The following is a 107762-nucleotide window of genomic DNA, read 5'->3' as shown; positions in this document are numbered from 1 at the left end:
ATTTCTTTATATGTGGCCTTAGATTGGAAAAAATTGTTTCAAGGTATATTATTGAGACAACTGGAAATGAGTATGTACAGCATTACAAATTAAAAACAGCTTCAAATTCTTTGACAGTTTTCTTACTGAGGAATGGGGCTATGTTGCCCATGCCTTTAAATCTGGACTGGCCTATAACTGCTCTGTCACATAGGAGAGAGCGAAAGTGGAAGCAGAAACTGCCTTTAAAAGGCTGGACTCAGAACTGACATAGCTTCACTTCCTTATTTTCAATCTACTTAATTACTTATTACTTCCTTATTTTCAATCTACTTATTACTGCTTAATATAATCATTTCCAATTGTCTCAGTAATATACCTTGTAACAAAAAATGTTTTCCAATCCAGGAATTTAGATGTCACATCTAACATTCCTCATCTATCCTTGTCTTTCATGACATTGACATTTTTTTAAGTGTACAGGTCAGTTGTTTTGTAGCACATCCTTTAATTTGGGCTTGTCTGACTGCTTCTACATGATTAAATTCCAATGATGCATTTTTGGCAGGAATACAATAATGGTGATTTTATGTCCTCAGAGTATCACCTCATGTGTGATGTCTCTTTGAACTATTGCTGAAATTAATTTGGAGTACTAGGTTAAGGTAGTAATCTGGGAGAAATCTGCCAGATTTCTCCAATGAGTACTATCTTCTTTTTGTAACTGGTAAGTAACCTCTAGGGTATTGTTTTTTCTTTAAAATTTAAAAAAGAGATTTCCTGTATCCTGTTGCAGACAATTCCAGTATCTGATGTCCTTGGGGGATCAGGCGGGTCTAAATCTTTTGGGTATTCCTGCTAACTGTTCTTACACGTGGCTTCCAATGCTTAGGGTTTTTTTAAATTTATGAACTTGAATTTGAGTCCTCTAGGACTAAATTGAGGATGCATCCTCTAAAGTGTGCTTCCATTGCACAGCGCACAAAGAACTCCTCAGTGCTCTTCTGCAGCCTTGGCTTGACAAGGAAGGCACAAGTTTGGCTCTTCTCATTTGGATCCCAAATCAATGTCAACAGAAACTTTCAATTACTTCAGTTGTGTCTGACTCTTTGCCACCCTTTGGATTGTAGCCCACCAGGCTCCTCTGTCCATGGGATTCTCCAGGCAAGATTCAGTTCAGTTCAGTTGCTCAGTTGTGTCCGACTCTTTGCGACCCCATGGACTGCACCATGCCAGGCCTCCCTGTCCATCACCAACTCCTGGAGTTTACTCAAACTCGTGTCCATTGAGTTGGTGATGCCATCCAACCATCTCATCCTCTGTTGTCCCCTTCTCCTCCTGCCTTCATTCTTTCCCAGCATCAAGGTCTTTTCCAATGAGTCAGTTCTTCACATCAAGTGGCCAAAGTATTGGAGTTTCAGCTTCAGCATCAGTCCTTCCAATGAATATTCAGGACTGATTTTCTTTCAGATGGACTGGTTGGATCTCCTTGCAGTCCAAGGGACTCTCAAAAGTCTTCTCCAACACCACAGTTCAAAAGCATCAATTCTCTGGTGCTCAGCTTTCTTTATAGTCCAACTCTCACATCCATACATGACTACTGGAAAAACCATAGCCTTGACTAGATGGACCTTTGTTGGCAAAGTAATGTCTCTGCTTTTTAATATTCCTATCTAGGTTGGTCATAACTTTTATTGCAAGGAGTAAGCGTCTTTTAATTTCATGGCTGCAGTCACCATCTGGAGTGATTTTGGAGCCCCCAAAAATAAAGTCAGCCACTGTTTCTACTGTTTCTCCATCTATTTGCTATGAAATGATGGGACCGGATACCGTGATCTTTGTTTTCTGAATGTTGAGCTTTAAACCAACTTTTTCACACTCCTCTTTCACTTTCATCAAGAGGCTCTTTAGTTCTTCTTCACTTTCTGCCATAAGGGTGGTGTCATCTGGGTGTCTGAGCTTATTGATATTTCTCCCAGCAATCTTGATTCCAGCTTGTGCTTCACCCAGCCCGGCGTTTCTCATGATGTACTCTTTATATAAGTTAAATAAGCAGGGTGACAATATACAGCCTTTATGTACTCCTTTTCCTATTTGGAATCAGTCTATTGTTCCATGTCCAGTTCTAACTATTGCTTCCTGACCTGCATACAGATTTCTCAAGAGACAGGTCAAGGGGTCTGGTATTCCCATCTCCTGGAGTGGATTGCCATGCCCTCCTGCAGGGGATTTTCCCGATCCAGACATCTCTTTTGTCTGCTGCATTGTCAGTTGAGTTCTTCACCACCAGCGCCACCTGGGAAGCCTTTTTCTTACCATGGTTTGTTCCTTTTGGGGTGGGGTGGTTCTTGGAGACATTTACTTCCCCATCAGTAGAAGGGTGACTTGGAGAATCTAGTCTGCTATCTTCCCTGCCTAAGCAGAACCCACTTTAATGATTTTCCACTCTAATCTTTAGTATAAATATGATTCTGCTTGGCTTTTTGTAATGATATCTTTGAAGAAATTTGGTTTTCTCACAACTTGTTAATATTCTCAATAATCCTGTGAAATGAGGAAGTCAATTACCTTGGTACATTGTGCAGCTGGGGTGGTGCTAGTATTAAAGAACACGCCTGCCAATGCAGGAGATTAAAGAAACACGGGTTCTATCCCTGGATCAGGAAGATCCCCTGGAGAAGGAAATGGCAACACACTCCAGTATTCTTGCCTGGAGAATCCCATGAGCAGAGGAGCCTAGAGGGCTACAGTCCATGGGGTCGCAAAGAGTCGGGCACGACTACAGCGGCTTAACACGGGGTGATGTAAGGTAAATTTATTAACTTGTAAAACCTCAGTTTTCTACTCCGGAAAATGGACAAGTTCCTATCTCCTTCCCAAAGCTTTGTGAATATTTACGAGGATGTAATTTGGGAAGTGCCCAGACCCTCGCGCATTACTGGCACAGGGCTTTATTAAGATCACCCGAAGAACAAGGGGTCCTTTTCCCTCCAGCTTCCCCTTCGGTCCCCGCGGGCAGCGGGGCGGGGAGGAGACCGAGGGTAGGGGCTGGAGGGCTGGCATCCGTCAGGCCCGCCCACCGGAGGACCGCGCAGACCCGCCCGGGGCCTGGCCGTAGCGACTCCCGACGCGGGCGGGGGCGGAGCAGGCGAGTGGAGCCTCCTCCCGGCGGCGGGGGCGGTCCCCACGGCAGCTGCTCCGCGTCTCCGCTTTCTCCGGGCTGTCCTCGTCGCCGCGGCGTCTGGGGTGAGTTCGTGGGGCCTCCCCTCCGCCGGTGCCCGGGACGCAGGGTTTCACGCGGAGGGCGACTGGCGCCGTGTGGGCATTGCCGGGCGGCAGGGCGGGTCGGTCCCCGGGTTGCGGCTAGGCGCGCGCGGGCCGGGCCTCGGAGGGCCGTCCTGCCTCCTCCCGGGCGGCGCGGCCGGGCAGGGGGCCTGCGGAGGCCGAGCCCGGCGGGAGGCACCAGCTCAGGTGAAGGCACCACTGCGGCGCTCCCTCTGCTGCCGGAGGGATGGCCAAGCGAGGTGCTGCCAGGTAGGAATCCAGGGGTCATCCCCCGAGGCCCCGCGTCACGGTTCCGGGGTCGCCGCCAGCACCTCTGTCCGTGCGGGGAGCATCAGCGTGAAGATGTCCCTTCCTCCTTGCAGCTCTCTTTCCCCAGGGTTTCTGCTGGGAAACCCACCCACTGATCCCAGCCTGTGGCCTGCAGGGAGGGGCCGGCGAGTGGTGAGGATCGACTGGATGGTAAAGTGTATCAGCTCTCTACGCTTAGTCTGGCTCTGAGTCCATACACTGTCTGTTGATCCAAAGCCCATGAGGATGGGGACTGAGGAAAGGCCTTTGGGTTGGTGGCCTCGGGAGAGCAGTTATCAATAGCGTGGGCGTGTGCTGGATTGCATGGTGTTCAAGAGTGGGTGAATGATGAAGACGTGGAGGCGGCCGGGGCACAGCCGTTGGGTGATGCAAGGGAGCAGGAAGAACACAGTCCTTTGAAGGTTGGGGGTGTTGTTTGTTTAATTTCTAAATGTCTGTTAAAAAAGAAAAATAACATTGAGGATGCGACAAAGTCAAGGAATCTCGGATAGAGATGACTAAGATTCAGTGTCCAGGCTGAGAAAGTGGGCTTAAAAAGAGGGGCGGAGGGCGCTCCTAGACATCCAGGCTGAACAGTGGGGCTGGAGTGCTGGAATATCACTCTGGGGAAGGAGATAATGCTTAATAGGACCATAGTTTTCCTTTTGGAATTTTATTTTCTAGAGCCGGGTTGGCCTTTAAACCCTATGAAAGTGCAAAGTTTTCATGTGCCTGTTTGTGTTGTAGGGGAGAAAAACTTCTTGCCCCCTTCTAGGTTCTTTGGCTAGACAAATAATTAAATTGGATTAACATACAGCAAATTAACAGGAGACAACCAAATTTAATTTCATGCCAGTGGGATCCCTTAAAAATATGAGGCTCAAAGACGTAACCAAAGCAGGCAGCCTTTATTATCTTTTAGACAAAGAAACACCACATACGTGAAGAATTGATAAGACAAAGAAGTTGGGTTTGGGGTAGTAAATTAATGAAAAACTATTAAGGTTTATTGTACTGAGCTCTCCACCTTGCATTCTTATCTCTGATAATAAGGATGCCTGATGTGGTGCCCTCCTGGTATAGAAAAGGCACCTTTCACATGGGATATATTTCCGCTTTTAGGGGAAGAAAAAAGGGTAAAGTGTCCTTACACTGGCTGTTAAGTAACTTTAAGTCAAAATAATCAGTATGTCAAAGTGGCCTATTTTGGTGTGGCATATCTTGCTTCCCTTCAGCGTGCATTTTTAATCTGATTCAAAACATCTGTTAAAGAGCAGTACTGAACTGTTTGACTACACAATGTTGCAGAGGGCAATAAAACTAACTCAGTATATTTTAGGTGCCACTTGATAGAATAAGCTTTTGGTATCTAGTTTAAACTGAGCTGTTAATTGTGTTTTTTTTTCCCAGAAATGCATGCAAGACTTGAGAACTGTTTCTTTGAAGATCTTTAATTCAAAGTGGAAACATTCAAAGCAAGTCAGTTGTGGTTTTCTTCTCTCTTTTTTTAAAAAAAAGCCATCAATGAACAATGGTTTCTCAAACCCAAAATATTGATTACCTGGCCCCACCTTGGGCCTTGGAAATAAAGATCTCTTGGGGATGGAGCCTAGGAATAGGAATTTCAGAGAGAGATCACAGAGTTCTCTGGCATGGGAAATTATTTGACCCCTTCTGAAGTTTTTTAGGATTTGGGCTCATTGAGGCCTCTTTAGAACAGATTTCCTTACCAGTTATGTTAATAAATTGCTACTGCTGCTGCTGCTAAGTCACTTCAGTCGTGTCCGACTATGTGCGACCCCATAGACAGCAGCCCACCAGGCTCCCCCGTCCCTGGATTTTCCAGGCAAGAACACTGGAGTGGGTTGGCATTTCCTTCTCCAATGCATGAAAGTAAAAAGTGAAAGTGAAGTCGCTCAGTCGTGTCGGACTCTTAGCGACCCCATGGACTGCAGCCTACCAGGCTCCTCTGTCCATGGGATTTTCCAGGCAAGAGTACTGGAGTGGGGGCCATTGCCTTCTCCAAAATTGCTACTAAAGTTAGGTAAATTATAATCCCTGTCTATTGTGTCATCTCTAAATTTTAATATATTTTAAAGGAAAACTATACAGTCATCAGAAAAAAAAAAACCTCATTTCTGATTATAACCCTATTTTTTAAAAAATAGATTGTGAATAAACAATATTTCTCTAGTCTATTATTAAGAGACAGTCACCAGTAATTCTTTCTGACATTTTGTATATAAAAGGCATGTATACCACACATACATAGCATAATGTGGATTGTATTCTACATACATTTTTATGTTCTGTTTTTTTTTTCTCTTAGCTATCATGAGTATTTTCCTGTGTAGTTAAATTTTTAAGTGCCATTTTAAGGAAAGCATGTGTGGCATCATATGTAGGTATTGTAATTAATTCAATCAGCTTCCCTGGTGGCTCAGATGGTAAAGAATCTGCCTGCAATGCTGGAGACCCAGGTTTTATGCTTGGGTTGATAAGATTCCCTGGAAAAGGAAATGGCAGCCCACTTTAGTATTCTTGCTTGGAAAATCCCATGGATGGAGGAGCCTGGTAGGCTATAGTCCATGGTTGCAGAGTCGGACACAACTGAGCGACTTCACTTTCACTTTCTAGTATTCTTGCCTGGAGAATCCCAGGGACAGAGGAGCCTAATGGACGACAGTCTGTGGGGTTGCAAAGAGTCGGACACTACCGAGCAATTTCTGCCTGTCTGTTGTCCCTATTGTTAGCATTTTGATTCTTTTGAATTTTTGGTGGTTTTAAGTAATGTTGGTTTGAGTATCATGGTTTACCTGATTATTTCTTAGAATGATTTTCTAAATGATAGAGTTGAAAGCTATTCAAATACATTTTAAACATCTTCTTTTCACATATCTTCTTACTGCTTTGCCTCACCAGAAGGAAAATGGAATGTTTCTGAAGATCTATTGCATTACAGGTCCAATCTCTTATTTCATCGGTTCTCAAACTTTAATGCGTATAAGAATCACCTGGGGAGCTTGTTAAAAATTCATTTTCCTGAGTCCCAGGCCCAGGTGTTCTAATCCATTAGCTCTGGAGCAGGGCCCAGGAATCTGCAATCTTAACATATTTCTCTCTGCATTTGATATAGGCACTCTTGAAATCACACGTTGGAAAATGTTTTTAAAATAAATGGCAAAACAGACTCAGCTTTAGGTCACTTGCCCAGCGCCATTCATGCATCTGGTAACCAGATTTGAATTAGCTTTCGTGGCTTCAAAACCCTTGTTTTTTCCATTACCTCAGACCTTCAGCCTCTCATTGATGTGCTTCTAATAATGGCAGAAAGGGAACTTCAGCTGACCCCACTGTAGCATTCTCTGGGATAGCTGAGAATGACACACAAATACATGGCGAGCCTCCTCTAAAATCCCCCACTGGAAATTCTTTTCTTTCTGCTGCATAACATAGACTAAATGAAACAATTTCAGTCCTTTCCCGGTTGAATTTATTTCCTGTTTCCTGACTGTTTCATGCCAACCCTTGTAAAATAGGTGGTACCGCACCATCAGGCCCCTCTTGCCCAGGAGGCAGGGACACTGCTCTGGTGTGCTCCAAGGGATCAGGGAGGAAGTGGCAGGCTAAACAGCATCTCCTCCTAGAATCAGAAAAGAGACGTACTGCTTTTGAAAAGTCAGTAGTAGAGGAGCAAAAGGTGGTAGGCATGACTAAGACAGTGTCATTTTTTAGAGATAGGGCCTCTACCCTTAGAAAAGCATTGGTGTTAGTAAACCAAAGGGAGCTAGCATGGGGGTGAGCCTTTTGCAGTTTTAAAAATCTTCTCTAAATAGAATTTTATGCCCAGTTAAATTTCCCCCTTCTTTATTAATCTTTATTTATTCTCCTTTTATACTATTATCACATTTATTTTAGTAGTAGTTGGGGATAATTGTCCTTATGCGTTTCAACTAGTGTATCCTAGAAAGTCATTCATTATTTACCAAATTTAGCACCTATTATGTGTCAGGTCAGTGTGAGGCACTAGGAATATAAAGAAATAGTGATTCTCCTTGAGAATTAAGTTAACCTTACTGCTGTATGTTGACTTGGATTATACACAGCCTTTGAGTTTTTAGCTCTAGTTGTAATTAACTTTAGACTTAGAGAAAAGTTGATAATATTGTACAGAGAATTCACTCAACTTCCCCTATATTGGCCCTTTACATAGCCATTGTTCAGTTATCAATACTATTAACTATAGACTTTATTTGAATTTCATCAGTTTTCCTGCCAATGATTTTTTTTTCTGTTTCCATATGCTGTCGAGGATCCTACCTTGCATTTAGTTATTTCCCCTTAGTCTCCTTCAGTCTAAGTAATTCCTCAGTTTTGCCTTATTCTTCATTATCTTGACTCTTTTAAAGAGTACCAGTTGTTTTGTAGAATGAAGGTATTTTGTAGAAAAGTACTGATTAGTTATTTGGTAGAGTGCAATTCATCACTGATGATGTTAACCTTGATCATTAGTTAAGGTGATATCTGCTAGGTTTCTTCACTGTAAAGTTACTCTTTCCCTTTGTTGTTTGTTTTTTAGTCACTCAGTCTTGTCTGACTCTTTGCGACCCCATGGACTGCAGCATGCGAGGCTTCCCTGTCCTTCACTATCCCCTGGAGCTTCCTTGAACTCATGCCCATTGAGTCGGTGATGTCACCCAACCATCTCATCTTCTGTCGTCCCCTTCTCCTGCCCCTAGTCTTTCTCAGCATCAGGGTCTTTTCCAATGAGTTGTCTCTTCCCATCAGGTGGCCAAAGTATTGGAGCTTCAGCATCAGTCCTGCCAATGAATATTCAGGGTTGATTTCCTTTAGGATTGATTGGTTTGATCTCCTTGCAGCCCAAGGTACTTTAAAGAGTTTTCTCTAGCATCACAGTTCAAAAGCATCAATTCTTTGGTGTTCAGTCTTGTTTATGGTCCAACTCTCACATCTGTCAATGACTACTGGAAAAACCACAGCTTTGACTATATTATTTGAGAGGAGATACTTTGAGACAACGTAAACTCTGTTTGTCCTCAAATTTTTACCTACTAATTTTAGCACCAACTGGGGGATCTTGTCTGCCACAATTATTTACAATGATGTTTGCCTAATGGTGATTCCCACCCCCCCCCCATTTCCTGCTTCTTTATTAATTGAAAGTTTATTGTAGGAAAGAGCTGCCTTTTCCCGTTTATTTATTTGATCATTTATATCAGTATGTACTAATGGATATTCATTTTATTCTGTGGATTAAAATACAGTATCATTATTTTCTTGCTCAGATGCTTCCAGTTTTGGCCATTAGGAGCTCAGTCTGAGTTTAAGTGACCTGTACGTGTAAATGGCTGTTAATCATTTCTATCCTTCCCTTGCCAATAAAACAGCCAGTTACTTTACAAGCAAAATGGGTTTATTCAGGAGCAGTAAAGAATTGCAATTTGGAACATGCAACTGTCAAACCACATGCAAGTCTGGTAAAGCAAAGGAAAGGAAACTCTTTTATAGAGTAGAGGGGGAAATTGGGAGGGGCTGTTATTGAAAAAAAAGTTCATTGGATGAAACTGGGAGTTTGAAGTATGGTGGCTTTTCATTGGCTCAGTTGTGACAGTTGTGACAGTCTTTCATTGGCTGAGGTGTTGCCAGAGTAGGAGAAAAGCTTCCTTTTCCTGCTAGTGGTAGTAAAGTTGCAACACTTCCTGCCAGAGTTGCAAGAAGTCTGTTTTGATGTGATCTATATCTCCCCTTCTGGCCTCCCAATTCCACTTCAGTTAGGTTTCTCTTCATTAATTTTCACAGAACCATTGCTTGTTTAGGGTCTGGGCAATGATCACTGAAAAGCCAGGTTCAGTTCAGTTCAGTCACTCAGTCGTGTCCGACTCTTTGTGACCCCATGAATCGCAGCACGCCAGGCCTCCCTGTCCATTACCATCTCCCGGAGTTCACTCAGACTCACGTCCATCGAGTTGGTGATGCCATCCAGCCATTTCATCCTCTGTCGTCCCCTTTTCCTCCTGTCCCCAATCCCTCCCAGCATCAGAGTCTTTTCCAATGAGTCAACTCTTCACATGAGGTGGCCAAAGTACTGGAGTTTCAGCTTTAGCATCATTCCTTCCAAAGAACTCCCAGGGCTGATCTCAATTAGAATGGACTGGTTGGATCTCCTTGCAGTCCAAGGGACTCTCAAGAGTCTTCTCCAACACCACAGTTCAAAAGCATCAGTTCTTCGGCGCTCAGCTTTCTTCACAGTCCAACTCTCACATCCATACATGACCGCTGGAAAAACCATAGCCTTGACTAGACGGACCCTTGTTGGCAAAGTAATGTCTCTGCTTTTCAATATGCTAAATATGGTAAAGGAGCTTTAATTCCGAGGAAAGTAGGACAATATGTGTGGAAATAGTCTGCTCTGAGGAACTCTGCAGGAGTAACAGGAGTAGCGAAATGTTGGCCTTTCCGTTGGTGCTATCCCAGAGAACCTCAAAGGAGTAGGACCATGTGCCTGGTGCCACATTTTTCGCACTCTAGACATCCTGTGTGTGCAGGATTACCAGGTGGATTTAGAGACACTGGAATGCTGATTTTAGTGTTCTTGGCTGCTGAGTGAAAACCACACCCCTCTCTCTGGGTGCATAAGTGCTTAGTGAGTATTTATGGAGTGACACTTGGTATCTTCCCCTGGTCTCCCATGGTGCTATAAAAATGTGTGCATGTAGAGATTCTCTAAGAATGATAATGATACTTAGCATTTATGCTGATTTGCCCTTTGTTATAGCTTGTCTTCTGTGCTAGATTTTTTTTTTAATGGAAAATTCCAAGGCTTCAAAAAAGTAGGGTGAAAAAGAAAATGAAACTCTCAGGTACCTGTCACCTTACTCAATACTTTTCAATATTTTGCTAGTCTTATTTAATCTTTTTCCCCATTTTCAGGGTTGGGGTGGCATATTTGAAAACGAATTGCAGACATTAAAATCTAAGGAAGGGTTGGAAATAAACTCTTGAGTACAAGGACTATATCTTAATTCCTTTGGTGCCTAGCACTGTGCCTGAAAATAGCAGGTGCTCAGAAAAGACTGGTTAAATTGAGAGGAGAAAGAGCAAAATTATGAGAACATCATCATTTTGAGCTAACTCTAGGGCAGACCTAAGAAGGAAAAGGGTGGTGAGACTTGCCCTAAAATAACTTCTTTCACATTATCTGAATTTGTTCTCTATAACTATGATCCTCCTGTCACTTTAAGATAGCCTTAATTAAAAGAGAAAACTCATTTTAGGGAGAGTTCAGGGACTCTCCTTTATTTAAATATTTTTACAGGTAACTCCAATCTGATGACATTTTCTCCAACACCAACCAGGAATGACTTGCCCTAAAACGGACTTTCTTTAAAAAAAAATCATTAAAAAAATAAATTATAAAAGTAGTATATACTATTCCTGGGTTGGGAAGATTCCCTGGAGAAGGAAATGGCAACCCACTCCAGAACTCTTGTCTAGAAAATCCTATGGATGGAGGAGCCTGGTGCAGGCTACTGTCCATGGGGTCGCAAAGAGTTGGACATGACTGAGCGACTTCACTTACTTACTTAGTATATACTCATTGAAAGAAAATAGGAAATAACAGAGAAATAGAAAATGAAATGATTCAATATGGATTTCAATATGTAATTCCAGAGATAACATTTTCTTGGTTAGCATTCTGATAAAATTTGGGTGTGAATCACATTGGTAATCAGAGTCAGATCAGATCAAATCAGTTGATCAGTCGTGTCCGACTCTTTGCGACCCCATGAATTGCAGCACGCCAGGCCTCCCTGTCCATCACCAACTCCCGGAGTTCACTCAGACTCACGTCCGTCGAGTCAGTGATGCCATCCATCCATCTCATCCTCTGTCGTCCCCTTCTCCTCCTGCCCCCAATCCCTCCCAGCATCAGAGTCTTTTCCAATGAGTCAACTCTTCACATGAGGCGGCCAAAGTACTGGAGTTTCAGCTTTAGCATCATTCCTTCCAAAGAAATCCCAGGGCTGATCTCCTTCAGAATGGACTGGTTGGATCTCCTTGCAGTCCAAGGGACTCTCAAGAGTCTTCTCCAACACCACAGTTCAAAAGCATCAATTCTTCGGCGCTCAGCCTTCTTCACAGTCCAACTCTCACATCCATACATGACCACAGGAAAAACCATAGCCTTGACTAGACGAACATTTGTTGGCAAAGTAATGTCTCTGCTTTTGAATCAGAGTCAATAACTATTTATTTGTCTGTGAGAATGTGCTAGGTCTGACCGATGCATCATCTCATTAAATTCTTACAGCAGTGTTGTAAGATAAGTTAATTTTTAATTATTGTTTTGTAGCTGAGGAAATGGAAATGTGGTAAGAGTATTTGCCTTCAATCACTTAGCTGATAAGCAGGCTGGGCAGATCTCTATTGAAACACTATTCCTCTATAAGCATAGCAGCTCTTAGACAAACAATGTTCCCTAAGTTTTCCAAGATTGAGATTTTATAAAAAATGATTGCCAGTCCTAGCAATTCAAACCTTCTGCTGTTAAGTCTGTGAGACAGTCTGGCTCCAGGAACCTGCAGACTTACTATTACCTGGAGGGAAGGAAACAGACCTCCAGGAAACAATATCAAAAGACAGTCCCAAAGAAAGGGACAGGAGGGGAGAGGTAGAAAGCTGCGTATTTCAAGGGTTTGTGCTGGACACAGCCAGGTACCAAGAGGAGGAAAGAGATAGCAACATTCGTGTGAAGGGTGTGGCAGAAGCCCAGGCTTTGGAGATGAACACTGGGCTCATACCCCAGCTCCACCGCTTACTATTAATAGTTGTGTGGTCTCTGGCAAGTTCCGTAATCTCTAAACCTTTGTTTTCTCCTCTATAAAATGAGGAGACTTGGAAGGAAAGTTATGACCAACCTAGATAGCATATTCAAAAGCAGAGACATTACTTTGCCAACAAAGGTCCGTCTAGTCAAGGCTATGGTTTTTCCTGTGGTCATGTATGGATGTGAGAGTTGGACTGTGAAGAAGGCTGAGTGCCGAAGAATTGATGCTTTTAAACTGTGGTGTTGGAGAAGACTCTTGAGAGTCCCTTGGACTGCAAGGAGATCCAACCAGTCCATTCTAATTGAGATCAGCCCTGGGATTTCTTTGGAAGGAATGATGCTGAAGCTGAAACTCCAATACTTTGGCCACCTCATGTGAAGAGTTGACTCATTGGAAAAGACTCTGATGCTGGGAGGGATTAGGGGCAGGAGGAGAAGGGGACGACAGAGGATGAGATGGCTGGATGGCATCACTGACTCGACGGACGTGAGTCTGAGTGAACTCCGGGAGTTGGTGATGGACAGGGAGGCCTGGCGTGCTGCGATTCATGGGGTCGCAAAGAGTCGGACACGACTGAGTGACTGAACTGAACTGAACTGAATAATTCTAAACTCACAAAGTTGAGAAATAAGTAAGTTAATATAAGTGATTGAACTCCTAGAACATGGCACAGAATAAATGCACACTCCTCTTTTTAATGATTAATCTTCTAATGAGTTATTACTGCCTTCAGCATTTACTTGTGATGCCTTCACAAGACCCTAAGCACAGGCCAAACTGTTTAATTGCTTCCTGGGTCAGATCTTCTCTTTTGTGGTTTGATCCAGGAACCTAACCTCCATTTATAACATTGAGTCTAGAGAAGAATGCTTCCTAGGTTTCCCTCAAACTCATCTAGGCTAAAATTTGGGGATGCTACCCTTTAGTAAGTATGAGGCTGTCTTGAGAGTTGCTAGGGTTGTTTTATTTTTCACAGTAAATTACCACATCCCCACATCTCATTTAAAGAATCAAATTTGTTTTCATTACAAAAAGACAGAAGTGTGTTATACTTTTCCAAAAATGAAAGAAAAAAGGAAAAAAAAAACACCCTTGGCTAATCCCCTATTTCTAACAGAATCATTGCTAGCTTTTGGTTCTATTTCTTCATAGAGTTTTCTTATTTCTGTCATTTTAGTGGTAATCATATGCACAGATAGACTTTATTTTCTGTTTTTCTTTTTATTACTTAGGATTTAATCATACATGTTTTTGTGTTATTTTGGTGGGGAATATAGTTTGGTCTCTATTCTCTCCATTTAATTGAGAATAGGTTTGCTGTGGAGATTATCAGCATCCTGGCTTTAGCATTTTCCACACTCTTACAATGACACATTTAGAATTTGAGAAGAGACGTGGTTTTGGTAATGCAGAGAAGATGTGGGGCCTTGCCAAGTAGCTTTCATCACCTTAGTGTAGTTACCATGGTCCAGGGAGGGCCCTCAACTAGGTGGCCTCAGAAACTGAATTTTTGTTAGTTACTAAGAGCATAGCCATCTCTCATACTATCCTAGTACATGCAATTGAAGTATGAAATGAGGATGGCAATTTCATCCTGACAGAAATGCAGCACAGCAGAGTGGTGATTCTGGCAGCCCAGTGGTCATTCTGTAGGTCATCCCTAGTCTAGAGTCATTAATGTAAATAATATAACAGCAGTGACAGTTACCACTTGGTGGGTGCTTCAGGTGGCATAGTGGTGAAGAGCCTGCCTGCCAGTGCAGGAGATATGAGAGATGCAGGTATGATCCCTGAGTCGGGAAGATCCCCTGGAGGAGGGCATGCCTACCTACCCCAGTATTCTTGCCTGGAGAATCCAATGAACGGAGGAGCCTGGTGGACTGCAGTCCACGGGGTCGCAAAGAATTGGACGCGACTGAAGCGACCGAGCATGTATGCATGCACTGTGCGTCAGGACGTGGGCTAACACTTTTTGTATTAATGTGTTAGGTCATCCAGTCCCTCAATAACCTCTCTAGGAAGGTACAGTTTTTATCCCCATTTTACAGGTAAGGAGACCAAGGCCCAGTGAAGTGATGGGTCATACTTTCTGTCTAAACCCAAACCCCAGATCTGGAACACTGTGCTGTAGTCTGTTATTCTTGCAGATTCTTGCATCCTGTGTTGGCATCCTTTTGTGTCCTCTGCCCTTTTCCCCACCTGTTGGGGTGTGCCCTGTGCCTTAGTGTGGCTATAACATTTATAACTGAAAAACCCTTGAACTTGGGGCTGTGCCAGCTCAGAACTGAGGAGGCAATGATCGGCTCTCCTTTGCCTTCTCCACCTGTGTGACGTCTGGAGTGAATGACAGCTGGAACCTTCTACCTCCAAAATCTCTGGTTTTCTGATCTTTAAGCTCTCACTGGAGAACTCCCATTACTGTTATAGTCAAGATTGGTTGGGGACAGGTTTTCAGTGTGTGCTGGTGAGTATTATCTCAGGTTAGGATTTCCATCTGAAACAGCATGTCTTTGTGATTGCATTTCAGGGATTGTTGGAGCAGAACGCCCAAACAAAAACAGGCATCGCACAGTTGTCATCAGGTTTGCAGATTGGAATAGCTGAACTTGAAGCTTCCTGCCTGCAGTGGAGGCTGAGAGATACCTATTGCTCACATAATCAAAGACATGAACTTCAACGTGACTTTCCACCTTTCCTACAAATTCCGATTGCTGTTGCTTTTTACCTTATGCCTGACAGTGGTTGGGTGGGCCACCAGTAACTACTTTGTGGGTGCTATTCAAGAGATTCCTAAAGCAAAGGATCTCGTGGCTAGTTTGAGCAAGGGTATCATTTTAGGGAAGAAAGGAACTGTGACGGATGAAGCATTTGTGGAAAAAGCAAGACTTGACAATTGCCCTTCTGTGTCTCCACACCTCAGTAAGTATTTGTTTTTCCTTTTTTACAAGTAGTACATACACTTTTTATTTAAATACAACAAATGTACTGAAAAGCACATTTCAGAAGTGTACATTCAAGATTCACAAAATGAACATACCTGTGGAACCAGGACATAAATTAAGAAATGGACTCTTCCCAGAACCCCAAAAGCTCCCATCCTTCTTTCTGTCACTACCCTTATTCCAAGTTTATAACACCAGGCATTAGATTTTTCCTGTTTTTGAAACTGTAGATAATTGGAAACATAGTATGTACTCCATAGAGTACATACGCTATGTACTCTTTTAGGTCTGGCTTCTGTTGCTCAACGTTATGTTTGTGAGCTGTATTCATATTGTGGACATATTATATTTATTATATGAATATCCCCAGTTTGATCATCCAGCCACAGAAATCTGAGCAGCCATGTCAGTAGGCACGTGTGATGAGCTGGGGGTCAGTTGCCCTAGGCTGGTGGCTCTGCTCCGTGTGTTTCTCATCCTCCCGGATCAGCAGGCTAACCTGGACATATTCTCCTGGCATCCACAGAACACGGGTGAAGAAATGCCAGCACATCCAAGCTTCCACTCGTGTCACATCTGTTACCATCCCCTTGGCCCTAAGTATGGAGTCAAGGGACAGGGTAGTACTTTTTCAGTGTTGTCTTAGTTTATTTCTTAAATATGTTGTATGTGTTGATTCTCCTCTAATGCCTTGCCTTTCACTTTAAATGAACAGTAAGTTGGTCTTAGGAAGCACATTAATTAGGAAAAACTCCACAGCAACATTCTGTCTAACCCACACAGGTTCTATCAGACCTCTCTAGAACATTGAAGGCCTTGTGGTTCTCCAGATAATCCTCGGAGTGTCTTTCCAGAAGGCCTTTCCTCAACCCATGTGGGTCTGGCAGAATCGTGTTTAGTCATCAGATGTGTGGTTTAGATTCTTCTCTCCCAGAAAGTTTTCTGGGACTGTCCCAGAGTTAACGTCAGGCTCCCTGTGTGCTTGCCTTTGTTTCTGTTGTGTTGGTCAGTGTACTGCTTCATGTTTGACTTTCTTTCCCAGGGGACAGTGTGCAGTCAGGATGAAGGCCGGGTGATCCTTTCTAGCTCTGTGAAGTTCAGAACTGCCCCCTGGTTTTTCAGAGGTGTAGCTCTGCACACACCCACTTAGCACTCCAGGGGCCAGTCTCGGGCTCTTCAGAGGCTCATTGCACTTAGTTACACAAAACCAGTAGACCCTTCTCTTGAGTGACTTGCAGACTCATACTGTGCTCATACTGGCATGCTGCTTCCCTTTACTCAGTCATGGAAAAGCCAAAACGTTTTTCCTGATTGAGGGCAGTCATTCTGCTCACAGATCACGCAAGTTGAGATGGGAAAATGAGTTATTGAAACACAGATCTGACTGTATCATGCCCCTTGTTCAAAATCCTCTCAACATACTTAAGCAACAAATACATTCATGGAAACAGATGGGCAGTGACATAATAACACGTATGGATCCAGAGGTTGATGCAGTAGTAGTGAATCAGGATAGACCCTTAGTGATCCAGTGGGGGACAGAACTTGAGAGAATATCATGGGGGCGCTAAGGGAGAATGCTAGAGCAAATGGAACCAGGTACCCAAGATGAAAGTTGTGACCATGAGAGAGTGGCCAGGGGGACTGGTTTTCATTGAACCTGTTGCTTGGTGTTCTCTCAGGGGCCAGGAACTGAGACATGGTCCAGTTAGCCCAGATGATGGGATTTATGAACAGGCTACGTAGGAAAACATCACAGCGGCCATCCATCCCATCTTCTCCCAGCAGCTCTGGTAGCTTGCTTTTCCTTATAACTGCTTTTCTTACTATTTGTTTTTAGGGCATTACTGCCTGCTGACCCTGTCTCATGTGCAGACCCTTCTGAAAAGGTCTTGTAGGTCAGTTATTTTCTCTAGGTGGCTGGAAGCAGTTACCTGCTCTTGGTGCAATTGCCTTTTGGCCATGTCACAGACACTAGCGCCTGGTTTAAGCAGCCATGGCCGGGGTAGAGGGAGGTCACATGGAGCGAGGCACAGTGACATACACAGGAAAAGCGGGCGACTGCTTTGCTCAGAAGAGGATAGTGCAGTTGCAAGCATCTTGAGATTTTATAGCCTGACCAGGATACGAGGAGTGTTAAAATGTGTGGCTCTGTTCCCTAACCAGAGCTCTGCCTCCTCCCTTACCAGTCAGTATTTCCTGTTCATTCAGAGCTGAGGAGAGGGTCAGTGCCTTCAGCTGTCTCTTTAAAGCTCTGTGTGAGATTGGTTGCCGTGAATGGTCTTGGGTTTCATCCAGTCAGGCTGTGTCCAGACTTGCTGAGCAGATGCCCCATTGGGGATATCTGTCTTGTGAAACAGTGGGAGGGTTCTTACAGTGTTGCACATACCTGTTATTGTTGAGTTAGGGAGGGAGGCTAGTTTCTGTTGCCTTTCACTGTTTTACCTTCAGGGAGTTAGTAGAGCTCTCAAGAGCTTAGGGAAGGACCTTAGGGAAAAGGGTCTTGTCCATGAGCTTGATTCCATGGAATGCTTTTAATTTTTAAAAAATTATTTTTGGCTGTTCTGGGTCTTTGTTGCTGCATGCAGGCTTTCTCTAGTTGCAGCAAACAGGGACCTACGCTCTAGTTGCAGCGTGAGGGCTTCTCACTGTGATGGCTTCTCTTGTTGCAGAACGTGGGCTCTAGGTGCACAGGCTTCAGTAGTTGTAGCCTATGGGCTTGGTTGCCTCTGTGGAATCTTCCTAATCTAGTTGTCGAACCCCTGCATTGGCAAGTGGACTCTTAACCACCGGACCACCAGGGAAGTCCTGGAATGCCCTTGATTTTTAGGAGACTTCACCCTCCTTTGGAATTTTTTTTAATGACAACCAAAAAGTTGGATTTATTTATTCATTCATGTATTCATTCATTCCAAGGGTGAGGCTTCCTGTTATTTTTTTTCTCCCCCTTTGGAATTTTGAGAAGGAAAAGAGATTAGAGCAAATTTGAAGTTATTTAGTCTGCCCCTGATCTCTGCCCTTCACCAGGGTCATCAGGACAGAGTATATTTCCTAGTACGAATGAATCATAGAACCAGAACTGGTTCCTCTGCCACAGGGGACTACTTTTGTATGTCATTTGCTTTTTTTCTGCAGCCAATAACCTGAGTCATAGATTCTGTGGTTCTGTGATTATATTTTGTGACCAAAGGAGGCTTTACAATAGTGCTTATGGTGTGCCAGGCAGTGTTCAAAGTACTGGCTCCTGCAAGCCCATCAACACGTGATAAGCTTGCCCCTGTTAGTTCCTGTGTCCTGTGTTTATTGTAGAAGGCCAGACCAAACTCGTGTTCAAGCCAGATCTCACTCTGGAGGAAGTCCAGGCAAAGAACCCCAAGGTGCACAGAGGCCGGTATCGCCCTGAGGAGTGCAGGGCTTTGCAGCGAGTTGCCATCCTCATCCCTCACCGGCATAGGGAGAAGCACCTGCTGTACCTGCTGGAGCACCTTCACCCCTTCTTGCAGAGGCAGCAGCTGGACTACGGCATCTACGTCATCCACCAGGTGAGTCTGGGGGGGTGGACGAGGCCTCTGCCCTCCAGACTCCCCTCTCTTTGTGGCTCTTTGTCTGTCTTGGGTAAAAGAGCGTCTAACCATCATCAAAGGTGAGGTCTCTTAACTGATTTGTCCTTGAAAGGAGTAAAGGAGTTTCGTGTCCCAGAGTTTGGAATAATGGTATAAGTGCTGGGAAATTTGACTGGCTCTTTAGTGAACCTCTGGAGGAAGCCTGTTTTCTTTTGTGAGCTCTTCCATGTTAGCCAATGACTGCCCTGAGATATTCCCCTGGTATTGACCTTACATTGCCTTCTGCGTTTGCTCTGCATTACACGGTGAGATGTTAGAACCGTGCTTTATTATTGAGCTTGGCTCTTTGATGGGGATCTAGTGCTAATCACCATGAAATTCTATAACTCTCTCTACCTTTCTGCCTTTAACTTTGCCACTATCTATTACATAAAACATTACGTTTAGTTTTCACTTTTTTGATTCAGTTTTGTGACTTCCAGAAGCTTGAGTTAGTAGGAACACAGTAAGTATAAGTGTAGGCTGCTTTTGAAGAGTTTTGCTCTAAATGAAGCAGGTGATTTAAGATGCCTCTATTTGGTTTTAACATATATTGAAAGAAAAATAAGACATCAACTTAAATATCTTTTTTATGGCTATCTTTTCAAAATTATGCTGGGCCATCCAAATAATTCCCCCTCAAATCCTTACAAATGCTATGAAGGCAAGTGCTCAGTTGTGTCTGACTCTTTGTGACCCCATGGACTGTAGCCCACCAGGCTCCTCTGTCCCTGGAATTTTCCAGGTAAGAATACTGTAGTGGGTTGCCATTTCTTCCTCCATTGAATACAAGGAAAATAATTAACTACATGCCTAACATCAGTTAAAACTGGTAACATTTGTCTTAGGAAAACTTTTGATAGATCAGAAGATGTTATTCTGCAGTATATACATTGTAATAAACTGGGGCTCTTAGAAATTGATGTGAGATATATATATATATATATATATATATATATATATATATATATATATTACATTTATGCCCATTTTGTGGGGATTTGAAAAAAATTAACTGTTACACTGGCTTGTCATTATTTTTGTTTTTAACACTGTTAGTCATTCAGAGTTCTTACTCAAGACAGCAGCCCCCAGCATATAATATTTTTATGAGTAGAAAAATATGCTTTATGTTATTCTTTTCAGGGAAGTACTGTAGTGAGTTTTGAGAATTGCCTGTACTTTTGTTATGATAAACTGTTTACTCAACTGGAATCTATTCTTAAGGAATTTGATTCAAATAGCCATGAAAAAATTACTAGTGTAAATTTTTTTTTTTAATACTATAGCTTTGATTATGTTACTGGTTGATTTATGTTCTTTTCTTACCTGGTAATGAATCCCCTCTGTCAGGCCACTGCAAGGACTAGCATCTGCCATTAACTGTTAAAACAGGATTCTTTCACAATGATTCCATGAGACTTTTAAGTAGCTTAGGAATATTGGCAGTAAACCTCTCTATTTATATATCAAGATTTCTTTTCTTTTTTTTTTTTTTTTTTTTGTGGACCTCACTGTGAGGCATGTGGGATCTTAATTCTCTAACCAGGGATTGAACCCAACCCCCCTGCAGTGGAAGCTCAGAGTTTTAACCATCAGATCAGCAGAGAAGTCCCTAGGTTAAGATTTTTTGATCCTTCCTGGCCAGCTATATTTCTGGGGAGCTTAGTGTAGATCTGTTACATGGGGTATGATTGGGATTAGCTGAGAGTTAAACAAGTGAGGCAGTGATACTACTTGTCATGACTAGTATATAAGAAAGGTTTTTTAGTTTTACATGGAATAAATAAAGGTATGTTTAAAGATTTTTTGAGTTTCTTTATTAGTAAAAACTTTAAATAACTATGGTTTTTTTAAAAAAATTGTTATAAAACACACATAACATAAAATATACCATCTTAACCATTTTTATTATACAGTTCAGTGCTGCTGCTAAGTCGCGTCAGTCGTGTCCGACTCTGTGCGACCCTATAGACGGCAGCCCAGTGTTAAGTAAATTCATATTATTGTGCAACTGATCTCAACTAATCTTTTTTCCTGCAAAACAAACTCTAAACCCATTAAACAGCAGTCTTTCATTTTAAGGTGCTTTTAGTTATGGAATATAAGTATGTATGAAGCATAAAGAAAAACACAAAGGGTCTGTTATTGTTAATTCAATCTACTGTGTCAGATTTTCATGTCATGTGTATATTCTTATGCGTTAGAGAATAATACCCACTCCTGCATGTGAAATGAAGAGGGACACAGTGTGAAATCTTGTCTTAGGAGCTTTTCAAGTTGTAATTTCCATATCTACAGGCTGGAAGTAAGAAGTTTAATCGCGCCAAACTCCTGAATGTGGGCTATATAGAAGCTCTCAAGGATGAAATTTGGGACTGTTTCATATTCCACGATGTGGACCTGGTGCCTGAGAACGATTTGAACCTTTACAGGTGTGAAGATCAGCCCAGGCATCTGGTGGTTGGCAGGAACAGCACAGGGTACAGGTAAGGTGGCTCTGCTCATGGCTGGCTGGGGTCAGGACGCCTGGCCTGTGGTCATCAAGGCTGTGGAGACATAGTGTCTGGGGGTGTCTGCGGAAAATGAGAAATAGGAAGAATGGTCCATGACAGCTCCTTCAAAGTTTAAAATAGGAATTAGAGAAATTAGATTTTTTTTTCTTATTAGGAAGAAGTCCTACAAATGCCTTGGCAGGAGATCACAAAGATAAAGGGGGAGAGAACAGGAGAGGGAAAATCATCTAAACACTGCACATGGTGGCCAGACTTGCCTGCAGGGCCCGCCTGGTAGAACTTTGCTACGCGCTCCCATGCTGAGTAGGGCTACAGTAACTCATCTATCTGTCCCTGACTTCTGTCTCTGGGAGGCAAAGAGAGGGAGCCTCCAGGTCAGCTTTTAGGCCTCTTTTGTGAGCCTGTGATGTCTCTTTCCACACTGTGGCATCTTGCTAGAGTCCAGGGGGAGCCTGGGAGGGGCATGTCCATCGAGTGGTCTGCCCGGGAGCCGGGACGCCCGGGACAAGTCCCTTTCTCTTAAAACCACTGTGGGAAGAGCTAGGCACCGTCATTTCTGCTTCCATCCCCACCCCACGCCTTCCGTCAGGAAAGCTATAGGTGCTTTTCAGTCCTAGTTTATTAATAAGTTCCTCTTGAAAACAACCGAGAGGAAATAGTGAGCAGGAAGCTTTTCCAAAAGTGAACCTGCATGTTCACTTATAAGTGTGCACACTTACCTGTCAGCCTGCCCCAAGCCCTTCCTGTCATATATGCTCATATATGGAGTGCTTACTATGCTAGGGCCAGGAGACCAGTCTGAAGAAGGGAGAGTGCCTGCCCTCACAGTGCTTCCTGGTGTGTGTGGGGAGACGGGCATCTAGAGTGGAGCTGTGTCAGCTGTGCACTTCTCTTGTGCAAATTCAACAAGAAGTGCTTGTTAATGAGGGGGAGAGTATGGGAGTGGTGAGGCAGAGGAACAGACAGCTATAAAATAATAAGGGAAATTCCACCAGGGTCTACTCCAGGAAGTGGGCACAATCTCTTGACACCTTCCTTGGTCTTGGTTTCCATGTTGTTCTTAGTATGTAGGTTTCTCACTTTGGACTGTTTAAGAGTTTTCCAGGGGTAACACTGACTGCAGGGAATTTTTGCCTCAGGTAAGACTGTACAGACAGAGGATGAGATGGTTGGATGGCATCACTGACTTGATGGACATGAGTTTGAGTAAGCTCTGGGAGTTGGTGATGGACAGGGAAGCCTGGAGTGCTGCAGTCCATGGGGTCTCAAACAGTGGGACGCGACTGAGTGACTGAACTGAACTGACAGGCTATAAATCCAGTCCCTGTGTGAAGTGTGGGATATAAACAAATACCTGGAATAAACTGCAGTGGGTGAGAGCACACTGTCTTTAAGAAACACCCTGGGAAGGGTTTAACGCTGTTGTTCAGGAAACGTGGCACCTTTATCTTGTGGAATCAATGGGAGCTTCCCAGCAGAGTTCCAGGACATGGAAGCAAGAGAGAATGTGGCACAGGTTTGGAGGAAAGGCAGGTGGCTCGTTAGTGCTGGAGAATGAATGTCTGGGATGGTGGAAGGAGGAGAGGCTAGAGACGAGAGTGGGCAGGGGCCAGGTTAGGCAGGCCTTATCCAGTCTCATAAGGTGTTTGGAGTTCCTGTGGAAGGTATCAGAGTGCTGCTGATGCATGGTTAGAACCGGAGAATGACAGGAGAATTCAGCTGGCCTTTGGTGTGCGGGATGGAGCCAGGCAGGAGGGGAGAAGATGAGGGCAGACGCCCACTCCTGCCTCCAGGCTCCAGAGACACTTGGGCAAGAGGGCAGGGGAAGGTCTGGAAGAGAACCCCAGGGTTTTTTCTTTTGGGAAACTTGATCATTTTCTGGAGGTTTTGGTGTCTGGTCTCTGAGCCACCTCTGTGTTGAAGAAAGCATTATATCATATCCAGGTACCTTGGTATTTTCAGAAGCATGGCAATTATCTGCTCACTTACTGGTAGTAAGATGTCACTCTTTACAATACAGAATACTGTACTTCAGACCCTTGACATGGATAATAATGTCCCCTTGCCCAGTCTTTTCTAAACACTGTGGTAAGAAATTATAGTCACACAGGATTGTTCTTTTGTTTGTTTTTGGATTATGGATACACTGAATTGTTTCAAGGACAGCCCTTCTGTTAGGATTCTAGATTTTATCTCTGCTTTAAGCTGCACCATAAGAAAATGAGCTCTTGGGCATTCCTGCTGGGAACCGATCTGGAGTATAACTTTGGTATGATGATCGTGGGTTTTATCAGATGCCACGCAATCTAAAAACAACCCCTTATGAATCTTGCTGTTAACTCGCTATGGCAATTGGCCATATGTTTCTTTTATAACTAGATATCTGGCAGTCTTTGTCTTCCTTGAATAACTGACAGTTTTCCTAATGTAAATCATGTGGTTGAATCTGTCTCCTCTTTTGATCTGGATGCAAGAAGCTGGGAGCTAAATCTATGACCTTCTTGTAGAAGCTGAGAGTCTTATTTGCAGATCAGAGTTCTAATGTATTTCGTATTCTAATCTCTCTAGTTGGGGCAGGTGCAGTCAGTTGCAGGCAACTAAGTGTCTGCCCATGTATAGAGGCTTCTCTTGTGTTGTTGGAAGAGGGTGTTTGTTATGACCAGTGCATTTTCTTGGCAAAACACTATTAGTCTTTGCCCTGCTTCATTCCATATTCCAAGGCCAAATTTGCCTATTACTCCAGGTGTTTCTTGACTTCCTACTTTTGCATTCCAGTCCCCTGTAATGAAAAGGACATCTTTTTTGGGTGTTAGTTCTAAAAGGTCTTGTAGGTCTTCATAGAACCGTTCAACTTCAGCTTCTTCAGCGTTACTGGTTGGGGCATAGACTTGGATTACTGTGATACTGAATGGTTTGCCTTGGAAATGAACAGAGATCATTCTGTTGTTTTTGAGATTGCATCCAACTACTGCATTTTGGACTCTTTTGTTGACCATGATGGCTACTCCATTTCTTCGGAGGGATTCTTGCCTGCAGTAGTAGATATAATGGTCATCTGAGTTAAATTCACCCATTCCAGTCCATTTTAGTTTGCTGATTCCTAGAATGTAGACACTCACTCTTGCCATCTCTTGTTTGACCACTTCCAATTTGCCTTGATTCATGGACCTGACATTCCAGGTTCCTATGCAATATTGCTCTTTATAGCATCGGACCTTGCTTCTATCACCAGTCACATCCACAGCTGGGTATTGTTTTTGCTTTGGCTCCATCCCTTCATTCTTTCTGGAGTTATTTCTCTACTGATCTCCAGTAGCGTATTGGGCACCTACTGACCTGGTGAGTTTCTCTTTCAGTATCCTATCATTTTGCCTTTTCATACTGTTCATGGGGTTCTCAAGGCAAGAATACTGAAGTGGTTTGCCATTCCCTTCTCCAGACTCTATACATGGACATCACCAGATGGTCAACACTGCAATCAGATTGATTATATTCTTTGCAGCCAAAGATGGAGAAGCTCTATACAGTCAGCAAAAACAAGACCAGGAGCTGACTGTGGCTCAGATCATGAACTCCTTATTGCCAAATTCAGACTTAAATTGAAGAAAGTAGGGAAAACCACTAGACCATTCAGGTATGACCTAAATCAAATCCCTTATGATTATATAGTGGAAATGAGAAATAGATTTAAGGGCGTAAATCTGATAGATAGAGTGCCTGATGAACTATGGAATGAGGTTCATGACATTGTACAGGAGACAGGGATCAAGACCACCCCCATGGAAAAGAAATGCAAAAAGCAAAATGGCTGTCTGGGGAGGCCTTACAAATAACTGTGAAAAGAAGAGAAGCGAAAAGCAAAGGAGAAAAGGAAAGATATAAGCATCTGAATGCAGAGTTCCAAAGAATAGCAAGAAGAGATAAGAAAGCCTTCTTTAGCGATTAATGCAAAGAAATAGAGGAAAACAACAGAATGGGAAAGAGTAGAAATCTCTTCAAGAAAATTAGAGATACCAAGGAAACATTTCATGGAAAGATGGGCTCGATAAAGGACAGAAATGGTATGGACCTAACAGAAGCAGAAGATATTAAAAAGAGATGGCAAGAATACACAGAAGAACTGTACAAAAAAGATCTTCACGACCCAGATAATCACGATGGTGTGATCACTGACCTAGAGCCAGACATCCTGGAATGTGAAGTCAAGTGGGCCTTAGAAAGCATCACTACGATCAAAGGTAGTGGAGGTGATGGAATTCCAGTTGAGCTATTTCAAATCCTGAAAGATGATGCTGTGAAAGTGCTGCACTCAATATGTCAGCAAATTTGGAAGACTCAGCAGTGGCTACAGGACTGGAAAAGGTCAGTTTTCATTCCAGTCCCAAAGAAAGGCAATGCCAAAGAATGGTCAAACTACCACACAATTGCACTCATCTCACATGCTAGTAAAGTAATGCTCAAAATTCTCCAAGCCAGGCTTCAGCAATATGTCAACTGTGAACTTCCTGATGTTCAAGCTGGTTTTTGAAAAGGCAGAGGAACCAGAGATCAAATTGCCAAGATCTGCTGGATCATGGAAAAAGCAAGAGAGTTCCAGAAAAACATCTCTTTCTGCTTTATTGACTATGCCAAAGCCTTTGACTGTATGGATCACAATAAACTGTGGAAAATTCTGAAAGAGATGGGAACAGTAGACCACCTGACCTGCATCTTGAGAAACCTATATGCAGGTCAGGAAGCAACAGTTAGAACTGGACATGGAACAACAGACTGGTTCCAAATAGGAAAAGGAGTACATCAAGGCTGTATATTGTCACCCTGCTTATTTAACTTATATGCAGAGTGCATCATGAGAAACGCTAGACTGGAAGAAACACAAGCTGGAATCAAGATTGCCGGGAGAAATATCAGTAACCTCAGATATGCAGATGACACCACCCTTATGGCAGAAAGTGAAGAGGAACTCAAAAGCCTCTTGATGAAAGAGAAAGTGGAGAATGAAAAAGTTGGCTTAAAGCTCAACATTCAGAAAACAAAGATCGTGGCATCCGGTCCCATCACTTCATGGGAAATAGATGGGGAAACAGTGGAAACAGTGTCAGACTTTATTTTTCTGGGCTCCAAAATCACTGAAGATGGTGACTGCAGCCATGAAATTAAAAGATGCTTACTCCTTGGAAGGAAAGTTATGACCAACCTAGATAGCATATTCAAAAGCAGAGACATTACTTTGCCAACAAAGGTTTGTCTAGTCAAGGCTATTGTTTTTCCTGTGGTCATGTATGGATGTGAGAGTTGGACTGTGAAGAAGGCTGAGTGCTGAAGAATTGATGCTTTTGAACTGTGATGTTGGAGAAGACTCTTGAGAGTCCCTTGGACTGCAAGGAGATCCAACCAGTCCATTCTGAAGGAGATCAGCCCTGGGATTTCTTTGGAAGGAATGATGCTAAAGCTGAAACTCCAGTACTTTGGCCGCCTCATGTGAAGAGTTGACTCATTGGAAAAGACTCTGATGCTGGGAGGGATTGAGGGCAGGAGGAGAAGGGGACGACAGAGGCTGAGGTGGCTGGATGGCATCACTGACTCGATGGACATGGGTCTGGGTGAACTCCGGGAGTTGGTGATGGACAGGGAGGCCTGGTGTGCTGCGATTCATGGGGTGGCAAAGAGTCAGACATGACTGAGCAAGTGAACTGAACTGAACTGAAGTGTCTGCCCCCCGGTTTTAACTGTGTGTCCTTGCACCACAGAGCTTAAATCAGCACAATATTGTCACAACTGTCTGTTGAGTACAAAGAGAAGTGCAAGAAATGTTTTTACTTTACACACATGCAGAGGGAAGAAGTTTAAGTAACTTGTCTCAGCTATCTCAGTTTCTGTGAAGATAGAGATAAATCTTGTTTCTCCCAGTGATTATGTCAGTGATAAAGATCTCTTCTAGGCCGTGGGACATTTTGTTGCCAAGAATTCTTTTGATACCTTCCTGCTTTCTACAAGGACGCTACTGTTATTTTATGACTGCATTTTCCCCACCCTTGGGCCTTTAAAAATAAGTAAAACTATCTCTGGGCCAGTCAAATATTTTATGCTTTTCTAGGTAAGAAGAAAAACCAGGAGCAATGAACAATAAACATGTAGATATTTGGCACCTAAGAGGCAACTGAGAAACTGATAATTCTTGAACCTCCCTTTCCGGCTGGTCTCCTCCTACAGCTGAACAGGTCTCTAGGTTCTCCTCAGACAGCCTGTACTTTTCTCCCTCTCTGCTTTTCCTAATGGAGCTTGAGTCATCAGCTGTTACTCACTCAGTCGTGTCTGACTCTTCGCGATCCTGTGAACTGTAGCCCAGCAGGCTGTTCTGTCCATGGAATTCTTCAGGCAGGAATATGGGAGTGGGTAGCCATTCCCTTCTTCAGGGGATTTTCCTGATCCAGGGATTGAACCCCATCTCCCGCACTGCAGGCAGATTCTTTACCATCTGAGCCACCAGGGAAGCCCCTGATTACCAGGAGTTCCCCCCATTTTTCTGCCTCTCTGAATCCTTCCAGGCCCACTTGCCCTGATGTTGTCGTCGCCTTCCTCAGAACCCCGAGAAGAGTCACCTCTCTTGTTGGACTGTCAACCGTGTGAGGCTGGGCCCACTTATTCCAGTGTTCAGCCAGCTGCTTTGCACCCAGTGGATAATAGTTACTTAATAGATGACTCCAAGTCATCAGTGCTGTTCCCTCCTGGTGACTGCTTGTTGGTGCTCTGCAGGTTATGCCTGAGCAGTGATTCCACTCAGGGTCCTGATGAAGCTGCTGGTCTTTAGGTAGTTTAGGAATCCCTTCCCAGCCAAAGTGTCCATTCACAAGGCAACAAGTCACTGTAGTCGATGTCTTGGTCAATAACACCTGTCTTCTGAGCACTTTGTTCTTTTTGTTTGTTTTAGGTTGGGGGTATATAAGTAAATCTGTTTCCATTGTGGGTTAAGCAGGGTCCACCCCATCTGGTCTCAGAGCATAGAAACAAACAGCTGAGCTACAAATTAACTTTGGGGACTTCATCTGTTAGGTGGCAGGTGTCAACATCAGGGGTCCCTAATCGCTGGGATCTAATGCCTGATGATCTGAGGTGGAGCTGATATAATAATAATTAGTAACAAGTGCACAATAAATGTAATGCACTTGCTACTGCTGCTGCTGCTGCTGCTAAGTCGCTTCAGTCGTGTCCGACTCTGTGCGACCCCACAGACTGCAGCCCACCACGCTCCCCCGCCCCTGGGATTCTCCAGGCAAGAACACTGGAGTGGGTTGCCATTTCCTTCTCCAATGCATGAAAGTGAAAAGTGAAAGTGAAGTTGCTCAGTCGTGTCCGACTCTTCGAGACCCCTTGAATCATCCCCAAACCATCCTTCTCTCACCCCCTGCACTGTCCATGGAAAAATTCTTCCACGAAACTGGTCCCTGGTGCCAAAAAGATTGGGGACTGCTGGCCTACATGGTGACTGATCTTTCCTTTTGGTTTTCCTTCTTATCTGGAAAAGCAGAAATATTTCATTGGTCCTGGAATACTTTGAACTGACGTTAATTAAAGGAAGAAATCCTCCATATATTCACCTTCTCTTATTCGATAACATCCAAGTTGTTAAGCTGCCTTCATCTGCGTTTCTAAATGGTTACCGTGTTCTAAGGGATGTCTCTATTTCTCAGATTCGCATTAGTCCTAAATGAGTGGGACGTGCTCTCTGGCCAGTGCCTCTGTTCTTTCCCTTTTCCTTGTTGGTATCCCCATAGCTCCGCCCTCTTTACTCTTCTCTCTTCACTTATTGCATTGTCTTCGGGCAACTTTTGCTACTCTTGTGCCCTCAAGTACCACCTCTCGACAGCTTATTTCCGAAGCTATCCCTATAACTACTCTTCTGTATTGAACTTGGATCCTGTATCCTTTTTCCCACTGGCAGAAGCCCCATGAGAACCTCAAATTCAGCTTATCCAAACCATAATTTGTCTCCTTCTCAAAACCTAATTATTGGTGTGTATACCCTGTTTTTGTGACAGGCATTATCATCTACCTAGCTGCCCATGCTGGAGCCCTCGGGGTTATTAAGGTATGTCGGGTTCGCCAGGAGACAGGCTCTGAGATGGAGATTTGCGTAAAAGTGGAGGTTTGCATACAAAGTGTGTTCAGGACCTGTCTCTTGCCCTCCACCCAACTCGCTAAAAAAAGTAAAAGTGAAAAACCGTTTTGTTGTTCACTCATGTTGTTGTTGTGGTTGTTTAGTCGCTCGGTCATGTCTGACTCTTTGCAACCCCATGGACTGTAGCACGCCAGGCTTCCCTGTCCTTCGCAAAATTTAATGCCTAACCTGGACCCAGCCTTAGATTTCTTCTTAACCCACAACTGTTTGGCACACCACTGTTTACTGGATTTACACATGAGATGAGGTCTGTCATCCAGGTCTGATGTTACAGTGTACATGCACAGGTACCTGTGTAGACCTCTGCACACAACCATGAACAACCAAAGGTGGGTGGCACCTTGCTTAGCGAGCCTGTCTGGACAGAGGTTGGAAGGCCAGGAGTGTGGGGAGGTGGCTCTGGAGCAGGAGTGGACGGGTGAGAAAGCACAGTCTTCAGTGTCCCTGGAATACGCCCGCCCTGCGAAGTCTGGATCGGCTGTAGAGAACAAAAGGACTTCGTGCTAACCTTCTTGCCTTCTCTGTCCTCTCTTTCAGGTTACGTTACAGTGGATATTTTGGGGGTGTTACTGCCCTAAGTCGAGAGCAATTTTTCAAGGTGAATGGATTCTCTAACAACTACTGGGGATGGGGAGGCGAAGACGATGACCTCAGACTCAGGTGAACAACAGAGACAGGTCCCCTTCACGGGGTCTGCTAGCCGTAGTTGTGTGTGGTTGCTGTGGATGCCAGGCCAGCAGGTCATGAGGCTTGAACTTGTCCTAGAGGGGTGGCAGAGGGCGGGGAGGGGGGTGAACAAGGGGGCTCAAATTGCTCTTTGCCACTGGCAGTTCAGAGGTGACAGAGGGTGGTCCGGTTCTGGCTTATGGATGTCTGCGGTCCAGGAGTGTTGATGGAGGTGTCTGTGGACTTGGCAGCAGGTCCTAGCTACTGAGATAGGGTCTCCCCAGTGAACGGAAAGTCCCAGACTAGAGTGTCTGTAAAGCTACAATCCGAGGAAAGTGGCCAGAGGTCTGTTCTAAGCCTCTGCCTTCTCTCAGACCCCAGGTGACACTGGCAGTTCCCAGTGTTGTGCACAGCAGGGAGTGCCTGTCGCACACCCTGGAGCAAACCAGGATGCCCTCTCCCACGCTCTGTGGGAGCAGCTGCTGGCATAACCCAGAGCTGCTGGCATGACCTCAGATTCTCTTGGACTCTCTCCAACTCTGGAGGATTCACAAGGAATATGCCTGGTCTCCTCTCTCAGCCCCTTTTCCTGAACTTGGGTTTCGTGGCCAGATAGTTATGGGTATCCCTAACTCCCAGAATTAAGTAATTTTTTTCAAGAGCCTGGGGGCAGTATATTCAGACTTGTATTAACAAGGTCTTTCTGTTAGGGAGACCCCCCCACCCAACCCTGCCCCATCCTCCTATTGTTGCCTCTTAGAAAGTAAACTTCTCAGCTGGGGTTCTGAATTAATAGATGTGTGGCTTCCAGAAATTTTCCTTTGCTTTTCCATTGCTTCAGCATGAGGAAGCCATGGCTCCAGGTTGGTTTTGTTCCCAAGTCTAGGCTGAGAGTCTCTCCAGTGTTTTTGGCAGGAGGGAACGGATCTCTCTGGCCAAAGGCTGCCTAGGAAGGGCTGTAGTGATGGGCGGCGTACTTCATGGCCCAGCCCATCAGCAGCCTGCATGGCTGTCTGTGGCTTATGAAGTGGACAGAAGATGCCTGCTAGTTTGCAGGGCAGGAATAGCAAGGGCTCAGTCAACGTATCCATCATATTCCCCAGCTCCTTTTTACTTCCCAGATGGGATGGTTAGTAGAATTTTACATTGGTGATGGATCTTCACTCTGCTATTCCTGTTGCTCTTTGGCTTCAATGTAAAAGGGAGCCCCCAAGTTTGTTTTCAACATCATAGCCTCCAGAGTGGTTCTTGACTAATGCTGTGAATAAACCAACTGATTTGAGCATAAAAATTTTGTGGAAATTTCTTTACTACTTATTTACTCACCTGTGCAACAGGCACCACCCTCTTTATGCTTATAGAGTACATTACGTTTTGCAAAGGATCTTCCACATGGACTGTCTTCTTTGAGGTTGTCAGATCAACTGTGTGTCCCATTGCTCTTTGGTTGAGGAAACCCAGGCCTGGAATAATGAACTGACTTCCCCAAGGTTGTAAATATTTAAGTCTAGATTTGAATATAGGTTTGTGACCTTTAGCAGTTGTACTTTCCCTAAAAAATAAAACACTAAGTAAATTAGGGATCCTGAGAGACTTGGCCTTTTAAAGATGTATTTTCTCAGCTGTTTTTGGAAAACAACAAACTGTGTATTGATACATCTTTGCACCTCATTAGTAAATGTTAAGTGTGGTTCTTTTATGAATTTATTGCCTGAGGTTCAACATAAGAAAATTCTTTTTTTAAAATACCAAAAGAATCAAGATATATGTGTCAGTTCAGTTCAGTTCAGTCACTCAGTCGTGTCCACCTCTTTGCGACCACATGAATCGCAGCACACTAGGCCTCCCTGTCCATCACCAACTCCTGGAGTTCACCCAAACTCACGTCAGTCGAGTCGGTGATGCCATCCAGCCATCTCATCTTCTACCATCCCCTTCTCCTCCTGCTCCCAATCCCTCCCAGCATCAGAGTCTTTTCCAGTGAGTCAACTCTTCGCATGAGGTGGCCAAAGTACTGGAGTTTCAACTTCAGCATCAGTCCTTCCAATGAACACCCAGGACTGATCTGCTTTAGGATGGACTGGTTGATCTCCTTGCAGTCCAAGGGACTTTCAAGAGTCTTCTCCAACACCACAGTTCAAAAGCATCAATTCTTCGGCACTCAGCTTTCTTCACAGTCCAACTCTCACATCCATACATGACCACTGGAAAAACCATAGCCTTGACTAGATGGACCTTTGTTGGCAAAGTAATGTCTCTGCTTTTGAATATGCTATCTAGGTTGGTCATAACTTTCTATGGGCACATGTATATAAATTTTTGCAAGTGACTTTTTTCTTAAGTACCTAGTGGCAGATAAGTGGAATAGAATTTTTCTTTAAACACCTCTGTTATTTTTCCAGGGTTGAACTTCATAGAATGAAAATAACCCGGCCACTGCCTGAAGTGGGTAAATATACTATGATCTTCCACAAGAGAGACCAAGGCAATGAGGTGAATATAGGACGGTAAGTCCTGGAGTCACATGCCTGACAGCCTACCTGTTTAATCTCTTCAGTCCATAGTCCTATGCCAGATTTGATCAGATAAACCAGTTTATTTTGTTCAGAGCTTTTTCTTAAGGTAATTTTTCAAACAGACCCAAAAGCAAAGGGAATAGTCTGTTGAATTCTCGCATAGACATATCCCATACCCGGTTTCAACAGTTATCAATTCATAGCCTCTCTTTTTTCTCTCACTTTCTTTTCCTCACCCACTGGATTCTTTAGAAGCAAATCAGATATCACAGCATCTCATGTGTAAATAATTCAATATGTATCCTTAAAATAAAAGAAGTATTTAAAAAAAGAATTGCAGTACCATTATCATGTGCGTGCATGCTCAGTTGTGTCTGACTCTTTGCAACCCCCGGAGAAGGCGATGGCACCCCACTTTCTTGCCTGGAAAATCCCAAGGACGGAGGAGCCTGGTAGGCTGCAGTCCCTGGGGTCACTAGGAGTCGGACACGACTGAGCGACTTCACTTTCACTTTTCACCTTCATGCATTGGAGAAGGAAATGGCAACCCCCTCCAGTGTTCTTGCCTGGAGAATCCCAGGGATGGGGGAGCCTGGTGGGCTGCCGTCTATGGGGTTGCAGAGTTGGACACGACTGCAATGACTTAGCAGCAGCAGCAGCTTTTCGACCCCATGGACTGCAGCCTGCCAGGCTCCTGTGTCCTTGGGATTTTCCTGGCAAGAACACTGGACTGGGTTGCCATTTCCTACTCCAGGAGATCTTCTCAATCCAGGGATTGAACCCATGTCTCCTGCTTTGGTAGGCGGATTCTTTACCACTGTGCCACCTTGGAAGCCACCATTGTCATACCTAAAATAAAATCAGCAGTACTTCTTTACTGTTATCAGATGTCCAATTAATGTTCAGATTTCCCTGATTATCTCATAAATGCTTAAAAATTTTTTTAAACAGTTGGTTTATTCAGGTCAGGATTCTAGACAAGGTTGGCACATTACGTTTGAATGATCTCTGTGAAATTACTTTTAATTTGTAGGTACCCCCTTCCTTTTTTTCCCCATTGTAAGTTATTTGAACAAGCCAGGTCATTTTTCTGATGGAATTTTCACATCATGGAATAAAGGGAAAAAATTAGCATTGGTTTATCATTTCAAAATGATGAGTGTATGCTACCTACATCCTTCTGAATGTAGTTAATATTCTTTTTGATGCTTGGATTGTTTTTGGCAAATGTTATCTTTTCCTAGCTGTTCCTGAATCCTTTGACAGAGCTCTAGTTGTTTTGAGAGCTTCTTTCCCTTTGCTCTGGTGTGATGAGCTGTTTTAGGTTCATCCTGTGTTTCTGCCCTGGGAATTAACTCTTTCGCCAAGGAATCCTGGCAGATAAACCAGTTCTTTTGGGTGCTATGTCTGAGGATTCATAGATTCCCTGAAGCTTATCCAAGGGCCTGTCAGCAGTGGATGACATGTATCATTGTACAGTCTTCTGTTCTATAGACCAGGGCTCACCACGTGCAGGATTGTTCTCATCATTGGTTCTCAGGGTCTTCCATGGGGTCTTCCACGGGAACACATGGCTGTCGTTGGTGTCTGTAACCTTAGATGAGAAAACTTAACTTCTTTTACAGTTGGAAGCCCAGCAGGTGCAATAATTTAGAAAGATGCCTTTGCCAAACTTTATGGCAAGGCAAAAAGCAATGGAAGTAGATTTTACATTCTTATCATTCATGTTTGTTCTTTTTATCTTTAGGATGAATCTCTTACATCAGGTGTCACGTGTCTGGAGAACAGATGGGTTGAGCAGCTGTGGTTATAAATTACTCTCTGTGAATTACAATCCTTTATATGTCAACATCACAGTGGATTTCTGGTCTGATCCATGACCCTGGCTCTTCTGGTGACATTTGGAGGGACTGAATATTTGATTGCAGTAATCTAGAGACTTCCCCTAGTAGCACACATTAAGAACTTGTGGCCGATCTTTGAGCTGATTTTCCCTCTTTGGTATTTTCTTAGCAGAGTTCCTGGTGATGTGGAATGTAAAACAATTGTAGAAGACAGCTTTGTTAGTTGTTTTGATCATGAAGGTTAACTACGGTACTGTAGATAACTTGGGACTAACTATGAAAGGACCACTCGAAAGATACCATGAAGGCTACTTGAGAACTCTGATTGGAGAAGATGTATTTCTGTTTGAAGTGATACATATATTCTGGAATGAAAAAGGCCATGGGAAATAAGATGCTGAATGTCCCAGAGAATCAGAATTCTTCTCGTCCCAGGGGGAAGGGGTTAAAGATAAGTTTCTGTTACTCATTTATCCTGCGTGGTTGTCTGTGAAGAGGCGGGTCCCACGTGAGAGGAAGGCTGAAGAAGAGGAGAGAAAGGTGAAGAATCAAGATGCCATGAACTTGGGGCTGAAGAGGTGGCAGAAGGACCACGTCAGGCAGAGGGCAGCTGTGGCTGTGGCCCTGTGTCAGGCGCCCCCTGCCCAGGCACCCCTTCCAGTCCCGGCTCGGCAGAGAACACATTTTATCTACTAGTTTTTAGGGCATTTTTGTAAAATCATTTTGTACGTGTAGGGTATGATGTAGCAGTTTACAAATTGCATATTAACTAATAATACATTGGAAATACCTCTGTAGTAAAATATGAAGAAGCTTTGGTTGTTCATTCTTGTTTTTTTTTTAAACTGTTCTTTTGTTACCAAACCAAACTTGGGTGTGTTTTCTCACATGTGGTACAGCCAGTCTACTGAAAACAGTCTGTGGTGAAGCACTTATTGTGGGCACCAAGCAAGGGAATCCAGGCAGCTAGTGCCTAAGAAGTTAAAACACTTAAAAAAAAATTAATTTATTTATTTTAATTGGAGGCTAACTACTTTACAATATTGTAGTGGTTTTTGCCATACATTGACATGAATCAGCCATGGGTGTACAGGTGTCCCCCATCCTGAAATCCCCTCCCCCCTCCCTCCCCGTCCCATCCCTCAGGGTGGTCCCAGTGCACCGGCCCTGAGCGCTCTGTCTCGTGCATCAAACCTGGACTGGCGATCTGTGTCACATATGGTAATATACGTGTTTCAATGCTATTCTCTCAAATCATCCCACCCTCGCCTTCTCCCACACAGTCCAAAAATCTGTTCTTTACATCTGTGTCTCATTTGCTGTCTCTCTTATAGGGTCATTGTTACCATCTTTCTAAATTCCATATATATGTGTTAATATATGTATTGGTGTTTTTCTTTCTGACTTACTTCACTTTGTATAATAGGCTCCAGTTTCATCCACCTCAGAATGGATTCAAATGCATTCTTTTTAATAGCTGAGTAATATTCCATTGTGTATATGTACCACAGCTTTCTTATCCATTCGTCTGCTGATGGACATCTAGGTTGCTTCCATGTCCTGGCTATTGTGAACAGTGCTGCGATGAACATTGGAGTATATGTGTCTCTTTCAATTCTGGTTTCCTCTGTGTGTATGCCCAGCAGTGGGATTGCTGGGTTGTATGGCAGTTCTATTTCCAGATTAAGGAATCTCCATAGTGGCTGTACTACTTTGCATTCCCACCAACAGTGTAAGAGGATTCCCTTGTCCCCACACCCTCTCCAGCATTTATTGTGTGTAGACTTTTGGATAGTAGCCATTCTGACTGGCATGGAATGGTACCTTATTGTGGTTTTGATTTGCATTTCTCTGATAATGAGTGATGCTGAGCATCTTTTCATGTATTTGTTAGCCATCTGTATGTCTTCTCTGGAGAAATGTCTGTTTAGTTCTTTGGCCCATTTTTTGATTGGGTCTTTTATTTTTCTGGTCTTGAGCTGCATGAGCTGCTTGTATATTTTTGAGATTAATTCTTTGTCAGTTTCTTCATTTGCTATTATTTTCTCCCATTCTGAAGGCTGTCTTTTCACCTTGCTCAAACACTTTTAGGGAAAAGTTTTTAAAGACAGGATGAGAGAGAGGGGTTGCAGTGTGTGATCAGCTCATGGACATCCTTCTGACTCGTTGTTGGTAAGGTAATCAGGAGTCAGCATCATCAACCTTCTGGTTCCAACACATCGGGTGTCTAGGTGTTTGTGGGCAGCATAGAGTTAACTGCTTCCACCTGGTGGGTTTCAGTATCTGCAAAACAGCTCAAAGGACATGGTTCAGAATATTATCTATATAGTGCTTGAGGAGGAACTAAAACTCCTTGACTTCTTTTAATAGCTAAACTCTTATAATTTTATCTTTTTTTCCCCTCCCATTCTGTCTGCAGTTCTTCACTTCTCTGATTAAATTTTCTCTTTGGAACTCAGGGGAGACCTCGGAGGCTATAATTTCTGTACACACAAGAGGCAGGTGGAGGAAATGGAGGTGGGTTTCTTCCGGGAAGGCCCCATAGGGTCCTCCTTGGTTCCAGTTTGAGGCCTTCAGATGTATTCATGTGAGTAATCCTGCTGCTTAAAAGCAAACAGGTGAGACTCAGTCCTGTCTCCCTCCCGTCTTCAGCCTTCTGTCACTCTGGGCTGTTACGTGCACATCCTCCTTGTGAGCAGCTCCAGGCCTGTGCAGGTGCCTCTGCGCCTGGGTTCCTGGGCTGCATCGTGTTTTTGTCTTCATCCTCCCGTGTTTGCTTGTGATCACTGATGGGCACAGAAGGGCTGCCTCAGGCACACACCTGGTTGGTGAGAGGATGGGAAGGGCTACAGCCAGAGCCCATGGCTCCTGAGGCCTTTGATTTTGGAAGGAGGGTGGGGCCGTGGCACTGATTTGGTACTGCTGAGCTTCCTGGGAGAGGGGTCGAGGTGTGGGAGGAACATCTAAGGAAGGTAATTGGAGATGGATGCTGGCTCAGAACACAAATAAGAATATTTTGTTCACCTAGGACAATGGGCACAAATAGTGTAGATGTTGGTGTTCTTGAGCACGTGTTACGCACCTGTGCCCGAGGGTTTCTCAATCCATCATCATATTATGACACTTAGTTGTTAAACTTCTACATGAAGTGTGCCAGCCAGTTAGTGTAAATAATATCCTTCCCAAGTAAGGTGAAGGAGGGCGTAGGAGGACCGGGGGCTTCCAGTAAAGACAGCAGGCAGCACCCGGGTGGGCTTCCCTGGTGGCTCAGTGGGAAAGCATCCGCCTGCCAATGAGGGAGACACAGGTTCAATCCCTGGGTCAGGAGGATCCCCTGGAAGAGGAAATGGCAACCCACTCCAGTATTCTTGCCTGGGAAAATCCCATCAACAGAGGAGCCTGGCAGGCTACAGTCCATGGGGTTGCAAAAAGTGGGATACAACTTAGCGACTAAACAACAAACACCACCACCCAAGTGGAGAAGAAGAATTTGAAAGGAAAGTGCATTCTGTGGACATGACAGGTTTACCTCGGGCTGGCCTGGCTTACCTTTAACCCAGTAGGGAAAAGTAAAAGCTGTGTTTTTTCTTTATTTAGAAAAGAAATATTGTAATAATGGTTTTATTCCCCCCATACCCTCTTGTCTCTTCTGAAGAATCTTCCTCTAGCATTCCATACTGATTTTTAAAAACTGAAGTATAGTTGATTTACAATATTGTGTTAGTTTCAGGTGTACAGCAAGGTTTTTTGTTTTTTTTTTTTTTGCAGATTATATTCATTATGCGTTATTACAAGATACAGGTATCTTATGCGATACAGTAAATCTTTGTTGCTTATCTGTTTCATTTATAGTAGTTTGTATCTGTTAATGATTTCTCAATTATAATCTTGTGCAGGCTGAACCTTTGTAATTGCCAGCTGCCTATGTTAGGGCCCTCCAGTTTGGAGGCTGTGGGTCCCTGGTCTTGGCTGGGGAAGGTAAAGGAAGAGAATGGTGTACGCAAGGAATTTGAGGATCCCAACTGAGAACAATTTCTCAGCCCATGGAAACAAAATACAATAGATACAACGAGGAAACTCCCTATGTATTTTCTGCTATTAACAAGGCATCTGCATTTTTTTAAAGGTTGGAAACCACCATCCCATGCCTATTGGTGTTCTTCAGGTAATTCTTTCAACCAAGATAGCATGCAGGTCATTTGAAGGACTCGCTATGAAAGTTCTTGTGGTGGAAGATAGTTTTTTAAGACCTTTCTTTTCCCACTCTGCCTCTGTACCTGCACCAGGGGTTGGAGCTCATGACACAGGAGGCGTGTGGCTGCCCGCTTGCTCTGCTGGGAAGGTTGGCCTCAGAGGAGCCCAGCTTCCCCAGGTGCCTGCCCTTTGTTTTCATTTGCCACAAAGAGGCCAAGCTTTCTGAGTTTTGTAGATAAGACTACTGCACTTGCTGGGGATTATATGGGTGCAGTCTGTTTGGACACCACAAGTACTTAACATGGAGAATGAACTGCTATAAAAGTTTTTATTGGTTTTTTTCTCACTTATACTACCACTCCTTTTTGTAGTGCTTTATGGTTTATAACATTTTTACACAAACTTTATTGATGCTCTTGAGTCAAGAGAAGTAGGGTAGAAGAGGATGTGGAGGTCCCTTTACACAATATTATCTCCATCTGGACCCCTCTTATTCTTTTTTTTTTTTGCCGTGCCACATGGCCTGTGAGATCTTTTTTCTCTCACCAGGGATTGAACCCAGGCCCCAGCAGTGAAAGCAAAGGGTCCTAACCACTGAACCTCCAGGGAATTCTCTGGACTTCTCTTATTCTTTAGGGAAGGTTTCTTATCTCTACATCCTTGTCCCAGCTGCTAGAGAAGTTTGGTTTCTTCTGGACTCAAAAGTATATTCCATTCTCACCTAGTCTCTAAACTTTTTCCCCTGATTCCCTCCCTGGTTTTTCTGCCCTTTTCCCACTCACTTCCATTCAAGCCCCTAGAGGGCTTGCTTTTTCCTGGGGCCCCAACTGCTCTGTGAAGAGACTCTTGGGAGAGAGGAAAGACATTTTCTGCTAGACTAACAACGTCCACTTTCCTCAAGTCCTATGAGTATGTAGTCTCTCTCAAAAGCCATTAAGATGTCTCACAAAATGCAGGATATTCAGGGACACTTGCTAAGTTCTTCGCTCATCACATTCCAAAAAGTTTTTTCAATTTTTTTCAAGATACTGCTCCTTAGTGTCTTAAGTGTTTAGGCTATTGCCACCTTCATTAGCTTCAAATTCAGTTTGAAGACGATCTTATACCTGCTCAGAGGGCCAGACCAGTCTCTCAAAGATATTCACAGAGGAGGGGGCCTATTGGCCCCCAGGGAGTGCAGCTGTACACGTAAGCCTCCATTGTTCCACTGGCAGCTGCTGAAATAGAAAACTCAAATAAGATTGAATCTTATGTACATATGTGGGGAGTGTGATGTGTGTGTGTGTGTGTGTGTGTGTGAGAGAGAGAGAGAGAGATTTGGGGCCATGGGCCCAGAGGTTGGTGAAGGGTGGGACACAATAATTGAATGCTGGCTCTGTATTTCAATTTTCCTCAGTTTTTACATTTTAACTTTCCAATAGTCTTATAGGTAAATATGTAGTACTGTAAAGAAAATGCAGATTCAAGTAACTTCCCAAAGTTGGTAAGAGGAAGAGAGAAAATTTGAACCCAAGTTTCTTGACTCCACTGTCTTGTTTGTCCCCACCAGAACACTCAGGAGATTATGAGATTTCTCTGTGAAGGCAGAAAGGGCAGAGATCTCCTTTGTATTAATGAGACTCTGGAATAATAATACACAATAATACAGGACTCTGGAAATAATATACAAAACTTGAGATGTACCCATTAAAATGCCTTATCTTGATGTCCTAGTACATTCTTTCACTACTGAGTAGGAGTTTTGCTGAAAAACTCTTAGAGCTATTGTTTGAGGGCCAGTGAATTTAGACCAGTATATTTGGTCAGTAAGCTTATCGCATTGAATTGAAGTAACGATGTTAGTTGGCATGTGGGATTATGGGCCAAACAGAGATCTTCAGACCAGATTTATGGTATAACTTCCTATTGGTATTTCTTACAGGCTGTTAGCTGTTCGAACACATATTTCTTGCTGAATCCTCCCAGTCCCCCGTGAGACCTGTCTTTCTGAAGCAGGTTCTAAGAGGCTGACTTGCCTGAGTCATGAAGTGCTGGGGTTGGGAGTCAGCTTTTTGACTCCAAGGCTCGTGTTCTTCACCACTTCACGGTAACAAAACAACAGATACACACAGAGAGGAAACAAGGGTAGCCAGAGTTATTTGGAGACTGTCTATCTAAGGAAGCCCAGGGACACATCTGCAGATAAGTAAGTGGGATTCTGACTCATTGCAAAAGCTCTCAAGAACACACCATGGGGAACCTCGCGGTGTCTCAGGAAAAGGGAGTCAGACCAGGTCTTATCAGCATTTGGGTTTGGGGTGGGTCGTCTGGGGAGGGTTTAACCAGCCGGACGTGCTCTGTAGTGGACGCTCTCAGAAAGCAGGGGCAGTTCTGTAATTGTGTATCAACACATTTTACCCACAGGGAAGGACTAGTGGAAGAATAGAGCTGTAAGTATAAACACGTAGCAGTCACTTATTTTAGCCAAAAAAGGGTGTGTTTGGCATTTTGTGAGTGGCACAGTGACCTTATATCTTTGTGCTTGGACAGAATTATGAAGTGGCCTTGATTTGTCTCATTTCACGAGACATTATCTGAAGCTGATATTCTGGGAATTGTTTAGGTCTAGCAGGAGAATAGCAAGGCGTGGTTGTGAGCACCAGGCTGGCTTCTGGAAGTCAGGGGTTGTCTTTTTTTGAGAGGGACTCAGGGTGGATACCACTAGAAAGAAAGTAGGGCATGGCAGCAACTTTCTGTTTAACCCCAGAAGTTGGCAATTTGTCTTATTTAAAGAAGATGTTTGCGTCTGTTTTTGGAGTTGTTTGGGGTCTTGGGGGAGGGTGATTTGGGAAAGGGTCTGGTAGCTATACACTTCTCAGCAATGCACGTTTTTCCAAGATGTTTTGGATCTACTTAGTAGATGTGGCCATTTGAGCTTTGTGATAAAAATGTCACATGTGAAAGCAAACTCAGTAGCTCACAACTAGTCTCCTCTGTGTTTCTTCTTTCTTTTAAAATTTTTATAATTTTTAATTTTTTGGCCACACTGTGTGGCATGTAGAATCTTAGTTCCCTCAGCCAGGGATCGAACCCCTGCCCCCTGCAGTGAAAGAGTGGAGTCCTAACCACTAGACTGCCAGGGAATTCCCTCTGCATTTCCTCTTTGATTGAGTCTCACATACAGGAGGTGATAAGGATCTGGGTGAGGTGAAGCAGAGAAGAGAAACTAGGCACAGGAGAGGAGACTGCTCATTCTATAGAAATGAGAAAGCAGCTTAGCTTCCAATTCCTCAACCACACAGCCTGGCTTGTCGGTCAGTCTGGTAGGGGTAGGAATTGGAGTGAAGTTAAGAGGAGGTTAAGAGGAGATTCAACTTTCAAACCCACGTGATGGTTGCTATTTCTTCTTTCCTTCATGGGTAGCCAGAAACTACCTGGTCTGCTGTGTAGATTAAGAGCAGTCCCTGTTTATTCCAGCTGATGTGGGAAAAACTTACAGGGCTAAAAAAAAAATGAGCTTCCTAATGTTCAGGGTGAACAGCCTGCCAGAAGCCTGAGTAACAGTCTGGGGAGGAGACGGGCAACCAAGGAACGCGTGTGTCTCCAGCCAGCAATCCAGAGCCCAGCTCTCCTGCTGTCGTCCCTCTCCCTGGACTGGTGGGGTGGGTGGGGGCCTTAATGAGACTGGTCTGGGTTCCCCCTGAACAGTGTGGCTTGGGTCTTGCTGTGAGCCCCACTTCCATCCCAGAAGGAAGAGGGGCAGGGTTTGGCTTCCAGGGCAGGTGGAGAGGGTGGACGCAGGAACTGGGTAGAGGAGCTGCTCTGAGGTTAAACTACAGAACCCAGTACCAGGAAGTGCAGAGTCCTGAATGGCTGGACTCGCTGCAGGGAAGCCCTCAGGCCCGGGTCTGTCTCAGCTGAAAGATGTGTCCTCCCCAGCTGCCAGGGGCTGAACACATTGAGTACTGGGCTCAGGGTCTTGGTAGGAGGCTATCTGGAGAGGGGGTGGTGGGTAATGACCAACTGAAGCCCATTCTTTTTCTAGTTACTTCTTGGTGGAGAAGGCAGGGGGTAAAATTTAATGAGCAGCCAGTGGGCCATCTTTCTCCACAATAGCTCTTTGCAGCTTGCATTCCTGCACTGGATTCTACCAACAAAAATCCATTTCAAGTTATTCAGGAAAAATCTACAGAGAAGATTAAGAGAGTGTGGACTAGCCATCACTCACACCTTAGTATGAAGTAGTTTACAAAAATGCTTTCCCTTAACCTAGCTGAGATCAAGTCACAAGGAGAATGGAATTTTGTAGGGAGAGAGAATTCTGAAGCTCTGAAGCCTTTGAGAAGGGAAGGCAGGAGTGGGTCTGAGACAGGATTTGTTCAGGCTTGAGGGCACTGGGAAATCCAATTAGCGGCAAAAGAAAAAGACACCAGAACACGTGAGAGAGGATGGAAAGGGAGATGGGAGAGGCGTTTCAAAGCTTTGCCCAGAGTAAAGCTTCTTTCTCTTCCTTTCTTCAAAAAGACCAGAGAGAAACTTCTCAGCCATGTGCAGGGGTCATTTATCTTGACACACCAAGCTCTATCCTGGAGAGGCAAGTGAGGCTGGGGAGGGGCAAGCTGGTGGTGTGTCATGACAGGAGCCTTTGACCCCTGTCTGGGGAATAGGCTCCTCCTCCAGCTTTCCCACCCAGCTGCAGGCCAAGGTGCCATCCTCCCTGCTTTGTCCCTCCCTGCCCTGGGGCTCAGTCTGATGCACAAGAAAAGTCAAGGCATGGGACCCGGCTACTGCATGGGAGTACCTGAAATGCCAGGTACATTTTCTTCATGGAGGGTTCGGCTGAGCAGTTGGAGTCAGAGATGCAGGGGGAAAGGATTTGAGGAGCAGCAGCCCCATTCCCACTTCTGGGTGAAGTGTAGTGGGAGCAAAATGTTAACAGAAACTTGAAAGTTCCAACAATTTAAATGTACAGTCGGATTACCCAGTATCCATGGGAAGCCATACCATACTGCATTTTCCATCTCCTAAACTTTAATTCCCGTGAGCCTCCTAAGCTCTTCTGTTGGAAAACCCATTTTGCTAGACTCATACATGACCAATTATGACAGTGCTAAAAAGAAAAGGAAGTGAACATATTTAAAACTCTCTTTATTTATATAAAGACAAATGTTGTTATAAGAAATTCCTTCAGGATCCCAAAAGGAAACAGATCAGAAGAAAAATATTTTGCAGTGCACAAATCACCCTAAATCACCTAAGTATCAGCTGGCTTGCTTCTTCCCTGTTGGAAAGCAGTTTTAGGTTGAAGGTGGTAAATGTGTAACAGGTCTCTCCTTTGTCCCAAAAGTTCATGTACTTTTAATTAGTGGGAGAATTGAGGTTACCAGCATGAATTACTCTGCAGTGTCTGAGAGGAAATTTCAACCACTGTTTGTTCAAGATCAGGCCTTGTCTTGGATAATAAAGGGTTCCCAAGCTAGCTTTAAGAGAATCACTTGAGTCTGTAGGTGGGAGCCACCATAGAACAAAGGCAAAAGATATGTTTCAGCAGTCTTCTCCTTAGTTCTCTCACTGGGACAATACTGATACAATGAAAGCCTTTGCTGCTGCTGCTGCTAAGTCGCTTCAGTCGTGTCCGACTCTTTGCGACCCCATGGACTGCAGCCCATCAGGCTCCTCCGTCCATGGGATTTTCCAGGCAAGAGTACTGGAGTGGGGTGCCATCGGGGTACTTTTAGAAAGCAGTGAGAAATACAGGCAGATTTGCTGTCCCAATACAGACTTGGCTTGCAGTATAACACAGGTTCCTAGGAATGTCTTTATGCCCCCACATTAAAAATAAACAAAGATGGGAATAGTTATTATCTACTATCCTAAATCCTCCCTTTCCTACAGTCTATAACAATGTTGCAGAATCCTAGATCAGGGTGAAAACACATGTGCTGAAAATTTCAGGAGTCTGAGAGCTTAAAGGAACCCCATACCAACTGACTTGGCAATGTGAGGAAGAATGCGTAAGTTCCCGGGCAGCACAAAGGTAGAACATTAGGAGACAGCATTTCCAGCACCAAATCCAAAGTCACTGTGGGGAGTGGTATGGTGCATACACTTCATTCTTAATAGTCAATTCTGCTCCAGTAGAACATGGTACCCAGGAGAACCCAGAACTAGAATACAAGAAAAAGAAAAATAAATAAGGAATTGTTCTAGAAACATTGTAGTTGGGGGGAAAATTATGTTAGGTTCATTCAAGCCTAGGTGACACTGGATTGTTAAGAATAATCTTGCCTTAAGCGTCACAGGGGCAGAGGTGCCTGCGTCCATCCTGCTACATGCATTGCGGGTGGATTCTTTACCGACTGAGCACCATGGAAGCTTATCCTGTCACGCAGTGAACCAGTATCTTCCCAAATGACCAGTCATGAATGGGTAAAAGATTTGTGCAAATTGCAAGACACACCAATGTAATGTACTTTAATGTAACAGAGTCCTAAAAGTTCTTTGACGAAGTTTCAGATTTCATATTGCAACCAACCTTTGAGAAACTACTACTACTTGGCCAGTTTTCGGTAGTGCCAAAGAAGAATATTCAGTTATTTTCGGACAAGGCTACCAAAATATTCCTCTTTTTTTTTTTCAACTACATATCAGTGTGTAGGATGGATCTCCTTCAAATCTTTCAATGTAAGCAACATATATAACAGATTAAATGAAGATGAAATATGGGAAGCCAACTCTCTTCAGTAAAAGCCAGACATTGAAGAGACTTCCAAAAATGTAAAAAAATGAATGCTACTTTTGTCACTTTCTGTCTGAGAAAATAGTCTTTTTTTCCCACAGAAATATATTGTTCATAGTAACATGTAATAGTTTGTTATTGCTATTTTAAATGAATTAACACATATTTTAAAAAATTCTGTGTTAATTTGTAACAAGGTTAGTTGGTTAATTTTCCCCATAGATAAAAAGTTTTTGGAGTCCTCAGTAATTTTTGAGAAAGTGAAAAGGGGTTCTGAAACCAAAAGTTTGAGACTGCTTCCTGAATGCAATGGGTCTTAATCCTGACAGCAAATTAGAATCATCTGGAAAATTAAAAAAAAAGACCTGGGTCTTTCCCCTAAATCAACTGAAATCTGAATCTCAGAGGTTGGGGCTCAGGTATGCACCCCTCCAGCTCCTCCATGAGGTGTAATGTGCAGTTAGGACTGAGACCCAATGTTATACCCTCCTTGCTGCATGTGCATCAGATAAGATGAGCAGAAGGACCAGGGGAGACTGGTGAAGGCAGCCCTTTGTAAGGAGGGAGGCAGGTGAGGGTTGGGTAGGAGGCATCTAGAGAAATCATAGTCTTTGATATCTACTTGTAATGAATTTACAAGATCTAGAGAGATGGAGAAGATGCAAGTACACCCCAGTCAGCCAGAGAAGGAGCTGGTTGGTAGAGGGGGTTCATGCCTACCTCCCCCCGGAAATTCACTGTCCTTCCCCTGGTGCCAGCACCCTGCTGACAAGCCCCCAGGTCTGAGCTTTTGTTTCTAGACAGTCTGGTGTGGTTGAGTTAACCAGGGACACTCTTCAAGGTCTCTCATCATCACTATCCTCTCAGAAATAAAACATGCGATGGGAAATACTCACAGTCCAACAGAGAATGGCAAATCCAAACCATGCAACTCCCCAGGCATGTCGGTTCATTGGTCCAGAGATCAGCTCATAGCAGCCCTGGAGAGGAGTGGGCGATTCCACATCAGCGTGAAAGGGACGAGAAAAAAGAGGTAAAAGATGGTGGGAAGGTGATTTGAATCAACGCCAGCCCAAAGTCCAGTTTAACATGACCAGGCTATTTCTATATCTCCGTGGACAGCCAGGTATTAACTGTGCTCTACCGAAGAAATAGGAATAATCCTGATGAACAACTATTCTATATCATATTTATTCTGTTTCTTTTCATTTGATCTAACTAACCAAGGTGCTGCTATTTTAGAAAACGTTTTCTCATATTGAATATGTGGCAATGTAAAGTATTCTTAATAAAATTTGAGCTTTTTTTTCTCTCCCCAAAGATTTTATTGGTGACTGTTTGAAGGCAGAATCACTTTTTGATTTTTCAATAAAAGTGCTTCTAGTTAATGAGAATTAGATGTTTTGTTTTTTAATCATTAAAGGAACTCCTATACAGTGCTTTCTGAATTCTCATTTGACATTGTATTCACCACATCTTTACAGGATTCTAGAAGAGCCACCGTGTGTGTGAGAAAGAGTGATTCATTTTTTACTCATCGAGTCATTCATTCATTCACGTATGCCATAATCTGGTTAGTTTTATACGTAGCACATTCTGTCCTAGTCTGTATGCAAAGTGCTGGAGTAATACATGTAATGCATGTAATACATAGTAATGCATAGGGCTAGACCTGCCATCGGAGTGGCCTCTGCTAAAGCCCTTGAAATCACAGGAATGCCTAGGAAATGCAATGACCAGATTGGTTTTATGAACTACTGAGATCTAGAGAGAAATGTCTTTGAAAGGCTGACCTTGAAGTTTAGGCCCTGCCCAGTGTCTACAGTCCTTTGAGACCCTGCCCCAGTCTCCTGTTCATCCATTCCCGTGCCCTGGCTTTGCTAAATATGCCTTGATTTCTGTTCATTTACCCTACTTCATCTACCTGACACCTCCATTCACCTTGATGCTCAGATGAGTCTTGGAATTATCCTTAATTGTTTTTCTCTTAAGCACATCTGTTTGGATTTAGAATACACTTCAAATCCAAGCATGTATTACTTCCTACCACCACCGTGGGCCGCCGTGGCCTCACTCCAGGGTTCCTACAGTCTTCTGCTCGCTGGTTTCCCTGAGGCCCAAGCCCACCCTTGGCACCCTACTAGTTTTCATACAGTGCCAGAGGGGTCCTAGTAAAACATGTCGGATCACTTCGCCTTCTGAGCAGGAGCTCAGACCCTCTGAAGGTTTCCCACCACCTTAAGATGAAATTCTAAGCCTCACACGGCCTGTGAGGTGCTGTAGGATATGGCCCTGCCTCTGTCTGTGGCCCCAGCCACCGCTAGCAGAAGCTGTCTCACTGCAAAGCTTGGGCTCAGGGCTCCTTAGTTGCAAGACCATTTCAAAGCCCTGTACCTAATTTTGTATTCGTAGTCTGCAAAAGCATTTATATTGTTTTTCCAAAGGAGAATACCTTCCCACCAATCTGAAAAGCTTTAGGCCCTAAGAAATCTACCTTCTTCACTCCTGCTGTTCTTCACTCGTTCTGGCCTTGCCAAATGGATTGCCTTGAGAGCCCCCACCTCAGGGCCTCTTCACTTGCTACCTCCTTTGTTCAGAACTCTCTTCAACTTTCTTTAATTGAGGATCTCCTTTCCTCACTTAATTCAGAACTCTGTGCAAGTATCTTAATGAAGCCTTCCCTGACAACCAGAGAAAACTCTCTCCCCATCATTTTCTGTATCTTTATCCTGCTTTATTTCTGCTCATAGCACTTACCACTACCTGGTACTGATCGTGTACTGGTTTGGTAACTTGTTTGTGGTCTGTCTCCCATGCTACAGTGCAAGCTCTATGAGGGCATGGGCTTTATCTTGCTCCTTATTGAATCTCTAGAACCTAGAACAAGAGCCTGGCGCAAAGTGGGCACCTGGTTAGGATGAACAGAACATGATAGAAAGTAATAACTACGATGATGTTATTTGTGACTCACTTGATGCTTCCACAAACACTCTTCTATCCATCTCTCACTTGGTCCCCCTGACAATCCTGGGAGGCGGTCATTTGTCCAGTAATGTGTTTAAAAGCCCACTTACGCCAGGTGCCAGGCTCCAGGCTGGGGATTCAACTGTGACAAGGCGGAAATGAGTCTTGCCCTCGTGAAGCTTACAGACAAAATCCCAGGTTTTCACCCCTTCTCATTTAGTGCCTTTCATGATGCCTTTTTCTCATTGTAGCGGTGCTTTCCTTCATCTTCCTTAGCGCCATCATAATGTTCTTGAGGTGTAGTGAATCAGAATTTGCACATAGCATTTTGGGGGGCAGATGAACCATGATGTAAGAATGTATGTATTTGCATCTGACATGCTATGTGACATTCTGGTGGGTTTCTATTACTACTACCCTTTTGATAATGCCCCTCATTTTGTTAGCCTTTCTTTGTGAATTGCAGATCTCACAAAGCTGTTGGATTGCCTCAAAACTGGGTTGTTCGGTTTTAAGTGAAAATAAAAGATACATTTTTCATTTTCATCAAGAATTTCATTGAACAATGTATTTATTAAGTGAATGAACTTTCTGGCCAGCCCAATACAATGTGGTCAGTACAATTTGACCACCTAGCAAACATTTATTGATGCCTGTTTTGTGCCAGGCATTATGCTAAGTACTGAGATACAGAATTGAATGATGCATGGCCCTCAAGGAGACTAATAGAAAAAACAGGCTTGCAAGCAAATACTTATTTTTCAAGGTATCAGCTGCAATAATAGAAGTAAAGTATATGAGGTACTGGGTGGCATACTTTGCTTTGTGGAAAGGGAGTGCTATAGGAGACTTAGCAGGACCTGTCACTTGGAGAGAGTGGTGGTGTGTGGGAATCTGGGAGATCAGAGAAGGGAGAATCAGGAGGAAAGTGTAGATAAGAGATTTAGTCAGGGGTGAGTGAGGGGGATTGAGAAAGTAGGAGCACAGGGAGCCAGACAGAGAGGAATTTCAGAATGCAGGACTTGGGTGCGAGAGCATGATTGAATGACGTGAATGTGTAGTCGTGGTGTAGCTAGTGGGTGGAGGAGGTGGTAAGGCCAAGGACTGTTAGGGAGGGTGAGACAAAAGTGTCAAAAGGAGTGTAGAGTTCCCTCATTACTAAATATTCTATGTGTAAGGGAAAATGACGTGGCTATGAAATGAACCATTTTTTTAATGGCAAACCTCCTTTTTGGTCTCTTTCAAAGACATGATCAGTGTGTATGGAATTACAGTCCAATCAAGATATATCTGCATGGGCTAGTTCCAAGGTTGAAATGTTAAAAGCATTTTATCATTCTTCAAAGTGATCATTATATTGTATATTGTGATTATAGGCAATATATTAAAATTTTTTTAGCAGTCTGAATATAATTAAGATGATACCAAAACAATGTTGCTGAAAGGCTAAGTGAGAGTTTCTTTGAACAACTCTACAACACAATCTGTATCACTCCCATGTCCTTTTCTGGGATAATGCAACCAATCCTAGTCCAGGTACCCTTCCAGAGGCGGCGGTGGGGGGTGGTGTTAAGGGCAGGTAGGAGGGAGGCCTGATGACCAGCAGTGCTTTGTCCTTCATTCTGAAAGTACATATTATTTCATCTGAGACTGAAGAGTCTGGCATTTCTCAATTACTTAATCTACTGGCACACAGCTAGCTTTGCTCGAAGTGGTAACTGGCACAGCAGTGTAAGCATTTTAGAGGCTGACTTCAAGTATATGAGGATTCTCTTCAGGGGTTTTTGGGATGATCACCAAGTTCCTCCTTGGCTTAGAGTCTGGGCTCTGCAGCCAGGCTGCTAGCATTTGAGTCCTGACTCTTCTACCTGCCAGCCGCATGACCTGGGCAAGGCCCTTATTAGTATCTCTATATCTTAGTTCCTCTTCTGTAAAATAGGGATCAAAGTGGCACTACCTGCTGAGCCTTAAATGAATTAATATCTGTATGGCACTTAGAAGAGTGTCTGGTATTTGATAAGTACTCAGTAAATGTTAGTTTTCATGATCATCATATCATTCTCATCAGGCTGGAAACACATTTTCAAAAACCAATTGTATGTAAACCACCTTTTACCCAAATCACCAATCGAATGTTTCAGGAAGACTATCCTAGCTTACCACTGAGTAAGGAAGGGGATACATCATTACTGCATCTACCCGCAGCAATCGCCATTGCTTTGGAACTGGGAAAATGTTCCTTTGTATGTCATCTTTTTCAATTTACATTTTGCAAAAATAGAGCAAATCTTTGTTTGATGTAAATATTTTTTCAAAATACTAATTCTATACTTTGTACAAATAGTTTTCATTTAAATAAAATTGGATTTTGCTATTGCAATTCTCATGTTCTGTTCATTTCATCAAAATGTAAATTTTCCTAGATCAGCCCTGGATTAGCATTTACATTTTATTAACAGAGAAGGAAATAGTTAACATGAGGTTTAGGAAAAAGGATGCAGAATTCCTTAATGAGAGACTATTACCTACAGTTAACTAGTATTTTCTTCATGAAGAACAGATAAACCTTCTGGCAGGTCTTGGGTGGAACAAGGACTCACCTGACTATGGTAGTATCCAGGCACTCCTAATTTGCAGGCGTCCAGGTTGAGAGGTTCTTTAAGGCTGTTCATAACACAGCATTGACGAGGCCAGGGGTAGTCAGCATCGCTGTTCTCAGTCCGGAAGGCAGAGGTGTATTTCTGCCAGTCTGACGGGCCATTTACACCACAGCAATTGTCCTGTCAGCACACGAGATACAAAATTCTCTTCCATGATCCTTGACAAAACCACCAATGTAGCAACTGAGATTTCATGGAGAAAAAAGAGATGGAAAGTGTACCCTATTTACTGTTTACTAAAAATCTGCAAATGAAAGCTGAAGGTATTTTTAAGGTATTACATTTTAGAGTTTGCAAAATACATTTATATTTACTACTTTACTAGCCATTAATGAGCTCTGTGCTGCTGCTGCTGCTGCTAAGTCGCTTCAGTCATATCCGACTCTGTGCAACCCCATAGACGGCAGCCCACCAGGCTCCCCGATCCCTGGGATTCTCCAGGCAAGAACACTGGAGTGGGTTGCCATTTCCTTCTCCAAGGCATGAAAGTGAAAAGTGAAAGTGAAGTCGCTCAGTCATGTCCAACTCCCAGTGACCCCATGGACTGCAGCCTACCAGGCTCCTCCATCCATGGGATTTTCCAGGCAAGAGTACTGGAATGGGGTGCCATTGCCTTCTCTGAATGAGCTCTGTAGTTTTTGGCAAATTAAACTTTCCAAGCCTCATTTTCCTTAACTGCAAAACTGGGACAGATGGAGTACCTAACTCCTAAGCTTGTGAAGATTAAATTAGCTAATACCTTTAATGTGTTTACACAGCCCCTGGGCTCTAGTAAACCTTTAATAAATGTTAATCATTTTTAGTATCTTGATATAATAAGGTGAGAGAGTTATAATTATTCTCATGTTACATATGAGCAAATGGAGAATCAGAAAATTAAAATTTTTGTGGTGAAGAAATTATGAGAAATTCTTCTTGTTTTACTTTCCTATTTTTAAAAAACTCTTTCTGGAGCAATTACGTATTATTTTTACAATGGGAGAAAATAAACTAGAAAAAAACAACCAAAGCCTAGTGGCACATGGTTATGCGTCTACATAGGAGAGAAAGGGCACTTAATACACGGCTCACGGCCACGTGGTTATGCCTCTACATAGGAGAGAAAGGTCACTTAATACATAGCTCATGGCCACGTGGTTATGCCTCTACATAGGAGAGAAAGGTCACTTAATACACGGCTCACGGCCACGTGGTTATGCCTCTACATAGGAAAGAAAGATCACTTAATACATAGCTCATGACACTGGATAGAATTGAGGATAGAGGAGAAGACACATTTCATATCACCTTCCTTCCTTTTTATAAAATCTGCAAAAATGTTTCAAGGGAAGGAATTAAAACTGTGCCATCTCTCAACTTTTAGGACAAATATATTCAGCAAACTTGGTAATAAAACAACTACCTTAAAAGCATGTCCTGTTTTGGCACTGGATTATGGAAAATATCTCACCAAAGAAAGTAGTCATTCTGTAATTTGACGTGAGTATTTTGAGGGGAAATGATTAAATTTGAACCAGACTTGCTTCAGACTAGACTTTTAAAAATTGGAAAGTGGATCTTTCAAAAGTGTGACCATTCACATTTTCATTTGAAAAGCTTAGTTCTTTGCTAATTGAGTGGGGAAAAAAAAATGCTTGACCTCTAGTCAGAACAGTGATAGGAAATGAGGAAATGACCAAGACATCGGAGGTCCTAATGGGCTAAAAAACTGCAGAACAGGAATATTAGACTAAATGAAGGAAATTTTAGAAGATAGAGTGTAAAGAGAGTTCAAAGAAGGGGTGGAGGCTATAAGAAGTTTGCTGATGATAGACTGGGAAACAATGGAAGTTGGTTGGGAAGGGGGACAGGGCTGTACAGAGTTGGGTCAGATAAGGGCATACGTAGGAGATAAGTATGTACATTCTTACAGCCACGTGGGTATGATAATGGGTATTCTGCAAGACTTGTGCTTTTGATGGTATTTGAGGTAACTTTGGATATAAGGCTATGATTGCCAGTTAGAAAAAATTGGCTGATCAAGTCTAGAATAGGACTAGCCCAAAGGTGTGAAAAGGCACTCAGTCAGTAAGATAGATAATAATTTCCACTTGAGTTCACTGTGGGGCGGAGGCAACATTTTCTTAATAAGTGATGTCTGAGTTCTAAGAAGCAGAGCATATGAGTAATCTACATTTCTTTTACTCCTATAAATGGAAGTGAATCAACATCACAGTTTAAAACAGAATATAGATCTAAGGGTTCACTGAGTCATATGTCCCTGCCAGTAAATGAGAGGAAACACATGAACTTGCTTATGTCAAGTTTCTCCTTATTTTTAATTTTTCTTTATTGGGTGCATCAGATCTTAGCTGCGGCACATGGAGTCTTTGTGGTATCATGCGGGATCTTCTGTGGCAGTGCACGGACTTTCTAGTTGTGGCACTCGGGCTCAGTAGTTGCTGTGGGCAAGCTCAATTGTTCTGTGGCATGTAGGATCTCAGCTCCCCGACCAGGGATTGGACCTGTGTCCTCCACATTGCAAAGTGAAAGTTGCTCAGTTGTATCTGACTCTTTGCGACCCCATGGACTAGTCCATGGAATTCTCCAGACCAGAATACTGGAGTGGGTTGCCATGCCCTCCTCCAGGGGATCTTCGCAACCCAGGGATCAAAGCCCGGTCTCCCTCATTGCAGGCAAATTCTTTACTGTCTGAGCTACCAGGGAAGCCCACACATTGCAAGGTGGAGTCTTAACCACTGGAATGCCAGGGAAGTCTCTCAAGTCTTTTTTGAAGGAGGCCCCTTTGGAGGCTGTGGTCCCCATACTTTGACTTCACTCCTAACCACGCGTACACCTTGGATACTGGTTTAGGTACAAAAGGGGGTCTCCCCAGCAGGTATTACCTGGAGCATAAGTCTGTCCCAGGTCTTGGTGACTCCATTGTTTTTCCATTGGTCATCATTGTTTGGAGGACTGTTGTTTTGGTATCGCTCCAGCATCTGCTTCAGGAAGAGGTTGGGTGTGAACTATGGAGGGAGGAGGCAACACAAGAGGAAGAGTTAGCATATTAATCCTCAAGGAGGCAAAGTGATGTTTAGCCTGTGGCTGGGGGCACTGAACATTATCTCCTAAATAAAACCGAGCTCAGAGGCTGGGGTGGGGGTTGGGATTGGGTGTGAGGTTGTTCCGGGTGGCTGAAGTGCCTGTGTGGGGAGAAGACTCCCATCTCCAAACACATCCCAATGAAACCCAGGTGGACAGGCATTGGAGGGTGACCTAAGCCAGGGAACGGAGAAAGGAAAGAAAGCAGGATGCTGACTTAGGAAGATGTCTTAGATACAGTGGATTACTGATCATCCTGGTGGAAGGCCTGTGGCTGTGGCAGAGTGGTGAAGGGCATGGCAGTGCAAGCTTGGGCCCTGGACATGGCCTGGACTCAGGATTCCTCTCTTTCATTTACCAGCTGTGTAACCTTGGACAAATTACTTTTTAAGTCTCATTTTCTTTTTATCTATAAAATGACAATAGTGTTAATACCTATTTCAGAGGGTTATTGTGAGGAGTAGAATTATGTATTTATTATGAATATGCATATTACGATGCCTGGTGTAGGGTAAGGACTTAATGCATGTCAGTTATTGTATTGTTATCATGGTAATGATGACTCATACAGTCGTTTCTGCTCCACTTTGGGAGGCTGTACTCACAAAGTCTCGTTGTGTTGCTGCTGTGATACAAGATGCCACTTCAAAAGCATATACAATAAACATCAGGATGAAATACTGGAAAGGAAACAAATGGAATTAAAAAATTCTGTCTACTTCCAAAGAATTTTTTTAAACAAATAATTATTATGCTTTCTGTAGCACATTTGCCTAAATATAATTATGCAATCATTTACACAATTATTCAACAAACCCTCACTGAACAGTGATTGGAGCCAGACTTGGTGCTAGGTTCTTTTTTTTTTTTTGGTACTAGGTTCTAATCAGCTCAAGTCCCTTCTTTCCCCAGAGAATAGAAGACTGTTGAATACAGAGCTTTCTCAGTTCAGCACCTTGTATTTCCATTTAAACTGGGGAAAAACACACAAGAAAATGAGCTGGTGTTTCTGTGTGTTCATTCAATGGCTGGCAAGAGAGTCCTAGTGTATCAGACACTAGGTAGAGCCTCCTAACTTCCTTCTCTTTGGGGAATATCTTTATGGTTTACTGAAGATTTAGGATTACTGGGGACACAAAAGCTGAATAGGGCCATGTTTAACATCTATCCTGCCTCCTGACAATGTCCAGTCTTATCAGAGAGGAACAGGTTCTACCTAGTGCCTGATACACCCACTGATGTATCTTCTTGATAGCACCTTCTCTCACCTCCCACCCTAGTTGCATCAGGTCAGTTGAGTAAAACAGCATATTGTGTGTTTTGTTGTGTGTGTGTGTGTGTGTGTGTGTGTGTGGTGGGGTGTGTGTATGCTCATGATGCCTCCACAGTGCACTGCCTCTGTTTGTGGCTGGAGAATAACTGAAGGACAAATGACTTCTGAATATGGGCTGGAGACTTTGCCGTCCTCAGCCTTGCACAGTGCTTACTGTCCTCGGGTTCTTCTGGGGAGGGGCGCAGAGGAAACCGGAATCTTCCTACCTGGTCAGGGGCGATTGGGTCTCAGAGCTGGACCTCTGCCGCCCTAACCATTCCGCCCAGGAAAAGGCTTTGGCTACTTTTCACTCCCAGTTAACAGCAGGAGCCCCTTCAGAGGCGCCAGGACAGTGTCCCCCGCTGTAATAGCTGTTGCCTTGCTATTTGTCGAGAGCTTTGCTTGCTCCCCTTAAACAGGCTCAGAACCCCCTTAGAGATGCTCCAGAAAGGAGACACAGGGTGCAGGTGTTTCCCCTCAGTCGCATGGAGGGTGCGTGGCTCAGTCTCCTTGCCAGGCATGGCCAAGGGTGCTCCCAGCTGTGCCATGCGCACATGACTGGCTCAGAGTGAGACCAGGACGTGGCTGAAGCTCACCTCTAAGGACACCTTTCCCTGCGTTCCTTTCCCCACCCTGAAAATGTGGGTGCTTTTGCCCTGGGACTAACTCACATTAAGGACCCAGAAAATGTAAATATTCTACATTCCCTGGGTACCAGCATGATGGTAGTCCACAGGAAAAGCAAACCAACCGGCACCTTAGCTTGCTGGACTGGTTCCATGAAGATGGAACTCAGGTCCTGCAGCCTTTGGCTAAGAGAGATATTTCTGGGTAGGAAGTGGGGCCCCATCTTGGGGTGAGAAACTGCTGTCCTGAACATGGGTAGAGGGAGTGGAAGTTTAGACCTAGTACCGAGGGTTCTTAGCCTGGCTGGCTGAAAATCTGCTTCCACCTGCAAAGTCAGGGCACAGCCTGCTGTCTGCAGTTTGGGGCAGAAACCTCCCTATGGATGCCCAGAATTAGAGCCTTCATAGGCAGGTGGGAGGAGAAGGCAATGGTAACCCACTCCAGTGTTCTTGCCTGGAGAATCCCAGGACGGCGGAGCCTGGTGGGCTGCCGTCTTTGGGGTCGCACAGAGTCGGACACGACTGAAGCGACTTAGCAGCAGCAGCAGCAGGCAGGTGGGAACTGAAACTCATCTCTACCTGGAGCCCAGCAAGGGATTCCAGGGTCCCTAAAAAGCAGAGTGAATGCATGAGATGGGAAGTGTAGGCCATTCCACAAAATCATCAGCCTTGAGCTCAAAAATGTCTAAGGGGGCTCATGTTTTCTCTTAAAACTTTATGCATATTTTGTGATTTATATCCTAATATATTAACACTTGATTACTATTATAATAAGATTTTAAACTACTTTTTCTCAGGAGAAGAAAATCTGATCATTGAGTTCTCACTTTGTCTCTCCTTTGGTCCGTGTAGCTCCTGGCTGTATCTGCTGGGCACATGCAGACACCAGTCAGAGAAGCCAAGATCTAGAATGTACTTAGTAGGTGACCCCCCAGGTGTCTCCCCTTCAGCCTTTCTGTACTGGACTTTTCTGGACTTGTGATACAGGAGAGCATCCTTGCCCCCACAAGCAGGGAGGGTCTTCCCCTCTATTCACCCCTCAGCTGGCACCTGCTTCTACCTACCCCACTGAAAACCAAAGCACTGTGCTTAGGGAAGAAGAAACAGTGCATCAAAATTGGTCCAGGAAACAAATGTATGGAATTTTCAGGTCTTACCACCAGAAGAATTTTCCTGTTGGACTTCATGATGCCTACGATGCCCAGGACAGAGAGGCAGAAGAGGCAGATGCCAACAAACATGCCAATCCAGGCTGCCGCATAGATGTCGTCATTGTTGGTGGCTTCAAGCAGTGGGTAGAGGCTGTTTTGGTCTGATACAAAGAAGATGCACTCTGCCATCAGGGCGATGCCGCACATCTGCGAGCAGAGGGGGTTCAGTCAGGCTGATGGCCAGGAGAGCAGCGTTGGGAAGGGGATGGAGGAGTGGGCAGTGCTGGGAGGGACTAACTCTGCCCCCTGCATAGGCTGTAAGCAGCTGACTTAAACTCCTCACTGCCAGGCAACCAAACAGCTCCTTCCATCCTGTGAATTGGTTTCGTGCCTCCTTCCACATTTCTTTCTACTTTAGCTTTTGGGAGGAGACACAGACAATTTCAGACCATCCATAAAACTCTTGGGGGCATGGGACCACTCGAACAATGACTTCTTGTAGGAAGATCATCTTTCACTTACATTCCCGCTGCCCACCACCCTAATTCTTGGACTGTAATAAATACTTAAACTGGTCCAGGTCGTGTTTATCAGTGCCAGAGAACCAGGCAATGTTGGTGGAGGAAGGAACCTTGGTGGTTATCTTTCCTGCTCCCTGGATTTTATAGATGAAGGATCTTGGCCCAGAAGGACAATGACTTGTCCAGAGTCATGCAGAGTCAGGCAGGGTTGGGCCCAGAGCCAGCGATCCTGACTCCTAAGAGCTCTCACCTCACTGTGCCCATGCAGCCTGGCCATTGAGCTACTCTCACATCCTGGTCCTGGCCTTCGTGTGACCAGAACAGGAAGATGCGGACTCCTGCCCCCAATAGCAGAGTCCACGGAAATCAAACCCAAGAGGGAAAGGAAAGACACACCACCGTGTGTGTGTTGAGGATACTTGGACACTAACCATGGTAGGCATGGCTCCTTTTAGATTCTGGTGTTTAAAGCCTGGAGGAAAATCTCTCTCTTTTTCCACATGGTTTTTTGATATATTACATAGTTGGGTGCGTGCTAAGTTGCTTCAGTCATGTCTGACTCATTGCGACCCTGTGGACTATGGCCCACCAGGCTCCTCTGTCCATGGGATTCTCCAGGCAAAAATACTGGAGTGGGGTGCCATGCCGTTCTCCAAGGGATCTTTCCAACTCCAGGGATCGAACCCAAGTCTCCTGCGTCTCCTGTACTGCAGAAAGATTCTTTACTACTGAGCCACCAGGAAGCCCTATTACATAGTTACATAGGATTATTCATATTGTTAAATTCTAGCTAGCATGTTTTACTAATACATTTCTTAAAAGGGAGAAAAGATGAAGGGAACCAGTCACTATCTCTTTATTTTCCTTTAAAGTCTCACTTTTGTTGTATCTAAAATCATGATTACAGAAAGAGCAGAATTTCCTGGAAAATACTCATTACTTACACCGATAATCACATTTCCAAAAATCAGCAGGCCCTGGAAGCAACGAACAGTGGAGTCGTCTTTGGCCATCTTCAGGATTTCCCCCAAGCTGTGGACACAGTCGAGAACATTGCAACTGGATAGGAGCAGGGAGTAAAGACTGCTGCCAGCCCCACAGCAGAACTCACTCACACCACGTGCCTCCTTGTGTTCTGAAGCACCCAAACTAAGCCCGGCGGTCGTTTAGCAATGGAGGAGGTTTCGTTACTATGTTCAGTAATCACTGTAATTTCATAAAGAAGAAAAAAAAGGTAAAGCTGATCTGAGTCTGATTATCAACTTTTAGGAGTTCTTTAAGATGTGCAACATACAGACTGCATTCTTCTGAGTGATGACCTGAGGCCCAAAGTCACCCAGGACAGACCTGAGGTGGTGACGAAGCACCCTGAGGTCCGACAGACCTGAGGTGGTGACGAAGCACCCTGAGGTCCCTGGTATGGTTCTTCCTGCCCTTGGTCATGGCAAGCTGAAGCCCAAAGGAAAAACATGTGGGTGGAGTGGGCAATTGGTTCCCATTTAGACTCTGGGCAGCTGTTAAAAACCATTATTTTCAGGAGGTCTTATTATCTTCAAATATAGCTGGGAAATTAAAAATATTCTGTCACGTTGAGCGGGGGAATGGGGGGCGGTGGGAGAAAGAGGGGCTAATTGTTCCTTCTATGTGGTACTCTGCTAAGGACTTGACATACACATATGTGATTTTCATAACCCAATTAGGTAGAAAAAGAAAAAGGATGAGGAGGCTCCATTTTGCAGATGAAGAAACTCAAGCTTAAATTGGTAAATTAAGTTCCCTGGGGTCTTACAGCCAGTAAATGGAAGAGCTGGGCTGGAGGCTTGGTCTACACGACTCCAGAGCCCAAGTGCTGCTTCTCAGCCCATTTGGCTCCCAGAAAGTATTTACAAGGTTAATGCTGTGTCTAGCGCTTTATGGGTCTCTCCCTCGGTAAGGATTCTCTGGAAGGAATGCGGGGTAAGTGTTTGGGTGATTTATTTTCGCTTTTACACTGGAATTATAGCTATCCACATCTTTCAGTGTTTTGTTTATTAAATTAATTAACTATCCACTTCATGCACTCAGGCTCTAAATCAAAATGTATTATATGACACAACTTGCATTTTGAGGTATACAAAGATACATAAGGGAGATTGACTTTCAGGCTTTAGTAGGGAAGCTGTGTTCCCAAATCATTATAACACATGTAATAAGATCTTAATAACATCAGAGTTTTGAGGAGGGAAGAGATAATGCTCGCAGGGTCTGTGTGGTTTCCGTGCATCAAATAGATGTGGGTGGGTGTGGGAGGAAAGTGGGAGTGACATTCCAGGTAAAAGGAAAGGAAAGATCAGGGAGTAGAGCCTTAGAAGAGTGAAGAGCCCAGGAGATAACAAATGAGCCAGTTTGGCTGAAGTCCTGGTGTGTGTCATGAATCCGTGGGAAACAAGCCTTCCATTTGACTCAGACCTTGCTAAATTGTAACTTCTTTGTTACACTCTAATGTAAGTATCTACAACCTTCCAAGTAACCTTGAACATCTCTAAATATTTCCCCTACCTGTTCACTTGGCTAGTGGTAGAAACTGAAGGAGTTGAAATTTATGAGTGTTTTTTTTGGCTCAGAATGGGGCACATGGTGGATATCACCAGTGTCATCAAAGTTTGCTGAGTGAATGGAAGAAACGGGGCCGTTGTTACAAGATTGCTATGCGGAGCTTCTGATTAGAAATGGCATTCATTTCTTTCCCGTTGGAAATGTCATTTCAGACTTAGAAATGTCATTTCTTCCCTGAGACGGTTGCCCTGAGACAGAGTGGAGCCAGAGTCTGGAGTTAATGCACAACCTCCCCATACGGGAGCCTCACTCACGTAGCCGGCTCAGCATGTTATAAAGCCCCTCCCTGGAATGTGCAGATACTGCTCCTGACCAGTTGGGTTACCATCTAAACTAGACACAGATAAATAGACCGTGAAAGGTAGAAGTTCAGGCAACACAGGTACATATAGAGAGTAAAGGGTAAATGTCCAGAGAGGCCAGAAGCAGCCTGGTGAGCACCCAGCACCCATCTGCAGGGGTAACTTAGTTGTGGTCATTAGTTGGGCTTAAAGAATGGAAAGAAGGCAGTTTGTTCCTTTAAGGAATTTAAAGTGTGATGATAGCAGTGTGGATTCAAAGCAAAAATGACTATACCCCCATAGAATAAAGGAGGAAAGTAGAGCTATGGGGAAAAGGGAAAAGGCGGGTAGGTCTCCAAAGAAAGAGGGGGAGCTGATGGGACCCTGAACAAAGGACCTGGCCCCAGGGGCCTAAATATACCCCACAAGATCCCAAAGACAGTTCTGCCACACAGAGTTTTAAAGAAGGGGAAGAGATCCAGGAATACTTTGTGGGAGAATGGCAAGTCAAAATTAGGGTGGGAAAATGTGGACCAGAGTGGGAGAAAGGAAGGAAGGAGGCAGGTGGGAGCTTGGTTTGAGGAAAAGGAGAGTGAAATGAAGAAATCGAGACAAGCGTGAGGTAGGAGATGTCAGGGAGGCAGCCGGCCAGTGACTGATTGAGGAGGGCAGGACTGTGTGGATGGGCAGGGAATGCCCTCAGCTTGCTGCCTGCTAGATGTTTCTCTTTTTCCACTACGAGTTCACTTCTCCTTCAGCAGTGCTTAATCACTTAGATAATGAAACAAAAGAACAAAGCGATGGTGAAAGCGTCATGTTGCGATCACTTAGTAATATCCTCAGCACATGCTGGCACTCTGTGTTCATCCTCTCAGCAGACCTGAGAGATGGGGATTTTCACCAAAATCTGTGTTTGTTTCTTGTTGCTGTTGTAACAAATTACCAAAGACTTAGTGACCTCAAAGAACACCCCAGTTTCATCTTACAGTTCTGGGGGTCAGAAGCATGACATGAGTCCCAGTGGGCTAAAATCTAGGTATCAGCTGAGCTGATTCTCCCCTGGAGGATCTAGGGAAGAAGCTGTTTTCTTGCCATTTAGCAGATGCAAAAAAAGAGGCTGAAAGAGATTAATTGCTTTGCCCAAAGCCATGTTGCTAGAAAATGCAAAAGCTGAGACTCAAACCCAGATCCAGATCATTCACTTTTCAGGGCAGATTGTAAAGATCTGCCATGTGGCTGACACTTTGAGAAGGAAAAGAAACACCTGGGTTGTTGTCTTGCCTATCCGGGAATGGAGAGGGTAGATGCTACATTTTCCTGCTCAGATGATCCTGTCTTTGCAAAGGTCAGAATCACTAGGTCTCTCTTCACTCTCCTCTCTAAGTTCTTGCCTCCTTAACCCCTCAACACTGCACTAATTTTTGCATATTTTCCCTAAACCCAAGGCTGCACCCATAAGTTGTTCTAGAAAACCTGTCTAGATGCATCCCAGACCTGGAGCTCTCCCACCCACCCTTTGATACCAAAATTTTTATAAGTAAGAGGTGCAAACGTGCAGGTTAATGTGAGAGTCAGCATTTCATAGACTCTCCATGGCCGCCTGTAGTTAGACTAGGTTGGTGTCTAGAAGACCTAAAATATTTATTACATCCTCCAAACAGCCACAAATGTCAAGAGGTGTGGCAGTTAGGGGGCCAAGTGTAGGTTTCTAGCAGCTCACAGTGTGATCTACTGGCTGTGGTCTAACGGTAAGCATCCCAGACTTGATGTTAGAAAGCCAAGGTTCAAACTCAGTCTTGCCCAGTCCTTACTGTGTAACCCTGGGCAATGCGACTCAGTGTCTATTCAATCCTCATGTATAAAATGAGTAGAATATAAGTTGTTTGGTGGGATTGTTGTGATTACCGAGATTAAAGATGGGGAAGTGATCGGTAAACACCAAGACTGTTTACCAACATTAGAAATTATGCATAATAATTGGGCTGTGTCTTTGCTTTATGTACCAGTGACTCCTGGACCCTAGGAAGGAGGTTTCAGTGGTTACTGATGCTACAACCAGAGGCTTCTAGGTGGGGGTGAAGCATCCTCTTTCACCTTCCCCTGCTCCTTGCTCAAGGGCTGCTCTGCTGGAGGGTCCTGAAAGCCTTACCCATCTCCCATGTGAGCTCCTTTTTATTTTCCATGGAAAGATTCATGGTCGGGGAAGGGGAGCTCACTGGGAGAGGGAAAAAGCTTCCGGGATGTGCTTGGGGTATGGCCAGAGTCAGGTACCAAACTGCACGTCCACATGGGAGGGGCCCTCTGTGCATTCCACCAGCATTCCTCAACGGTTAACACCATCTGGCACTGGGGTGCTCTGGAGCCTCTGGTCCAGACCGCGAGGTGATGCAGAGATGACCCTCAAGTTTCCTCCTCTCTGCTGGCGCCGTTTCCTCTCTAACACAGAAGGGACTCAGGGAGTACTCTGTTCTGCTGCCCTTGTGCGTTCTTTCCTCCCAGTGTCAGCCTGGGAAGGGCTTCCTGTACTTTTATTGCAAGAGTCTCCAAAGCAAGAGAAGGCCCTGGGAACCCTGTTTTATTTGCCTTTTTAGGTCCTATGTGGCACAGTGCCTTACACGTGGTAGGCTCTTAATAAATTATTTTACTCAGTAAAAGAGTATATGAAGTGCATTTTTAAAACGTGTATTTGAATGAGAAGAATAAATGAGTAAGTTGTTGGCCTAGACCTTTACTGCAGAAGAGATTCAGTGAAGGAGAAAAACATGGGCTTCGGTCGGATCTAGGTTTGAATCTTGCTCTACCACTTAGTGGTTTTGTGGCCTTTGGTAATTACTTAATCTTTTTGAGCTTTCTCTAAAAGGGTAACATAAGACTTAACTAAAAGGGTTACTGTGAAAATTACGTGGGTGTATGGGTGAAGTTCTAACACAGTATCAGTTACCCAACCAATATTTATTTTCTTTACCTTTGCCTCAGTTTCTTGAAGCAGACAGACCAGAACAAATAGTGAATGATTAAGGCACCTAAAGCTAGTGATTTAATTTTGTTTTAAAACAGAAACACGTTGGGAATCTAAATTGGTACAGCCACTGTGGAAAGGTTTCTCAAAACACTGAACTAAACCGTATGACTCAGCAATTTCACTTTGGGGCATATTCTGAAAAAAAGAAAAAGCCCCACTATTCAAAAAGGTAAATGTGCCTCTATGTTCACAGCAGCATGATTTACAATTGCTAAGATATGGAAGCAACCTTAGTGTCCATCAACAGATGAATGGATAAAGAAGATGTAATCGATAAAGAATAGAATTTTGCCATTTGCAAGGACACAGGTGGACTTGGAGGTTGCTATGCTAAGTGAAAGAGAAAGACAAATATGATATCATGCATATGTGAAATCTAAAAAACTACAGCAGACTAGTGAATATAACAAAAAAGCAAACTCACAGACATATAGAAAACAAATTAGTAGTTACCAGTGGGGAGGAGGAGGGGCCTAGGAGGTACAAAGTATTAGGTATAAAATAAGCTAGAAGGATATATTGTACATCATGGGGATACAGCCAATAATTTATTATACCTCTAAGTGGAGTATAATCTTTAAACATTGTGAATCACTATTATTATACACATGTAACTTATATAATGTACATCAAGTATATTTCAATTAAAAACAAATAGCCACACTTTCAAAGGAAATATGAAAATATGACTTCAGTATGAAACTCTCATATACAAACTCAGATCAAAATCTGGCTGAAGCAAAAGTTGGGAGCCTAAGCTTCCCTTATTCAGCTCTAAACTTCTTAACCACAGGGCTAGCCCCAAATTGGTTGGAAACTGCTATTTCTAGAACTAACAGAAAAGAAACATGTAGGCAGATCACTGCTCAAAATGCAGTTACCAAAGAAGCTAGAAGGTGCTCAGGAGTGACGTTGGAAAACCCTGGTTTAATGTGTAGGCTGATATTACACAATCTCTCAAGGGGAAACTAAACTCCTAGGAAAGCCTCCTAGAAAATGGTGGCAAGTGAGTTTACTTCCCTAGTAGACTAGCTGGAGAAACCTCTTGGAGGGGTTGTGTTACTGGATCACTTAGAACAAAGGCAATGTGATTTCTATGAAAGAAAAGGATCAGACCTGGTTAATCTTTTGAAGTTCTTGGAAGGCTTGTAAATGCCTGTGCACAAGGGTTAACTAATAAACTTACTTAGATTGCACAAAGAAAAACTCTGACAAAGTGCCCTGCTGATGGTTATTTTAAAAAAATAAAAAAGACATTATGAATTTGTTGACCTTTCCATAGAGGTCAGGCATGGAGAGAGAACCAAAAGAGAGGGACAAATGGGCCCTTTTCTACATAAGGAATATAAACTGTGATGGTCTCTGTAGCCTGGAGTAGTTGTGCCTTATAAAGTTAACAAACTTCTTGAGTTTTATCTCAGCCTGCCTCATAAGGAAGTACCACAATGAATACCCTTCCATGATTAATTTTATGTGTTAAGTTGATTAGGATAGGGCTTACCTGGTGCTTCAGATGATAAAGAATCTGCCCGCAACATGGGAGACCCGGGTTCGATCCCTGGGTCAGAAAGATGCCCCAGAGAAGGAAATGGCAACTCGCTCCAGTATTTTTGCCTGGAGAATCCCATGGTCAGAGGAGTCTGGCAAGTTACATTCATGGGGTCATAAAGAGTTGGATACAACTGAGGGACTAACACTTTCACTTTGATTAGGATATGGGGCCTAGTTGTTTGGTCAAATATAATACCAGTCTAGGTATCACTGTGATAACATTTTTTAGATGTAATTAATGGTTAAATAAGTTGCCTTTGCATAAAGCAGATTACCTCCCATAATGTGGGTGGGCCTCATCCAATCAGTTGAAGGGCTTAAAAACAAAGACTGAGGTTTCCCAAAGAAGAAGCAATTCTGCCTCAAGATTGCAGCATAGAAACCCTGTACAAGTTTTCAGTCTGCAGATTTCAGACCCAAGACTGCAACACCAGCTTACCTGAATTTTCAGGCTGCTAGTCTGCTCTGCAGATTTCAAACTTGTCAGCCCCCCACCCCCATCCCAGCCATATAAGCCAATTCCTTAAAATAAATCTTTTCCCCTATATATATATCCTATTGGCTCTTATTTCTGTGGAGAACTCTGCAAGATGCATGCTCCTGATTTAAACTAATTTATAGTTTTGGTAGAAACAAATGCGATCATTTTCTGGTATTTCCTGAGAACATTTCACCCTTTCTTTCCAGTTCCCACTTCCAGATCCTGACTTCTGGCTCAGATGGATCCACCCATTTCTGTTTCCTTTCCACACACTGCCTTCAGAGGGAAGTTTCTAGAGCAGAGGTTCTTAAACCATCCTACAGAACACAGATGTTCCACCTATTGGGGGGACATTTCTTTGATGCCGAAATTGAATAATTGCAGTCATTTCCTAAGCTGAAGAAAAATGAACGATCAGAATTGGTCATTTTAAGCATCTTCCTCCCACAAAGTTTTCCATAAATCTTGGGTGCCCGCTACCACCTGCCTAGCTGAAATCTAGTTTATAGTATGAACTTAGGACAACATGATTTACTGAGTTATTTTAAATCTAATACATCAACATGTTGTGGTGTTCCACAAAGATTAACATGACTTCTAAGCTCCAGACAGAGGGCTGGCTGTCCGTTCAGGTGAGTTCCACTTCTCTGAACCTAGCCCCCAGGTTCCCCCACACACATCCCTGTGCTGTGCCCACCCTTGGCTTCCCTCCAGGAGTTGTCTGGCTGGGCCTCTGTGTTCTCCTGGGTTGGGGTGTGGCTTGCCCCAGAATTCTGGCACAGTATAAGAGGGATGCGGAGAAGGCAATGGCACCCCACTCCAGTACTCTTGCCTGGAAAATCCCATGGACGGAGGAGCCTGGTAGGCTGCAGTCCATGGAGTTGCTAAGAGTCAGACACGACTAAGCGACTTCACTTTCACTTTTCACTTTTATGCACTGGAGAAGGCAATGGCAACCCACTCCAGTGTTCTTGCCTGGAGAATCCCAGGGACAAGGGAGCCTGGTGGGCTGCTGTCTATGGGGTTGCACAGAGTTGGACACAACTGAAGCGACTTAGCAGCAGCAGCAGCATAAGAGGGATGAGGAAGTAATAGGGCTTTTTATCAGTAAAACGTTGACACCTATGTTTTCAGCTGTTTGGACCCAGAAAACTAATAATGGCCCTGGTCCTGGGGCTTCCTCCATCAGGAGACAGGAGAGAGTGCTCCCAGTGCAAACGTCTCTCTAGGTTAAGACTTTTACTCTTGTTCTTTTTAAATGCTACAATGTTACAATGGCTCTACCTGAGCCAGATACCTCCTCTCCACAGCTCAGTGGGCCTTCCTCCTGTACCAGCAGCCTGGTCCCAGGTGTGACCGGGCATAAGCTGTCACTGTGATCCTGCTCCCATAGTCCCAGAACTGGAGATGTGATGAGGCAAAATTGTTCAAACAGGTGCCAGGGGGGCTGGCTTAGGGAAAACACACCTGGGATCCCCGGCGGGAAAGGTTGCTGTAAAGGATGCTGCTGGGACATCTGGCAAACCTTGGGTCTAGACTGTCCACAGAGGGTGGTGGGGGAGGGGGACATCAATGTCAAAGCTCAAAGCTCCCTGGTTTGATGGCCTGCGGCCATCTCAGACAATGTCCTTGTCACGACAGATGCCTGCTGCGGTCTTCAGGGCCACAGGATCAAGACATCTCAAAGGTTGAGCAAAGAAACAATAACAATACACAGACACTGAGGGAGTAACAACGCAGACCTTGGCGAACCTTCTGTTAAGGGACAGATAATAACTGTTCTTGGCTTTGTAGTGATAATGTCTCTGTCACGACTCAGCCTAGCCATGACATGCAACCAAGTTAGGGCACAGAAACGAACAAGCACGGCTCTGTGCCAATAAAGCTTCATTTACCGAAGCAGACAGTGGGCTGGGTTTAGCCAGTAGCTCAGTTGATAAAGAATCTGCCTGCAATGCAGGAAACCTGAGTTCGATCTCTGGGTTGGGAAGATCCCCTGGAGGAGGGCATGGCAACCCTCCAGTATTCTGGGCTGGAGAATCCCCATGAACAGAAGAGCCCGGAGGGCTACAGTCCATGGGGTCGCAAAGAGTTGGGCACAACTGAGGGACTAAGCACAGCCCAAGTGCCAGTCACTTAGTCTTGAGATGCACTGTCCTAAAACAATCTGGTTTTCTATTACTCCCCTGCTTAAACACCTGCAAAGCCTCCCTGCATCCTCAGTTCAAGGTGGGGGTGGGGGTGGGGGTGGGAGCAGGATGGGGAGGGGTGGAGTCCCCACCCCAGCACAAGCTCAGCCACAGGCTCCTTCTTGCTTCCTAATTCCAGATGGCTTTACTTGCCCATCCATCCTCTCCTGTTCACCAATCTCTGCAAATCCAAATTTCTCCTCTCCTACTCTGCTGCACTTGAATTTGAGACCTTTTTGGCTTTTCAGCTCTTAGAGACAGACTAATAACTTCCCTTTGCCTGTGTCTGTAGCTTTTGTCCAGTCCCAATCATTTTATTCTCCTTGTGGCCCAGGGAAGAGAGGCTGGTCAACCAAAGAGATAAAGCACAAACTCCTCAGTTTGTATTCAGTCATACCAACCATGTTCCGGATGGCCTCGCACTCACTTTCCTCTGCTCCTCTGTGCGGTGTCTCATTTTTGCTTCTTGAACTCTTTACCATCTTCTGAAGCTCAGCTGAAAATCCTTTCCTTTCCTCAAGCACCCATGCCCAGAATTATCCTTCCTTTCCTACTTCCCTCTCTCTGCCCAATCAAACAGTTCTCAAGGGCAGCCCGCACTGGGTCCTGTTCAGTGCACTTGTGTGTATGTGTGTGTGTGGGGCTTTTCTTCCCTACTAGCCTCTGTCATGACAGCCTAAGCTGACACCTTGTTCCTGTTTTTCTTTCTTTTTTGTTACTTCTTTTCTTTACCCACCTTTGTTAAGAAGTTAATTCTGAACCCCAAAACGAATAGATTGCTGTACATGTAAAAAAGTCATTTGATGAATAATTGCATTAAAGAAACAAAATCAGAAACTTTCAAATTACTTGGTCAGTGACACACTTTAAAGTCAATGACTACACTCTTAGTAGTTTTGTCTTACAGAGAAGGTATGTGATTGCGGAGAAATTAAGGTGTCACTTATCCCAGGGTCATTATTGGCTATGTGCCCTTTGATAGTATGATCCAGTATCAGCTCTGGCTGTAAACCGAGAGGCTTTATAGTCAGTCCCGTCATGGTGCAGACGAGGAAACCAAAGCTGCTAAGGGAAAGCGACTTGTTCAAGATCACTAATGTGTCATTTTCAGAGCCAAGATCTGAGTCAGATCTCCTGACTCTTAAACCAGGACTTTGTATTAAATTTGTCACTGATCTTTCTTCATTCTGAGGTAGGGAGATACTACCTCCCTTTGTATTTCCTTAAAACGAAGAGAGAAACTCCTAACGCCCTGCCAGAAGGTGAGTCACATAAGCAAAGCTGACAAGGTGAGAACTTTCTACGCTTGCTCTCCAGTCAAAGTCTTTCTCACTCTTCATCTTAATTTCCAAATTTCCACAAATCGAGAATCACTCCTTTGCTCCTGGTTAGAATGCAAATACATATAAAAGAGGCACAGACAGTGAGCCTCACAAGCCATCAATATCAATGCCTCATTGTGAATGGTTTGAGTAGAAATCGGTCTCCAAATTTCCAAAGGAAGAGGGAAGATACCATGGGAGGGAAAGAGACCCAAGGAGCGGGAAGAGCCGAACAAATGAACTTCCTCCCTCATGATCTAGGGGCTTGGGGCTGTGGGTAGAGACTGACTGATGATACTGTGCCTGTGTCTGCCCCTCTCCACTTCACTCTTAGCTCCCAGTATGGGTGAGCTTTTTCAGATAGGGGGTTTCCTGAAACTGAGTTATTTCAAAGCAATGCTTCCCTCAAATATATTTGAACTTTTTCTTTTTCTTCCTTCCCTTTTTTTTTTTGTTTGTTATTTGGGAGGGCTAGGCACCCCACTCCAGTACTCTTGCCTGGAAAATCCCATGGATGGAGGAACCTAGTAGGCTGCAGTCCATGAGGTCGCTAAGAGTCAGACACGACTGAGCAACTTCACTTTCACTTTTCACTTTCATGCACTGGAGGAGGAAATGGCAACCCACTCAGTGTTCTTGCCTGGAGAATCCCAGGGACAGAGGAGCCTGGTAGGAGGCCGTCTATGGGGTCGCACAGAGTCGGACACGACTGAAGCGACTTAGCAGCAGCAGCAGCAGTAAAGGAAGCAGATGGGATAGAGTGAATTTTAGAAAGTGGAATTGGCAGTGGGCAGAGGATGGAGTAGCTGCTGTCCTCTTTAGAAATGACATTGCCCCTGACTGAAAGTACTCAGTTCACCTCAAAATATTTTCCACACATAGTAAAGCCCCTGTGAGCCCCACCCTGTGGAAGACTGCCCAGTGGCCTGGCACCATGATGATTTATTCCAATTGCACAACATCCTGGGAGTTCCTTTGCTCTGAGAAGTGCAGATTCTTTTAAGAGGCTGGAGTTTTCTTTATGTTTTTTTTTTCATTGTGTCTTCATTCAGTTTGTTTTCTTCTAAAAATTATTCATCTACACAGTGTTAATGTTTCCAGACACAATGAAAAATAGGTCTAAAAATCATTGCTCACTAAACAAACCAATTTTCAAAGCAGGAGAAAAAGGAGAGAGACTCACCCACCAAGCATGAGATCATTTTTTCAAGTTCATTACCTCTTTTCCTTACCCAAGTTTGTTGGACCAGAGAACACACAAACCACACCTTGCACTTTAGCTCCTGTTAGTGAAATTTGGGCTGACAAAGAAAAAAAAAAAAGAGAAATAGGAGAGGACAAAATAGACAATAGGCCATTGCCTTAGCCCAGATTCTGAAACCGAGAACTAGATCAGACACTTGTACGACTCAGAGGTGAGGATAAAGATGTCTGTGGAGATTATATCAGGACAGTTGCTGATCTGCTTACATTTAGGGTATGATGAGTCCCTGGGAATGATAAGTGATCAAAGAAGGAACTTGTTCTCATGGCCATGACCCCCATTGCGCAGAGCATCCCTTAGTTTTTCTTTCTTTAAAACTCTAAACCTGCTCTGACTCATGTAGTAACTAGTAGAGACATGAAGCTATTTAGATTCTAATTAAATTCAATTAAAATTCAATCCTTGGGAGGGGGATTCAGGATGGTGGGACACATGTACACCCATGGCAAAAACCACCACAATATTGTAAAGCAATTAGCCTCCAATTAAATAAATTAATTTTTAAAAAAGAATAAAGTTAAACCTGTTTAAAAAAAAATTCAATCCTTATGTTGCACTAGTCACATTTCAAATGCTCAATAGCCATATGTGGTTAGCGGCTGCTGTATAGAACATTTCCATCTTTGCAAAGAGTTCTTTGGGACAGTGTGCTCTTGCCTCCTGATGCTTGCTGTGCTGATCTGAGTCACTCTCCAACCTGAAGTCAAGCACTAAGCTGTAAGCAGTGGCTCAGGTGTTCTCAGCCCACTGAGGGCCTCGGGTGCAGGCAATGTGAGTGGCATGCCCAACCCCAGGGCAGGAACACTATGGAGATTCCTTGGGGGAGGTGAGGTTAAGGTACCTCCCCATGAACTTGGTCTCTGCACCAGTGAGGGAACAGTGACGCACCAGGGGTGTGGGTAGCCTGCATGGCCATGAGGCCCAGATTCCAGCATCAGGGTGAAGCATATTCTAGGATTGACCACTGTTTGCCCTGGGTAAGAATGTAAGCAGGAGGGGCCAAAAGAAATTCTGAGATTTCATTTGCTTTTCTTGACTAGATGGTGTCTAAGATCCCCTTTGTATTTACAAGCCTGTGAATCTTTCAAGATAGCTAAAAACTCCCAGTTGAGTTGATTTTTATGCCCTTTTTTTGCAGAAAGCAAAACAAACAAACAAAAAACTAAACTAAAAACTCTGTTGTAACAGAAAGCAAAATAAGAAATACTTCTCCTCATGGAGAAAGGTTAATTGCAAGAACTAAACAATTCCTTACAAGGCTTGAAAACTGTATAACTCAAGCTATATACATAACTGAAATATGTATTTATATACAATCTAAGTGAGTTCTTTCTGTAGTACTTAGCAATTCTATTCAGGCAAAACATCATCAATAAACATGCTCTTTAATTAAAAAAACATTAAAATTCATAAAAATTTAAAATGTCTTAAGTATCTTTAAAGCCATTTGTAAGTGGGGTTTTAAGTTCATAAACGTAGAGTAGTACTCATATTATTTGAATCTTAACCTGTATTATGTGTGGAAGTGTTGTTGGAACATAAAATACAACGTGCAAACCCTGATGGAAACACCAACTGATGCAGAGTGAAAAGAAGTTATGTAAAAATAACATTGTGTAGATGAAGCTAATTTGTTGACCTGTTTCAACATTTATTAAGCAGAACTGTTTGCAGAGAAGAAACGTGAATAAATTGCCTCTCAAATCCCATTATGAATGGACAAGACCAAATGATTTCTGACAAGAAGGCTGGGAAACTTTCTTTCTGCTAGGCTAATTTTTCTTTTGCTTTTCTGACTCTACAGGGGAACTGGAAGCCCACAAAGGTGCCTGTCTATCTAAGATTTAGTCAGGAGATGGAGGTTTTCCCAGGGTTCTCGGATTTTTCTTGGTTTTTCTGTGAGGAAATGTGAGGTGGAAATCAGGATGGGTGAATAATACCCGACGGAAGAACTTTATCTCAGTTCTGAGAACTGAACCATATCAAAGGGGCTGAGAAAGCAGTTGTACAGTTTAAAGTAAAAGATATTGTGAACAGCCACAATAGCCTAACTTACAAAAAAAATGACAGACTCTATTCATCAGGAAATGAACTTGTCCCCCTCTCCCTTGCAGACAGCTCACTCCCCTCCCAGGAAAGCAACCCAGCCCCAAAGAGTGCAGGTATCTTCCCTGCACAGTGGAATGGGTCTACTCACCTTACCCTCTCCTCCTCCTCCTGGTACTGTGTCGGCTCTCTGCACGCTGCTCTGGCCAGAGGTGCTTTTCTACCCCGCACCAATCCTTTGAACCTCTGGGACCAGGGAAGGGTGGTCTGTGATTGGGAGAAGGCATCTCACATGGGCTGAGCCTGATGCTGCCTAAGCCTGCCTCTCTAGGGCCGGAAGTAACAGGAAACTTTCAGCCAGTAGATTTCTGCTGCTCTGGAATGTGTAATTCTGACAGATGGAAGCACCTGGACAGGGTTCATCTCATCACACGTCTGGATTCCTCGTAGGTCTGGGCTTCCTTGAACACACACTCAGGGCTTCTGTTTTGATTTTGATTTGTTTTGTTTTTATTAGTGTGATTTAATCCTTAATTCTGCTCTTGAGCATTAAAAAGGCCTTTTTTGTTGTCCTGACTGTTCAGTCATGCTGGTACACATTTATGTGTCCAGGGTCATGTCTAGTTTCAATTTCTGTAACTTCCAGATGCTATGTCTATGGGGATAAGAATTGCCCAAGGAACGCCACACTGAGTTGGTCCAAAGACTGATAAGGGCCAGGAGACCTGGAAACAAAGAGGTTGAGAGATAGAGAAAGGGCTCAATCAATCATCCCATGTTATCCAATTAATTTCTCCATTCCTTCTCTCCCCTTCCCTTTTTCTTTCCTCCTTTCCTCTGGAGCCACGTGTCATACAATGTCTGAAGAAGATGTTTATTTCAGTGGTTGCATAACACACCATGGATACATGCATCATAGTTTGTTTAGCCTGGTGTGAGTGATGGGTCATGGCACTCATGTTAGGATTTACTCAGTGCCTTAATCGATAGATTTTTGGGGTTCTCGTGGGCCAGGACCATCCTTCTAACAGGTTAAGTTTTGCAGGAACAGACTTGGAGACTGAGTACAGGGTGCAGTATATTTATTAGTGAGTAGATACCCAGGGAAGAGAGAAGGGAGAGGGAAGAAACAAGGTTGGGTGGAGAGGAGGTCCATCTGCCATGCAGGTGGGACAGCCCCAGGAAACTCTGGAGGAAGATGCCCTGTTACAGTCGCTCTGCCTTGGTTCCCTTTATAATCAGTCCTTAGACACAGGTTGCCCTAGGAATGTGGCTTTTTATAGCAAAAGGCTGTCCCTGAAGTGGGTGGGCAGGGGAGGCACGAGCTGTGGTACTCTCAGGAGCTGGGCAGCATGTTCCCCCTCAAAGGTGCCTGCACGGGGCATCTCTGTGTCAATCACATGACATTTCTCCTCAGCTCTGCAGGGCCTGGTTCGGGAGAAAATTTTTCACACAGTGGAATTCTATGCAATTGTGATAGGAAAAATGAGGTCACAGAAAACCACTTCATTACATGGAAATATGTTCAGTTATTCAATATTTATTTATATAAATATGTATCAAGAACTTATGAAGTGCCAAATACTTCCTAAGTACTACAAATGAAAAAATCATGTTACAAAATAGTTTGTACAATTCAACACACTTTTTTTTAAAGTATGTATATGTGTAAGTGAATTTAAAAGTTAGAAAGAAAAAGATTAAAAAAAGTTAGAAATTAAATATACCAGGATTTTATATGGATGATGTGATATGAATGACTTCTTGGTAGCTCATATATTTATAAATGATCTATGTTACAGAGAAATATGTAAATTATTAAAAATGTGTTCTTTGGAAATCTTTGTGGTAAAGTAGCAAGGATACAGACAAGGACATATGTTTCCATTTATATCTTAGGCAATGTATGTTCTATTTCTAGGATTCTATGGGGAGAAAACATGAATCTTTTCAAAACAGATTCAGTTCAGTTCAGTTCAGTCACTCAGTCATGTCCAACTCTTGGTGACCCCATGGACTGCAGAACGCCAGGCTTCCCTGTCTATCACCAACTCCCGGACCTTGCTCAGACTCATGTCCATTGAGTCAGTGATGCCATCCAACCATCTCATCCTCTGTCATCCTCTTCTTTTCCCACCTTCAATCTTTCCCAGCATCAGGGTCTTTTCAAATGAGTCAGTTCTTCGCATCAGGTGGCCAAAGTATTGGAGTTTCAGCTTTAGCATCGGTCCTTCCAATCAATATTCAGGACTGATTTCCTTTAGGATGGACTGGTTGGATCTCCTTGCAGTCCAAGGGACTCTCAAGAGTCTTCTCCAACACCACAGTTCAAAAGCATCAATTCTTTGGCGCTCAGCTTTCTTCACAGTCCAACTCTCACATCCATACATGACTACTGGAAAAACCAAATCTTTGACTAGACAGACCTTTGTTGGCAAAGCAATGTCTCTGCTTTTTAATATGCTGTTTTCAGTTCAGTTCAGTTCAGTCGCTCAGTCATGTCCAACTCTTTGCGACCCCATGAATCGCAGCACGCCAGGCCTTCCTGTCCATCACCAACTCCCAGAGTTCACCCAAACCCATGTCCATCGAGTCAGTGATGCCATCCAACCATCTTATCCTCTGTCGTCCCTTTATCCTCCTCCCCTCAATCTTTTCCAGCATCAGGGTCTTTTCAAATGTCAACTCTTCATATCAGGTGGCCAAAGTATTGGAGTTTCAGCTTCAACATCAGTCCTTCCAAAGAACATCCAGGACTGATCTGCTTTAGGATGATGGACTGGTTGGATCTCCTTGCAGTCCAAGGGACTCTCAACAGTCTTCTCCAACACCACAGTTCAAAAGCATCAATTCTTTGGCGCTCAGCTTTCTTCACAGTCCAACTCTCACATCCATACATGACCACAGGAAAAACCATAGCCTTGACTAGATGAACTTTTGTTGGCAAAGTAATGTCTCTGCTTTTTAATATGCTGTCTAGGTTGGTCATAACTTTTCTTCCAAGGAGCAAGCATCTTTTAATTTCATGGCTGCAGTCATCATTTGAGCCCCCCAAAATAAAGTCTCTCACTGTTTCCATTGTTTCCCCATCTATTTGCCATGAAGTGATGGGACCAGATGCCATGATCTTAGTTTTCTGAATGTTGAGCTTTAAGCCAACTTTTTCACTCTCCTCTTTCACTTTCATCAAGAGGCTCTTTAGTTCCTCTTTGCTTTCTGCCATAAATGTGGTGTCATCTGCATATCTGAGGTTATTGATATTTCTCCCGGCAATCTTGATTCCAGCTTGTGCTTCATCCAGTCCAGCATTTCTCATGATATACTCTGCATATAAATTAAACAAGCAGGGTAACAATATACAGTGTTGACATACTCCTTTTCCTATTTGGAACCAGTCTGTTGTTCCATGTCCAGTTCTAACTGTTGCTTCTTGACCTGCATACAGATTTCTCAGGAGGCAGGTCATGTGGTCTGGTGTTCCCATCTCTTGAAGAATTTTCCACAGTTTGTTGTGATCCACACAGTCAAAAGCTTTGGCATAGTTAATATAGCAGAAATAGATGTTTCGTATGTATGTTGTTATATGATATGGGGTAGATCCAAATAATTAAATAATAATTACAGCAATATTAATTGGACACATGGAATTTCATTGCATGGATAAATTTGATCAATTTGTGGTTGGACAATTCTGAGGTTGGACAATTATCCCCATGTTTTTCTCATAAAAATTTGACACAAATCTCTATGAAATTCTCCATGTTCAGTGTCATGGCTGGAAGCATGGTTTGATTACATGCATGATTTCATTGTGGGGCAGTTTTGGTGAAGACAAGGTGTGGCTCCAGTGGTAGCCAACTAAAATAGAGCATTAAGGTCACAAGAAAGGAGGAGTCCTTTGTTACTCAGGGCATACTCCTCTCCCCTGTACCTCCCCACTCTGAGTCTGGAGCTGTCTGAGGCTCTGCCTGGAGAAATGCCTACAGTTAGTCGCCTCTGTTGGTTTTGAGGTGGGTCAGCTGTCCTGCTTTATTCGTTATTGGGTCCCATCTGATTTCTGTCTCCAGAAATTATAAAAATCTCAGGTTTCTCTCTCTTCTGCTTTGAGTATTAAAATAGACTTACTTCTTTTTGTAAATATTGACTGTAATTTTAAAGGAGTTTCAGGAGGACTGCTTTGGGTATTTAAAAATATTTAAAAACACAGAATTAGGCAGACAACTCAACTCTGCCCTACTGGACTCCTATCTCTTCATAAGAATAAGCCACAGTACCAATGTGTATCTGGTGTCAACTTACTGAAAATTCCCCTAATACTACAAGAAATTAAATAGCCTTTTCAGAGCCTAATAAGGTGCTGGCACACATATTATTTGCCACCTAAAGTAACATAACTCTCTTTGTCTGAGTTTTAGCTTTATAATGTTTCCAGCTAAATAACTGGCATGAAGTTTCAAGCAGAGGTCACAGCCATCGACAACCATACCTGTTCACCTCCCCAGTATACAAAAATATATGTGCACACATGTGAGCACAAAAACACCAACAGACATTATTATACTTCCATACTCACTTCTTATTCACAAGAATAGGTGGTTTACATAGTGTTAACACAAAAGTTGATGACATAGCAACAAAAGAAGGTAAGTGGAAGAGATACGGTGAGTAAAACTGAGTCTGCTCAGTTCTGACATATACACACCCACGGAAGCATCATGTCAATCAAGATGGTGAACAACCAACCAATCACTCCTGAAAGTGTCCTCCCTCCTATGCCTTTGTAATCCTTGCTCCTGCCCCCTTTCCCCCCAGATAACAATCGATCTTCTTCCTGCCACTAGAGTAGCTCACATTATCCAGAATTTAAAGTAAATGGAATCATACAGTAAAAAAAGAGAGAAAGAAATAATAGGAAGCTTTATTATGGACAGTATCTCCCAATACATACATATATCAAATCACTACATTGTACACCTTAACCTTATGCAATGTTATTAATATATGTCAATTATATCTCAGTGAGCTGGAAACACACTCACAAACATGAAATAACAGAATGCTAATTTAAAAGAAAATAAAACACATGCAGGAGACCAGAGTAAAACAAGGGAATTCATAAAGAGTGGGGGAAATAGAAGAATAATTCCAGAAGCCTGAGTCTTCCTGTTTCTATTGTGTCTGAGCCTCATAGCTATTCTCCTTCACTTTCATAAAATGGACTTAAAACATTAATCTTCACATTAATTAAAAAAAAGCTTTATGGATATATAATTCATATACTACAAACTTTACTCTTTTGAGGTGTACAATTCAGTGGTTTTAGGACAGTCAGAATTGTGCAACTGTTACCACTACTAATTCTAGAACATTTTCCACACCCACAAAAGAAACCTCCTTCTCATTGCATTCACTCCCCACCACTCCCTCTCCCCTGCCCTGGCAGCCACTTATCTGCTCTCCATCTCTGTGGGTTTGCCTGTTCTGGACATTTCACCTAAATGGGCTCACACACTATGTGGCCTTTTGTTACTGGCTTTCTTTCACTTCACAGAACGCTTTTAAGTTTCATCCAAGTCATAGTCATATATCAATACTTCATTCCTTGTTATTACCAAACAATATTCCATTGTGTATATATATATATATATTTTTTTTCATTTTTAAAAGTTGTAGTAGAAAACATATGACATTTACTATCGTAACCATTTTTTTTTTCACTTTACAATATTGTATTGGTTTTGCCATACATTGACATGAATCTGCCATGGGTGTACATGTGTTCCCCATCCTGAACCCCCCTCCCATCTCCCTTCCCATCCCATCCCTCTGGGTCAACCCAGTGCAGCAGCCCTGAGCTATCTTAACCATTTTTAAGTGTAAGGTTCAGTGGAGTTAAGTATAATATATTCACATTGCTGTGTAACAGATCTCCAGACCTTTTCTATTTTGCAGAACCGAAACTACCTGTGAAACAATCCCCCATTTCCCCTCCCATAGTCCCTAATAAGCACCATCCTACTTTGTCTATATGAATTTGACTATTTTAGATACCTCATAGAAGTAGAATCACACAGTATTTATCCTGTTGTGACTGGCTTATTTCACTTAGCATAATGTCCTCAGTGTTTATCCATGGTGCAGAATGTGTCAGAATTTCATTCCTTCCAAAGCTGAATAACATTTCACTGTATATACAAACCACATTTTTATTTATCCACTCATCTATCAAACATCACATTTAAAAAATCCATTCATCACTTACTGGGCATTTTTATTGTTTGCACTTTGGGGTTATTATGAACACTGCTATGAATATTCTTGTAAAGTTTTTTTTTTTAATTTAAAATTTTAACACCGAAAGCATTTCATATTGGGGTATAGCTGATTAAGGGTGGTTTCAGGTGAACAGCAAAGGGACTTAGCCACACATATACGTATCTCTATTTTCCCCCAAACCCATCTACCATCTAGGCTGGCACATAGCATTGAGCAGAGTTCCATGTGCTCCACAATATGTCTTTGCTGGGTATCATTTTATGTTCTGTACACATTTTTAAATGGCCATATATTTTCAGTTGTCTTAGATATATTTCTAAGCGTGGAATTGCTAAGTCAGAGATAATGTTAAAGTTTTTGAAGAACTGCCAAACAGTTTCCCAAAGCAGCTGCTCTATTTTACATTTCCATTAGCAGTCTAACGATTCTAATTTCTCTACAGCTTTGTCAGCACTTGTTATTATCTGTCTATTTGGTTACAGCCATCCCAGTGGATGTGAGGTAACACCTCATTGTGGTTTGGTTTACATTTCCCTAATGACAAATGATGTCACGTTTATTCTTTAAATGGAGGAGGGAAAGGGATGTGCCCCAGAAAAGTGTTCTAGCAGCTTGATTCTCAATTACTGTGAGGAGATGGAGGAACAAGTGAGTGAGGGTCAACAGGATTGCTCAGGGAAGAATCTAATATCAATACTATTGATAATAACATTACTAAATTATAAGAACTTACATTACCAGGCACTTTTGTAGGTGTTTTTCCATATTATCTCATTCAATAACATTTGAGGCACTCACACTTCATATCTATAGGAATAACTCATCTTTAAGAAGCATTCTTAAGGGATTGATTCCTTCAAGGGAGGTCATACTTACGAACCCTGCTTGTTCTGACACTGAAACTTTTATTCCCATTACATTTTTTCCCCTATGTGTCATGTCCTCTGTTAGTTTTACTCTGAAAAGGCTGGGACTCCTCTTCCTTTTCTAGTGGACAGCCAGCTCCACCCAGAGTCTCACCTTTCACATTTACTCCTGGTCTGGAACTACTTCCTACCACACAGGGACTGAGAACTGAACATACTTTTTGCTGATTGACTCAGGCTCAAGAGAGAGCCTGAGTCACTGAGAGTGAGGCTTGACCTCCATTTTCTCCCTTCTTCTTTCAGTCAAACATATTCAGTCAGGAGCACTGGATACCAAGTTCATCGCCGCTGGTCCACTGCCTCATTGTGAAAGGTCAAAGGACAGCTCTGAAATGCCTCAAGATTGCCCGTGAGAAGGGCTGAAGTGACTGTGGAGGACTAGTTTGAGGTGTTCTGCTTCATGGAACACAGCAAAGTGTTAGGGTTGAAAACCAGTGGACTAAATCCAGTAATTTCAGATGTTACTGATAACATCCAAGTCTTTGATCACTAATAATATCAGTAACCTCAGATATGCAGATGACACCACCCTTATGGCAGAAAGTGAAGAGGAACTCAAAAGCCTCTTGATGAAAGTGAAAGAGGAGAGTGAAAAAGTTGGCTTAAAGCTCAACATTCAGAAAACTAAGATCATGGCATCCGATCCCATCACTTTATGGCAAATAGATGGGGAAACAGTGGAAACAGTGAGAGACTTAATTTTGGGGGGCTCCAAAATCACTGCAGATGATGACTGCAGCCATGAAATTAAAAGACGCTTGCTTCTTGGAAGGAAAGTTATGACCAACCTAGATAGCGTATTCAAAAGCAGAGACATTACTTTGCCAACAAAGGTCCGTCTAGTCAAGGCTATGGTTTTTCCTGTGGTCATGTATGGATGTGAGAGTTGGACTGTGAAGAAGGCTGAGCGCCAAAGAATTGATGCTTTATGAACTGTGGTGTTGGAGAAGACTGTTGAGAGTCCCTTGGACTGCAAGGAGATCCAACCAGTCCATTCTGAAGATGATCAGTCCTGGGTATTCATTGGATGGACTGATGCTGAAGCTGAAACTCCAATACTTTGGCCACCTCATGCGAAGAGTTGACTCATTTGAAAGGACCCTGATGCTGGGAGGGGTTGGGGGCAGGAGGAGAAGGGGACAACAGAGGATGAGATGGCTGGATGGCATCACTGACTCGATGGACATGAGTTTGGGTAAACTCTGGGAGTTGGTGATGGACAGGGAAACCCAGCGTGCTGCTATTCGTGGGGTCGCAAAGAGTTGGACATGACTGAGAGACTGAACTGAACTGAATATTGCTGATCCTTCGATATTTGGGTCAATGTTGTTCTACCTGCTGATTAATTATATCTTAGTTATGTCTCTCAAAGTTTTCCCACAGGTTCACTGTAAGTTTATCAGCTTTCACCTAGTTTTGCCAGCCTGTAGTCAACAGAAAGACTGCTTATCTGCCTGGAGAACATTTATTGAGTCTGGGCACAGGCACATTTTATGGACAATTGAAGGAAAAACAAAAGAAACTTTGAAGTTCTAAGCATAGATTTTTAAAAATATAATTGTTAGACATAAAATTCACGTATAAAAAAGGGATTTGTGCATGACTATTCAAACAGGAGCTTAATTCATTGTAATACACCACATAATTACACCAAGTCACCAGGGAAACAATATGAACAATTTAGTCTGCTTTAATGCTCAAACAGAAATTAAATGAAATTTTCAGACAATAGTAGTATCATATGATCATCTCAGTTATGATTGCTGGGTGCTCTCAGGCTATGTAGACCTCGTTAAGGTTTTTAGCTTTTAAATACCAGTTTGACTGGTTGCACATTCCACACAATGTAGACACTCTTCAGAGGATAAAGGTAATAAGGAAGTGACATTCTGCCTCTCCCACAGGTGTGTACAGAGTAGTACAACATGTTTGAGTTTTGCTGTAGGTTAAAAATCAGAAGAAGACTATCCCAAGGAATAGATTAAATTGTATCCACTAATGTCATACCGTGGTAGGGTCAAAGGGGAAAATAGTAAACATATCTTGGAGGTATTAAGAAACAAGAAAAGAGATCTTACACCAATTATCTCCTAAAAGTACTGTTAAAAATTATTTTCTGCACATTTTCTGATTGAAAATTCTATAAACAGCTTTGAGACATGATGGATTTGTATGCTTTTGGGAACTGCATATAAACTGCTAATATTCTTTTCTTTATCCTCTTTGGGATTCGTGAACATGTTTCTGTTCAGTGCTTTGGAGGAATGAGTATTGAAATATCAATGCACGGAGAAGTATACATGTATATGTTTTGTGTGATTAACCAGAAGTATCTGTAACTGTTCTATGAATTTTACAAAGGTACTCAGCAGATTTTTACTTAAAAAATAAAAACATATTTAGGCACAGTCACTACCAATGACCATTCAAAAATGATTTTTCAGAGTGGGCAACAGAACATGGTGTTGACACTGATGGTTGTAAACAATGTTTAGGAGAGATTCATTCTTTGTTAAGCTTCACTTTTCTTCCTGTTTTGTATCATTTCCTGTACCTGAGGAGAATGAAAAAAAATTTTTTTTCCACTTGAAGTTTTGATCTACTTGGTACTATCATATCTTATATCTTGTAGGGTTAAAATATATAGAAAATCAAAATATAGACATCCTTATACTGACTTGGTACAAATAATTTAGGTTTTGATAACTCAAGGAGAACCACTAAAAGTATAATATTAAGAAGATTATTAGGGTTGTGACCTTTTTCTGTATGATACTGTAAATACATAGCATTTACATTAGTCAAAACCTATAACTTATAACACAAAGAGTGAAAGCCATTGAGTTGTATCTAACTGTTTGCAACCCCATGGGCTATACAGTCCATGGAATTCTCTAGGCCAGAATACTGGAGTGGGTAGTCATTCTCTTCTCCAGCGGATCTTCCCAACCCAGGGATTGAACCCAGATCTCCCACATGGCAGGCAGATTCTGTACTGGCTGAGCCACCAGGGAAGCCCAAGAATACTGGAGTGGGTAGCCTATCCCTTCTCCAGCAGATCTTCCCAACCCAGGAATCGAAGGGAGGTCTCCTGCACTGCAAGCAGGTTCTTTACCAACTGAGCTACCAGGGAAGCCCATACACAAAGAAACTTTATGTAAATCATGAACTTTAGTTAATAATAATGTATCAAACTGGCTGACCAATTGTAACAAATGTGCCATAATAATGCAGAATGTTAATAATAGAGGAAATGGGGGGAGCAGATAGGAGTAAGTGGGAACTCACTGTACATTCTGCTTAATTTTTCTGTATTGTAAAACTATTCTAAAAAATAAAACATATTAATTAAAAAAAATCACCTCAATGTAAAACCAAAAAACAAACTGAGTGTAACTTCTAAATAGAAAAATGGAACAATAAAGGAAGACAAAAAGTAGAGGAAAAGAAACAAAACAGGTGGGACAAGTAGCATAGATTCAAACCCCAATATGTCTTTAACAACATCAAATATAAAAGGACTACTCTAATTAAAAGCTTGCCAGATTTGAATAATTATAAAAATTATAATATATGCAATTAATATTTATAAGAAAGATGTCTAAAATGTAAGGACAGAGAAAAGTTAAAAGTCATAAAGATGGAAAATATATACCATTTAAACACTGAGTAAAATAAATCTGGTGTAGCTATAACAATATTGAAAAGAGTAGTTAGAGTTCATGTTATACTTCTTAATGATAAAAAATTCAATTTACCAGAAAAATATAAGAATCTAAATTTATAAGTACCTAATAACATAGCCTCAATTACATATATACAGCATAAATTGACAATAATATTGGAAAACTTGAATAACATGTTTAACAAACCTGATCCAATGGATATATTTAGACACTTCTCAATAACTGAAGAATAAATATTTTTTCAATCCCAATTAATTCATTCACAGCAATTAACTATATGCTGCATCATAAAGCAAGTAAATACATTTCAAAGATTTGAAATCTTGTTCTATGAGTAAAGTGCAATCAACTTTGAAATCAATAACCAAAGGGCAACAAGAAACCAGTATTTAGGTATTAATATAAATAATCTACTGTCCAAAAATCCATATGTTGCCAAATAAATCATAAAGAAAATTAGAAACTATTTTGAACTACATAAAGTAAAAATACCACACACTTATCTATGTGATAAAACCATAAGAGTATATATTATATATTAATAATATATAGTTTACTATATGAAGATCTGCTTCCTATATGCAAGAAGAAACACTAAAAAAATGAATTCTTCAAATAACACCTGTGTACTGTAGACAAAATACAAACCCCCATCCAAAAGAAAAAACCTGCAAACTGAAACAAAACATAAAGTCTAACAACTACATGAAGGTTCTGGACACTAAGCAAATACAGGTAGGTTTTGAAAAGGAGTCTAAACTTAGAGCAAGTGATCAACATGGAATGGATTCCTCAGTTTTCATAATTTTGACCCAATGACAATCATGACCCACAGACACAGCTGTGGCTGCACTAGAATACCTCAAACTCTGATAGAAAACCCATTGCTTTTCTGGAGGGAAAAATCACAGAAAGTGGCCTGGTCAAATGTCAGATGCTGAAGAGTGAGGGGGAATCCTCAAAGAGGGAAGGTCTGTGCATGAACTCTGCACACGCCTTAGGTTGCCTTCTGAATCATGCATTCGTAGGTCAGATTCAAACTAGCAGTAGCAAAAAGAAGTGACCACAGAAGGCAAGAGACAGTGCTCACAGTTCAAATCTAACCATGTTAACAGCCAGTTAAACAAAAACAAGCACATCATCACTTGTCAGAAGAATATGACAGAACACAGTCTGCACAGCACAATATTTATGATGTTCAGGATGCAATCGAAATTATCCTAGTTACAGAAAACCTAGAGAATGCAATTCATTTTAAATGGAAAAGACAACCTTTACTTCTTCCTTTCTGATTTGGAAGGCCTTTACTTTTTTTATTTAAAGTAGTTATTTATGCCTAATTGCTCTGGCTAGGACTTCCAGTGCAAGGAGCACATAGAGAGTAAATATACCATTCCCTACTTTTGCATATGTTTGAAATGCTCAATAGTCGAAGAAAATTTACAGACAAACAGCATAAAAATAACATCCAGAACATATTGTGTTCCTTGAAGAAGAAGAAAGTGGGTAAGGGGGGAAAGATAGAAACAGTATTTGAAAAAATGCTGGCTGCAAAAAATTTCAAAATAGATGAAAAGCATTAAAACCCAAAGGTCTGGAACTCCTATTTCCTCTAAGACCAGATTTCCCTCTTGTTTAAAACAACTTAAAAAATGAACAACATATAAGAAACAATGGTTTTCAAGATGTTCGCAACAAAGGACAGTGCTCTGTGAGAGTCAGGAAAGAAATGAAGTGAGCCTTATGAGTGCTCTATCTTATTGTCTTCAGAAAGCTTCCTGGCCTCATGGCCAGGAAAGTGAACCCAAGAAGACCTCAGCAGACCCCTAAGTTGTGCAGATGGAGCTGAGATCCCGAGGAAAGCATGGTAGCTATAGTTCACAGGACAGAGTGCCAGAGAGGAGAGAACTGCACAGAAAGAACTCTGGAATCTGCAGAAGTTCCCCTTGAAATAATCCCCTGAGTGTGGATCAGTACATGTGTGTGAGGAAACTCCCTGAGGCCATGGAAAGAACCAAGCCGAGGATATTGCCTATTATCACCAAACTGGAAAACCTCGCGTGATTCATGGGGCACTGGGTAGAGTACTCACAAGGGTCTTGCCTCAGGAGTAGGGAATACTTAGTGCAAGATGAGCACTGTTCTGCCTCACTCAAAAAAATATCTTGAAAGCAAAGCTGGAAAGGATCAGATTGTTTCCAACTGAATTAGCTGGGTCGCCAAATAAAGTCCAGGAATATTTACATGAATGCAAAAAAAAAAAAAAAAAATCCAGTACCTACTAAGGTAACATTTATAATATATTGCACCAATCAAAAATTACCAGGCACGAAAGTGACAATGTGAAAGTGTTAGTTGCTCAGTCATGTCTGACTCTTTGTGACCCCAATGACTATATCCTACCAGGCTTCTCTGTCCATGGGATTTTCCAGGCAAGAAAACTGGAGTGGGTTGCCATTCCCTTTTCCAGGCAATCTTTCCAACCCAGGGATCAAACCTGGGTCTCCTGCATTGAGGCAGATTTTTTACCATCTGAGACTCCAGGACACCTACTTATAACAATGTTATATGTCAATTATATCTCAATAAAAAAATTACCAGGCATAAAAACAAGCAGCAAAACCAATTATTATAACTATACTCTCTATGCTAAAAAAAGTTAAGATATTGACACTACAGAAAAGATAAAAACTAAATTGGGGATGAAAAGTGTACTGTAGATATTACACAACAAAAGATCAATACCCTTGAAGACAGCAATAGAAAATTGATATATGGAAAGGGAAAAAAAGAGTTAAAAAACATTAGCAGAATTAGGAAATTGTGAGACAACTTCAACTGCCCCCATATATATGTAATTGGAGCTCCCAGAGGAGAGGGATGGGATAGATAAGTGTTTGAAGAAACAGTGGCTGCCAAATTTCCAAATATGCTGAAAACCATAAGCCCATAAGTTCTTAGTTCAAAGCACCACAGCATAAGAAACATGAAGAAAACTACAACAATACCACTTTAAGTGGGTGTGTAAACGTGTCTGAGTACTTTGGAAAATTTTTGTCAGCTATCTGTTAAAGCTGAACTACTGTCAATAACCTACTGCTACTAAGTCACTTCAGTCGTGTCCGACTGTGTGACCCCATAGACAGCAGCCCACCAGGCTCCCCTGTCCCTGGGATTCTCCAGGCAAGAACGCCAGAGTGGGTTGCCATTTCCTTCTCCAATGCATCAAAGTGAAAAGTGAAAGTGAAGTTGCTCAGTCATGTCATCAATAACCTATGATTTAGCAATTACACTTCTAGGTCTGAACCCAATAGAAATTCGTGCACATGTGCGCCAAGAGACAAATACATGAATGTTCACCACAGCATTACTCATAACAACCAAAAAAAAAAAAAAGGAAACAATTAAACGTCTAATTCAGAATACAGAATACAAAAATGAAAAGGAATGAATAATATGCACAAGATGAAAGAATCCCAGAAATATAAGTTCAGTTCAGTCTCTCAGTCATGTCTGACTCTTTGTGACCCCATGGACTATGCCAGGCCTCCCTGTCCATTACCAATCACCGGAGTTTACTCAAACTCATGTCCATTGAGTCAGTGATGTCATCCAACCATCTCATCCTCTGTCGTCCCCTTCTCCTCCCGTCTTCAATCTTTTCCAGCATCAGAGTCTTTTCAAATGAATCTGCTCTTCGCATCAGGTGTCCAAAGTATTGGAATTTCAGCTTCAGCATCAGTCTTTCCAATGAATAGTCAGGACTGATTACCTTTAGGATTGACCGGTTGAATCTCCTTGCACTCCAAGGGACTCTCAAGAGTCTTCTCCGACACCACAGTTCAAAAGCATCAATTCTTTGGCACTCAGCTTTCTTTATAGTAAAACTCTCACATCCATATGTGACTACTGGAAAAGCCATTGCTTTGACTAGATGGACCTTTGTCTCTGCTTTTTAATATGCTGTCTAGGTTGGTCATAACTTTCCTTCCAAGGAGTAAGGTCTTTTAATTTCATGGCTGCAGTCACCATTTGCAGTGATTTGGGAGCCCTCCCAAATAAAGTCAGCACTGTTTCCACTGTTTCCCCATCTATTTGCCATGAAGTCATGGGACCAGATGCCATGATCTTAGTTTTCTGAATGTTGAGTTTAAGTCAACTTTTTTACTCTTCTCTTTCACTTTCATCAAGAGGCTCTTTAGTTCTTCTTCACTTTCTGCCATAAGGGTGGTGTCATCTGCATATCTGAGGTTACTGATATTTCTCCCAGCAATCTTATTCCAGTTTGTGCTTCATCCAGCCCAGAGTTTCTCATGATGTACTCTGCATGTAAGTTAAACAAGTAGGGTGACAACATACAGCCTTGATGTACTCCTTTCCCAATTTGGAACCAGTCTGTTGTTCCATGTCCAGTTCTAACTGTTGCTTCCTGACCTGCATACAGATTTCTCAAAAGGCAGGTCAGGTGGTCTGGTGTTCCCATCTCTTTCAGGATTTTCCATAGTTTGTCATGATCCACACAGTCAAAGGCTTTGGCATAGTCAATAAAGCAGAAATAGATGTTTTTCTGGAACTCTTTCACTTTTTTGATGATCCAGTGGATGTTGGCAATTTGATCTCTGGCTCCTCTGCCTTTTCTAAATCCAGCTTGAACATCTGGAAGTTCACAGTTCATGTACTGTTGAAGCCTGGCTTGGAGAATTTTGAGCATTACTTTGCTAGCGTGTGAGATGAATGCAATTGTGCAGTAGTTTGAGCATTCTTTGGCATTGCCTTTCTTTCAGATTGGAGTGAAAACTGACCTTTTCCAGTCTGGTGGCCACCGGTAAATTTTCCAAATTTGCTGGTATATTGGGTGCAGCACTTTCACAGCATCATCTTTTAGGATTTGAGATAGCTTAGCTGGGATTCCATCACCTCCACTAGGTTTGTTCGTAGTGATGTTTCCTAAGGCCCACTTGACTTCATATTCCAGGATGCGTGGCTCTAGGTGAGAGATCACACCATCTCTCTCTAGGTGAGAAATCACACCATCGTGATTATCTGGGTCATGAAGATCTTTTTTGTACAGTTCTTCTGTGTCTTCTTGCCACCTCTTCTTAATATCTTCTGCTTCTGTTTGGTCCATACCATTTCTGTCCTTTATTGAGCCCATCTTTGCATGAAAATTTCCCTTGGTATCTCTAATTTTCTTGAAGAGATCTCTAGTCTTTCCCATTCTATTTTTTCCTCTATTTCTTTGCACTGACCACTAAGGAAGTCTTTCTTATCGCTCCTTGTTATTCTTTGGGACTCTGCATTCAAATGGGTATGTCTTTCCTTTTCTCCTTTGCCTTTTGCTTCTCTTCTTTTCATAGCTATTTGTAAGGCCTCCTCAGACAACCATTTTGCCTTTTTGCATTTCTTTTTCTTGGGGATGGTCTTGATCATTGCCTCCTGTACAACATCACAAACCTCTGTCCATAGTTCTTCAGGCACTCTATCAGTTCTAATCCCTTGAATCTCTTTGTCACTTCCACTGTATAATCATAAGGGATTTGATTTATGTCATACCTGAATGGTCTAGTGGTTTTCCCTACTTTCTTTAAGTCTGAATTTGCCAATAAGGAGTTCATGATCTGAGCCACAGTCAGCTCCCTCAGTCAGCTCAAAAGAAGCTGGCCCGCAAATAGTATAATTAACAGGTTCCATTTATATAAAATCCAAAGAGCCAAGCTAATCTAGAAGTTGGAATAGTGGTTATTTTCTGGAAAAGAAAGTGTAGTGATTGGAAAATGATCACCATGTGGGATTCTGATGAGATGAGAACTTTCAGTCTTTTGACCTGAGTGGTGATTTCCTGGCTCTGTTGAAGTAGTGACAGTCAAGTTGTGCAGATTTGACCCCTGTAATTTTCTGTATGTATTTTAAAAATGAAAATATGTTTTCCCATATTACCAGGAAAAGGAAGAAAAATCATATGATCATCTCAATAGATATAGAAAAATAATTTGATAAAATTTAATAATTCATGGCAAAACTTCTCAGAAAACAGACTATAAAGGGAACTGCCCTAATATTATTAGTAGCATTTATAAAGCACAATAAACACTATAATTAATGGTTAAATAAGAATTTTTTTTTTCTCTTAAGGTTGAGTGCCAGCAAAGTAAACCACTTGTAGCTACTTCTATTCAACATTAATTCTGCTGGAGATTCCTAATCAGTGTTCTGTATCAGTCAGGATTCCAACAGGAAACTGTACTTTCAAAACAGAAAAATTCAAAGAGGTTTATTCAAAAAAAGTACTGTTTTTAAAGAAGTAGGCATTAGGTAGTCACAGGAGATAATGCAATAATCCAAAGCTAGGAAACATTGAACTTTGAGACTGAAAGTCAGGAGGAGGGAACATTACTCTAATTCAGGAGAAAAGAGCTGTATAAAGTAAGATGCTTTAAGAGAATCAATGACTTCCAGAAAACTCAGGACAGATAGATCATGGAGAAAAGGACAGGGGAATAAATCTGATCTCATCCTCTTTCCTCCTTCCCATCTTTCTCCAGGGTTTCCTGCTGGCTTAACCCACTGTGAATCAAAAGGAATGAGAGCCTATTGATCTAGTCCATGCAGATTAGCTTCTCTGCAGCATAAAGAAGAGATGAAGGTAGATCTGAGAGGGTTATAAGACATGCAGTAAGACAGAAAGAAAGAAAAGGATAGGGATTGGAAAGGTTAAATATGATATGATTGTATATGCTGGAATACCCAAAATATCTACAAGTGTTTGATTAAAAATATTGAGTTTAACTAGGTTGCTGCAAATAAGATCTACAAAAATTAGTTACACATCTATATGTCAGAAATTAGAACCTGAAGTTTTAAAGGTTTCTATTTATAACAGCATCAAAATTATAAAATACCTATGAATAAATCCATCAAAAGATATGTAAAATCTTTATGCAAATAATAATGATACTGGAAGAAATTAAAGACCTAGATAAATGGAGAGGATAAAGCTTATTGTTCAAGCTGGTATTCAATACTTCTCCCCAAATTGGTCAACAGAGCCAAAGCAATCTCCCCACAAAATCCCATCAGTGTGTGCTAGTGTGTGTGCGCGCGTGTGTGTGTGTGTGTGTAACTTGACAAATAATTCTAAATGCTGAAAAGGAAATGCACACACCTAAGAACAACCAAGATACTTTAAAAGAAGAATAAGATGGGAGGACCTGCTCTGGTAGATATTAAGACTTATTATGGGGCATTCTAACTAAGAGATTCTTGTAGTGGAGCAAGGATCAACAAATATACTACAGGAGTCAAATAAAAAAACAGCGTGGAAAGTACTGTCTTTTCCTATAAGGTGCTTGGTCAATTGGATGTCTGCTTGAAAAAAAATAAAGCTTGACCTCACTTCACATCCTACACAAAATCAATGTGAAAAGCAAAACAAAACAAAACCTATAAAAAAGATGGGTTTGTATTATCTTCTACAAGATAATACAGGGACTAAGGTGAGGAGCTTGGGCTAAGGAGACACTTATAATATAGGATACCAGAAGTAATAAAATAAATTTGAATATATAAAAATTAAAAATTCCTGTTCATCAAAAGATATCTTTAAGAGATAAAACAGGAAGGCAAAGAGTCGAAGAAGATACATGTAACAAATACATCAACAAAGAGTTCACAACCAGAACATATAGAAAACTGTTACAAATGACTTAAAAATACAATATAATAGAAAAGAAATATTTCCAAATGGCCAATAAACAAATGAAAAAGTATGCAACTGCTTTAGTACTCAGGATAAATAAGTTTAACCTGAAATGATTTATTACTGTTCATCCATTAAAAAGGCTAATGCTGAAAAGATTGGTAATATTGTTGGGTGTAAGTGGTAAGGATGTAAGACAACCAAAACTCTAATGCACACTGCTAGTGGGAGTGTAAATCGGTGAAATTTCCTTGGAAGATCATTTGATGTAATCTATTAGAGCTGAGCTACACATACTTTAGAAGCCAGCATTCTCTCTTGTGGGTATGTATCCAAGAGATATGTGTATTTATGTGTACCAAGAGACATGTGCATAAAAGTTCCTAGGAAAAAGCTTTGTAATAGGTTATCCTGAAGGTCCATGTCTATCACAGAATGAATAAATTGTGGCATTTCAAATGAGGAAAGCTATATAGCAATGAAAATAGATGAACTACAGCCATACACAATAGCATGGATTAATTTCACAGACATAGTTCTGAGTAAAAGAGTGAACAAATGAATCTCTACTACATGGTTCCCTTTTTATAAAGTTTAAAAGGTTGACAAGTCTACACGGATACAGAGAACAAACTAGTGGTTACCAGTGTGGGGGCAGGGGGCAAATAATTGGGTGTAAGACAGGCTCAAGCATGTATTGTACAACATGGGGAACACAGACAATATTTTGTAATAACTGTAAATGGAAAGTAAGCTTTAAAAATTGCATAAAAATTTAAAACTAAAAATATTTTTAAGTCTAAAAAATAAAGCAGTTTGGTTCTAGAAGTCATGTTCTCAACTACTAAATAAAATAAAAATTTCAAAAATCTGACAAGTCTAAACAAAAGTGTTTTATGATTCATGTTTCATGGCAAAATTAAAAAGAAAAGTGAGAATGTCATTACCATAAAAGTCAGAATAATAGTCCCTTTGTGGGAAGTGATAACCTTGAGGAAACCGAAGGGGACTTCTCAGATGCTGACAGTGTTTATTTATTTTTTAATTAAAATAGAGTTTATTAGCTTTTCTTTTAATATAAACATGAGGAAGAAAAACCACATAAGTTGTAGCATTCTTTTCAAAATAAAACTGCAATCAATACTTGAATCTCCAAGCTCCATAAACAATATTTTTTGAGGTGGTAGATTGTAATATTTTTATATCCATTATTTATCATTTATGTCTCTGTCCTTTAAAAATGATGGAACCTGTGGTACTCAATATAATATGAAGCCTTGCTATAAAGAGAGAAAGTATTTCTGGCCGAGAAATGCTTTGTTTACAGGCAAAATTCCTAGGATTACATTTGAGAAGGTAGGAGGAGAAAGATTTTACATAGTTGAGAACACTTTTTTTTTTTTAATGTTTCAAGGTTAGGTGACATCATTACCAATTTCCTAGAAGACTGACTGCTGGACCTCCCTGTCTTTTAATGGGCTTCCTGGTGGCTAAGTGGTACCCTGTGTTAAAAAGCCTGAGGTAAGGGTTCTTAAGATTTATCTTTCCTCAAATAACAGAACACACCTACAGCCAGGTCAACACACAGGATAGAAAAGCTGTTTCATATCACTTACTTTCCTATTCCTGCTGCTGCTGCTAAGTCGCTTCAGTCGTGTCCGACTCTGTGCGACCCCATAGACGGCAGCCCACCAGGCTCCCCTGTCCCTGGGATTCTCCAGGCAAGAACACTGGAGTGGGCTGCCGTTTCCTTCTCCCTGACAACATTTAGTTTTTTTTTTTTTTAACCTGAATGGCAGTTACAGATATGCTCTCTTCATGGTCATTGACTGAGTTGCACACGTTTTGTACACTTGTATGTGTGCTATATTTTATAATAAAAAAATTCCATACCTGGCACAGCATAAAATTCAGGGGATCCTCTGGCTTTTCATAGACTAAGTTTTCAGTGATCTGCTGAGAGAGAGAAAGATATTACATTATGGTTCTGAACTAAACTTATGTGGTCAGGTTATACTTCCTTATTACTGATATGTTTAGGTAAATTAAGGTAAAATGTGGGTGAATAAAGATTTAGTAATAAATAGCAGTGGATATCTTTCTAGTTTCTAAGTTCCACCTCATGTGAAGAGTTGACTCATTGGAAAAGACTCTGATGTTGGGAGGGACTGGGGGCAGGAGGAGAAGGGGATGACAGAGGATGAGACAGCTGGATGGCATCACCGACTCAATGGACGTGAATCTGAGTGAACTCCGGAAGTTGGTGATAGACAGAGAGGCCTGGCGTGCTGCAATTCGTGGGGTTGCAAAGAGTCGGACACGACTGAGCGACTGAACTGAACTGAACTGAAGATCAAAGAGGTAGTGAGAAGGTTTTGGAGGAAGTTTTTATTTTGAGAATTTTGATTTTGCCAGGCTGAGAAATCAATAAATAATTTACTTCAAAGAACAGTCAAAGAAACTTTTTCAAGTAAAAATTTTAAAACACTATGATTTTTACAAGAAACTTCCTAAGGCATTTGATTCTAAAAGTTTAAAATGATGTTCTGTGTTTGTAATAATAAATGAGAAAGCATATCAAAGACTTCAGAGACTCACTTTCATATGTTTTGTTGCTGTTGAATAACAAAAATTATTAATAAAGTAAACAGAATTCTCATTTGCAGGGAATAACAATAGGGCAAATTTCTGGTATAAAGTATTCTGATCTGTTTAATGCATGCATGCTCATTAATCATTTTACATATATTTCTACTGAACACATTTATAACTAGTTTTTCTTATAACAATGTTCAATGCATAAACACTGTTTTTTCTTGACAGATGAAGAAAATTGCTTACAGAATGATTAAAATTCTACTTTCTAGGGCTTCTGTCCTTCAGTTTAACAATTAGTAGTTCTTTGTTAAAGCCAGAAAGCCCAGCAGTTAGCATTCTCCCACAAAAGGACATTTTAAAGAAAGAAAGGGCATAGAATAACATTAATAAAGTAAATATCACTTATCCCTGTTATAAGAGGACACTGAGATTCACAGAAATTAGATAATCTCTTCCAAATTACAAAGAGGAGAAGGAGCAAATTGAGCTTGGAGACTTGGGCTAATAGATTATAAAATTTGTGCACTTTCCTCTACATCCTACTTCTTTAAACTTAAATACTTCCAGCTTAAATGTTTTCATTTGAGGTGGGCCATTCAGTGCCTGATGAACTATGGAATGAGGTTCGTGACATTGTACAGGAGACAGGGATCAAGACCATTCCCATAGAAAAGAAATGCAAAAAGCAAAATGGCTGTCTGGGGAGGCCTTACAAGTAGCTGTGAAAAGAAGAGAAGCGAAAAGCAAAGGAGAAAAGGAAAGATATAAACATCTGAATGCATAGGTCCAAAGAATAGCAAGAAGAGATAAGAAAGCCTTCTTCAGCGATCAATGCAAAGAAATAGAGGAAAACAACAGAATGGAAAAGACTAGAGATCTCTTCAAGAAAAATAGAGATACCACGGGAACATTTCATGCAAAAATGGGCTCGATAAAGGACGGAAATGGTATGGACCTAACAGAAGCAGAAGATATTAAGAAGAGATGGCAAGAATACACAGAAGAACTGTACAAAAAAGATCTTCACGACCCAGATAATCATGATGATGTGATCACTGACCTAGAGCCAGACATCCTGGAATGTGAAGTCAAGTGGGCCTTAGAAAGCATCACTACGAACAAAGCTAGTGGAGGTGATAGAATTCCAGTTGAGCTCTTTCAAATCCTGAAAGATGATGCTGTGAAAGTGCTGCACTCAATATGTCAGCAAATTTGGAAAATTCAGCAGTGGCCACAGGACTGGAAAAGGTCAGTTTTCATTCCAATCCCAAAGAAAGGCAATGCCAAAGAATGCTCAAACTACCACACAATTGCACTCATCTCACACGCTAGTAAAGTAATGCTCAAAATTCTCCAAGCCAGGCTTCAGCAATATGTGAACCGTGAACTTCCTGATGTTCAAGCTGGTTTTAGAAAAGGCAGAGGAACCAGAGATCAAATTGCCAACATCCGCTGGATCATGGAAAAAGCAAGAGAGTTCCAGAAAAACATCTCTTACTGCTTTATTGACTATGCCAAAGCCTTTGACTGTGTGGATCACAATAAACTGTGGAAAATTCTGAAACAGATGGGAATACCAGAACACCTGATCTGCCTTTTAAGAGCCAGGTCAGTGTTTGTCTTTTATATTATAATTACTTTAAAACTCACATTTTAAAAAGAGATTGAGAGGTTTACCTGGAATATTTGCAGAATGTGGTGTTTCTCCATGTATCGAAGTGAAACTTGATAAGGATCTTCATATACTATAGGAGGAAATCGCCTCTTATAAGGTTGACTGTATGCATCAGAAATCCTTCTTTCCTGGTATGATGAAAAATCATCCTAAAATGGAAATATCCCCCAAGAAAGTCTTTAATGAATAGAAAATTCCCAGGAAGTTTTGTTACTGTTGATGTTATCAGTGGAATTTGGTATTGACAGGATCTGAACTCTACAAACTATAGACCTTGTGAGAGATCTGGCTGATCCTCCAGGCAATGTAATGTATCTCAGGTCTTGAGAGATGCCTTAGACATAGCCAGTCTACTTTTCCCTTCACAGAGATATCCAATAGACTCCAAATTCCTTTCCTGTGGCAGAAGCACAGAGAGGGGACGGAGAAGGCAATGGCACCCCACTCCAGTACTCTTGCCTGGAAAATCCCATGGATGGAGGAGCCTGGTAGACTGCAGTCCATGGGGTCGCGAAGAGTTGGACACGACTGAGCGATTTGACTTTCACTTTTCACTTTCATGCATTGGAGAAGGAAATGGCAACCCACTCCAGTGTTCTTGCCTGGAGAATCCCAGGGACGGGGGAGCCTGGTTGGCTGCCGTCTATGGGGTCGCACAGAGTCGGACACGACTGAAGCAACTTAGCAGCAGCAGCAGCAGAGAGGGGAAATGAATTAGTTTCCCAGGGTTAGCAGCAGAACCAGGACTTGAAACCCAGGATTCCTGCATCCTGGTTCATTGATCCTGCCTGAATGGTCTACTTCGGGTAGCTGAGAAGGCAACCCATCTCGTTATCTCCCACCCTACTCCTACCTTCCTGAATCCTATGGGTTACACATAGCACAGCATGTGCCCTCTGCCCGCATTCTCCCAGAACCCTGGCTTGATCTCCAACCTCCCAGGTGGGTATCAAATGTCCTTATAACCTACAGGCTCAACTTCCGTGGGTTGAGGTTTTTCTCGACTGATGATATAGTCCAGTTTAGATGAAATGGAGGGAAACTTTTCAGAGTAGGCCTGTTCTTTTGTTTGGAAAGTACTGTTATCAAATGGCATGAAGACTCGCAGGTCAGCTACACTTTCAGTGTCACTTTCAATGGAAGTATTAGATACGCTGGCATCTGTCTGGCTAGGCTCAAATTTGCAGGGTTGCACTTTGAAGTCATCCTCTTCCTCTTCCTTGCCATAGCCAAGCTGTCTGAATACTTCGTCATTAGACTGTTGTCTGTAGTCAAACAGGTTGTCTTCTGTGTAATCATCCTCTTCATCCAATAAGTCATCAGTCTGGTCAGATTCACCACCAGCCTTGTCAGAGTCAGTCTCAGGGTGTTCAGCTGGTTTAGTAGTCTGGTCATGCACTTTGAGGTGAGTCTTTGAAGCTCTTTTGTGGTCAACTTGGTCAGATGATCTCTGATCAATTCGTTCATAAGTTTTTTTCTCAATCAGGCCGGACAATCTACTTTCGATCTGTTGAGCCGTTCTTTGGTCACCTGGTCGGGGCATTCTGTGATCACTCCGCCCATGGGCTGTTTGTAAAGATGGCACAGATGGCTTTTGGTCAAACTGTTCAGAAGCTATTCTCTCAGCTAGGCTGGACGTTCTCTGTTCAGTTTGCTCATAAGTACCTTGTTCAGGCAGAGCAGACATCTGGTTGTCAGTCTGTTCAGACCTGACACCATCAGCTTGGCTAGATGCCTTGCTGTCCATCTCTTCTGACATCCTCTGATCAGCCTGGTCAGATGTTCTACCACTGGCAAAATTATCATGGTCAGATGCTCTGAGGTCAGCCTGATCAGATGTTCTTTCTCCCATGTGTTCATCTACTTTGTGGTCAGCTCGATTAACTATGTTGGGTTCAGCCAGGCCAGACACCATTTGGGCAGTCTGGTCAGCTGCTCTGTCATCAGTCCAGTCATCTGCCTCCACTTCATACTGGTTCTGCCTGCTGTCTTCCTGGCCATCTGTGTGTCTGTCATCTGGGGTCTTGGCTGGTCTTTGGATTTCCGAGGATTCGGTGGGAGCTTCTTCTGGAGGCTTTTCCATTTTCTGCCTGGTACCCGACTGGTCTAGATTGCCAGACTCTGTGGGTGGGGCCGGACCTGGGTCGTCTAGGCAACCATCAGAGCGTATGTGAGTGATAACAATGGCCATGGGCTTTATTCCGGGCCTCCGCGCTGGTTCTTCCAGGCATGCTGGCGAATGCTAGTGAGTGTCAGGCAGTGAGCGGGACTTCCTGCGGCTGCCTGGGGACCAGCTGCCTCTGGGTGCTCAGCGTGGATGCGAGCTCAAGATGCGAGCTTAGCTCACCTTCTCCCAAGAAGAGGGGATGACTACAGGCTGGTGTCGCCACCACCCCGTGAGCAGGCCTCAGGGCTCTGTGAAATGGTGCCTTAGAGCGCTCCCCTCCTTGTTTTTTTCTTGCAGAGGCCCAGAGCGTTGTGTGTGAAATAGGATCCTACAGGTATCGCTGGAATCAACAGAACACGCATACAACCACACGAGGGCGGCATACCTGAACAGAGGTTGCTGCTGCCATCAAACAGACCCATGATTCATTGGCTACTTGTATAACCACAGTTGTAGTGCAGAGTATGATATTACTGCTGGTACTGTAATTGTAAATGGTCCTGCTAAATGTTATTTTTCTTTATAAACTCTAATTGGCATTGTGGTGAAAACCACTCTGTTTTTTTCTTTAAAAAAAAACACAAAACTTAAAAAATACTGCCTTTACAAACAGTGTCAGTTCTGTTTTTGGTGGTACCAGGAAAGCTTTAGTCCTTCTAACACTCAAGGTACCAAAGACATATATGGTTGGAGGGCTGGAAGGAGGAGAGAAAATGCAGTGAGAATGGGTTCTAAAATCTCACCATCCAATGGTCTTACGGCAGAAAGGAGTGTTAGGGTTAGGAGCCAGAGTTCCAGAAGGAAAAGGAGTAAGAAAGGCTAGGGAGAGATAGGAGAAGGAATATTTGACAGGTGGGGAATTTGCACTTGATGGTGGCCAGTGGAGTCCACATTTTGACAGTTGCCCTCCCTTTTTGAAATAGACCTTAAGAATCCACTTCAGGCCAGCTTGCTCTCTATTCTCAGGAGCTGATCAGTACAGAGGTGGTGACTTGAGAATTTGGCTTTCCAGAGCCTAAATCACTGAGGCAGGCCAAGGATTGGTAATATAATGCCAGATATTCTTTTAATATGGGTTTAATTGCATTCGGTAATTAGAGATAAAACTTAAAATCCAAATGCAAATAGTAGTAATTAAGGAGTGAGAGGGAGAGTGAGTACCTTTGGTGCCATACTTACGAGCAGGAGAATTTAGACACACTGAAATAAAATCATTTACCTAACAGTACCTAGCACATGGGCTTCCCAGGTGGCGCTAGTGGGAAGGAACCCACTTGCCAATGCAGGAGATATAAAAGACATGGGTTAGATCCCTGGGTCAGGAAGATCCCCTGGAGAAGGAAATGGCAACCCACTCCAGTATTCTTGCCTGGAGAATCTCATGGACAGAGAAGCCTGGTGGGCCACAGTCTATGAGGTCACAAAGAATTGGATATGACTGAGCGACTAACACCCACACACACCTAACACATAGTAGGTGCTCAAGATGTGTTTGTTGAATATAAATATATTAAAGATTTGCTTCGATGAGCTATGGCTTGCAACTTTACAGGGATATTGGTTTTGTAGATTTGTTTTTCCATTTATAAATTAAATATAATTATTGTAGAAAAGTAAGTAAAACAAGCATAAATTTAAAAAGCTCCCCAAACACTCAGGGATAACCTTTATTAACATTTTGATGTATATCCTTTGAGAATTTTTCTGATGCAAATCTATATGTTTAATATCTATAAGTAAGTAAGTGAAGTTGCTCAGTCGTGTCTGACTCTTTGCGACCCCATGGACTGTAGCCCACTAGGCTCCTCCATCCATGGAATTTTCTAGGCAAGAGTACTGGAGTGGGTTACCATTTCCTTCTCCAGGGGATCTTCCCGACCTGGGGATTGAACCCCGGTCTTCCGCATTGAGGGCAGACGCTTTACAGTCTGAGCCACCATATCTATAGCTATTTTAAAATATATATGTAATTTATTATATGCATTTTTTGCTTTTAACAGTGCTGCATTGACTGTCATTGTACAAACATTTTACAAGCTTCTTATATTTTTTCTTGGAGATAAATTTTCCTGGGTAAGGAAATGTGCTCTTTCTGGTTCTTTGAAGGTACTATATTTAAAAATGTCTTCCAGAAAAATTGGACCAGTCTCTAGCTGCACCAGTAATTTATGAGAATGCTACAGAGTCCAGTTCTGTATATATTTTTAATTTTTGCCTATCTAATAAGTGAAACATAGTATTTTGTTTTAATTTGTATTCTTTTTTACATATTTAATAACCTTTGATTTTTTGGGTAAATTTTCTAGTCTTACCCTTGTCTTATCCTTTTTGATTTGTGAGAGCTTTTATGTATTAAAACTTTTTAATTATTCACTATTTAATTGCAAATAAAGTTTTCTGGCTTGTTTGCCATGTAGTTTTATATTTTTTGATTATGTTGTTTTTGCTGTTGTTGGCTCAGTCTCTTTATGTGTTATAGATCTGTTGAGATTTTCTATTATTTTTGAGTCAGTTTTGATAATATGTGTTTCTAACAATGTGTCCATTTCATCTAGGTTCTCTCTCTCTCTCTTTTTTTTTGCTATGCAGTTGTTCATAGTATTCTCTTATAATCCTTTTTCCTTCCATAAGGTTGGTAGTAATGTCCCCACTTTCAATTCTGTTGTAAGTTATTCACTATTACTACATTTTTTGGTCAGTCTAGCTCAAGGTTTGTCAATTTTGTTGATCTTTTCAAGGAATCGAATTTTCGTTTTGTTGATTTTCTGTTTTTCTATACACTATTTCATTTATCTCTGCTCAATTCTTTAGAATAGAATTTCCTTCCATCTTCTAGTTTGTGTTTAGTAGTTTGCTCTTCTCCTTATAGTTCTTTAAGGTCTAAAGTTATCAACTGAGATTTCTTCTTTTTTAATGTAGGCATTTTCAGGTCTAAATTTCCTCTGGACCTTAGTGTTTCCTGTATCCCATAAGTTTTGGTATGTTGTATTTTTATTTCCATCCATCTCAAGGTATTTTCATCCATCCCAAAATATACATTTTCCTTGTAATATTTTTTTCATCCATTGGTTATTTAAACTGTATGCTTTAATTTCAAAATATTTGTGAAATTTCCAGTTTTCATTCTGTTACTGAATGCGTCATTTCATGGTATGTATCAGAGAAGATACATTTTAGGATTTCAGTCTTTCAAATTCATTGACTTGTTTTGTGGCTAACATAAGTTCTGTCTTGGAGAATGTTCCTTGAAAAAGAATATTTATCTGCTATTTTGGGTGGAATGTTCTTTATATATCTGTGAGGTCTAGTTGGTTTATAGTGTTGTTTAAGTCTTTTATTTTCTTATTGATCTTCTGTCTTGATATTCTATCCATTCAGCATGTGTGTCAGTCCTTCAGGTAGCCTTCAGACAAATCACAAAAGACAAACACAGTTCTTTGAGAATGGAGTGCATTCTGCTTCCTGTGGAACCAGGGACTGTGGTTCCCCACTGTGAACATGGACTGCTGTCTTCAAAACTGTGGCTGAGTTGAAAAGCTGGGAGCAAGGACAAGTGAAAATGCTGCAATAATTTTCTACTCTTCGTAAAGTTCCCTCTTTCTTGACTAAGCATTCACTTGGTTGCTGAAAAGCTTTGTCTACTTTTCAGAGTCCCAGGAAAGCTGACTTACTATTTTGATTATTTTCCCATTGTTTCTGCAGAAGGACGGGGCCTGTCTATTTTCTGTCCATACTCTGCCATCTTCATTGACATCATTACTCCCTACCCCAGCCCTCCTTAAAGTTTTGAAAATGAGACATTGTATACCCACATCAGATTTCCAGTTTCTTTTGAAGAATTGGAAAATCTGCCAATACTGGGTTCACAGTTCCACATATCAACAATTGCCTGGTGAGCAGCAGTTGCCCCGTTCAGGGAGGACATACATTCTTCGATTTTCCCACACTATCCTTTCTGCCCCTTAATTATTTAAGTTACCTGATTGGTTCCTCCATCCATTTTAATTTTCAATCTCTTTAGTATTACATGGCGACTAAGAGTTCAGGCCTTGAGCCAGACAAAACTGGGTTTGAATGTTGTCTTCGCCATTTAAAGCCCATGTGTCCTTAGGTAAATGATGTGTGATCTGTAGTATCTTCACTTGTAAAATGAAGAAAAACACAGCTACTCAGTGGAGTTGTTGAGATGAATAAATGACATAATAAAGAATCTTTAGCGCACATGCACACACACACACCTGGAAGTTTCTTTCTAGTTCTGTTTTATGAGAGATTTTAATTGGCTTTGAATTTTATAAAATAATTTGTAGCATCTATTGAAATAATCATATGATTTTCTTCATTGATTTATTCATGTGATTATATCAAGAGATTTTAAAATGTTAAATCAGTTATCCATTCCTAGAATAAATCTTAGTTCGTCATCCTATTTTTTTCTTTTAAGGCAGTTCTGGAACAAGTTGCTAATATTTTATTTAGGGTGTTTGTACTTTATTAATCAGTAAGATTGCTCTGTTGTTATCTTTTCTTGTTTTATATTTATTAAGTTTTGGTGTCAGGATTATGCTAGCTTTACAAAATACTTTTAAAAACTTTATTTTTCTATACCCTGTAATAGTTTGTATATTATTTATCTGTCCTTTAAAGCTCACCTATAAAACCTCATGGTCTGGTCCTTGAAGGGGTCAGGGGTTATGGTTGTGGTGTGTACAGATCTTTCGTAGAATTTCCAATTTATTCTATGGTATTGGTCTATTTAGATTTTCTCCTTCTACTTGAAAAAATTTTTGATAATTCAACTAGGAAATTATTTCTGCTCAAATTTAAAGTTTCTTGAGCATAAAGTATTTTCTTATAATATTATTTCAATCTTCTCTACATATGCTTATTTTTCCTTTTTAATTTCCAAAATTGAGTCCTCTTTCTTTCTTGGTTACTGAGTCATACTTTAATATTTTTTTCAATGTTTCTTTGAACAGTCTTAAAATTAGTACCTCTTTTGTTTATTCTATTGTAAGTTGTTTTGGGATATTGTTGTTCAGTTGCTCAGTTGTGTCTGACTCTTGGTGACTCCATGGACCGCAACAGGCCAGGCTTCCCTGTCCTTTACTAACTCCCAGAACTTGCTCGAACTCATGTCCAATGAGTTGGTGATGCCACCCAACCATCTCATCTTCTGTCATCCCCTTCTCCTCCTGCCTTCAATTCTTCCCAGCATCAGGGTCTTTTTGAATGAGTCTGCTCTTTGCATCAGGTGGCCAAAGTTTTTGGGGGTGTTAAGCCTATAATTGTTTTCTACCAATTATTGTGGAAGTTCTGATTACCATAATTATATGAGCTAAAATATTGATATACATCCAGTAAGTACTCATATTAACATACTATAGCTATTAAAATCCCCTTTCATAAAATATATAAAATACTTCATTGTAAGTAACTTATATATGTGTATATATGAAGTATGTATATATATATTGCTTTGCTGGAGCAGCCGTGAAGAGATACCCTGCATCCAAGGTAAGAGAAACCCAAGTAAGATGGTAGGTGCTGAGAGAGGGCATCAGAGGGCTGACAGACGAAACCACAATCACAGACAACTAGCCAATCTGAGCACATGGACCACAGCCTTGTGTAACTCAATGAAACTAAGCCATGCTGTGTGGGGCCACCCAAGATGGAGGGGTCATGGCGGAGAGGTCTGACAGAATGTGGTCCACTGGAGAACGGAATGGCCAACCACTTCAGTATTCTTGCCTTGAGAACCCCATGAACAGTATAAAAAGGCAAAAAGATAGGATACTGAAAGATGAACTCCCCAGGTCGGTAGGTGCCCAATATGCTACTGGAGATCAGTGGAGAAATAACTCCAGAAAGAATGAAGGGATGGAGTTAAAGCAAAAGCAACACCCAGTTGTGGATGGGACTGTTGATTGAAGCAAGGTCCGATGCTGAAAAGAGCAATATTGCATAGGAACCTGGAATGTTAGGTCCATGAATCAAGGCAAATTGGAAGTGGTCAAACGAGATGGCAAGAGTGAACATCAACATTCTAGGAATCAGGGAACTATAGAATGGACTGGAATGGGTGAATTTAACTCAGATGACCATTATATCTACTATTGTGGGCAGGAATCCCTTAGAAGAAATGGAATAGCCATCATGGTCAACAAAAGAGTCTGAAACACAGTACTTGGATGCAATCTCAAAAATGACAGAATAATCTCTGTTTGTTTCCAAGGTAAACCATTCAGTATCATGGTAATCCAAGTCTATGTCCTGACCAGTAACACTGGTCAGAAGCTGAAGTTGAACAGTTTTATGAAGACCTACAAGACCTTTTAGAACTAACACCCCCCAAAAATGTCCTTTTCATTATAGGAAACTGGAATGCAAAAGTAGGAAGTCAAGAAACACCTGTAGTAACAGGCAAATTTGTCCTTGGAGTACAGAATGAAGCAGGGCAAAGGCTAATAGAGTTTTGCCAAGAGAATGCACTGGTCATAACAAACACCCTCTTCCAACAACACAAGAGAAGACTCTACACATGGACATCACCAGATGGTCAACACCGAAATCAGATTGATTATATTCTTTGCAGCCAAAGATGGAGAAGCTCTATACAGTCAGCAAAAACAAGACTGGGAACTGACTGTGGCTCAGATCATGAACTCCTTATTGCCAAACTCACTTAAATTGAAGAAAATGGGGAAGACCACTAGACTATTCAGGTATGACCTAAATCAAATCCCTTATGACTATACAGTGGACACGAGGAATAGATTAAAGGACTAGATCTGATAGAGTGCCTGATGAACTATGGACGGAAGTTCGTGACATTGTATAGGAGACAGGAATCAAGACCATCCCCAAGAAAAAGAAATGCAAAAAAGCAAAATGGCTGTCTGAGGAGGCCTTACAAATAGCTGTGAAAAGAAGAGAGCAAAAAGCAAAGGAGAAAAGGAAAGATATACCCATTTGAATGCAGAGTTCCGAAGAATAACAAGGAGAGATTAGAAAGCCTTCCTCAGTGATCAGTGCAAAGAAATAGAGGAAAACAATAGAATGGGAAAGACTAGCGATCTCTTCAAGAAACTAGAGATACCAAGGGAACATTTCATGCAAAGATGGGCTCAATAAAGGACAGAAATGGTATGAACCTAACAGAAGCAGAAGATATTAAGACAAGGTGGCAAGAATACATAGAAGAACTGTATAAAAAAGATCTTCATGACCAAGATAATCATGATGGTATGATCACTCACACTCAGCTAGAGCCAGACATTCTGGAATGTGAAGCCAAGTGGGCCTTAGGAAACATCACTATGAACAAAGCTAGTGGAGGTGATGGAATTCCAGTTGAGCTCTTTCAAATCCTAAAAGATGATGCTGTGAAAGTGCTGCACTCAATATGTCAACAAATTTGGAAAACTCAGTAGTGGCCACAGGACTGGAAAAGGTCAGTTTTCATCCCAATCCCAAAGAAAGGCAATGCCAAAGAATGCTCAAACTACCACACAACTGCACTCATCTCACACACTAGTAAAGTAATGCTCAAAATTCTCCAGGCTTCAGCAATATGTGAACCATGAACTTCCAGATGTTCAAGCTGGTTTTAGGAAAGGCAGAGGAACCAGAGATCAAATTGCCAACACCCGCTGGATCATAGAAAAAGCAAGAGAGTTCCAGAAAAACATCTGTTTTTGCTTTATTGACTATGCCAAAGCCTTTGACTGTGTGGATCACAATAAACTGTGGAAATTTCTGAAGGAGGTGGGAATACCAGACCACCTGAACTCCTCTTGAGAAATCTGTATGTAGGTCAGGAAGCAACAGTTAGAACTGGACATGGAACAACAGACTGGTTCCAAATAGGAAAAGGAGTACGTCAAGGCTGTATATTGTCACCCTGCTTATTTAATTTATATGCAGAGTACATAATGAGAAACGCTGGGATGGAGGAAGCACAAGCTGGAATCAAGATTGCTGGGAGCAATATCAATAACCTCAATATGCAGATGACACAACCCTTAGGGCAGAAAGCGAAGAACTGAAGAGTCTCTTAATGAAAGTGAAAGCAGAGAGTGAAAAAGTTGGCTTAAAATTCAACATTCAGAAAACTAAGATCTTGGCATCCAGTCCCATCACTTCATGGCAAACAGATGGGGAAACTGGAAACAGTGCTGACTTTATTTTTTTGGGCTCCAAAATCACTGCAGATGGTGATTGAAACCAGAAATTAAAAGATGCTTCCTCCTTGGAAGGAAAGTATGACCAACCTAGGCAGTATATTAAAAAGCAGAGCTATTACTTTGTCAACAAAGGTCCGTCTAGTCAAGGCTAAGGTTTTACCAGTAGTCATGTATAGATGTGAGAGTTGGGACTATAAAGAAAGCTGAGTGCAGAAGAATTGATGCTTTTGAACTATGGTGTTGGATAAGACTCTTGAGAGTCACTTGGACTGCAAGGAGATCCAACCAGTCCATCCTAAAGGAGATTAGTCCTGGGTGTTCATTGGAAGCACATATGTTGAAGCTTAAACTCCAATAGTTTGGTCATCTGATGCAAAGAACTGACTCATTGAAAAGACGCTGATGATGGGAAAGATTGAGGGGAAGAGGAGAAGGGGACAACAGAGGATGAGATGGTTGGCTGGCATAACCGACTCAATGGACATGGGTTTGGGTAAACTCTGGTAGTTGGTGATGGACAGGGAGGCCTGGCATGCTGCGGTTCATGGGGTCACAAAGAGTTGGACACGATTGAGTGACTGAACTGAACTGAATTGGTATATGAAGTAGAAATTGACAGGATCAGTCTGAATACACCGTTGTAACTTGACAAACAAACAAAATTAATTGTCTTATGCTTTACTCACCAAATTGACATTGCTTTATTTTTCAGTGCACCTCTCTTTCCAGAAACTATTTTCACTTTAATAACTTTCTAATCTTCAATATGCAATCCTAGCATCTCTTGCTTTAATACAACAGTGAAACCAAGATAATTGAAAATGAGTTTAATTTAAGCATTTTTTTATAGCTTGGAATTTATATTTCAGATGACTTAAAAGCCATAAAATTATTATAAATTTTGAGATTAGAATTAAATTATGTTGCAAATCATAAGGCTATGAGTAACTTACGAATTTTCAAGTAGAGTAAAACCTTAGTAATCTGGAAAAAACAGTACATCTGCATTAGAAAGTTTAAGTTATTGGAGCTTTTTAAAATTTATTTTTATTTTTTTTAGCTTTAAATTCTTTAAAAAATAAATTTATTTATTTTAATTGGAGGCTAATTACTTTACAATATTGTAGTGCTTTTTCCATACATTGAGATGAATCTGCCACAAGTGTACATGTGTTCCCCATCCTGAACCCCCCTCCCACCTCCCTCCCCATCCCATCCCTCTGGGTCATCCCAGTGCAGTAGCACCAAACACCCTGTCTCATGCATCGAACCTGGACTGGCGATCCATTTCACATATAATAATATACATGTTTCAATATCATTCTCCCAAATCATCCCACCCTCGCTTTCTCCCACAGAGTCCAAAAGACTGTTCTGTACATCTGTGTCTCTTTTGCTGTCTTGTATATAGGGTTATCATTACCATCTTTCTAAATTCCATATATATATGTTAGTATACTGTATTGGTGTTTTCCTTTCTAGCTTACTTCACTCTGTATAATAGGCTCCAGTTTCATCCACCTCATTAGAACTGATTCAAATACATTCTTTTTAATAGCTGAGTAAATATTCCATTGTGTATATGTACCACTGCTTTCTTATCCATTCATCTGCTGATGGGCATGTAGGTTGCTTCCATGTCCTGGCTATTATAAACAGTGCTGCGATGAACATTGGAGTACACATGTCTCTTTCCCTTCTGGTTTCCTCAGTGTGTATGCCCAGCAGTGGGATTGCTGGGTCATAAGGCAGTTCTATTTCCAGTTTTTAAAGGAATCTCCACACTGTTATCCATAGTGGCTGTACTAGTTTGCATTCCCACCAACAGTGTAAGAGGGTTCCCTTTCTTCACATTCTCTCCAGCATTTATTGCTTGTAGACTTTTGGATAGCAGTCATTCTG

General features: G+C 42.2%; 3 protein-coding genes across 12 annotated transcripts; 1 reads left to right on the top strand and 2 right to left on the bottom strand.

The window, feature by feature from the left end:
• The first annotated feature begins 3140 nt into the window (after window positions 1-3140).
• B4GALT4 (beta-1,4-galactosyltransferase 4) lies at window positions 3141-35480 on the top strand. Of its 3 annotated transcripts, none has more exons than XM_061396604.1 (8): window positions 3141-3225; window positions 4963-5031; window positions 14929-15320; window positions 18653-18885; window positions 21247-21434; window positions 30178-30300; window positions 32709-32813; window positions 34570-35480. In XM_061396604.1, exons 3-8 carry the CDS (start codon window positions 15068-15070, stop codon window positions 34700-34702), a joined length of 1035 nt encoding a protein of 344 aa, XP_061252588.1. In that variant the 5' UTR covers window positions 3141-3225; window positions 4963-5031; window positions 14929-15067; the 3' UTR covers window positions 34703-35480. The 3 variants fall into 3 exon arrangements, with proteins under 3 accessions (XP_061252588.1, XP_061252668.1, XP_061252759.1); XM_061396775.1 differs by lacking the exon at window positions 3141-3225 and adding an exon at window positions 3634-3723; XM_061396684.1 differs by lacking the exon at window positions 4963-5031 and having other exon boundaries at window positions 3142-3225.
• Window positions 35481-43970: 8490 nt separating this feature from the next.
• On the bottom strand, window positions 43971-72946 carry UPK1B (uroplakin 1B). Of its 5 annotated transcripts, none has more exons than XM_061397262.1 (9): window positions 72799-72891; window positions 70557-70638; window positions 58841-58928; window positions 57382-57582; window positions 54892-54966; window positions 54088-54210; window positions 51143-51322; window positions 46475-46558; window positions 43971-45006 (listed from the first exon to the last, which is right to left on the bottom strand). In XM_061397262.1, exons 3-9 carry the CDS (start codon window positions 58907-58909, stop codon window positions 44956-44958), a joined length of 783 nt encoding a protein of 260 aa, XP_061253246.1. In that variant the 5' UTR covers window positions 58910-58928; window positions 70557-70638; window positions 72799-72891; the 3' UTR covers window positions 43971-44955. The 5 variants fall into 5 exon arrangements, with proteins under 5 accessions (XP_061253246.1, XP_061253163.1, XP_061252999.1 ...); XM_061397179.1 differs by having other exon boundaries at window positions 70570-70638; XM_061397015.1 differs by lacking the exon at window positions 70557-70638 and having other exon boundaries at window positions 72804-72946.
• Window positions 72947-73172: 226 nt separating this feature from the next.
• TEX55 (testis expressed 55) lies at window positions 73173-97710 on the bottom strand. Of its 4 annotated transcripts, none has more exons than XM_061395953.1 (4): window positions 96475-97710; window positions 95507-95653; window positions 93125-93187; window positions 73173-73372 (listed from the first exon to the last, which is right to left on the bottom strand). In XM_061395953.1, the coding sequence occupies exons 1-4, from the start codon at window positions 97693-97695 to the stop codon at window positions 73274-73276; spliced, it is 1530 nt and encodes a 509-aa protein (XP_061251937.1). In that variant the 5' UTR covers window positions 97696-97710; the 3' UTR covers window positions 73173-73273. The 4 variants fall into 4 exon arrangements, with proteins under 4 accessions (XP_061251937.1, XP_061252028.1, XP_061252115.1 ...); XM_061396044.1 differs by having other exon boundaries at window positions 93125-93184; XM_061396131.1 differs by lacking the exon at window positions 73173-73372 and adding an exon at window positions 81524-82403.
• Window positions 97711-107762: the final 10052 nt, after the last annotated feature.

This window comes from Bos javanicus, chromosome 1 (assembly GCF_032452875.1).
Source record: "Bos javanicus breed banteng chromosome 1, ARS-OSU_banteng_1.0, whole genome shotgun sequence".
In the NCBI taxonomy this organism is placed as follows: domain Eukaryota; kingdom Metazoa; phylum Chordata; class Mammalia; order Artiodactyla; family Bovidae; genus Bos; species Bos javanicus.
The sequence above is the reverse complement of the archived record's forward strand: the minus strand, read 5'-3'. Positions and strand labels throughout refer to the sequence as shown.

What these genes read in the sequence shown, in the direction of transcription:
- B4GALT4 (XM_061396604.1), top strand. Translation starts at nt 15,068, where the DNA reads ATGAACTTCAACGTGACTTTCCACCTTTCCTACAAATTCCGATTGCTG. An exon ending in TTCTGTGTCTCCACACCTCA is followed by an intron (nt 15,321 to 18,652) that starts GTAAGTATTTGT and finishes TGTTTATTGTAG; the next exon opens with AAGGCCAGACCAAACTCGTG. An exon ending in AGGAACAGCACAGGGTACAG is followed by an intron (nt 21,435 to 30,177) that starts GTAAGGTGGCTC and finishes CCTCTCTTTCAG; the next exon opens with GTTACGTTACAGTGGATATT.
- TEX55 (XM_061395953.1), bottom strand. Translation starts at nt 97,695, where the DNA reads ATGGCCATTGTTATCACTCACATACGCTCTGATGGTTGCCTAGACGAC. An exon ending in AACCCACGGAAGTTGAGCCT is followed by an intron (nt 95,654 to 96,474) that starts GTAGGTTATAAG and finishes TTTCCATTTTAG; the next exon opens with GATGATTTTTCATCATACCA. An exon ending in TGAATTTTATGCTGTGCCAG is followed by an intron (nt 73,373 to 93,124) that starts GTATGGAATTTT and finishes CTTTGTTTCCAG; the next exon opens with GTCTCCTGGCCCTTATCAGT.
- UPK1B (XM_061397015.1), bottom strand. Translation starts at nt 72,934, where the DNA reads ATGCCTTCTCCCAATCACAGACCACCCTTCCCTGGTCCCAGAGGTTCA. An exon ending in ACCAGGAGGAGGAGGAGAGG is followed by an intron (nt 58,929 to 72,803) that starts GTAAGGTGAGTA and finishes CTGTGTCCACAG; the next exon opens with CTTGGGGGAAATCCTGAAGA. An exon ending in CTGGATACTACCATAGTCAG is followed by an intron (nt 46,559 to 51,142) that starts GTGAGTCCTTGT and finishes ACTCCTCTCCAG; the next exon opens with GGCTGCTATGAGCTGATCTC.